Source organism: Melozone crissalis, unplaced genomic scaffold (assembly GCF_028551555.1).
Source record: "Melozone crissalis strain CALT ecotype California unplaced genomic scaffold, PUWL_Pcris_2 ptg000004l_1, whole genome shotgun sequence".
In the NCBI taxonomy this organism is placed as follows: domain Eukaryota; kingdom Metazoa; phylum Chordata; class Aves; order Passeriformes; family Passerellidae; genus Melozone; species Melozone crissalis.
This window is the reverse complement of record NW_026535782.1, coordinates 40,184,927-40,287,298: the sequence shown is the minus strand read 5'-3', so window position 1 is coordinate 40,287,298 and position 102,372 is coordinate 40,184,927. Positions and strand designations below refer to the sequence as shown.

Here is a 102,372-nt window from a genome sequence, read left to right as displayed (position 1 = left end):
AGGGTGTTTATGCTAAAAATCACAGAATCAGATGCCCAAGTTTCAAGGATAAGAAAAGACTCTGAGGTTTGCAGTGCCTGTAACCAGGACATCAATGAGCTCCAGAGGTGTGATGGCTGCTGGATCTTAAATAGCTGGGTGAGTAGACGGTGCCACCCATTTCTGTGGCTGGGTCTTGCCAGTTGCTTTCTACCTAAAGCACGTGATTTCTTGGAAACTGAGAGAAAGCAACCCCCCTCTGCAGTACTGACACTACTTCCTGGCAGCAAAGTGGGAGGCACATCCTCTTTTCCCCCTGCTGGGGACAGAGAGAGGAACAGCTTTGTCACAGCCCAAACACCATGGCTGTGATTTCTACTCCAGATTTCCCAGCGCCATCTGGCTCACCCTGCTTGCTTGATGTCAGAGGAAATGAAAGATTCACAAAAAGTTCTCAGTAACTATAAGTTAGCCTTGAAACCATGACAGTGGGGTGCTGGAGCAATGGAACCATGAAGAGACCCTAGGAACAGAATGCTATAAATCCTTATGTCCTTGACAAGTAATGGTTAAAACAGATTCAAGCAGAAACTGCAACAGAGGTTTAACAAAATAAAATTAAATGATAACTTACCAACAGGTGATAGAATGTAAAGACAACCTCAAGTTACCTTAGATAATTATAATGCTAAAGAACACATCCCCAGGGGAATTTGTGTGTGGAAATGGTAGGATAATGAACTGGACTGAGATCAGCACATGCACATCAACAATTTTGTTACACAAGCATGAGTGACCAATCTCCTGTTTCTATATGAATTGGTTTTGGTTACCTTTTTGTAAAAAGGACTGTGCTTGTTCTCCAAACAGTTGGAAAAGGCCTGGGCTGGCACCCTGTTCTTCAGATTTGTGATAAAATCATATCTTGACTCAATGTGTTGATTTGCTCTTGCACACAAGGATTCCTTTCTCTAGGGATAACATCCAGAGGAACCCTCACCCCTGTTAGAAAATATGTCTCTTCATGCAATAGAAATTATGCTTGAGAGGATTCACTACCTTTGGCGTAATAAACAAAACAAACCACAGGAGAGGAAAAAGAAATAAACCAAGCACTCATCCTTTTGCTCACATGTGGGGAGGTATCAGCAATGACTTCATGATTAAACAGCACATTTTCCATAGCTTTTCCATTTCCAGGCCAAAATAAATGGGTTTCTGAAGCTTTTTTGTTTCAATTGCTAGAGATTGCTGAGATGTTGCATAAATGTATATAGCCCTGTTAGAGGTGTCAAAACTTTGTGAGGGATTATTGTGTTCATTTTACAAGGACTTGGCAAATCATGCAAGGGGAAAATAGAAGATAATTTTACAAACCAGTAAAAGTAACACCAGAGGATGGAAGAACAGAAAAGCATGTCACAGAGAGAGCATGGTGATGTGCTTGAGGGAAGATGTCATTGCTTTGTCTGGTCAGGGATTGCCCTGTGCTGCTGACACCTGCTTGGTCACAGACAAAATTGTCACCCTGGCCCCAGAACTGGGCCCACCAAGTAAGATAAGTGTGCCTTCATGGAAATGTGTCTAAGAAAGGGCAGGGAACACTGAAGAGGGAGAGACAAGTTCAGGGCAGGTACAGTATCCAACAGGATGATGACCAGTGGAAGAGCCCATGCTGGAGCAGGTGAGTAGGACACAAGGAGCAGCAAGAGCAAGGGACTCCCACACACCAAGCCCAGCTCCTGCACCACCCATGGCCTCACCAAAAGGTCTGGTTGTAACCTGCAGCATGGGGTGGGGAAACAGGACAGGGGGAAGTGAGGCATCTAAGTGTTGGTTGGCTGTTTTTGTTACTTGGCAATAAAGCAATTGGATTGAAATTTCTCAACTCAAAATAGGTATTTTTGGCCCATGACAAGATGTCTGACTATATATCAAGGGAGGAGCATGTTCATACTGCAGTGTCCCAGAGGAGAATGGGGGAAAGCAGAGGAGAAGTCTACTAGGGCAGAATGTTTTGGATTGGAAGGGACTTTAAAGATCATCCAGTTCCAACCCCCTTGCCATGGGCAGGGACACCTTCCACTAGACCAAGTAGCTCAAAGTCCCCTCTAGCCTAGTCTGGAACTCTTCCAGGTATGGGGCACCCACAGATGCTTTGCAGCTTTCTACCAGACTGCTCTTTGTTTGCTGTGTGGTAAAAAGGGAGAGGGAGGCAAGAGGGGACAGATTTCATTGAGGTCATTTGAGGCCTCCCTCAGCAGCAGTGGGACATAACCATCACCAAGACCAATCAGTCTCTGTGAGTTTGCATCCAGCACTTTCCTTCTGCCCTGGGGTATCAGGCTGGTTTTTCTTGACATGCTGCATATTTTCCCCTCACACCTGTTCCTTCCCTCCTCTAAACCATCCCAAACAATATGAGGTTTTGTCTGCCCTCAGCATCCAGCAGCAGTTTCTCAAGCCCCTTAGCCCTTATTTTGCGTGCGTGCCCTGGAGTTAACCAGAACATTCCTGCCAGAGGTTAAGCCCAGGCATTGCATGGATAATCCGTGAAAACTTTTTGCCTCCAGTTCCAAGTGACTGTGACTGTAACAAGTGCAGAGATGCTGTCTGCAGCTCCACTCTGGCCCTTCTTCCACCCCTTTCTCTGTCTCCCAGGCAGTCAGAGCTCAGAGACAGGACAGAGATCCCAGCTGCCAGCCAAGAGGGCTAGGAAAGTGAAATGGCTCTGCTCCTGGCCTGGCTGTGCCACAACCTTTACCTGCAGTGCTAAAAGGAAGTGGCTTTGCAGGGCACTATGGCCACGGATGCTGTGCCACGCTGCCATCACCATCCCTGCAACGCTGACATTTTGGGCTGGTGAAGCCTCCCACCCTCATGGGACCAAGGCTGGGAGCAGCTGTGGGGTGAGCCCCCTGTAAAACCAGAGAGCTGTGGGGAAAGCAGAGACCGTGGCATGAAGGCAGAACTGGAGAGTTGCTGGACTAGAAACAGGATCTTTGACTGAAAGACCAAAGAGTGCCAGGGAGAGGGGATGGCAGGGCACCACAGTGCCCTCAGCGCAGCAGCACTCTTGGGAGAAAACCAGGAAAATTAGTGCTCAGGCAAGGATCACCTTCAGGAAAAGGAGCCAAGCACTGGCTTTGGCAGGGGAGAGAGGGGAAGAGAATTTATCTTTTTTTCCCCCACTGAAAACTGCCTTTTTTCTCTTCTCTCCTCAGACAGTGAGACCTTTGCTTTGGCACCTGACCTATGACTACAGGGCTAGTCCTCTTCCTCATGTGGTTGGTTTCTTTCCTGATTAAAAGTGATTAGGTAGCTCTAAAACCTGCAGAAATGTTACTGAGGGTAACAGAGACAAAGAGACCCTTCAAGATCTCTTAAATCCTCAGGGCAGTATTTAGAGAGCCCTGAGGAGAGAACTGGAGCAGAAGGACCCTGCAGGACCTCCCTGTTCTTCTCCCTCCTGCTGCACCCTCTGTTGCCAGCATCTCCTCTACCATGTCACTTTCTGAAGCAGAGGTGCAAAGTGCTCGTGGTGCCTGGGAGAAGATATATGTGGATGCTGAGGACAATGGGACAGCTGTGCTGGTCAGGTAAGGAAAGAGCCCATCCAACTGCTGCCCTGGAGGGGTGAAGGTGGAACAGCAAGGATGGAGTTACTGCCTAGGAGCATGTCATGATGTTTTTCATGCAGCCCTTGCTGGGAAGAGGAGCAATCCACAGGAAAAATCAAAAGAAAGGGGTAAGGGGATGGGAAAAGAAGAAGAGACAAGAGCAATATCTTCACCCATGTAAGGTAAAGAAAATGTGGTATGAAAGAGAATGGAAACAAAACATGGGCGTTATTCCCCTCTTCCTCTTTACCTCTAAACTCTTTTAATGCTTTTTAAAAGCTCTATATTTCACTTCTGATTCTCCTTCAGCCACTTCTGATTTTCCTTCTGCTCCACTGTATGGAAAGTCCTTTCTGTGGACTTTCCTCTCTTAATTTCCGTCCTGTTTACCTCCCTCCCTTCTGTTGACCTTTCACATAGTCCACTCTCATCTGGGACCTACATCACTTCCATAAGCATGGATCAGTTCAAATACTATTTCTAGTTATCAGACATTTATCCCTCCTTCCAGCTTCCTTGTATATCACACCTTGTGCCTGGATTCCCCTCACAAAGCCTTACATGCTGCTCTTTCCTTCCACAGGTGGCACAATCTGAGCAAGTTAGGGTCAGAAATGCAGCCATAAAATGTTAGTAGCATCCAGTAGCTTGCCTCCCTGGGCTAATTTACCCTAGAAGGTTTTGCTTTAGTGTCCTACAGCCCCAGGCCTGCCTATAGAGAACGTCAGGGCTTCCCAGGACAAGAGAGACGTGGCCATAATGGAAAGAGTCCAACAAAGGGTGAGGAAGATGATAAGGGGACAGTAGTATCTCTCCAATAAAGAAAGGCAGAGAAAGCTATGACTGCTCAGCCTGGAGAAGAGAGAACTCAGGGGAATCTTGTCAACATAAAACCCTGAAGGGAAAGTGCAACGAAGGCAGAGCCAGGCTCTTCTCAGTGGAGCCATGAGACAGGACCAGAGTCAATGGGCCCAAATTGAAACACAGGATGTTCCCTTCAACATCAGGAAACTTTTTTTTTCTTTTTTAATTCTGAGTGCAACTGAGCACTGGCACAAATTGCCCAAAGAAGTTGTTGCATCTCCATACATGGAGATACTCAAAGCCATCTGACCATGGTCCTGGGCAACTGGTTTGACCAGTGGTATTGACCCAGATGTCCTCCAGAGGTTCCTTCAAGCCCAACCATTTTGTGACTCTTTTTTGTGAAATGCAATGTGGAATTTGCTATGGATATTTCAGGTGGATAACCAGTTTACCCAAAGGAGTAAACTGCTTTTTTAAAAAGAGTTTGACCAAGATGACTGTAATTGATCAAAGGTAATTTCAAACACACTGAATTGTGTTACTTTTGAATAAATGGAATGAGCAGTACCCCATACTCAAACAAAAATCTATCACAGGCAGTAAGAATGTTTTGCAGTGGACTCTAGGAAGGGATTAATTAACAAAACCAATAGTAGGGTTTCTCTATGAAAACACCCACCAGTATCACAGTGGTCATATCTGTTGTCCAGAACATCTTTGGGAATATTAAACTGTCACAGTCACCCCATGTGAACGTGATGCCCCTTCTTTATGAAAGTAACACAAAGAAGATATTATCTTTAGAAGGAGTGCAATAAGTTCATTATAGGTTTTAAGGTGGAATGAGCAAAGGAAATGCCCTGGAGAGGCAAGGAAGAGAGGACTGGCTGCTATGTGCCTGGGGGTTATGCACAGGTGCAAAAGGCAAAGGAGAAACAAGGAATGCAGAAGTGTCTGTTCTAATAAAGAGAAGGGGAAAAGAGACATAAATGTGGAAGGCAAGGCCTGGAATGTGTGGCTATATCTGCATTAATACCTTGGTTCAGAAGTCAGGATATCTCTCATTCCTCAACAGGATGTTTACTGAGCATCCAGACACCAAGTCCTACTTCACACATTTCAAAGGCATGGACTCTGCTGAAGAGATGAAACAGTCAGATCAAGTCAGGGGCCATGGCAAGAAGGTTTTCAGTGCCATCAACGACATGGTGCAACACCTGGACAACTCTGAGGCTTTTCTTGGGATAGTGACCCCACTTGGCAAGAAACATGCCACCCAGCTGAAGATTGACCCCAAAAACTTTAGGGTGAGTGAGCAGCCCTCTTCCCAAAGGGTGTAATTGTGAGGAGGGCATGCTTTCCCCTTTGAGGGGTAGAACTGAGGAACACAGGCTTTTTATGTAGGAATACATATATATGCCTCAGAGAATGGAGGTGGTGGAAGGTGAGGAGGTTGGTGGTGGAAGATGGCAGGAGTGAGAGATCTGGCATTGGTGGGGAAGATGGCTGGACAGCAGAGGTGGTGCAGGCAGGTGATGTGGTGGGAGCTGCACAGCTGCCCGTGAGTTGTAGAGGGTTTTCTCAGAGCAATATGATTCCCACACCTGCCATTTAATAACAAGATACAGAAAAGCACTTCTAACACTGTGCTTCAGTCCCTGATGTATTTTTTATCTTGTAACAGGAGCTGAGCTTTTCCAGGACAACTAAACCAGCTGTTATTGAGCAACAATGACAACAGCATTGTCATAATTAAACAAACTCAAATAATAAATACAGGATCAAATTACTTGCCCAGATCCACCTAAGGTCACTAGCAGAGTGCATTTATAACTATTTTGTCTGCCTTACACAGCAAAAAGAGGCACCTTCTGGCAAAGATTATTTCCAAATGAAGGTGATTTCAAAAGCAGTGGGCCTAATTTTCAATGAGTGGGAAAATAACTGATGATTTCTAGCTTAAAATACTTTTTCAGGGTAAAAATGCACACAAAACAATAAATGTTGTAGAGGAAAGGAGTTGGCATTTCAAAATATACCACCTACCTCACTGCAAGAACTCTGCTACAGTGGGCTGGATAGCTAATGAGCAGGAAAGGTCGGGGAAAAACTTAGCCCCCAAGCCATGTATATATTCCATAGGTGTCCAACAAAGGGCTCATCATGGCCTCTAAATATTTGGGACAGTCCCCTGCCTGGAGAAGGATTGCAGTGGATGGATGAAGCACAGCTCAGTCCTATAGAGCCATCCTTAAGTGATAGGTGCAGTCAACATTAACTGGGGTAGTTAAAAACACCAGCAGCAGTTTTTTTGTGAATTCTATAATGCAGCTTATTTTCCATGCCCTATTACAAGATCTGCAGGTCATGTGCTCTGAATTGTTCTTGTACCCCTTTCTGCCCTCCAAGAATCCCAGCTAAAGATATGTAAGTTCTTAGGGAGAAAAGTTCACCCTGGTTGTTTCTTCCCTTCTCCTTGTTTAGATTATCTGTGACATTATCTTACAACTGATGGAGGAGAAATTTGGCGGAGACTGCAAAGCTTCCTTTGAGAAGGTGACCAATGAAATCTGTACCCACCTGAACAATATCTACAAAGAGGAGGGTTGGTGAGGCTGTGCACCCTCCAGGCTCTTCAAACAACTTGCCAGCACTGATTTGCTGCTTTTGGGCCCCCAGCCACAGCTGGAAAAATTAAAATTTAAAAAAGCAAGAAAAAAGGCTTATACAATATAGAATATCAATGTCAATAATTTCCTTAGCAAACTGAGTTTCTACAGCTAAACAAAACCTGCAGATACATCAAAGTCAAGCAACAAATCCTGATTTGCTTTGCAGTTTGTTTCAGGTGGGTTCCTCTGGCCACTGTCCTTGAAGACTGCATTTTAAGATGGTGACTTTAAGCTTTCTATTCCTAAAAGAAAGACTTGCTCCCTTGCTCCTGCCAGCAGCACCAGCAGCTCTTTGGCTCACCTACCGCCTCTCTATCCTCATGAATGACAGGACATCTTGGAGCATCTCCACAATCTTTGTAGAGGTCATTATTTAAGAGGCCTGAGTTTTGTTTTGTGTTTGAACTTGAACAAGGGGGAAGTGGTGTATGGGAATGACCAGCATCTGGGAGAGACATGAGGAAAGTCCCATCTTGCATGAGCCAGGAGATTCACCCAACCTTGGTTTCTCAGAGCAGCTTTCAGCACAAGGGATAACAACACTGAGTGTGGTCACCACTGGACCCCTCTGGGCAGGGATGAACATCTCCAGGGTGTGGATTTCACTGTGTTACTCCCAGGTAATTACTTGGGTTGAGTTCCCCCATGAAGCAAGAGTAGAGCTCACTGGCTCTTGTGCACTCAGAATGCACCCAGCTGAGGGAGACTGCTGCCTTGCTGTGTGGGTAGCTCAGCCTGGCAAGGGACTCGTTCTGTCCACTCACACAGCCTGAGCCTTCCTTCAGTGTTAACTGGGTCCTGAACCATTTAATTGCTTTTCCTGGTATTCCTTAGACTTGGAAATAATCAGCTAATAACTGCAAATCACTACATGCTGGTTTGGTTCAGTGTAATGCAATAAACACAGAGAAAGCAGATGTGCCCTCTCATTTGCTTCGCAGAAAAGGTGATGTGCAGCAGTGGCAGCTGGTTTCAGTGCACATTTACTGGTGGTACTGGGGGATTTCCAAAACCACCTCAAGCTCCCACCCAGGCACTCATCACACTTGTGGCAGTCAGGCTTCTCATGAGTTCCACTTAACCATGATGCAACAGTTTTGTAAGCAAGCAAAAATGCAGAGGTTTCCTTCATTTAACATGTAGCTTTCATCACCCACTGCATTTGGCAAAGGATGCTACATCCCAAAGTCCAGAAGAGGAACTCTAGCCAGAGGGGAAGATGGGACAGGCTGCTTTATTTGCTTCAGTTTTCTGTTCAGCTCGGGGAGAAAGGGAAGCATATCTCACAGAATTGGCAAAAACTGTAAAACAAGAACAATATGTGTAAAAAACTATTTATAGTCTCAAATCCCTCTGAAGGAGTACAAGTAGTTAAAGCTCAGGAAAGAGGTGGTGGCAGCTCTTTACTCCCATTGCTCTGCTGCAAACCAGTTTGAGCTTTGGAAGATTTGAAGGCAGACGTTAGAAAAGTTACAGTGGTTCCAATGCAAAGTCCCCACCCACTTACCACCTTCCAGAGATAGAGACAGAGGCTCCAGCCAGGCTGAAGGTGCCTGAGGGCCAGTGCTGTGAAAGTGTCTTCTTTGCAGCCCCTCTGAGCCAGCACCTGGAATGATTTCTAACCCTTGTGCACTTAAATGAGCATCACCATCAATACTTTACCACAGTCAGCACTTGTCAGATGGTTTCAACCTGGGAAAGGGCTGTACAGCCACGGCAGCTCCTGCTGCTCTCAGGCCCTTCGTGACCTTGCTGGTGTCCAGCCCTACTTTGCTGCTAGTTAATCCTGCTTTTCTGATGGAGCATCTCCTATAACTCTGATTGCCTGCAGCGCTCTGGCAGCACCACTGAGCCTAGGGAAAGGGATTTGGGACTGCAGTTTGCCCAGCAATAGGAACTGAAAAGCCAGAGCCAGGAGAGTTAAGGTCATGAGAGAACTTTCCGATTGCCTGCCAACTCCATGACATGCCCACAGAGGGGAAAGCAGGGAAAGCCAGGGCTAGAAGCAAACATTTCTTCCTCTCTCCTTGTATTTCCAGCTGCTGATACATTTGTTTGCCAGGGAAAAGGGACCGGCGTTAGTGTTCAGGGGCCTGTGGTCCGGCCTGGCTGGTTGCTGAAATTCGGCATTGCGCAGGCTGCCTCCCAGACCCAAGCTGGCACCAGTGCCAACTGGGGCTGGTTTGACAGTGCCAAGTGGTTCCTGCAATCTGCCATCAGGAACCTGGCCTGGTGAGTTTTGTTTGCCAACAAAAAAGGGCCGGCGTTGGTGTTCGGGGCCTGTGGCCCGGAGTGGCCGGTTGGATCCCAAAATTCCATGTTGCGCAGGATGTTGCTTCGCAGTTTGGCAAACTGCAGGGAAAGACAGATTTCAGGTCTTACTGAAAAGAATTAATAATCACATGAGCAGTAACAGGGCATGAATTTATTAATCAAGTGGAAAAAAGTGATCATAGCACAAAACTAAAGAGAAAGCCCTTTCATGCAAGACTGGATGGAGAGTGCATTAACGTTTTTTATAAGCCCCTACATCAGAAGAAACTAATCTCTACTGCCTTGGAATAAAGGAAAATGATACTGAGGAAGATGGCATGTGAAATGTGGGACAGAGAACAGTAAACAGGAGGGGTTATCAGGTGGTGCACGCCCCTACAGAACACTCTGTACGCTGCCAACGCCTCTGAACCGTGGCTCATTCTGCATTTATACTTAGTTTAATGCTGACTACAACATCCAACTTCTGTGTCCGTACAGCTTAACCTATCTGCTTGGATGTAGCCACCTATGCCCTTGGCTGCCTTGCACTGGCCCCAGGGGTCAAGTCTTGATACCATTCTCTCTTCAGCTACACAGATAATCCCTGCTTGAAGGCTATTTAACATTTGCTCAGTCATCACTTTGCACTGGCTTAGAGAGCCTGTTTACCTATTTTCTCCCATTCCCCCTGGGGATGGGTGGTGCAAGACACGCTAGACAGGGAGAGGGGCTCCAGGGCACGGCCATCATTGAAGTAATGGGATGGGAACTCCCAGATTCAAGAGCTGATGGAAGGCATGGGGACAGAGGAACAGCCTCCTCTGGCAACTCCACGGGCAAGTCTTATGTTGGGTAATGGGATACAGTGGCACTAGGCCAAGCTTTTGCTTGGAAATGTCACCATTTTACTGCGTGGTTCCTCCTGTTGCAGTGGGAAAAGCAACACACAGGCTGTGGTGGCACTGAGCCAGACTGCCCAGGGAGGTGGCTGAGTTGCCATCCATGGGGGTACTCAGAAGGCAGGAAGATGTGGCACTTGGGGACATGGTTTAGTGGTGGGCTGGGCAGTGCTGGGTTAATGGGTGGATCTGATGTTCTTGATGGGCTTTTTCAAAGTAACCAATTCTACCATTCCATGTTCAGGCTCATTTCTGACAATGTGCCATTCTCCAGTTCCTTAGCATCTTAACCTTTTTGTTTTGTACTCCCCTGACTAATCCAGACTGATTACGAGATATGGGAATGATGCTTGCAGGTTCATTGCAGTACAAACACTTTAAATCAGTTATTTACTTTTTCTGCTCATTTTGTACAGCTTCAGTTTGAGAAAAACTGCTATAGAGCTACAACTGCATTAGCAAAATTTCCAAGATCTCAAAAGCTGATGCTCATCTACAGCACCCCTAGGTTCCCTCAAGAGCTCCATTTCACAATCTATTTAACCATGAAGACTAAGGTCAGTCCATACCACACTTCAGCTGTCCAGCAGGAAATTTACAGGTGATGAATACCTCAGTTTTTCAGTCCTGGAAATTAAGGTCATTGGGTTCTGATGAGTGGAAGATCCGTATTTAGGCACAACTCTCCTCTTCTGATAGATGCTCCAAATCTGTTGCATCCAAAGTGTGTTTCATCAGTCATCCTAATTTCTTCTTCACAACTGCATTTCAGTCCTGTATTTTCACAACTAATTCAGATTATTTTATGAGGGAATCAGAGATACCTTCTTGCTTAACATTAAGTGTGGTACTTCCTCTACATAAGGGAAGGCCCAAACCCAATCTCCCTTCTGCAATTTAAATTTAAAAGCCATTTGTAAAATGGATGGCATATTATCCAGAATTTGCTAGCATGGAGTCTAGGCACTGTTTTGTCACAGTACGCAAGTTTCACCCACCCTCCCTTCCTCCCCCTTTTTAAAATACAAAATTTCTAGTTGCTGGCTGCAGGCAGAGACAGGTCCTGAGTATTTCTGGAATATAATCCAGAAAGGAATTCCAAAGGAATCACTGGCATTTGTGCTATGTAAGATATATCTAGAAATGACTGGTCACCTTTTGTCACACCACTAGAATTCCATTAACAACTGTGTGATGATAGATGTTTTCAAGCACTTAGACTCTGGCTGTAGCAGACAGACAAACACCAGTAACTTCCCTTCATCAACCACCTGGGCCATCCAGGAAATCAAGAAACAGTCCCATGAAGGAAACTCGTGCTCAGAATTCAAATGGATAAATAAATAAATGGTTAAGTAGTTAGTTATCATTACTTTGGCAGCTTAAAATGATGTGAATTCAAAGTGAAATGTGCAGTGCTGGATCCAAGTCCTTGCAGAGGTGTAAATGTCCTGTTCTAGCTTTCACTGCTAGTCAATACACTGCTAAATTATCTTCAGTGTTAGAATTATCACCCATGTGCTCTGACCATACCAAAGATGCTACAGAAATGACACTGAGGAGGGATGCACAGAGTGAATGGTGTTACACAAGGATGTTAGCAGGCAGTCACAGGCACTTGCACTGGGGAGAGACAGGCTGCAGAACCTGCTGGAAATGCCAACAGATCATTACAAACACTGCTCTCAAGTATCACTATTAGGTAACTCAGTGGTGTGATCACAAGGAGGAAAACTTACCAACATCTAAATTCTACTGTGTGGGAGTAGAGCATATCTGAGTAGCTTAAATACCCCAAAGCACTTGAAATCCAACAGAACAGACAGCAACCCCTTTGGATCAAGGGCACCCTCAGCAAGCCGGTGCAGTCAACAACACTGGAGGAAAGGGATACCAACCACAGGGACCTCAACAGGCTTGAGGGATGGGTGCCTGCAAAGCTCAAGAAGTTCAACAAGGCCAAGTGCAAGGTGATGCACCTGGGCCAGGGCAATCCCAAGCACAAATCCAAACTGAAGGATGAACAGATGGAGAGCAGCCTTGCTGAGAAGGACTTGGGGTGAATGTGGGGCTGGGCACAACCCAGCAACATGCACTCGCACAGCCCAGAAAGCCAAACATGTCCTGGACTGCACCCAAAGCAGTGTGGGCAACAGGGTGAGAGCAGGGATTCTGCCCCTCTGCTTTGCCCTGGTGGGACCCCCACCAACCCCACCTGCAATGCTGCATCCAGCTCTGGGATCCTCAGCACGAGAAGGACGTGGACCATGGAGTGGGTCCACAGCAGGCCCCAAAGACGATCAGAGGGATTAAGCACCACTCCTGACAGTTCAGGTTGTTCAGCCTGAAGAAAAGGCTCTGGAGAGATCTTACAGAATGTTCTAGTACCTAAAGGGAGCCTACAAATGGAGAGGAACTTTTTACAAGGGCATGTTGTGTCTGGACAAGGGGGAATGGCTTTAAATTGAAAGAGGGTAGATTTAGACTGGGTATTAGGAATCAATTCTTTGCAGTGAGGGTAGTGAGGGGTTGCCCACAGAACTTGTGGATGCCTTATTCTTGGAACTGTTCAAAGCCAGGCTGGATGGGGCTCTGCGCAACCTGGACTAGAGAAAGGTGTCCCTGACCACAGCAAGGGGGTTGGAACTGGATGATTTTTAAGGTCTGTTCCAACCCAAAATGCTCTATGATTCTGTCTCCACATGTTTCTGCTTTTGAAGATTTTAGAATAATCAGGATTGTAAGAGGAATGACTGCTTCTCCTAGAGCACATCTGTATGTTAAAAACTCTAATAATCAGATATTTTTAAAATGACTGAACTGCCAGTTAACCACCTTAACAGACCAGTATATCCTTGTTAAGTTATTGGACAATATGGTTTCTTTTAAATTTTTTTTTATTTCTTTTGTTCTTAATTTTTGTTTGTTGTTGCTGGTTCTTTTGTTTGTTTTAATACAATTAAAGATGTACTCCACAAGAAAAAGCAGAAAGAGTCCTTCTGGAAAAAAACAAATATATTGAACACATACCAATCAAATGGTACAGATATGGGACTGGCTTTGATTTCAAAATTTAAGTAGAAATAAAAAAGATGTAATGCAACAGCTGTTCAATTTCCAAGTCTAAGTAGGCACTGTAAAAAGACATTTCCGCTTTCTCCAGCACACATTCCTGTCTAAATGCTCCCACTGTAATCAACTCCTAGGATCCCAAACAAAAATAAAACCCAACACTGGGAACATAATCTTAGAGTAAAAGTTAATATCCATCCACCCACCCTCTTACAAAAAAGCAAACAAAAAAAAAATCCCCCCAAATACAACCTTTCAATGCTGCTGTTTTGACTGGAGCAGAATTGGAGAATTTATAAAGGTTCAAAAGCACCCAAGGCAAGTAGTACAATACAATTTGTTCACTAACTTGTATTGGAAAGGAGATTAAAAACATTGAGATCTGCATCTTGGTACATAAAACTGTTGTCCTGAATAGAGAGAAATCTTTCAGAAAAGTTTTACAACTTGGTGGAAGTCCAGGACCCAGCTTTAGGCACCATTAATTCATGGGGTTTAATTGTGACTTTGTTATAACCACTTTTATATACTGTACATCTACCCTAGTTGTATCAGTGTTGGAACTGCTCACTGGTGTCCCTTTGAACAACTGTAAACTAAACCAAAGTATGCAACTCCATAGGAAGCTAGAGATCAGGTGAATATACAGCCAGTTATATCTCCCCTGCTTCACGCTCCTCTGAGCTCCTCGGCTCTTCCGAGCGGCCGTTAGCGCTTTCGTACGAACGTTTCTTGTCTTTGAAATCCCGCGGCGACCTCTCCCTCGAGCTTCTGTCTTTGTCACGGGACGTTCGATCGCGATCTCTCGAACGCTCTTTGTCTCTGGAAGATCTTTCTTTAGAGGATCTGAAAGGTGCAGTGCATTTGAGAATTCAAGTTAGACATGAACTGGTAGCTATCAATCAGCACTTAGGTTTTATATTTTTCTTCTTTTTCCAGCCCAGCTTTAGATTTATATGAACAGAAGTGTATGAGAACACACCAAATCATTCTACCCTTCTCCCTTTCCTATTTTAAATCCTACCTCAAAGTACTTGTCTTTTATCTACATTTATTACAGAGCCTAGATTAAGTTCAATGTGCGTCACTACATCTCTTTCAGCATCCACCTCCAAGTTTACATTAACTGGAGTGGAGTGGAAATTTCTCATGTGCAGTCTTCTAGTTTAAGAACAGTGTCTAGCCTTTCTCAGACTATAAATTACAAATTTAAAAAAACACATTTAAAAACAGGAGTTTGATTAAAAGTAGCAGGAAATTAACTTGCATAATTCTGGAAGGGAGGCTCTATATGACAAACACAAAACAAATCTGGAATCTGTTCTATGACCATATTTTGTTATAAGAATTAACCCTTGTGTGACTTTGAAAGGTTGGGGTAGTGTTCTTTTTAGATATAGATAAATAGGCATTTTCAAAACCTTTATGATGGAGACAGAAAAGATCTGTTTTGTTAAATGAACTAGGTAAGTTTTAAACTAAATTAGCTACTTGTATGGGAGAAAAATGGATTAGACATTCTCCTCTATATTCCCTTACAGATGCACTTAGGTCTGTTTTTGAAAAACATTCCATCTGTATTTTACCATGTACTGCAATCACAAAATGTTTTAATACAGATTTTTACAGAAAAATTTTACCAGCTAGCCAATCATTTCCTAGTCAAAAAATCTGGTACTCTGGACCATGAGACTGTACTCTCTCCCCTTACAGAAAGTTACTATCACTTAACCTCCAAGCTTTAAAACTAAGGTCTTCAAAATCCTCTACTAATTTCCTTTTGTAAGCTTACAAAGAAGTGAACTTTCACATTAGTTGCTCATCTGGAAAGATTACTTCCCCTAGAATGTAATGTTTTGCAAGACTTAGTACTTGCAAAAAACACTGGGATCCACAGGCATTACCCTATTCCACAAACTATGTGTCACAGAAGAGAAACTACATGCCAAAAAAGAACAACATCCTGGATCTAGTTCAACTGTTCATCAAGTACCTTGTGCCCAAGTCCCCTGCAGAAGTAACTATGATTTAACTCCTGAAATAATTTGAACTATAAGCCCTGCATGTGTGGCCACTTCAAAACCTGACCTTTTATGTTCTTGTAGGTGAACAGTCTCAGGGTTTTAAGACTGAGCACCCTTTCACTGTACTGCTCTCGAAGTATGCCACATTGTGCAATCCCAAGTCTTTTAAGCTATGCTCTCCTCATTAGTGTAAACAAGTCAGCCAGTCCTCAGGAGCAGACAACAACTGAATCATTCAAAAGCAACAGCCCCAGCCTGCCCCCTGCAGTAATCTTTCCCCGAGAGATCCTTGCAAAGCACAATCTTCAGATGCAGTGTAAAAAGTTGACTTTCAGACATACCTAAACCTACTTTCATCTGGTGCAGTTCACAACAGATGGGTGTTGGGGACGAGAGCCCAAGGGAAAACCTGAATGCACTGACAGTAAGATGACTGCTGATATCTCTGGGTTCAAATGAAAATCAGCTGTTTCACTTTCTATGCTGCATGAAACTGGTATCAACTTGACACAAACACCCTGTAACACTCATCCAAAGCAGAAATAATATATAACTCTGTTATTGATATATTTAAAAAAAAAAGAGAATAAAGCACTCTGGTGTGTCAAATCATAAATATGCTGAAATTGTAACTGAAATCTGAGACAGACTCAAAATGTGTGGAAATTACTAAGTGGTAAGCATAAACTTAATTCAGTGTGAAAATTCTCACTGTGTGTTGGGAAAAGCCATTTATTTCTAGGGCAACATTCACCTCTTTTTGGAGCTGCGCTCTCGGCTCCTCTCCCTGGAGCTGTGCCTGCTTCTATGGTGGCTGCGGCTCCGGCTGCGGCTGGCGGAGCGGGACCTGTGGCGGTGCCGTTTCTCACGGGATTTGGATCGAGTCCGTCTCTTGCGTTCCCGCGAGGCCGAGCGAGAGCGGTGTCTGCGGCGGTCCCGGGACCTCGACCTAGGAACAGAGAGGGCTTTCAGCACACACTGCTCTCAGCCAGCCACTCTCACCAGAGTGCTGTAAACATTCCACACTCTATGCGTGAGCACATCTGTACAGAGAATGAATGGCCTGCAGTGTTCACAGCCATTGCTGGTCTGAACAATTGTGTCTGATTCACAGGCAGACAGGGGAAAGCAACATCAGAAAGCCTACAAACTCCTTTTTGACTAATGCAGACAATTTTATAGTTAATTCATGACTGTATGGCTACAGCATAGCAAATTCAGGCTCCTGAAAGCAAATAAAAATATGAAAAAAATCTACTTTTTACATTTTAAACTAGTATCTGTATCAGGGAAAGAAGAACTTAATGATGCAGTGACAGGGATCATCTGCCAGAATCTATGTGTTATGATGCTCTTTAAAAACTGGACTATATTGTTCCCCATAGCTACAACAACAAAACTAATCTGGAAGGTTTTAAACACTACACAAATCTGGCATTTTCTTATTTTTTCCCCCCTCCAAATCACTTTGCAATCATACCTCACTGGTGACCTTCAACTGTATAGATTTGAAACTACACTCATACTATTCATGGGTGATCTGATGAGTTAACCTGGTGCTTAGGGATTTTGAAAACATGGGCTTTCACCAAAAGGTATTAGCCAAAAGCTTTTGTAAAGAAAAACCAATTCTCTGTGTTTTAAGTGTTACTTGGAACATGAAGCTGCATTGTAATAGCCACAAAATAGATGTAGATGTGTAAACTGAGTAGCATGGTGACAAATAGTGTACAAACACACAGAGAGATGACTATGTAACAGAAAGCTTTGTTTGTAAAGATGGACATCTTAAACTAACAGTGCTAGACAGTCTTAAAATGTTCCAGCTTGTGAAAGGCTAACTTCACCGCTGGTATTCCTTGTCTGCAGGTTTATATACCTTTTGGCATGCTTGCTGTGGGATCTGGACCTGAAATAAATGGAAAACGGTAATTTTTCTTAAGAGAATCTCACTATCAAATAAAGTGCAATTTAGTAATAATAAACCAGACTAGCTGACCTGTTATTGTACTTCTTGCTTTAGCAGCAAGTATTTAAAGGCCTTTTATTTGATGTCAACATCTTTGTAACACGTTTATCAGGAAACACATCCCTGTTTTATGTCGGTTGGGTCTTTTAAAATTTATTTTTGAGACAACTCTACTAGAAGCCCAGAAGATTACCTGACCAGCTCTTTAACTTACATCCCTCCCACAGAAAAAGTTTCCAGGGGAAGTCAGTATTCCCAGATTTCCTGATAGGCAAATAGTACCAAACTGCAACAGATTTCAGAAATTCACTGTTAACCTCTGACACTTAACACGTCAAGAGAACTGCAACTCAGGTTCCATTCCACTCCAGCCCCACCAGGCCTGGAAGCTACTATTCCATAGAAGAACAGGGAACTGCCTTCCTTAATCATACACTGAACTGCTTCCAGTAAGAAAAATCTCTGAAGGAAATTGTTAAGAGATGTAAGGCACTCATATGCATGCAAGCTCACGTCTCTCAGGTCTCAAAACAAGGTACACACCTGAAAATTATCCCAAAGGCCCTTTGTTCAAATTTCTAGAGACAATACTATCAGCAGTTTTTAAAAATGCTTTTTATGAGAACAATTCCATGTTTTAAGATTCAGAATGAAATTCCGTCTCAATCCTTCTAAGTTTCCAAGAAATGCAAACTTTTGTAATTCTGCATATTTAGAAATGCGTATGAACTGTATCAGTTTTCTAAAATAGGTCATAATGTACGTGCAATTAAAACAGATCCCTACCTCCTTAGTTTCTCCCTTTCTTCTCTTTCCCTCTCCTCTCTACGTTTCAGACGTTCCTGATTTCGTTTCTCCTGTTTATCAGCCACAATCCTCTGAAAGTAAAAGAATATATTAAGTTATATTAAAAAAGTTTTCACATGAAGGTGCTATAAAAATAATCTAGACAGTTAACATTCAGTTCTTTCCCTCAAGCATATCCCCTTTCCCTTGTGTATATTATTCCCACTCTCTTCCTCAGGATATATACATATATTTTATTTTTTTCCTTGAAGAAACAGAAGTTATTGCAGAAGAGCTGCACATAGGTGTTACATGAAGACCTGAAATATGCAGTTAAATATTAAGTTTTTAATAAAGGGGAATTCAGAACAGTAAGTCATGCCTTTAATGTGAGAGTTTTCATGCCAATCCTATCATATTTTGGACACTGGGGAAAGGCAGAAAGCAATCAGAACTGGGAGAGTTAATTGTTTCTTAAAGGACTTGGTTGGGCCAACACCTAAGTTTTGAGGCTACTTGTTTCTGTATTATGACTGTGGGATAAAGTTAGAGGAGATGCTTCAGCTGATAGCCCCCAGGGTGAACTCACTACTACTGGGGACAAGGCACGCTCAGTAGAGGGCCCTCAGGTGTGCAACTCACAACTGGAGATCTGGCCAAACCCAAGTCTTGCCACCTTCTGGACATGATGCAAGAAATTCAACTCTTTGTAAAGACCTTCTTCTGAGAGGTGGAATTGCCCCAGCAGCATCTTGATTAGATCTCTGAGGAGAGCTCTGAGGAAGGAGGGGATAGTTATTGTTTTCTTTCTTTATCAGCAAAGCACTTTGAAAGATTAATTTACTGATGCTTTGGGAATGTGAAATAGTTATCCATGCATATTTTGTTCCAAATGATGTAAATAATTAGTTATTTCAACCCTTTTTGTCAAATTATATCTATATTTCCTTGTACAACACCAGCAACTTAACTACAAGCAAGGTTTCTTGTTCAAGTGACTCTTTGCATAATTTCATGGAGGGATGAGAGGAAGTACACATGACCTGTTCTAGGCATCTAAGATTTAAGTTACACCAGCTATAGTTAAGAGCCTGAATTGGCAACATCAACAGGAAGAGTTGACTCTCCAAAGGGCAAGTCCCAGTATCCATGCAAGACAGCTGGAATATTACAGAACATAAACCAGTCCATTTATTCAAATCCAGTAGCAGCAATTCCTGCTCTGAGGAATTAAACCAATTTAGCTACTGTCTTTGGTGATTTCTACAGTTAAACTGCTTAACTGAACTGTGAACTCCATAATTTGTCATAAATTAAGGTCATAAATGGCATCAGTGTTCAAATCCATCCTCTTGAAAACCAGAGGTCCAGAATATCATTCCAGTAAGTCTTTCTCCCAGCATATGATTTCTAGTCAAGACAGGTTATAATATTCCAACTGGATTTCAAATGTTCAAGCTACAGAGAACATGCAACCTCCCCATAGCAATTATTTCTGACTTCAAGATATACATAATTTGGTATTCCCATTTTGGATAGCTACAGACTTGAGTTGCTGGATTCTATTCAAAATAATTTCCTAATCTTTGTCCAGGTAAAATAAACAATTTGAGTTTTAGTAACTCATGATACAGCAGGTTGAGTTCCAAACATTTCTTTTGAAAACTTTTCCAAGTGTTATCATCCTCCTTACTACATGCTCTTGTCAAGAGTCTCCTTATTACTTTTAGTCAATCATCTAGCTAAAAGCAAAGTTCATTTGGCTATCTCCTATAACTGCTAAATATGTTTCAACATTGCTGTTGTTCACTCAAAATACAGTTCTCCATTTTAAAAGGAGATTCAAGTTCTTAGCTCCCAAGATGCATTACTTTGAATGTGTGTTTTAATCTACCTCAGTGCAAAAGAGGTCACCTTACAAATCTATCCAGGTAATTGATGCTAAATTAGAATGTTTAGTGTTTTTAGGCTAATGAACTCCCAAAGTTTAAAGTGATATGAAAAAAAAAAAAAAAATCACACAGAGAGAAAGAAATATTCCATTACAGCTGCCTGGCAAATAATTAAGTAGGAGCACACACAAAAAATGTAAGAATGATTTACCCTGAGTTCCTCAAGCTTCTCTCTTATTTCAATAAATCCCAAATGTAGTTTTCCTCCAAAGTGATCAGCAAGTCGTCGGTCATTATCATGAAGACCAAGGTAAGCTGAGCACACTTCACAAACCCGTAGCTTCTGCTGCTGAAAGCTGGAGGCAGGCATAGAATTCCTGTATACTTCCTAGAAAAGAATAACATTTGCTGTTACTTCAAAATGCACATAAACACAAGGATGACACTTGACTGAAGATATACTACAAATAACCAAATTCAATGTACACCAGAACACCCTTTAGTTAATTTACACTATTCATACTTAAGTGTATCACTAAGATACAGGGCATGTTTCCTTATTTTGAAAACTGAACACATTTAAAAGCAGGACATCAACTGTTTTTGCAAATTAAAAAAAAAAAAAAAAGTTGGGTAATTACTACCTTAAGATTATATTATATAGAAGGATAATGTACTTTTTCATGTACAACAATGAATAAACAGTAACACTACAATTACTATGTTGACGTATTATGAAAATATGACATCAGTTTTAATTCTGAATCCCATTTAAAACAGCACTAGTCTCCTGAGAAATTTACCTGCTTTTTTAGACACTAATTAAACACATTAACTGAGTAAAATTTACCTAAAGACATTCAGATGATAGATCAGCAAGACTGCCAGCAATCCTTCTGGTAGTACTGAAACAGCTGCAGACACTGGTTTCTAGAAATTTCAGTATCTTTGTGTAATACAATATGGAAAAGTTCTTGGTGAATTCTGTCACCTGAACATGACCAGGATCATTTTGACTTTCCTGATACACAAGACATGAACTCTCTTTTAGTGAAGACAACGGATCACTCCACTGAAGCTTTCCAGCATGAGCTTACAACAGGGTTGCCATAGCAAGAGCCATGAGACCAAACCAGTTGCAACCATCGCAGCCACAAAGGTAGTGTTCACAAATACAACTGACCAACACAGCCCAACTAAGATAAATGCATCATTTGTGCAAGGAAGTAAAATTTTAATGGTATAGGAGTATATTGAAGGGTAGAAACTTTAACTGGATGCCACAAAGCAATTTCTTTAGTTTTATATGTAGCAATTAGCTAAGGAATTGACAGAGATGTCTTGCACTACACAGAGGCCAAGCAATTTAATATTTGGCCCTGCCCTCTCCATCCCCCAATCCTTACACAATCAACTTACTTCTGCTTCTCTCTTCTTTACTCGAGCCTTCTCCACTTCATCCATTACTTTTTGAGATTCTTCCACATTCCCATCAGCTCCGAGCTGCTCTACTTTGGCCAACAGTTTCCCAATTTCTTCATTCAATTCATGAACTCTTTCAGCCTTGAAAGACAAGAAAAGGCTTAACACAGGAAATACTTTTAATTATGGAAAACAAACTGAACTACTACTGAGTTATGATATGCAAAATTAGAAGGACAGAATTAAAAGAAACACACAGAGAGAACTTCTCCAGTTAGAACTAAAACAGAAAATGCCTCTCTGCAAAGAACACAGAAAAAGACTAAGTTACCAAGTCTATGTAAAATTCCAGAAAAGGGATTTTGTTCAGCAAACTGCAAATAATTCACACTTACCCATAACAGTCTTGAAAAATTAGTATTTGTACAATCATTTCTCCTAGCATTTGCATATATGTGCAGAAACATTATGGGTTTTTCATTCAAAAAAGATATAGAGAAAAGGACATTGATTTTGTTTACTTTATAGAGGAAGGCTGGATCAAAAAGTGTAAGAATTACTAACATTTCTACAGCATGAATTCAGAACCAAGTTTCCTGAGGTCAAAAATATCAGAGAGGTCTCTTCCCTCTGTTCTCTTCTGTGCCTTAGAAGGCAATTTTAAGAAGGACAGAAAAAATTTATTACTTTTTCCCCCTCTTCAGTAGGAATTCTAAAATTTGATATATTTTCAAAACTTGAAACTGTCTGTCTCCTTAGAAAAACTGGCCTCCAAAAAAAAAGCAGTAACTTGTCTGCCATGCTTACTTTAGCTGCAACTTCAGCACTGATCTCTTCCTGGGTTTCTGCTAGTCTTTTCTTGGCCACTTCTGTCCGCCGGTCGCAGTCTGCAATAAATGACTGCAGGTGGTCCATTGCCTAAAACATCAGTAAGAACAAGGATCAATGCTGTCAAAATATAAATAAATTAGCTGTAAGGCTTCTTCAGTTTATTAAGGCTTGACTTTCACAAGTTTTTATTAGTGATTAGTGAAACAATAATCTACCGTTTTATGCTGACTAATCACACATATTCATAGAGATGGTTTAAAAATTATGGTTTTAAAAAAATAAAAATTATTGCCATAGTTTCTAAGTATTTGCAGAATTTTGGAAGTGAATCTGTCTTAAGACAGAAGAAGAAGAAGAAGAAGTAGTAGTGAGTATTTCTAGTGGCATTAAAATTCTTGGAAGGCTATTCAGGATCACTTCATCAAGCCGTGACAAGCAATACTGAAACTTTTTTCACTAGGGTTTAAGTAGGTATATTAACCATCCCTCCAAATAAGAATTAAAAAACCCAAACCCTTTTGTCCTAGCAAAGACTAACCTCCTAGCTGGGAGTTCAAAACAAACTACAGTGTATGGAGACAGTATATGATTTGTTATCTGCAATATCAAATTACTTTCTTTGTTAAGTGTAGAATTTAAAACTCTCTTCAAAGCATGCATACACAGTTTTAATATATGCTTGCTATTTGACAACACTAAGACAGCATTCAGGTTTATCATACTCTGAGAGGCTGTTAACAGTTCTCCTAGAGATGACTACCAAATTCGCATATTATCATGAAGAGGCAAGTATCTTTCATGTAACTGTGACAAGAGTTTCTCTGCCTCTTTATAAAATTGCTTTTCAAAAGTCTTCCTTCAGTCTGTAACACAAAATCTGTTGCTCAATTTATCCACCCAAGTACACAAACTAATGCTTTCTCTCCACCATTAAGACAAAATACATACATCAAGCTCAAAGAAGAAATCTTGATCTTTGGATGCTATTTCATAGTCTGCCCTTAATGCCAGGTCATGCACTTTCAGGCATTCTCCAAGGTCCATTCTCTGAAAAGACAAAGACAATGTGATTTAACTTTTCAGATGTGTTACAAGGAATAAGGGTAGCATGATTTTCTTTAACTGTCAAATATTCTGGAGCAAGTCATCTCCTCTGTGGTAATGAGAGTTTAACAAAGCTATAAGATTATACCAGGTCTTTGATAGACATGCATGAATCAAGAAATAATAACAGCAGAGTGAATGAACAGCTTATCTTTTCATGATGGCTGTTTGCATTACAAAGTATCATTGATGTCCTGCAAAAATGCTGTTTTACTAGAAGTTCAAAAAAGTGACTGAAGTGGAACATCATGTATTGAACCTAAACAGTTTAGTAGAGCCAAGATCCATGAAAATAACTGGCAATTAAATGGTCAAATTCTTGACCTGAACCTGTCTGCACACTCCATGATAATGTGTTTCCATTATATTCATTGCCTCAAAGAGCTACAACCACAGCACCATTGTAAATGCTGCTTAAAAAACATTTTTGAAGCATTTCAAGTAGCACAACCAAAAATCAAATCCTGCAAAACATTTCGTAAATGAGGGAAGATGAGCTGAATGTTGCACTATGTTCAAGAACCAGGGAAGAAAAAACTTCACTTGTAATCTAAAACCGTTCCAGAAGGGGCAGGAAGGAAGTATGGATGTAAAAAGTAAGTAGGCTGCATCACTTATCTTGCATGCAATGCCATTGAGGAGAGTGCCCAGAATCTTACTGGGTAACAACTACTGTTTTTAAATTGAATTTTGCATAGGAGACACCATAAGAAATTCTAATTCAGTCTGGTCACGACAGGTCTGGCGACAGAGCAACCTGCACTTGACAAAAACCAAACTGAAAAACTCCACCCACAAACAACCCCAAACCACCACCCCCAAACAATCTGTAATGGAAATAAAACTGAATGAACCCAAAGCAGCCTCTCTGCAACAGCACAGGCGGATATAGAATCATTGGAAGTGATTGTTAAAGTCTGCTCTTAAGGCAGCGCTCACTTAATATTAAGAACAATTAATCCTTTCTTAACATTAAAGCACATGATGAAAATTGAACTCTGATGGAAAAAGCTGTTACTCTTGCAGTTAAATAACAATTTAAAATCTAAACCTAAAATAATTAAAAACTTGCATTGTGAGTTTTGTAAATAGAAGATGAATGTTAACTCAGAATATGCTGCAAGCCAAATGAGTGAGGGTTTTGTTGAGTTTTTGTTTGCTTGTTTTTAATAAAATACTTAGATTTAAGTAAACAATCAAAGCCTCGTAAGTACAGTAAAATAAACAAACTCCAATTATTTTAGTCTTTCAAATTTTTACTTGGATTTCCAATGAAACCATTAAAGTAATTGTTATGGAAGCTGTTGGTTTATTTCATACTAAAGTTTCAGATGGAGAAAAAAGCCTACATTGGTAAAATAAAGAATTTTGAAGTTGAGAAGGTTTTTTATAAACTGCAGTTATTTAAATCCCCTTCAGCTACCATAAATCTGTTTTCCGGAAAACATTTGATTGCAATAGGGAACATCTGACTGCAATGATAAAGGAAAAGATTAGCTTTTCCTTTTGCAACTATACAGGCCCTCAGCAATTTTGTTAACTGATGCAAATCCACAAAGACCTTGAAGCTGAGCAATGTATTATAGAGGTCTCTTTCCAAGACATGCTGACATTATTTAAACTGAAGCATTTTTTCAGGAAAGTACTTCAATACTAGGAGAGCAATGTAAAAGAACCTTAAAAAATTATCTGGAAATTAGACACTTGAAAATTATCCTAAAATTGTGAGAAGAGTGACTTTATGCCAATTCATCTCTTGTACTGAATAAGGTCTTAAAGGCTAAAACTGTAAAGTTCAAGGACAATTCTGAAGTTATAAATGCAAGATAAGGTTAGTGACACACTTCAATAGGTCTGAATATAGTGACAAAAAGCCTGAAACACATCCACCACACACAACCCTCCCCGCTATTCTAACATCCAACCTGCATACACTTTGAATAAAATAAAATTCCATCACACACTAAAAACCCTCATAATTCACGTAACACTACCATGACTTGCTGTTCTCTTTACATGTGTTTTATGCCTCTTTCTCTTTATTTAGGTTGCATTGCACCTCCACAAAACAGTACACTTTCTGATTTCTTTGCCTCTTACTGGGAATTGTAAATCCAAAGCCTGAAAGGATGCTAATTAGTCTGAGCCAGCACTACTACAGAGAAACATTCTGTCCTCCCCTTCTCCCTGCGCTGTGCCACTTCCATGCTGGCACATCTGCCTGTGCTGTTGAACACAATCTGGGTGGTGACAGGGTAAAAAACATCTTAGCAAACCAAACAGAGAGGCAAATTTTTCATCAGCATACCTTTGGCCAGCTTGTTGGGCAGCCATACAAACAATGTGCTGAGGGTATGTAGGGGACAACACAGTACTGAATGAGCTTAAGAAGCTGGGGTCTCTTATAGTATTAAGATGGCAAATTCAAAAACTGTTGAAAACCTTCAGTAATGTTAGTAGAAATTTTGGGAGACAGGGAATATGTTATGATTCCTTTTTGTTAGATGCCTCAATCACAACAGAAGAAATTTTGGCTCCCCTTCCCCCTTTTGACCCAACAGGGTGGCCTAACAGGGAGCAAGAAGAAGCAGGTACAAGAGAAAAGGATTCTTTATCACTAGTTTTGCTGCTGAACAAATTACATCATTGCTGGAACTGCTCCTCAACACAGCCTATACTAGCCCTGGGTAATCCTTCGTAAGTCTTCACAGAAATATTACTACAAAATGTCTTTCATAGAAGTTCCTTTAGCAAATCCCAATGTAAAGAGATCTAAAAAACCCACCACATTTAAAATTCTTTAATAAGTTTGCACATTAAATGCAAAAACACGCTAAAAAGCACTTCTGCTGGTGCAAGTTATGCAACATCAGGCAAAGACAACTTATCTTGGGGATGATTCATTACTGTCAGAAGTCTATGCTGGGTCATGACTGCCAAGAACCTTAACAAGCACAGAGCAGCTTGCAGTATAATCTGGCTCATATGGGTAGCTGCAAAGTAGATGGACAGCAGAAGAAAATGGACAGAAGATACAGTAAGACACATTATCTTCCTTTTCCACAAGTCCACCTTGCAATTTGGTGCCAAGACATGCTCTTCCCCCAGAGGCAAAGAATAAGCATTGGCAGTCTGCCATTTAAAGATCAACCACATTTGAAACAGAAGATGGCTAAGAGGGAGACTCATGCTCAGAGACTGAGTTAATGGAAGGCTTAAAAAGAACACACACTGTTTTTCACTGTCAATACACTGACTTTCAGACAGAATTACACTTCCTAAAAGTGATTTACAATGCAGTTCAGATGAACAACACAAATAAAGAAAGGTGAAATCATCCAAGTCCCCAGGCTAGACATAAGTGAAGCTCATTGAGTGAGCTAAGCCATGCTTCGGGTCTTTCTGCACTGAGATTAAAATCTGAAGAAAAGCCTACGTATTTGGAGACTATTTCACATCAAAGTTACTGATAAAGATTAGTCTAGGTAACCACATATAAAGCAGGGTATCAGGAATCCTTTTGTTATTGCTGAGTTCTACTTCAGAAACTAGTGCATTCTAGTACTTGCTGACCACTTTCTACAATATTTTTTTTTATTTCTTAGTGTTAGATGGGCAATTAAAGATGGCTGACTTACCAGGGCTGAGGTTTAAAAAACTGGTCTTTCATAAAAAACCACCTTTGTATTGAAATGATTTAGTAATAATTTTTGTCATCCCTCCACAAAATAGAATCTCTTTGGTATAATAAAGAAATATGGATTACATTTTGTTTGCATAGGGCTGCTTCAATCAAATCAGGTGAAAAACAATCACCACATGAATTAATTACAAGTTTACAAGGAAGAGCTGGCCAACAATCTGGCAGTAGAGCATCTGTAGAGTTTATACGCAAAATAAATGTGCACTCTGAGTAGCTGACAAATAACTAAATAGGAAACTAAACTCTCATGTGATGCTGTTTCTGGGACATGAAATTAAAGTGGGGTTTTTCTGCCCCTTTTATAGCTCTTGAGCTACCTACAGCAAAATTCTCATTTTAGCACTTCTACAACTGCTACAAGTTCCTTTGACAGCAGAAATTTGATTACTGAATATACTCTATACAGACTGCAGAAAGAGCACAGAAAAGCTGAAGGTACTTAAAACACAAAGGGCTGATGTTGAGCCAAGTGACACAGGAGCACAAACTATCAAATACTTTTAAAACCAGCAGTTATCTTTGGCAGGTTTTTGAAAGAAAATACTCTGGGCAGTGTTTGTGTAGATATTTCTTTTTAGATATAAAGATACCAAAGCAGTTCACATTCAGCAAGAGAAGAATTTTTTGTTTGTTTGCTTAGAAAGATCTGACATTGCTGAAAAATTGATACTGGAGGAACCAGATCTCTTCCTTTATCAAACTGTCAAGGTACTACCAGAGTCTGTATGAGAACACTTACTACTGATAAAAAGAAGCTGAAGACACTCTTCGCTGAAATCTTCCTTATTATGGAACACATTCTTCAGCTGCACTACCAATTTTATTTTGAACAGATTTCTAGACTTGTGATAAAACCCATCCTTTCTTGTAGGTAACACATATTTAGAAGGGGATTGAAGTTCTCTGACTCCACTAACAGCTTTAACTTTTGTTAGACTTCACGAGCAGGAAAGAAATGCTGAGTAAAAAAGATGCATAAATTATTAAGTTGAAGTCCTTCCTTAGCAATCACTGAATTCCAGGTATCTTCTGAAGTACAAAACTTTTTTTAAAAGACATTGCTCCCTGTAACCATACTCTCATCTCTAAAGACTTCAAATTAGACTGCTGCTAGTTTTGGTAGTGATGATTTATTCTTTCTTCTTATCAAATGAGATACTTCACTGTTTACATAGTATTTGCTCTTCTAGCCTGACTATAAAATATATTAACACATTATTGATAACCATGCAGAAAGTAACAACCCCTCCTCCTTCTCAATAAATTAAACCCATTAAAATGGAATGTGGCACAATCAGTTCACCTTCCTGGTGCTGACCAAAGAAACTAAGAATACATTTCAGGAGACTGACATGATCACTTGAGAGGACAGCAGTGCACCTCACAATTCATCACCACTGGGTTGAAGGCTTCAAACTGAGGTAGCTTATGCAAGCCTAATTTAATTTGATTTGCTAAACTGAAACAGTTCACATGATCAAATCAGTCCTGAACTGAAAAGTTGATACCCTCAGACACAATGCCTTTTAACAGCTTCTAATGCTTTTTCTAGAAGTACAGCATAAAATCACAGTCACCACACCCCAAATCACAAGTTTTGAGCATACAAATAGCTGCAGAGCCAGTGGGACTACTGGCAAATAAATCAACTGCAGATTAAAACTCCTTACTAACATTTATCTGCATGTGTGTGAACTATCCAAACTTCTCTTATACAGCAAAAGGAGATGCAGACAGCACATTCAGTGAGCCTAAATGGATTCAGCCCACCATGAGAGGGATACCCATGGGCAGGTGAACTCCATATTTCTCTAGGCTCCACTGCCTAGAAACCTTCTAGCTTCAGTACAAGCTTCAACACTCAGCTCCTCAGATGAAATCCAAATTTAGATGTCTTAATCTGGAGCTGAATTCCACTCCTAATAAGACTAAAGTTAGCAAGGTGTTCAGGTATATTGCTAAACCAGGGTCTTGATTAATGTGGTGTTTAGTCAGTAAGAGCCCCGAAGAGCTCCATGCAATAAATTTAGGAGCATCTAAAGATATGCTTAACTGTGGGATGAGCCAACAGAGCCTCTTTTCAGGTCTGTAATAAATAAAATGCAAGAAATATATTTTTTCTCAATAAATACACATAAATACAAAGTTAATTCATTGAGCAGATAAGAGTTGCTGTACCATCGTTTGCAAGACCATGTACAGTATTTGTGAAACTTTTTTCATCAGGGAAGCACAATCAAGTTGGTAAGAAAGCCAGATTAATGCAGAAGTGTTGGGATTTTTCAAAGACTGCTGCTGGGTTACAACTATTCAGGACACTGCTACTTACTAATAGCCTTATTAAAGGTGTTAGTTTTACATCTTCCCACCTTGTAATTTTCATTACTACTCTGCTATTCATTCAGGAACATACAAAGATAGAGAAACACAGACATCTTATTCTTTACATCCAGAGAACACTGCTTAACAGGTCTGTACCATTGTGGGGGAGTCATCTGACTCCTACACATACATGCAGCTTCAGTCCCCAGTATCAGAATACGGATTAACAAACTTTTTTATAAAGAAAAAACCCAAACATCCACAAACAAAAACCCACCCCAAACCAAAACAAAAAAAGACTGCAATCATTAAGGGTAAAAGTAACAATGTTAACCCTGTAAGGCAAAAACCAACCAAACAAATAAAAATCCTAAGAACAAAAACCAACCAACCAACCATAAAACCAAACCAAAAAATCCACAATAAAATAATAATAAAAAAAATTCGCTAGCTGCAAGTAGGAAAATTATTCACTGCCTCATCAGCCAGGGTTTACAAAGTCTTACTAATTTCTTATTGTAAAATTTTCAACTCAAAATAAATGAGCAAGCTCTTAAACCCCTGACTTTTATATGTAACTGGTGTCCAAGTGATCATTAATGCAAAAACACCTTCACCAGGCAGAGATACTTCTGACTGCTTGACTTGAAACTTTCCAGTCTAAAACCCAGCAACTTAGTAGAACAAAAACATATCCATAAAATAATCCCTAAAAAAAAGTATAAACACACTACACCTTTACCAACACATACTGCAACCTGAGGAACATGAGTTTTACTGTCAAGGGAAATCAAAGCCTTTGCAGAGTTTTGGGAATTTGGCCATTAAGGGAAAGAACACACCAAAATAACAGGGCCTACTCATATGAGTCACTTTGTCTTGTGTTATCTGTGAATGTCCTCCTTGAGTGGTTTGAAAGAGTGGGTGGCCTAGAGATGTACAGAAGTCTGCATTTTGCAGCGATGAACAGTAATAAACAGTATCTAGGAATTGTAGATCATCTTGTGACACACAAAAAAAAGGCAATTCATATCCAGTATTTTACTGATAATCTAGTCAATACAGAGACTTAACCTCATAAAATGTCCAGAGAACTTACTCTTTCAGGAGCATTCAGAGACTTGAATCAAACAAAAAAGAAGTCACTCAAGTTTTGCTACTATAGGTCTTGAATGCAAAGATGCATCAAGATCTTCCTAACAAAACTCTGGAGAAAGCTTCACAGTCATTTTCTAAATCAGTGACAAACTGTTCAGTAAGACTCCACGCTTCCTGCCCTTTTAAAAACTGCTGTTAAGAGAGAAGGTCCATTCCTGTAGATCTATGACCAGGTAAACAGCAGAACATCACACAGCCCAGGTAAAGCCTGTCTCCTTTGAGTCCCCTTTCTACTACTCCCACTAAAAGGGTAAAACTAGTCACTGCTTTTCTGCATCCAGATTTACATTGTGGAACACATTTCCTGGTATGATGACTAATTGCATGAGGAAGGAAAAGACTGATATTCTCTAAAGAAGCAGTTTCATTTAGTATTCCAAGAGCTGCTGCAGCAAAATCTGGTATGAGGCTGAAAAAAACTTCCATTGAGGACTGAAACTGTGTCAGCTGCCCCAGCTGACATGACTAACCTGCAGGTTAGAGGTGCTACTGCATGATACCTATGACTTCTATAGTTCTGAAAATGAACACTTCCTCACTTACAGCTGTTATAGAGAGCTATATAAACAGCTGTTAGAGCTGTTTTTTTATAGAAACTGGATCACAATGGAAAGCTGTCAAACAAATCTCTGACAAGTTTCTTCCTGTGGATTATGACCAATGCCTTTGTATGTTTTGATAGCATACCAGTATGTCCCAAGCAGGAGTTATTTCGCTCACCACATAACCAAAGCACCATCCAGCCTAAGGGATGGGTTGATGGTGAAAAGAAACATATTGTTCTCCCCTTCCCCCTCCATTTTGTTTGGACAGTAATGCACAAAATAGTTCAAAATAAAACTACATATACATTGATACACAATACTACTTCAAATAATCCCTCAGACAGATTTTTCAGTACTTATTTTCCCTGATGCCAAAGGATAACAAAATGTGCCAACATGAGTGAAAAAAGCTACCCTAGCAGCATTAAGAACAGTAGGCATGTGGGACTCTGTATCATCATGCTAATTATTCTAATCATCAAATTAGATGATTAGATGAAATAATCAGTGAAATATTCCTCACCTGCCTTTCACAAAATAATAAGCTACCTTAAATATGGATCACAAGGTGAAGCACAAGCACACTGACAAAGCAAAGCTACTGGCCTGTGTCAGAGCCCCTTGTTTCCTATCCTCACGTAGTGGAACTTCTACTACAGAGTGCACAAATGTCCGAGTCAAACAAGTTATTAATATGCCATAAATTGAGATTTAAAAATTGCTTTAGAATTTATGCCAATGGCACTGTAACTGTATATTGTACAGTAAGTGTCATTATCATATCAAACATATCTAAACTTTTAGAAATTTAATGATTTGAACTTTCAATTATTTTCATTAAAATATTTCTGAAGAGAGAAAAATCTCTTTATTTCTCTATACAAATACATCTGTGGAACACTCTCCCACTATAACATACATTTTTAAGAAAGTAACTTCATAATTTATACATACAATATATTTTATTCCTTTCTATTACTTGCAACTGTACCACTGTAAGGCCACTCTGCTATAGCACAACTCACGTTCCTACTCTTATGTGGCTTTTCATGTAAACGATGATATTTAGGTAATAATTAGCATACAGAACAGAAGAATTCTAAAAATTGACTTCAAAACCCATAAATTAATTGTTTCTGGAAGTTCCTCTGAACTACCAGAGAGTGCTAGATAGTCACTGAAACCTAAGAAATGTAAGGAAATACTACAAAGAACAAATATAATTCAATTTCTGCACTTATTTAAATAAGTTAAATAAAACACGAAATTCAGCTACGTACAGTTCCAGAGAGCACATCATGAGGGCAGCAGTTGAGAAGGTGGCTCTTGCACACTCGGTCATCGCTGAATTTGATCCGCTGACGGGTGGTGTCGCCTGCAATATAGAAAGCAGCACGTTCCAGGTCAGAAAGCTGCGGCAGTCACACGTGTCCTGCAGGTTACATGCAAAGCGTTAACAGTGCCCTGTCACATACTGAAGGGCTATGGAAACTAGAACTCAAAACACTCTATGCTTCTTTGGCAAACAACACCAAAACCACAAATGTGTGTTTTAATGCTTTATAATGCTATTTAAAAATACTCTCACACTTCCCCTTCAAAAATGCAGCAGGAAAAGTGCTTGAAACCAGAAAGTCAGTATTAGCTTAAAAACACTATGATACAATAGCATTTGTTAAATGAGCTATATAATTCTCTGTTCAGACTTTGCATGAAATAGTGACGTATTTCTATGCAAGAATTAGCATATCAAAGCAACCTCATAAACACAAAATGAAACACATAGAGTCTTCACCAAATCCCACCTGATACTCGTTTTATGATTTTGCTCTTGGATGCAATGCACCCTTTAAAATCTGATGGGAGTAGCATAAAGAGTTGGCAGAAGAATGATTTTAAATGCTTACAAACCTGAAAAAAAAAAATCAAACATACGGGCATAGCCTATATGCAAAATATTTTAGAGGTGTTTGCATATCTTCATATGATAAACCTTTTTTCTTTTTTCTTCTATGTGCTGTTTGTTGGGCTGGAACATCTTAATTACATCTTCATTGTGGCAGGTTGCAGCTCCTGCATCAGCAGAAGCATCAACGTGCCCAGACACTGAAGTTCAATTGCAAGGTTAAATAATCCCTTCCTGGAGCAAGACCTGAAGTCTTCAGAACAAAGTAACCAGCTGGTATTCTGGGGATGAGGGCTGAACATGTCTCCCTTTGAGTAAAATAATTGTCACTGTTTGAAATTCAGAAGAGAGATCACTGCAATGGCTCTCTTCTTGTTAAGACACAGGCATGATAAAACACCTCAATCTCTCTAAGGATGCAGCCTTTTATTTTAAACATAATTTGAGATGATCTCTCTTAATTGAAAACCTACTGGTGAATTACTGAAGCAGAAAGAGCTGCTGGGAGAAAAAGTGACATACAGCAAGCTCAGATAGCAGCCTCTTCCATGTCATCAAATAGTTTAGAGAGTATATTAGAGAGTATACTTAGAGAGTATATTTTAGATACATTTTGCAGTTATTCAAGTTTTCTTTAATGGCTTCATGATTTGAAACTCTAAACTTCTAGATTTGAATCTCTTAAACAATTCAAGAAGCCATATTCACTACTGAGGTTAACTACAAGAGAGAGGAATAAAAAACCTGTATCATTTTAGTCAAACCTTTCTTATTGTTATGTAATCAGATTTTAAAATATTCATTCTATGTGTAGGATGCTAATATATAGCATTTTCAGATGGGCCATGGTTCAGATTATTAAGTAAACAAAAGCTTTAATAAACAACACAAGCTTAATTTGCCTGCAGGATACAACAGGTAAAACCTGTAACCCACACACCAAAGAGCTTCAAAGCAGTTCAACAATAGGTTTTCTAGAGGGCAACCTTACTGCTTGGTTCTACTTACAGTACTAAAAATTCAGAGTAATCCCTTTATAATCATGCCTACTACTGCAGTAAAGAGTTTTGCTCTTCTTATTTTTTTTTTCTTTTTAGGAGGTGGATCTTTATTTTTTAAAACACATAACTGCGTTTGTTCCACATTCATTAACACATCTGAAAAGTTATTGATAACTCACGGCTCGGCGAATGCGGGGCCTTTCTGACACTCCCTTGCAGATTGATGTAGGCAGGCAAAGATACATTGAACCTTTATAAATAAAACAAGGGGCCAGATTGTTCAGTTTGTATAGAAAAATAGACTCTGCCAGCAATTTTAACACAGCATCTAGAAATACATGTTGACTGTAAAGATTCTTCTATATAAAGACACATCAACAAAATAAAGTATTTAAAAAAAACCCCAAAGCTGATGGCCTAATAGCCATAGGAGTCAAGGAGTTACCAAGACCAAAAAACTGCTGAAAGACTCACGTTCCTTAAGTAATGTTGGCAAATAGTATTTTCACAGACATTACCTCCAATTACCTTTTTTCACACCTCTACCACAACTAGGCACTGATAGTGCAGCTGAAATACAGTCCTTTTTCATCAAAGTGACTAGAATGATAATCACAATTACCAACCAGAGGAAGACAGCATAGGGAAAAAAAAAGTGGCAGAAACTGATCAACAACAACCTAAAGAACACTTTACACATTTGTATTTTAAACTTTTATTCTTTCTGTACTGTGCCTTTATTTAAGCACTAAAAAACTTTTAGAAAGGTTCCCTTACAATTATGATTGGGGTATTTACATTTTCTTTTCTGCAAAAAGCAATTTTATACATTTGCATTTCTTTTTAATATATGCTGTTTCAGAAGGAAAAGTTTATTTAAAAAAAAGGTGTTGTATATCACATTCTAACAGTGACTGACTGTTGTGTCCCTCTGGCAGCTCATTTGCAAGTCTGATAGCCTCAGAAGAAAATGCTTTTATTCCTTCATTAATTTTGTGAGCTTCAATATTCCTAAATAGTGCACAAGTCTTGGCAAAGACAGAGGATTTATTCTGCTGCTGACCTACACATGAATCATCCTGAGAATGTGATGGCCTGGGATCTACATAGGCTGCTGAGGGGGGGAGGGAAGAATAAAATCTGTGGATCCACTATGCACATGATATTCTGCCTACAACAGCAAATGAGATGCATGCAGATGCCTTCTAAGAACTAAAACAACACAAACAGATGTGTTCTTAGAACAAGGACTTCTGCAGTACAGCAGGTAACCAAGATGCTACTTCTGCTTGTCAAACTGTAGGGAAGTTGATGCCTTCTCTGTATGGGCAAACAAACAAGTGAATAGTAAATCTAAATAATGAGTATCAAAAAATATTTTTTTAAATATATTTTATTTATTCTGTAATAAGAAAGTAATACACCCAGAGGCTGCAGTCACCTAAGTTTCAGAAGTACTCTTGCACATCTATAAAGAGGACACCATCACTGATATTTCAGACCTTATTGCAAATTCTATTTCAATAGGTAAATAATTAAATCAATCAGAATAGCAGTTTATTTAACCCTGCCTCTGAAGAATAGTACAATATTCAACTACTTGATCTTTAAGATTATGCTCATTACAGAAATGAAAGTAATTTACCAGGGCATAACAGGAGTCAACATCTATTACTGTAAGCCATCTCTGTGTTTCCAATTAGATTTTTTCCACTAAAAGAAAAATTGTATGGTTGATAAAATTTATGTGGAGAAAAGATAAATTTTCCCCAAGAAGCATCAGCTTTAATTTTACTGCAAGTACCTGTCCCAAACCACATCTCTCTTTCCCAGTAAACAGAGAACTTTGAAACAGAACTGAAAAGAAAAAAAGCTAAACACCAAGGAAGCTTCTATACTTGCACATTCCATATCCTTTACAAGCATAAGGAAACTGCACACAAGATATACAAGTATTCAAGAGATTATGGCAGTAATGTAAACTTTCTAAAGGAAGTTTTCTATTTGATATAAAACATACTGACTATAAAATTAACATCAATATTTAAGACCAGTGCACACTGCTGATTAAAGAACATCCAGAGGTTAAGCTTACAATGTGCACTTGTACTACACAATTCACTTTGAACTCCCAAGTCTAATCTATTAGCAGGCCACCACAATGTCATGCCTGTTCAGTGTATTTCAATCACAAAGCAGCACAACGAGCACTAATGCATCAACAATGCTTAGCATAGTGACACACTCATGACAATGACTTCTTTCATCCAGCATCTCTTACTGTTCTGATGTACCCTAATTCACCACTGTCAACAATCCCAGAGCACTGGTGAGAATAACCCTTTATAATCCAACTGTAACCTCTAATTGTAAACCAGTGGTGCAATCCATGCAAAGGAAACAAAGTGAATTTTCATTTCCATGTTGTTGACTTCCTGAACTAAGATACAGCAACAAAAAATGGTTAACTTTCCACTCAAATTTTTGAAGCATGAGTCCCAACATGTTGGCATTTATTCAAGAGCTACGAACAGGGTGGAGTATGTGTTTAAAAACTGTGTATCAAATTCCACCCGCAGAGCAAGCCCTGTCTAACCAGTATCCAACACCACGATTTAACTGAGGCTTATGCAGGCACAGGAGATCCTGTTCCTGCTGCACAGTGAACAGGCAGGCAGCTAATTCTGATCCTCTCCTCACTAAACACTGCTCATGTCCTGATCCTAACACTTTTAGAATAATACAGATTTCTAACCAGGACTGCTTCTGTTTTACCCCATGACTGAAGCAACACTAATGAATGCAGACTATAATGAGACCATCCTGCAGCCAATGCATTACAAGTTGTTTTCCTTGAGGTATGAATATGCCCATTTGCTTCTTCATAAATGTCATTTTAGACAGCATCCCAAATAGAGAATAATTCCTCAAATTCTTCACTGTTCTCATAATTTTTAAGGTTTGAACTATCAGAACTTTATAACATAAGCCAGAAAATACAGACAATTCACCAAACAGAGTCATTGCTCTTCAAACCTGATCACTCCTGATTGACAAATTGTCCTGACACAAATAAAGCACCTTTTCATGACATTCATGTGTTCTGACTACTTTCAGACTTCTGAGCTGATTTCAGTTCAACATTTTGGGGAGGTTTTGCAGAAATTCCTGTATATGAGATATTTTTCTCTACCTTTGCTGCTGCTCTGTATTTGAAAGCAGAGCTCTTGGAAGAGACTCTTGGCTCCCTAGCCTGGCTCTCAGCCTGGAGCTACCCAAAATGGCTACAAAATCCTCAACAATGATCTGTCAAAGTTTAAACACACATACCACCTTCTACCTCCAAGCATGAAGCAAAATGGAAACCAAAATCTACCTAACCCTGCAAATATCCACATAAACCCTTCGCCCATTGTTAAATACACAGAATTCCTTCAATAACCCCATACTAAAACAAAGAAATTAAAGAATAGGTTACAAGTTCTAGATTACACCTTTGTTACCATATAAAGTGTGCCACCAAACACAGGATGAATAAAATAAGCACAGGAGTGTCACTTCAATTCCTTCCAAACAATGAGGACAGAAAAGTCACACATTACTAACCACTACTAAGGATAACTGAAGCATAACCCAGAAAAACCAGTTAGGATGTGAACAGATGCAAAAAGGGTATTACAAGCTTCAAAGGAAGAAGAAGATGATCTATAGCAAGAAAAGTGCGTTTGCTAGTAACAGCTGAAGAACTGAGTTGAAGACTTCCAACACAGCTCAGCTCAAAAAGCTGGCAGGTGAAGCAAAAGGAGGTGCTGACTGACACTTTATACATACAGCTTCTGTCTAAAGGCTGGGAGATTTTTCTGCTAGTCACACAGCACAGTATTTGTTAAGATGCTTGGGAGAACCTTTTCATGACCACAGGCTCAGAAGCATGCACAAATTCACCTGTTTTTAAAGAGAACTGTCCCAGATTGCAAGGCAAGATGTATTCTATTTGCCACCTGTATGGCAGTTGCCCTCTGTTCAGTGGGCAGTTTTCCTTATCTGTTCCACAAGCACTCCTCCCTGGGGGGACAGCTGCTGATAACAGGCTACTGAATGTCACTGCATGACTGATAAGAACTACAGCATCCCATTGTGAGATGTGAGCCCAGAGGGAGGAGCCACTCATTCCTACCCCGATATAATCTGGAAATTCTGGAACACCAGCGCGGCTTCTCCACTGGATTTCCCAGAGGAACAGCAGCTGCCTCCTCTTCCACTGGATCTTCAGAGGGAGACTGCACCTTTCTACAGGATCCCTGCTCCAAGAGAACCACACCTGACACTGCAGGAGGGCAGCAGCCACAATTCCAATGGGACTGCTACTAACACCCTGACCACAAGCTGTCAGGTTGTGTTCTGACTCTGTCAGCGTTGTTTCAGTTTGCAGCATGGTTTATTTTATTCTTTTATTTTCTTCCCTATTAAAGAACTGTTATTTCCTGTGCCCATATTTTTTTTGCCTGAGAGCCCCTAATTAAAAATGTATAGCAATTCAGAGCATATGGGAGCTGTTTTACATTTTCCATTTCAGGGGAGGCTCCTGCCTTCCTTAGCAAGCACCTGTCTTTCCAAACCAAGACAGGAATCGAATTAACTTCGCTAGATTTTTGTATTTCTAGACTGTGGTCTAATTCTGAAGAGGTGGCAGTTATTTTAAAAATGCAAACCACCATCACATTTCTTTGCAACAGTCAAGTCTTGGCAGCTCCAAGATGTTCTGTGGCACCAGGGCCATTGGGATCTGCTGTGTCTGTCACTACTGTCACAAGTAACAATCCTGCTCCACCCTCTGCTTCCAGCCAGTTCCTCAGGCTGACTCCAGCACTCACTCCTGCAGCAAGGCAGAGCAAATGACTGACCTGGTGAAAATGAAACACTTGGGCAAGATAAACTGATTCAAGAGCAAATGGGATCCTCCCCATAAGGCCTTTTACAGCAAAGTTTTTTCAATCTTTGCCCATTTAAACTATATTATGGAAGAAGACCCAATCCTGGGGATACTAATATCAATTGTTAACATTTCACTCAATTTGCAAAGGACTCAATTTACAGTTATGATCCTATCTGTAAGGTTCACTCCTGTTTTCTGGAGAACTGGGATGGCAAAAGCAGGGTTTACCTAAGCGTACTATTAAGAAAAGCTTACTCAACTTTTAGTTCAAAACCAGTATTTTAAAAAATAAAAGTAATACCTTTCTATGTGCTATGTACTCCTAAAAGACAAGTTTCTGCAGCTCCAGTCAACAACAAAAAAATCAACTTGAAGTAACCTTTTAACTATTGATATACAGAATAAAAACTCTTTTAGTTCAAGTGATAACAGTAAAAAAAAGCCAAACAAAAAATATTAATATATGAGCACGTAAGATTAGCACCTGGTTTTCAGCACTACTTATCTCTTAATATTTGGAAAACCCAGATTATATATTCAGTAATTTATATTTAAAGCCTCTTTAAGTATGGCAGGTTATCAGTACTTGGAATGCCATTTCAGAGATTTTTTTTCTGCCTGCAGCCACGACTATATTAAAAAAAGCCCAGCTTTTTACTAGCATCGAAATCAAAGATACTTTTGATTTTTTTTTTTAATTTTGGCACAGTCCACATCCTCCAATTCAGCTTTCCACTTGTCAGAGAAGTGTGCAAGAGAAGATTAACCTAGGTAATATGAAATGTATTTTAAAAAACTCACGTGTTTTTAAATAATAATTAATATGTGTTTTTCTCAGGTGTGTAAAAGAACCACTCCTGCCATTCAGACATTTCTTTGCATTGGCCTCACCAATCCAACTGCCTTTCAGTTAACCCAGCTGCATTCTAAGAACAGCAACTCACAGGCAAGTCCTGAGAAGCAGCGGCCAAGTCCCCTCAGTCCCACTCTCTGTCAGGTGTCTGTCACACGAGCAAGGGCAGGCACACAGCAGGGAGCAGCTGCCAAGGGGCTGCCGAGCCCACATCCTGGCTGGTACCTCCAGCCAGGCCCTGTGGCTGCAAGCGCGTCCATCCTGCTGCCCAAACTCAGCCAAGGGAGGCAGCAGGCTGCCAGGGAAGTGGGGAAGCTCTCAGCTGTCCCTGCCCACAGGCACAGGGCCCTCTGGGAAAGGGCACAGCCAGGGGCAGGGGCAGCACACCCCTGGGAAAGGGCACAGCCAGGGGCAGGGGCAGCACACCCGCTTCTGGGCAGCCCGGTCTGACACAGAAGTCTCCTTTCCAGCACAGATGATTTTTCATTAACATTCTTACAGCCTTGTGGCTGTTTTCTGAATCGCTGTGATCAATAGGAGCTGAGCTTTCTAGGTGTTCTTAGAGCTTCACAGCAGATCTACAACAACATTTAATCACTGCACCTTCCAGGCTTTTCCCTTCTGGCCCTAGGGACACCAGGCATAACGAGTGTGTGCATCGTCCCACAAATCACAGCCTACAGCTCATCTCCTAAAACCATGCTTGAGCATCTGATTGTGGAATTTTCAAAAGCATTTTCAGAGCATGTTCATATTTTCTACAAATGATACTAAAACCTAAAAGGGAAAAAACCCCTACACATATTCAGGCACGGTCTTGTTTTAAATTTACCTCTGAGTTTTTTCTGTTCCCACTGACAAGATCAAATGTTTGATGTACCTTTTCTAAAACAGGTAAGATTTTTAAGCCTTCATTTTCTAGGCTTCTGAAAAAAACCTTAACAAGACAAAAAGACCTGCCAGACTTTGTAAAGTACAAAACTAAAAAGTGCGTTTGTAATATTGAATAATATAAAACAAAAACATTGCCCAAGAAAGATTATTTTTTTTCAGAAACTCTATTGCATTTTAAACTCTAATGTGTTGCCAGGGAGAGCAAAATCAAAGGCAATGGGGACAAATGACGAAATTAAAGTTCTGACCTACCAAGAAATAAAAAAATTGACACATTCTAATGAAAAGCTGCAATTTGCATGTTAACAGAAATAGACTATTTGTCAAAGGTAACAGGAATATAAAAAAACCTAACAACCCCAAAGCCCACTATTCTCAAGATTAGTAATATTTCAATGACCTTGAGCCTGGCCTTGGTTTCTTACATACCAGCTCTGCAAAAAAAGGTTCACTTTCAATCCCTGTGTACAATTCAGTATAAATGATGCTGATGCTCCAGCTCCACTGGACTTTTTTTTTTTTGTAAACTAGAATGGTGTTACACAGAGATCCTCAATCCAATAATGGAAACCAGCTTTACAAATCATCTTGTCTCCCTATCCTTCCCCATCCTGCCCAGTTTGTTTAAATGCTTCCTTTCTAGCCAGTTAGTTTGTGAACAGTTCAGCACATGTGGTTTAGGAATTACAGGGTGAGCAGGAGGAAGGGGGAATACAATTATCAACACAATAACTGCCTTCTTACAAAGCCAGAGAAAACACAGCCTGAAATGGCTATTCTTGGTTTAGATTTTAGTCACTTAACATTTCTGGGCAGCTGTCTCAGTAAATGACACTCCTCTCCCACCATCCAACAGAAAATACTTTCAGAAACTGAAACGGCTCCTCCACCCCCCTTAAACCTTCTGTGTAATGTTAGGGTAGCACTGAGACAGCGATCTAGGTGCCAACACTGGGAAGACTTGAGTTCCATAAGCACAATATTGCTTTGCCAAGCACTCAGACATATGCAGCCACAACAGAAGTATTGGAAAATCTTCTGAAGCAAGACAAAACCACCCCAAATTAGATCCTGCATGATGGCAACTCACTAAACAGCCTTACTCTGGAAGAAAATTTTCGCAGAACAGTAATTTAGAACTCTGCAGAAAGCATTCATGATACAAGGAGTATGCATAAACCAGTTACGTTTTTCGAAATTCTGGATTATACTAAAGGAAGCTGTCATTTCACATGAGCCCAGTACCCAGAGACGATCAGGACATACAAGGTACGTCCCACCTCCACATCCTACTCAGCGCACGGGGGAGCAGGGAACCATTAATTTAACAAGTTAATTCCACAAACATAACACGTCTGCAAGAGCGACTACAGACTGAGTACCACATGCAGAACATCTAAATTATCTCTAATTGCTGCCTACCCGCGGGTGCAGAATTCTCTTGTTTGCAAGTTAAGAACTGCACAGCCTAAGCGGAACTGCTCTTCTCTAGCAGCCCCCCCAACTACCTGGATTTAGGGGCGACTGCCGGTTCAGACTTCAAGCTGATCGCCGTGCACTCCGACAAAAACTGCAGAAAGCTTTGCGCAGCAATACTCAACACTGTGTGATCGCAGAGCGATCTGAAACCTGACCGTACATCTCCCATCTCTCTCTGAGAATGACTGCCTCCAGACGTTAAGCTTTTACTTGGCTATTTAGGGCGCTTTTTTTTTTAGAGTTTGTCCACTTAGGTCAATGTCACATTGCCTTTCAAAAGCAACAGCCATACCCGCCTGCAGGCTAACGTGATGGTTCGAGCCGGAATTCAGACAACTCTGTAACGACACAAAACCCCACCCTGCTCCGCTGAAGGGGCTGTTGGTCTGGGGGGATGTTTTTGGTCCGCCCCTCGGTGATCAGCGTCTCAAGCGTGTGTGCCCCTGTACGGTGGCCGGGCGGAAAGGCTGCGCGCCGCGGACACCGCCAGGAGCGGATCTCCAACAGCAGCAGCACCGCCAGCGCGGCCCGCGGACAGCGCCGGCAGCTCCGCGGGGGGAGGCGGCGCCCGGCTCCCCCCACCCCGCCGCCGAAGGTCCCGGCAGCCCCGCCCCGCGGGGGTGCGGGCAACGGGCCTCGGGCCTGCCAATCACGGCGCACACCGCCGGGCCCGGCCGGTACCACCGTGACCTCCGGGGCAGCGGCGGCTCCGCCCCCTCCTCCCCGCCCCACCGCGGCCGGGGAGGCACTTACCGTCCCGGGACGTGCCCATGAGCTGGTCCAGCATGGCGCGCATCTGGGCCTGCGCCGACATCTTGAGCGCGGGGGGGGGCCGGCGCGGCGCGGCCGAGTCACGCCGACAGCGGCCTACAAGGCCCGAGGCGCGGCGGGCGCTCGGCCCTGCCCCTCGCGTCACAGGCGGGGCCGCTCCCCCGCCGCCGCGGGGGGAGGGAGGGAGCGGGCGCTGCTCCCGCCCGGCTTTCCCGGTGGGAAGCGGAGCGGGAAACTCGCTTCGTGCCGGTGCCGGTGCCGCCGCCTCGCGCCCCCACACGCTCCCTCACTCCCGCTCCCTCCCGCGCCCGCCACGCGCGCGCGCCGGCGGGAACGGAAACCCACGCGCACGCGCCTTGCGCTCCTTCGTCCGCTCCGCGACGTCAGCACGGACGGGCCTCGGCGCCCGCCCATTGGCCACGGCCTGCGCCGCTCGGCTAGTGACGCACCGAGCGGAGAAGCTCCTGATTGGGCCGCCGGTCGGGGCCCTTGGGGCGCGCTGATTGGCCAGAAAGGCCCGCGTGGCCGGCGTGACGTCACGGTCTCCGGGTCAGCGGCGGCGCCGGGCGGGGCCGGGGTCCCGGGCGGCCCCGGAGCGCCCCGGGACTACGGTGCCCGCTTGGGGACAATTGCCGTCTGGGGACAGTGCCCGCTTGGGGACAGTTCCCGTCTGGGGACAATTCCCTCTTAGACTGGTGTGCAGCACCACTGCCACGGCCTCTGCTTCCTTCAAGTGCGAGTACAGTCGCGGTGAGACAAGTTAATACCCCGCTAACTGGAGAACCTCCCTTAAAACTGCGCTGTCGGCACATTTGGCTGATAATTCCACTTACAGTGCACCAAAGTCCATAAAAAAACCCACGAATTTTACCCATTCTAACGCCTGCATTTTGTGACTCTTCCTTTGTCAACCATCGTGTTGCCATCTAGTGCCCAAACCCATCCCAAAGATCAGCTGTCGTCGTCCCCAAGCGTTGACGGGTTCAAGGTTAGCTCCATACGAGTGAAAAATGGCCACACGCAACCTCCCCTAACAATAACCCCCCTCACCCCAATTATCTCTACTTCAGAAGGACTCGTAGAGAAGATGCTCTTCTGTAACACATTCAGGAAAAGATTCTCTACCCAGTGCTCTTCAGCTAATTAGGATATGTCCTGGCTTTGCTTTTTCTTTAAAATCGAAATTTACTTTTGTTAGTCATCACGTTGGATTGAAGGGGAAGTAAATGGAAGAGACACCAATGCTTGTTAGAAGTGTCTGTTTAGGTACCTTGGTATGCTTAGGGGAAATTTAGAATTTTTACTGATTATTATCACCAACACCATACACACTTTAGCTCCTTCTACTCTTTAAAGAGCATCTGTGTCTGGCCAAATGATCGCTTTTTTCTTTTTTTTTATTTTTTAATTTCCCTTCTCAAGCAATATACTACAGAGTGCAGCGGTTTTCATTAAATAATGCTGAACAAGCAGTGTGTAACAGCCATTCTCAGTGTGTGGTGACATCCCACAACTTTATCTACTGACCTGAAAATAGGTTGATACTTTTCCACCTATTATATCAAGGCTTTTGGAAAAAAAACACCATTTAACTTGTGAGACTTGCAAACTGGAATTCTGGTCAACAGAACCCTAAAACTTGTAGTTCACATCTCCTTGCCTTACCTAAGCAGCCCAAATTTTCCCTGTTTTAAGGATCTGTTGTGCCTATCCACTATACTGTGGGGATTAAACCATTCCCAAGTTTTAAATACAGGGGAAGGAAGAAACAGATGAACTGATTCTCTTTGTAATGCTTTTCTGACAAAACACTTTGTTTTCCCTGGCAGTAAAAATACCCCAACAAACACACTCTAATTTTCTTAGAGTTGCTTCAAGCTTCCCCCCAGATAAACCTCACATTTTTAGCCATTTAAATACCTTCTTGTTATAGATTTCTTACATATCTTGCACATAATACAACACTCTCTTGTGAACAGCAACAACTCAGGGCCTTTTATAAAAAGAAACTCACTGTTCCAGATTTGTGAGGTGAGTCCCGTTTGTGCACCTCCTGTGACTGCCTCCAGTCAGTTCCCTTCAGGTTTGCTGAGATTCAGAGGGAGAGGGAAGCACAGGAAGCTGGCAGTCACTTCTCAGGGACAGGGAGAAACATGTAACTCATAAAAATTCACCTCTCTGAATCGCTACTGCTCACTCACCGCCAGGGCAAAAACCAAAAAAATCTTTAAGGTGCAAGAGGTTTGTGCTACTGCAGTGCTCACCAGAACCCACAGAAGAGACCTTTGTTCTTGGGAGAGTAGGGAATTCCACATACACAGAATATGGCTGGGAAATGCTTCAGTAAACACTGGACAAATTCTCTCACCTCCCGCATTTGAACCACGAACGCCTGCAACCCCTAGGACAAGCAGTTCATCAGTGAAGGCTGACATGTTTTTCCACTGCAAACAACCTCTCTGTCAACCCTTGGAAGGGTCAGGACACACATTCACAAGATCGGGGTGGGCGTCTGGGAGGCCTGATAGAGGCAGAAGGGGTCGGTTGTCTCCAGTTACACCTTTCACGCCATAACCTACACCTGACAAAAGGCACCTGCTACAGACCCCAGCCCATTCCGGCAGCTCTAGGATATATATTTATTCATTGAGGAAAAAACACCGAACACAGCAGTCCCGCCTCAGCCCTTCCCTCCCGGTTGCTGCGGCAGTCTGAAGCCCACGAGCCCGGCGACCTCGTGCGGCGAGCGCTCTCCCCTGCCGTGGTACTCGCGGTGCAGGGCCTCGTGCTCCCGGACGCTGCGCAGCAGGCACAAGTAGGTGGCGGCCTGGAAGTGCAGCTCCTGCTGGGCCCGGCACAGCTTCTCGCTGGTCACCTGCGGGGAGCGGCGGTCAGGGCGGCCCCGAGGCCTGGCCGAGCCCCGGGAGCTGCCGGGGGGTCAGGGGCGGGGGGGGGGAAGGCGGCGCGTACCCGGTGCGCGCGGAAGCCCGCGAGCACGTGCCGATAGGCGGGGCTGTCGCGATAGGAGCGGCCGGCGGCGTGGCGCAGCTCGCGCAGGAGCGCGCGCAGGGTGCGCAGCGGGGCTCCCAGCGCCGCCATCTTCCGAGCCGCGCGCGGCGCGCCGGCCAATCGAGCGCCGCCGCCGGGCCTCGCCCTCGCGCCCCGGCAGTGCGGGCAGTCGAGCGCCGAGCGAGCGACGGCCTCCTCCTACTCTCTGCCGCCCTCCCGCGCCGTTGCAATCGGCGCTGGTGAAGTGCTGGGGCTCGAGCGCCGAGGCCGGGGCGAGCCCTCTGCACGCCTCGTAACCGGCCTGTGGTAACGGAGCGGGAGCACCGGGAGTCGTCCAAGACGCGCAGCGTACGGCCGCGGGCGCGTCCCCGCCAGTTTCTGGGGTCTCCGTTTAAAAGACGCTTCGGGTCACGCTGCAGCCAGAAGGGGAGACGCCCACGAAGAAGTTGAAGAGCCGCAGACTCGAGACAGCGAGCGGCTCACAGACGTAAGGAGAGGCTGCGCGGCTCGAGTGCGAAAAAAATTACCCACCCCAGATGGGACTCGAACCCACAATCCCTGGCTTAGGAGGCCAATGCCTTATCCATTAGGCCACTGGGGCTGTCGCGGGAGGGTGGTGTCTGTACACTTAGTTATCCACTATCCCCGCCCCTTCTCCTTTTACGACGCGTATCCTTTAGGCCGGTGATTGGGCAGCGCCGCCCGGCGCGGCTGCGCGCGGCCCCCTGGGAGCCAGGGCCAGGCGGGGCCGAGGCGGGGGCACAGTCCGTCCCTGGCGTTTGGCTGCGGCTCGGCAAAACACGGTGCTCCCACAGGGAAGGGCTTCCTGCCCCAAGGACCCTTTTGCGGTTTCTAAGCGCTGGTCCTGGCACGCAGTGTTACCCTTGCTCGGGCGGTTGCCCTGACCGAAGAAGGCCCTCATCCCCAAACAGAAAAACCCGCCAAAAAGCCCCAAGAGGGCCGACCCTTCAAGTGAAACCTTCCCCCATTTTTATTTTTGTGAGAAATCACAGACACAGAGCAAATATGTACATTCCTCTTTATTTCATACAGCACAGACACGTGACACATAGAAAAACAGAAAAGTACACTCATGAAAAAGCCTGTCGCAGTCAGGGACAGGGAACAGCTATGCCAAATTGAGTAAGGCTCCTACTGCAGAACAGGGGTCTGCCGGCAAGGGTGGATCCCAGAGCAAAGTCTGCTGCCTAAAAAAGCTTGTGCTCCTTTCAGGGAAGCAAAAAAGGGCAAGTCCCTTCCGGAACAGGTGAAGGCAGCGTTCCCCGCAAGGTTTGCAGGATACGAACCCCATGACTGTGTTTGGATCAGAGCACTGATAAAATGAAATGCTCTCCAGTTATTCTCACAGAGGGCCAATAGTCCTGACCTCTGAAAGCATTGGACTGCTCAGGGATAGGTAACCTGAGTTCCTGGAAGGACTGAAAACGTCAAGTAGTCACACAGAAGAGAGTTAAAATTAGCCTCCCTGACAGGGCTCTGCTAGCCACAACTGGGAATGTGCAAGGAACTAACCAGCTTCCCAACTAACAAAAGACTAACAGCCATTAAACTGACCAGAACAATATAATGCATTGGAACTGACGCGGGCTTTTGAGGCAGCAGCTTCTTCTTTTTCCTGCTTCAGTTCAGGATGGAGATAAAGCAGGCACCAGTTCCTCTGGCAAAGAGCCTTACACACTTTTAAAAAATTAAAATACAAAAAAGGGAGACAGGTGTATTTACAAAATCCATGGCTGGTACAGTACATCATTTTTAAGACACACTAAATGCTACAATCTTTCAGGTCCTGAGATTATTACAAAAAAAACCAAACCCAAAACAAAAACAAACCCCAACAACTCAAAACTTGTGTTCAGGTCCAGTTTTATAAGGAGAGAGGAAAGAAACCACACATTTAAAACACAGTATCCCTTGAAGTTATTGGAACACACCTCCCTAAAAAATCCAAATGAAAGTGGTGCTTGCCACCCAAATGTAGCTGCATTTGGAGTTCAGGCTTATTGTCACAAGAGGGGAGCATTTAATGGAGCAGTTTCCCTGGAGAGCTCATCAGGTAAGCACAAGGCTGTTGGGATCCTCTCTCCATTGCTAAGCCCTATGATCTGGAACTCGAGTGTTAAAAGGAGGAAGGTGGCCTTGTACAAATTCATGTTGGACTGAGGAAAGCATCACAGGAATCACCAACTCAAACGGGTTTGCCATCTCCCAGTAACTACACACTCCTTTGTTAGAAACCGAGGAATGCAAAGAATTCTAGCTGTGATTTAACACGTGTTAATAACAAAAAAAAATTCCTCCAGCTTTTTATTCTGAGCTCCCCAGTGAAAGGCAGCAAAATAGTTTCTCAGCCCTTCATTGTCTAGGGGATCACAGCAAGTCAGGTAAAATTAAACTATATCCAGACTTCTAATATATATATATATATATATATATATATATATATATATATTAGAAGTTACACCAAACAAAGGATATGGAGGCCAAACTGCTGTTGAGGGGATGTTCCCCACTGCCATTAGCTGTGCAGGGCACTCTTCTTCACTGACCCTCTTAACAGGCAGGCTACAGGGACTTGTACCCTCACCTGTTTTTTTTCCCCCAATGAACATAGAGATTTTGTATCATCAGAAGTTATCACAGATGCCCTTTTATTATAAGCAACTGATCTTAAGCTAGAGAATTGCAACTTTTTAAGGATTACTCATTAAATGCTTCTAACTCTCAGTAAAAGACTACAAGAGACAAATCACATTAACAAGGACACTAGTTTAACTGCTAAAATATAGTACTCCTCAGTAGACTTTTGGGGGGTAAAAAGTAGTAGTTAACTTTGTTGTTGTTTTTTTTTTTTTTTTTTACAGTAGTCCAAAAATAAAATTTCTCCATCTATTTCCAGTACAGATCTTGATAACTATGCAAGAACATGGTACTAATTGCTACATGATGAAATCACCGGCAATAAAACACATACTACAATTCTCACCTCTGAGCTAAATTGTTATTTGTAGTTACATACAACAAGACTAAAAGACCAGTGAGAACCTGGGGACTGGGATTTAGTTTTTATTTAGCTGGTAACTCCCCTTGTTTAGAAGCAACTTCATTTCAATGAGAATTTACTTTAATTCACTTCTGATGCTGGAAAGAAACCTGGGATGTCTCATGAGTTTCCTCCCAAATCCAATCTGTACATTAAAAAACATTTCTGCAGCTTCTTAATCCATTGTGAGAGCTGACTATTCTACAAAAGTCTCAGACCAAAACCTGTCACAAGAAGTGATTTCAGCTTCCCTCTCAAGCAACTTCATGACACTTGACACTACGTGTTGCACCAGTGAAAGGGTTTCTTTTTTAAAATACAATTTTTTTCATGTTAGCAAAAAGTTCTGCATTACAGACATTCAAAAATACTCCATTTTCTTTGGGTAAAATTTCAATATGTGTTAAGAGGGGTAGCTGGGGAAAGGAATGCATGTAACACTGAAACACGTAAATACTTTTCTGCATAGTTGATATTAGTGACTACTAATCAATCTAAGGCCTTAGCTGGAAAAAGCTGAGAACACAAAAAAGTTTCTTCCCCCACTCTGGTGAAATCTGCTAAGTCTCAATGAAACTCTGTCTACCTCAGCAACTGCTCAGTTTGGCCTATGATAGTGGCATCTTCTGACTGGTTTTGTTTTATTCTCTCCCACTCTTTTTCTCTTGGTACTAGACAATAGCAAATATGACTATTTACTGATAAAACACATCTGCACACATTGCTAGGAAGAAACAAAAAACCCTTTTAGTGTTGTGCATGATAGGAACCAAACATAGTGTACACTGCTTGGTTGGGATTACTTCACCATAAAGAAAATCTTAGTAGCTAATGGTTATTGTTTAAGCAGGAGATGACAGCAATGGAAGAGACTGACACACACTTCTAGATACAAAACATGGTGGTGGTTGGGGTAGAACTACAGCTGTTAAAAATGGCTACAAAAGACAGGACTATATCCTTGACTACTGACAAGATTAGCAGTTTTACTTATGAGTGTGCAAAAACAGTAGCAGGGAATTTTTGTACTTCCCCAGTTTTGGGCCAGTTCCAGGCCATGTTGATCTCTCAGCATAATTCACAGCAGCACCAGGGCTTTCTAGAGCCCCAAAAGGCTATTACAGCAGCAAGGGATCACTGCATCATAGAAAAAGGATGATGAAGCCTCACCAGAAGTTTCCACAAACAAAGCATTCCCCTACGCAACAGTTATTTTTCCAGTGGCCCAGTAAGCATACTTCTGGCTGCTTATTTTGGCAGTGATTTCTTAAGCAGTAGACAGATACAGATTTTTACAACAGCGCCATTTGTTAGAGAGTGCAGCAGTCAGCCATCATCACCAGCTGTAGATTCCTCATCCCACAGATCAGTCCAGGATGAAGAGCATGTGTGTTAAAAAGGAACTAAACAACGTAATTGGTGAATGTGGTAAACTTCACTGAAGTAACTTCACTGATGCACCTAAGACAGATTAAGAAGCACCTTCAACTACCACTCCAACTGGCTGAGCTACCAGCAATAGTCCTATCTTTGAACGGCACCATTAGATTGGTAGGAGAAATCCACTTATGGCATAGTTTGCCTAACAGGTTAACTTGAACAAGTGAAGACAAGCCAAGAACTGCGTTAAGCTTTTCTCTGCCACAGGAACATATTTGGTACCATATTTTCTGCTTTCCACACTGGTTCTCCACCCATGGATGACTCCAACTCTGTAAAATAAATGCTTCCTTTTCATATTGCAACTCAAAATTATAACTTCCCTAGGGGAAGCACATCACAGAACTAGAACAGTCTAGTGATGCATATGCATGTTACCTTAAGTTTAGCACTTGGTCCACAAATGAAGTGCTAATTTCAGGTATTCATGTTTATAATAATCATAAGTTAGATAGATCCTCAGCACAAAGCTGTTAAAATCACTAGATCATCTATTGCAGATAGCTAACTTTGTCTGAGAAGGAAACAAGCACACATACTATTATGAGGATTTATCTGCAGCTAAGAACACATGAACTTACTGTTCATTATAGTAAGAGAAGAAACCACTAATGACATCTCAACAAATTGAAAAGTACAACTTGAAAAGTACAACATGACAAGTGACTTAGGCAGCATGTGAAGCATAGCTAGCTTTAAACTCAATTAGCAGCTGCACTCTTGCAGGTTTTACCAAATTCTTTCTTACACAGGATGCATGGTGGAAAGTGACAACTTTGGTAAATATAAGAATCCTTGCAGTAACTGGTATCAAGCAGATATGATCAGCTGCACACAAGATTCTTGCAGTTAATCTCAATTCAAATATGTTGCAAGCTGCTATTTTAACTTGATTTACCCCCCAGCTCCTTGGGGCTGTCAGCCACACATCTCTGCCTCAGACTCAGTGATTGTGTGAAGCAATCCAGTCATTAATAAGGGCCTATAACATTTTACTCATGACCTAATCAAGAAACAAATTCAAAACCTTCAGAGAAAAATGCAACAAGTTTCATTCCCGTTAGCCACTTCCTTTCTCTCGTGCACATTTACACACACTCATGCACACACTCTTTTATTGTACTGTCATCTTTGCACAAATGTTCATTCTTGAAGTAGCATTTAACAGAGCCAGGAGAATGGAGAAAGATGAACAGGTTTCAGGAATATTGCTTGTGTGTGTGTGTGTGTGTGTGCACGTGTGAGAGAGAATGCACAAGCACATAGAAACAATGCCACAGTACAGCAGCTATGCAGTTACACACATTACACACTTGGTTTTGTTTTTTGTTTTTTTTCTTTACAAAAGGGAAAAAAAATCCCAGTTTAACAGCATAAAGCCATCTTGGCAAGCTTAAGATTTTCCTCCAAAATGCTTGCTAGCACTTCAGGATCGCTGAGAAAAGTTTAAAGACGGTAGGGAAATAAAATTAAAACAAAAAAAAAAACAAACAAAAAAAGGCACTTAAACAAAGGACAAAGGCCTGAATCAAGTAAGTCATGAAGGGTAACAGCCATTTCACCAGAGCTTGGACCAATCAAAGTCTACCAACCTTTTTAAAAACTTCTATAAAATTAAAATTGCATAAAGTGTTAATGAATCAATTGTTTGCCTAATGCGTTAACCTTCTGGTTCATTTTATGAAAAAAAACCAAAACAAATAAAACCAAAACAACTAACAAGCCCAAACAAAAAACCAAGCGTCCCTTTAATGATTTTCCCCCCAGTTCAGCAAAAGATGAAAGTCAGCTGTGGGAAAAAGCCTTCCACAGTTTGGCTTGGCTGTAGGTTTTCCCTGCAATGCCATTTTCAAAAACAATCCAGAACAAAAGTAGAAGAGGGACCACTGTGTTTTCACCAATTCACTCAAAAACAAACAAAAATCGAAACAAAAAAACCCATCAACCCAAACACCCAAATGCTTCTAATCCAACTGTGGGCAAAAACTAATCAAAAGAAAACAAAAAACCCCTGTAAACTAGATTAAAATTTGCTAATAAATACAGCCAAAAGTTCATTTTCTGAATGTAGCAGCAAATGTGATAAAGTTAGTTGGAGTCCAAGGTGACTCCCAGAGGGTTACTGGTTCACACAACTGATGGCAGCTTGGGAGAGTTGCAGATTTCTCTGTTTTCATGTCCTCAAGGGTCTTGCACCAAGTGGAGAAGGAGTGTGGAGGAAGGGTCAGGTGATGGGACTGCAGGAAGGAACAGGCTTTAGGCACCTGTCCCACCCCTTAATCTGTGCAACAGACAACTTTGATCAGATTCAAACACAAAGCAGAACCCAGGTAATTAAAAGTTTCTTCTGATTAGCAGAAAACAGATGTGAAACCCACAGCATCCGCACTTGTGACTCAGTTGATCAGTATTTAGACATGTTTCTCAAATCAACAGAGAAGGCTGGACAAAGTGACTTAGGCCATTTGTGTCTTGGAATGGGAGAACACTGCAGTTATAGTCCAAGGTATCAGGAAACTGCAGCCCGTTTTTCATCTAGCCTGCCTTCTTTCTTTGCAAGAGTCTCTAATGATTTCACATAGCTACCGTGGTTTTTGGGACTTTGGATCATGTAGCAGGGAATACTACCCAGACAGTTTCAACACCTAAAACCTATGTTTGAAGTTATTGCTTGCATTTGTTTGGGGCTTTCAGAGAGCTTGACACATTAGCTCATACACAATCCCCAAACCAAGTTCAGCCCTACTGCCTGAAAAGACAGCTCTACTTGGCTTTCTTATTGCTTGTGAATACTGAGGGTTTATTTAGTATGTACAACTACAGTTTATTTATTAACAAAGGCCCTTAAAAAGTAGTAAAAACCTGGGGGGGGGGAAATGTCTTCAGAAGAGCTGCTGCACAGAAGATAGTAAAATATTAACCTAATTTTGCATTCAAATGTTGCAGTAATCTTTCCCATTCTGTCTATGCCACCTGCAAAGGTCTCTGGGAACCAGCCTATTATTTCCTTTGATTTGGCCTTGCTAGGTTTAACCAAGCAGAATAGAAAACAGCAAGTAAAGGGTCCCCATCTCCAGTGTTGTTCATTGAAAAGACACTCAGGAGTATAATGAATAACAGGAGTATAATGACTGAGTTACCTGCTGGAGGTTGTTTGAACTGATGTCACAGACAATGTATGGTCATCTTTATTTTCATCACCCTAGTATTTATTTCCACAATAAGTTTTAGTTTACTTGTTTCCCAAGACTGAGAAGCTCAATAGGACACAGAGGTAGAACTACTCCTGCCCTCAAGATTTAGAGAGGATACTCTTCAACTGAAGATGAAGTGTATTTCCAGGAAGAAAGGAATGTTGAAAGGGAATTTGTGCTGTAGTTATAAAGGGCTCCAAGTCTCCCAGCCTAAATTTCAGTAAGTATGAAGACAAAAGATGACAATTTGAATGGGATGCCTTGATGACAAAAACACAGAAGAGGTAGAACTCTCTTAGGACGGGGTCCTTTAAATATATTGCTGCCCAATGGCTCACTGCCACAACTCCCTTAGCTACATGCATTGTTAAAGTTCTCAGGTTTGACACAGTTCAGAGAATTAACATTCTGTCAGAACTGTTGGGCCTCAAAAAACAAAGTTGGCTTCCTTCAACCCTTCCTGGAGAAAAGAAAAAAAGTATCAGATGAAGCTTGCACTCTAAATAGTTTATGGTATTTTGACAATTTGTACAGTATTAATGCCAGGGTCTACACAGTGTTTGTGTTTCAACTCTCAACCTTGATGGAGATGCAAGCTTGTCTGATCAACACACCACATACAAAACATTAGTGCCAGCTCAAAAGCATTTCATTGGCAGATGCTGTGGAGTGAAACTAATGAACTAATGCATCTTAATTCAATCTGTCTTTCACAGAAGTGTTGTGCAAAAACATTTATTGCTGAGCTCAACCCAACATTTTTATACTAAATACACAATATATATTATTTTAAATTTATGTATATATATTTATATAAAATTAAAATGAGCTCTAAATAGAAAAGAAATTGTTGTCTGATCTAAGAAAAATAAATCACATGTAAAAGAAACCTGCAAGCTCTAAGTAATCTAGCAAAATATATTGAAGAGTCATTATTCAGGGGTCAAAGTCTCTCTAAAGGTGTGAGATAACCAGCAGTGTCTGGTTCAGTCTCTGAGTCAAACTACCAGAAGATCTATCTACTAAGAATTTCAGCATCTCTGGTCAAAGGAATGTTTCAGGGTTGAAGGAGAAGGGCATCATACTGATTTATTTGCTCCTTTTCCCTATGACTTATTTTAGTTTCTGCCATTCTCACCTTTTATCTGACAGCTCAAGGGACTCAACAGCAAAGTTCTGTCCTAGTGTCGAAAGTGCAACACGTGCTGGATGCTTCCTAATCTTACATGTGAACTGGTTGATGTATTGCTATCAAAGAAAAAAAAAAAAAACCAAAACAAAACCAAACAACAAAGCCAGCTCTGCAGTCTTGTGCTACCATGTAAGAAAGAGTTCAGGTAAAACTCCCCAGGCCAGCAGGGGCTGGAAATGCTGGAGACAACCCATTCAGCCCCCAGAAGAGAAGGCACCTCTGGTCGCTTTTGAACGACTCCTCTTTGGCTAATGCCTGAAGCAGTATTTACCTGACTCTGGAACAGGTCACAATCAGCTTTCTTTAACTAGCAAATCAATATAATGCATGGCTTCTGGGAGGAGTTACATAAAGGATGAAGCCTGAGAATGAGAAAAGAACTTGTTCATGAAAGACATGAATAGAGTATCTTTCCAGTAGCAAATAAGCACAAGGTAAAAGAAAGTTTAACAAATGAAAATACTGAAATATAAGTGTGATTTTAAAAAAAATGTGGGAAAGAAATGCTAGTCTGACCAATAAAATATGGGTTTCTTTTCATGTAAATGAATTTCCATCCCCTTCCTCCCTTAAATAAGAACTTTTGTACTAAAAAAACCCTGAAAATAAATCAAATAGTCTGTGTCTCACATACTGATGTACCAGATCTGGTTTTGAAGACAATTCTCTACTGAGACTGCATACATCTGTAGGCTCCCTAAAGTCAAAACAGCCTTCTAAAGCTGGATCAATGCCCATTATCAGAAACTGCTTTTGTCTAAAGGTTTAATTATAATGCAAAGTATCCCAGCACCATCTCTATTCTACATAACCTTTGGTCCACAACCATATAGTACACTCAGGACCTACACGTCATCTTATACTGGGCACTTTGGGCACTAAGGAAGTGGATGATTCCACCTTGAAAGGAGAAACCTATTCTAGCACCTTTCACTATTTCCACTTTTCACTGGACTTCACCCAGAAACAAAATGTTGGTGCTGCTGTGGGTTTGACGATCAATTTCTTTTAAGAGCCAATCAGAGCAGATAAAAAAAGGTTGTTTCTTTAGGCAATATCAAACTACGACCAGTTTGCATGACCAGGAGGACCAGTCCTCCTTTTCCTTCTCTCTTTGATCAAGTATTGTTTTATTTTTCTTCTTCCTCTCACCACAGTGCTTAGGATCAGAATATGTAAACATTGACAGAAACAGCAGCCCTGTGACAATAAGCACTTTCCCAACTGGGCAGATTCTGTCAGCCAACCAGAACTGCTTCAGCTCCCTTGCTTGTCCAGAAGTCACTGGTTTTTCCGCTGTAACTTAGTGTCCCCTTTACTTTGGCCTCCATCTGTAGTTGAGAGACAGAAACAAAAGGGAAGAATAAAAGCATGAGTGAACTTTTGTTTTTGTAAATTGCAGTAGGAGAGACAAGAATTTGGCAGGTTCAGCTTTAGCATCACCAAAAAGTACATGGTCTTTACTGAGTGGAAGACTTTGAATCTTTTCTGTAGGTCATTTATTAGAAATAGCATTGTTGAAACCTGATATATCAAGCTTCATACCAAAACACTGCCCAATTTTTTTTTGGTACTGAGAACCTCTCAAAGAACGAAGAATGCCCACCAAGCTGCCACCCTTCCCATTCCTTCTCCTGGCCCCCAGAAAACACATACAGGTGACAAAGAAAGGTATACACTCTAAACTGCACCTTCTAAAGCTTTCTGAAAATTTTCCTGCTCTAAGCCTTACAAACAGAAAAATAAAATGTTCTGTTTCAAGTTTCTCTTCTCAATAAAACTATCTCCTATTAAGCATAAAATTCCTAAGGAAAGCAGACATTCCATTAAGAAACCATCCCACCATTCACATGTGTCTTATAAAAAACATGAAAAAAGCTTTTAGCTGGAAGGTCAGTTTCTCCTTCAAAGGACAAATAAAAATTTTTAGTGGGAAAAAACTTTATGCAGCGTATAAACAATCATGTTACTGTCCAGTAAGTACTATTCTTTTTTTCCCACTAGCTGAATTTGTACACTTCAGTTTCTAGAATTGTTGCAGTAAAGTACTGGAATTTTTGATTTTTTTTTTGTTCCTGATATTGAAGAGAAGTAGGGAAAAAAATTCAGGTTCCAAAAAATACTGCTACAATAGAGTACGTTCTGCCAGCTGCTCCCAATGTTTGTCCCTGTGTTGTGCCATCTCTAAACTAAGCACTGATGTAGATTATATTTCAGTCTAAAGCAGAAATCTGACTTTTAAGTTAAAGTAAGTTAAAAATAAGAAATGTATCATGTCTTTACCTGTGTAAGCTTGCTGCAAGTGAGCAGGCAGAGGTGAGTGAGACAGCGTTGCTGCATGCTGAGCACCTGGCTGTAAACCCTTCAGTAAGTCTGGAGGGAAAAAAGGGAGAACAAAGATAAAAAATAAATCCTGAGGAGAGAGGCAGTCTCTGTGAAATAAAGTTTTTGTTTTTATAGTCTAGCAGTAGCAGCTTATCTCCACAACAAAGAATAAATACCTGATAGCATTCTGATGGTTGGAATAAGTCAACAAAGGCAAACCTATTCAAATACAGTTAGTCAAATGTCAGAGCAAGGACCATGCCTTGCTATTGGGATGCAACTCTTCATATACTTTGGTTTGGCAGAAAGACCAACATTTCCTATAGCTTAAGGACATAAACAGCTTCCACATAAGTGTGAAAAAGTAAATGCCATTGTGGTTGACAGTTCTTCATAAGAGAGCTGTTTGATATCTGAGGTTGTTGAGTTAAGGCTACTTTGAGGAATCACCTTAAGTCTTTTATTTGAACTGTGACATTTGAAGACTTTTAAACTCCTTTCTAAAAATAAAGTATTATAAGTTAACCAAAAAAGTATGTTCAAAACTAAACATATACCGTGAATATAACAATGAAGTTAAGCTTATCAAATGTGATTTATAACAGATAGGTATTATGTAAAGAAAGTTTTTACCAGTGAAGGAATCCCATTTACTCTCCTGTAGGGATTTTTATGAACCAAATCCAAGTGTCTCAGGACTTTATTGCTTCCCTACTCAATTTCCATTTTAAGGATGCATCTTTCATTTTAGCACAGTGTCATAATTCCACTCACTCTGAGTTAGGCTGTGGTGGAAAGCCGCTGAGGTAGATCCCGAGGTGGTTGTCACTCCAGCTGTGTCCGTCCCAAAGCCAAGCAGCTCCAAGGGAAACTGGAAGGGCACAGTCACAGGAACGAGGCCACCCAGCATCCCAAAAGGAGTTAATGGTGCAGACGTCACGTTCTGACTGGTCACAGACAGGGGGGATGCCATGAGAGTCAGAGGTGAGGCATTAGCCAGTAGTGATGCTCCTGCTGTTGACTATGCAAAAAGAAAAAAAAAAAAAAGAAGAAGCAGTGCTTTTCAAGATTTTTAAAGACCTGAATTGTATTCTTTATGGGTATAAAAATCAACTATTCCCTGTTAAGTGTTGCTCTGTTGAGAAGTATATTAAACTATTAATGAATATCCAGTTATCCACCCAGGAAGTCTTCCCAGTGCTCATTTGCTAAGCAAGCACAATTATATTGCAGACTCGGACATAAAAGTATGGTTCATCTATCATGTTTTTCTCATCAGCCTTACAGCTAATTTCCTTGATCTCCTTTCTTATTATGCACTAGGCCTACAGTCACAATGTAATGCAATATCTTCTATTAGGTTAAAAATATGAAATTACCCAATGCAGATCTGAAGTTCTTCAGAAGTACAGTGTTACACCTCTCCCCTTTGCAAATCTGGGTCTTAACAGAACATTATTTCTAAAGAGGTTGCAGAGAAACAATGAATTCTGAAAATTAAGATTCATATATAAGAATCCCCAAACTTAAGAAGTCAGGTTAACAAAATGCATACATACATATGAAGAGGTGTGTATGCACATGTCAGAGGAAAAGACAAAGGAAAATAATGTCTCCACTCTAAATGTCAAAATGAAGTTAAATTCACTGCAGCTTTAAAATAAAAATGCAAGATTAGCCAGAACATTTTAGCTACAACAGCTCCCAAATCACATTAATTCCTGTAATATTAGATCAGCTTCTTCTTGTTTAACAATCTTGCCTTCACTGCATATAGAGTAATTTCATATGCTGATGTTCAGTTCTCTAATTATCTACTACAAAACAGTTAGTATAGAAAGCACTTCGAATCAGACTCCAACTCAGATATTGTAGTTATTTGAATTAAAAAGACTGAGACAGAATAGGATTACAAATCTGTGCATTTTTACAAGTAAGCCTCAACTACACCCAAAATTTAGAATCATTTTAATGAACACATGAGCTTAAAATGAAAATGACATTTCACTGAGTTCTGTAATAACAACTTACAGAAAAAGCAAAGTGATGAAATCTCCTAGCATGGATAAATTTTTATTACCAGTTTTGGTCTTAAGATGTTCCAATGAAAGCAGCTAAAGAAAGGACAGTTTCTTCTTATGAGAAAACACAGTATTTTAGAACAGTGGCCCTGTAAAGGGCATTTACCTACAGCTGATGTTCCCAGCAAGTGTTTATGTTGGTCATTTTAAAGGTACCAACTTCTACAACATACTCTATCCCACAAGCAGAAAAAAAGAACGTCAAGCATCAACACACTATAATTCTCTTTTGCCTTTAAAAGTACTAATTTCACAATAAGCTTATGTACAAAAAATTGACAACTGTTCACTGTCTATGTAATCTAGTAAAGGGCAACAAAATAAAAGCAATACAGTAATGTTTTGCAACTGTGAATTTGTTGAAAAACTGCCTCAAAACAAGCTTTTGTAAAGTGCTCTGCCAAGATCTTGCTTACTCACTCAAAAAGAAGAGAGAAATACAGTGAAGAAAAGAGCTACAGAGCACACCCCTAAAGGAACCAGAATCTTATAATGAGCAATGCAGGTACCATTCTCATCTTCTAACAGCATCTCAAATAGGAATTAAATCCATAAGGCCTTAAAAGAAAGGAGGTTCACTTTCAGTCTTACGTGAAGTTGTAAGAGGAGTAACTTAGTCCTTAGTACATGGTACCTAAAAACTAGTCTGGAAGTGATGTTGGCTCAGCAGCCAGCCATTAGGCCTTTATAGCTAAATAAAACCTCTTATCACAAATCTCTTCCCCTTTAGTGTACTTGAACTGGGAGATAATTTAATTCCCATCTTTCCTTGAATGTACTCCATTGACTAAGCTTCACAGTGCACAGCAGCAACAGCCTTATTCCATGGTTTATCTTCTTTGATTGAACCATTTTTATGAACGTAATTTCTGAAGTGTCAGAAAGCCCACATGAAAGGTCTCAATAATTATTTTAGTGATACCATATGCTGCTCAGTACCTTTAGCTGACTTAGCCCTTTCTATATACCAACACACCTTATTTTGCTGTATTATAGTACAGACTCATGTTACTTATTATACACCACACACCCCCACAATTCAGTGCCACAACTCTTCAGTAGGACTGTGGCCAAAATGCATTTCATTACTTGGGTGACCAATGTTTCTAACAAAAAAATTACTTGCCTTTAGCTACAGGAGGGTTTGCCAGAATTCATCTCATCCAGCGCAACACTGCTTACTTCCCTTCTCAGTCATGTTAAAGCACTACCATACCCATTTCACATTTTGTTCTACATCACAGCCATTGCATCTACTGAATTCTGCTGACTGCACCAGGAAGAAACAACCCTCTTCCCAGTCCATTCATTGTAGCTCTTTTTGTCTCCTCCAGGCACCTTCAAGAGTACTCAAACTGCACTGTACTTGGCTCAGCTCTTCTGCAGACCCTCTCTGGTACCTCAGAAGCCTGTACACAGCATACAGGCTGTGGATCTCTTTGCCATTCAAAGCACCCAGAGTAAGTGAACGCTGTGTCAGAGCCTGTCAGACTTTTACTGTTGACTGTCTCAGTACAGAAGTATGGAAGACCATAGAAGCGTTTTGTAAAAATCATCTTCCTCCTGTTATTCAGCTGCATTAAGAAGAATTTGATGGCAAACTAAAAGATTATAAAATATTGCCAGAAGTCAAGTATACATCACTCCCATGCAACAGAAATGTTTCAAAATGTTTCACTATTTAGAATAATACTAAGTTTTTGAGTTGCTGTACACCAAGAATATAATTTAAAGCAATACTACTCTTTTGCAAGTATTGATGACTTCAGCATAGAGAGCACTAGAAAGAGGAAAACATCAAATCATCTCAGTTCCCAGTAAGAAGAACACAACCTAGGAAAGCAGGTTGTCTTCTGAGTAAATAATAGGTTTATATGTTTCAGAACAACAGTATTTTCAAAATATTTGTTTTGTTTGATTTGTCTTGTCTCTAGTGATAGTATAAGCTTCCAGTTTCTAGGGTATTTATATAATAATGGGATATCTCATTCAGTTTGACCAGACCCCACAAAATAAAATACAGTCACAATACAAAAGAAAAGCCCTTGCAAGTGTTAATTACAAGTCTTCAATTACACTCAACCACAGGCAACTGAACTCTAGTTTTGTAGTAATCATGAAGTCTGACAACAAATGTCTGAAGACACCTCTTACATGACCACCATCATTATAAATATGTAAATATGAGAGAATGCACAAATCAAATAATGCAAGTACATACCACATCCCTGAAAATATGGTCACACAAAGCTTACCTTTTCTAGCACTGTTAAAAGAAAAAAAGTGAATTCTTTTCCACAGTATAGACTGACAGTTTACAGTGAGGATTTGTTCCACACTGATCCTTGCATTTCACATCAGCTGGAAATACATATTCTTTAGTGTGAAACAGTTTCATCAGTATCAGAATTATGATTAGAAAAGTAAAAAATTAAATTAATGACATTTACAAATCAGGGTAAAACATCCTAAGAATGTTTACAAAATAAATGTGATAAACATTAATGTACGGCTCAAATGTAAACTTGTTTGATGCATACCTGCACGCTGGCTGCTACAACTGGAGACCCTGAGGCAGAAGATGGTCTGTGTGGAGTTGACAATTGTTTAGTAGCACCCTGTGTTCCACTTCCTGCTCCCCCAGACAGACTAGTCCTACTAGCTCCACTTGAGTTAAGGTTACTGCCTCTGCTGGCAGGTACATTCATTCCAACTCCACCCAGATTATTTTTACCAACAGTCCCAGAAGGAGAAGAGTTGGGCAATTTTGAAGAAGCCTGAGGGTTTTTTGCAGGCTGAAGGCCTGAGGTGCGATTAGAGGACAGCAAATTCACTGTGGGAGACTGCCTGCTGATATTTACACCACTGGTCTGTTTATGAAGGGGGTTGTTGCTGGAGTGACTACTCTGGGAAACTAGTGCACTTGAACTGGAAGAACTGGGTGTTGTTGCAGGCCTGGGGGATGAGGTGGACTTGGATGAAAATTTAGGTGACGCATTGGGCTTGGGTGTCACAGAGGGCTTAGATGAAGTGGGCTTGGGAGAGGCAGCAGGTTTGGGAGAGGCAGCCATGGAGAAGGGAGGCTTGAAACCCTGGGAAGAAACTTGTGACACCATAGCCTTGGCTAAATAGTTACTAGAGGTAGAGGTGCTGGATGTTGTCCGAGAAACCAGTGGGTGAGACACTTGAGAGCCACTTCCAGAGGAAGGATTAGACAAAGGCAGGCGATACACTACAGACTTATCTTGAGCCTTGATCACTGGTGATGAGCAAGAGAGTTTGGGATTACTACTTAGTTTCACCACAGGATTGCTCTGTGATTTACTAATAGTTGCTTGTAAGGGAGATACATATTTCTGTTGTACAGCTGAATGCTGGTGCACCTTTGTCACTTGTGATGTTGAGGAAGTACCACCTTGAACCTCAGCAGATGATACCAAGATATCCTTGGTTCTTTGAGAGGAGGTGGAAATAGCTGCTTGAGTCTTAGAGGAAGAAACATGAGTCTGCGAAGAGGAGGAAGCAGCTTGGATCTGACTTGACCTCTGTAATCCTTGTTGAAGTAGTTTGGCTGGCAAAGGCTCTAAGGAAACCTTGGGATTTTGAATTGAAGATCCAGCAATAAGGCCTGAAGAGATACCAGTGTGAACTAAGTCCTGGGGTTTCTTTGGTACTGGCCCTGTGTGACCAGCAATAAGACTTGATGAATGGGATGTTTGAGTGGGCTCTACTTTCTTTGAAGTTGCCAGAGGCAACTTACTCATAATGCTTGCTAGTTTCTCTTCCCTCAGCCCAGGGCGAGGTCTGGGTGTTGTTGTGTCTATGGTGGACCCAAGAGGTGATCCCTTGGCACCATTGTTGATAACTGCCAGAGCATCAGAAACAGAGTCCAGTGAGGGTGGGTGGAAAGAGAGGTCTTCATCCAGTGAGTCATCCAAGCAGATGGTCTCTGGAGCTGCTGTGCAGCTAGAGCTGGCTGGGGTGCACACAGCTGCACTGGAACTCAGTACAGGAGCACAACTTGAATTGACTGAAGACATACAGGTTTTCTGTTCTTTTTTTGGACTGGAGTCCTGAAAATGAAGGGATAAGAAACATCAGGTTCAATACCCTTCCTGAAATTGATTTAAGGTAATCTTTAGCGTAATACTTTTATGCAGACTTTTAATAATTTAAAAAAGACTGTAATACTTTTATTTCAGTAAATTCAGACACACCAAAGATCTACTACTGAAATTTTCATATTAAGATACTTATGATATCTAGGTGCTGGAGCCCTGTGTCCTAATTCAATATTTGGATTTAAAAAATCTAGTGTTGTTGCTCCACATAACTAAAAGTGTCCATACAGTGAAGAACAACCAATATTGTGAAGAATAGGGTAACTATTCTGATCAGCTACTAAAACTGCTACTGAATTAAGACAACACCTGGTCATGTCAAATGAGGACCTCTATACTATGGTATCCTTCCAACCACACTGTTTTCCAGTGATGTTAAGTTTAACATAAACTGAAAACACACAAAGCACACATGCCAAAATGTGAAACATCACTGCAACTAGTACCTCTTCATAGTCAATTTTCAAAAAAACTACATAGCCTAAAGGGGCAAAGTTATACAGAGGTATTTTGTACTACATTCTTTGAAGTAATGCATCACCAAGCCAGTAAGGACTGCCTGAAAAACTTCCTGCAAGAATTTTTCAGGATCAGAGGCAGAAACAGGTTGTATCAAAAGGTCACACTGGACCATTAAGTGGTATTCAGATATTTTAATAGGCTTTTACCTTCACTTTGGGTTTAGGGGCCAGAATCACCTTCTTCTTTGCCCTAAAACAGAAGGGATAAATGTTCATCAGAAGACCAAAACAAAAGGCAAGTAATTTTCATTTTAAGTGTTACCTTGATTATACCCCAATAAACTAGAATGATGGCTACAGGAGTCCAGCTTAAATAATAAAACATCCTTGAAATGAAAAATGGTTTAAAATATAGGGGGAAAGAAAAATAGCACACTATCAATTCATTTTCCTGGTCATGTATATCTATGTAAATTAGTTGCAAAATCAACTGAATTGATGATATAACCTGACATATAGATCAGGGTATATACAGAGAGCTGGTTTTATTTTTCTGGTTTAGAGGAACATCAAAATATCAGTTAATTTCAGCCTCTTAATATTATCAGTTTGCTTTGTCTACACTGAAGTCTTCTAGAATAGCAACAGAATTTCACTTTTTACGTTGACATTTTTGATCCTGAGGAAGATGCTTCCTATTCTCATTTATTTCAAACTGGATAAAAACAGCTGTTTCTTCCTCCCACAAAAGTGGTTTGTTGCTTATCAACTATTAAAACAGTTGTATGTAATTTGTTTGTTGCAAGAAGTAATTTAGCAAACTGTCAGATTTTCTTCTGCAACGTACACAAACTGCAGTTATGCAAACAAGGACAGCATTAAGGATTATTAGTTATCGGCTTCAACTTAGAGGTTCAGCATTTCACACTTTATTTCTTCAAGGGCAATCAACAGATTTACATCCTGTAGGCAATATTTGATCCTTTCCTAAGCAACTAGAAATACCTGGCTAAAAAAAGACTTTAATGTAGGTGGACCATGACTCAGTTTTCATGTTATGTAGAAAAAATCTTATGTTAATCATATTTATCACAAAAGTGGCAATTGGGGTGTTATTTCAAGTCATAACAATTTATTTGAATTCTGACTGAATGTGGACAGCTCCAGAGAGGCACACAGTGTTGTCTGAAAATGAAGATGATAAAATCCCACTAAGATACACAGACTTCTGTGATTAGAGGTATTTTTGAGGAGAAGAACAAAGTAGGAAGTACTGCAGTCTGAGTTCAGTTTAATAGGCTGGATGCCAAAATTTAGGCAGTGTGCAATGCTTTGAGTAAAAGGTATTAATTCAAGAATTAATACCCCTGGAGTTATCTAGCCACTTCACAAGTGAGTTAAAATATAATGCCACAAGAATGTTACAGTTATATGCCTAAATTAAAGCATTAAAGAAGATTATAAGCATCACTGTAAGTATCTTCACACAAATCCCAAAGTACCTCCCTTTCCTTCCCTCTGTCTAAAATAGGTAGCAGGAAGATGAGAAAAGATGCTCTGCACAACCTAAAGATCTTGTAAAGCAAGTTGTCCCTATTATACTCACGGAGCAGAAGTGAGGTGATTGTGAACACTTCGGCTTTCCTTAAAAAGCATCCTAAAAGAGTGGTGAGAAAAGAAACATGAAATGATTCTACAGACAGACAAACAGCCTCTGAGCACCAAATACCCAAATATCCTTTTTCAGAACTAGCCTTTGATTATCTGTCCCCAAGGGAACTAATGATTACTTTGCAGTGCTGTCATGGTATAGGTCTTGGCATCCATAAACAGAAGATCTAAAGAAATTATAATACTTTGCTGTTGCAGTGTGTTTTTATTTTCCAGGTTATTGTTTGATTTGTTGTGTGGTAGTTTTTTGGGTTTTTTTTCCCCTTGCTTTTGGAGTGACACAGACTTGTCTTTGTTATTCAGTTGAGCCAGGTGTCCGTTTATCTCTTTGCTACTTAGCTACTTTTCTGCCAAGTTTCAAACCCTTTCCTCCCACATCCAGTTGTTAACCCCTCCTGTCCCAAGCAGTTTTCCTCCCTTGTATCCTTTGCCCTTGTGTTCCACTCCCAGTTCTCCAGATTAGCTGAACATTGTATCCTCCCTTGAGACCTGCCCCCCTGTATAAGCTGTTGCTTGCCCCCGGCTCATTGCCTGGGACCCTGAGACTCGGGGAGTGTAACATCAAACAAAGTAACCCGGTGCCACCCCAGGCCCGTGCTGCTGCTGCTGTCCTTTTGCTCTGTGTTGTGTAGCTGGGATTCTGCAGAGCCCCGAAAAGTGGGACCGACGCCCCCCACTGCCACCATCTAGCTGGGACATGAGACACTGTGCCTTTATGCTCAAAATACCTCAGTAAACGGCCAAGCAAAAATCAACATAAGTGAATATTACTTTCTTCAACTGGACAGAAGAAATACACTTTGAATGCTGTCTCCTCAAAGACTAATGAAATAGTTCAAATATAAAATAAAATATTATTGTAAACTCTTCACACTACAGTCCAACACACTGACCCACAGTCTTGGGTTTGTGGTTATTAATCTCTTGTGGCATTTTTTTAAAGCACAGAAGATAAAAGTCAGAACACAATAACCAAGCTTGTTTCTAGTTTTCTTCAGTACTTTTAGTACTGAATGAACTTTAGTAAAAGTTTTGGAAAGTTTAGTAAAAGAGAAACTTGAGGCTATTGTGTATAATTTCTCTGACTTCAGTTACACTGGACTGACACATACATATTACTATAGAGCCAAGGAACGGCAGGAGCCAGTATGACACATCTCAATACTTGCTGTGCTTTTATTCAATGTTTTCAGCTCCTTAGTTGCCAAGTGGAAAGTGAAAATGATTGCTGACCTGTATCTATCCAACAGCTTACTATTAAAATGCAGCTATGAATAGACAATGAACACTTGGTCCCCTTCCTTGTTTCCAGATAGGCAAACTAGGAAAGGCAACATTTTCTTACAGCACTGCCATCACATGGATACTGACCACACCATGAACAGCTGTCTAAACAAGAGCTTTTCACCACTGATAATATAACCTGCAGAGCTGCAATAATTACAAAAAATCTGAGTATCCAAAAATCTCATGTCATCTAGTAAGAAAACACTGATCCTCTCACTACAGTTCAGTGCCTTACTTCTCAGATTCTATTTCCAGCTCCATTTTCACATTTTCTTCACCACACTAACCTCCAAATCTGTATTGCATTGTTCCATCAGAGACTACTGAACACCTATGAAGAACATCATGGAGCAAAACCAACATTCCTCATTACATGTTTAACATGCCACCTCCTGGCCTATACAGCTTCTTCAGAATATTTCCCTTCCCACCTCCTTCTTGGTTCTTTACCCATTCCTTAATATTTTCAGTTTGGAAATTAAAATTCAGAACTAATCACAGGCCCCAGTAATTTGTAGCATCATCCTTCAAGGTGAAAGACAAAATTTTAAGTACTATAAAAGGACAGAAATCAGACATGGTACAAGGAAAGGACAGAGCAGTATATGAAGTCCCTTCCACCCTTAACAATCCTTTGATTCTGTCATTTCCAGTTATGATCAATACCTTCCCTCTTCCTTCCCTATATGGCTATAAGAAACATTAAACACAGTTCACTTTGAAAGTGCAAGAAATTTTTCTCCTGAACTAAAACCACAAAGTTCTGGTACCATAGACCTATCCTGATCAGTAGGAATTCCTTAAAAAATACATGGTCAATAGATCAATTTTAGCATTAAATATCTAATTTTTTTTCTAGTTTATATGGTTCTCACTTGAGCCCATATATAAAAATTAAAAAAATTATAAGCCTTCAGCATAATCCCTAACATAACATCCCAACAAAATGAACATTCAGAATACAAATTATGTAGTGTTTTAGGAATTACCACTGCCAGACTCCAGGAAATACTTTCTTTTCCTCTTTCCATGCAAACCTGTTTGCCTACAAATTATAATACATAACTTCCTTAACAGAAAACAAAAAAGTGCCACCCAGTAGATACAGGACAATTTGTAAGTCATTATGGTACTAAAACCACCCAGTTAGTAAATAAAGTGTTGGTGGTCAACAGGAAGTTATGATCCATCACCTGTTGGGGTTTGTTTGGTCTGTTGATGGTTTTGGTTTGTTTTGGGGGGCATTCTGGTTTTTTGTTTAGTTTTTATCTTTTGTTGTTGAAGCCAATTGTATGGATAGTTTAAAAGCTCATGGAAATTTTCAGCAGACTTATCCAATGGAAAGGAGAGAACTGTATGTTTTATTGCTTTCCAATTCAAAGTTTAAACATGCTTCACTTCTATGTATTCTTGAATCACCTCACTATCTCTTGACTATTTTGCCACTATCATCAGTGATCTTTCTGTCCTATCTTCCATTCTTAAACTAAACTGAGATTCTCTGTCTCATCTAATTCAATAAAATCTTCATAACAGATAACATCAAAGTCGTTAGTCTACTTACACAAAAAACTAAATAATTGAACCAAAATTAGTCAGCTGTATGCCAGGAAGTATAAAACTTCATTTGTTCTTTTTGTTACTATTTAACCAGCTATTTCTACACTGACCAATCATAGAAATATCTCAGTACAGTTATTTTTACAGTTTGGAACAGATTTGACTAAACTAAAATCAAGGTATTAATGAGCAAGTTAAGCAGTTGTATCATTTTGCTTTTACAACCAGATTGAGGTTTGATGAAATTATCTTTTGCAGTGGGTGCTACAGAAAGAAAGAACTGAGGCCAAACAATACTTGCTCTTCTTTCACCCCAAACCATTAGAAATCTCTGCCAAGCCTGTGTTTCAAAACAGTTGACTATTGCTCCCATTTTATTTCTCCCTCTCTTTTGTGTGGTTGTTTCTTCTTACATCTGTAAGAAGCAAGTCTAGAAACTGGTATGTTTTTAACTGCTGCAAAACAGAGCATCCCAACTGCAAACAAGAAGTAGAGAACAAGAACCTTAAGTCTGTTGTGAACACTGCTATCAAAATTCTAGCTTATAATTTTAAATCCTGTGTGAGCAGTCTGATAATGCAGTGTTCCAACATACAGGCAAAACTGATTTCCAGATCATTATCACTTGCTATATCACAAAGAACTTTCCAAGCTGTTACCCCTCCCACCTCATACTTCTCCTCAAATGAAACTTCATGCTCTGTTAGAAGCAGTGGCAAATTCAGTCTCTAGGAGATGATAAAAGCAAATAGCTGTCCAAGGAAAACAGTGGGTTTTTTCACTCTCAGTCTTACAATCAACATAGAAAATTCATTTTAGAAAAATATTTGTTCTTCTAAACTATTCCAGCTTCACAAACATACTGCTAAGTTCCAACCAATATCAATAGTACATGGTTGAGTCAATGTAAGACAATAAATAGGAACTGAAGAAATCATTAACACCATAATGAGTAGATACCTAAAGCAGTTATCTTACCTTGCCTGCATCCAGCCTTTAGGCCAAAGTGGTTTCACTTCTGTTTCCATAAAGGTTTTGAGGTAATCTTCAGCAGACTGACTTCTATTTGGCTCTAGCTCATAACATCCCAGCTTGATCTTGACAAGATTACACAACAGAGACCTGCAAAAAGAAACAAAATAAATATATTGAAAGACACAGTCCTTTCAAAAGCTCAGCAGAAAGAGGCTAAGGAATTGAAGCTGCTGTCTACTGATAGTTGTAGGAAGTGCTCAGTTCCAACTGTGTTTTTTGGAAGTTTATACTGCACAAAGTATTGCTACTAAAAACTCATATGCTCTACCATTGAAATCCATTCTACACTGAGTACTTCAGAGAATTCTTTCTGATAGGGATTTTGTCTTTCAATCTTAAAAATCTAGAAGTGCACACAGTTAAGTAACATCATCCTTTTAGAGACTCTTGAAAGAAAAAAGCAACAGATTTAAGTACCTCTCCCCTCCAGGTCAGTCCAAGCTATATTGCTAGTACATATTTTATGAAGCTTTCTTCCCTGCTGTCTTCACATACTAAAAAGACTCATTGAGAGAAGTCCATCAGCCCCTTTTAGTAATACATACATTTATATATACACACACACATACACACTTGTACTAAAATTATCTTAGATCTTGCATGAGAAATTACTAATGAAGATATGCTTGCTTAAAAGTCTAGATTATTTAAATAATAGTTATCTCAGTTTTTCAGAAAAATCTGTTTTAGGAAACCAAACTCTAGTATCTCATCATTTCAGATAAGAATCTGTGCTACTCTTGAGAGATAAAAGAATTTCTGTTCAGAGGGAACAGAAGGGGTTAAGATTAATGCATTTTCCTAGTTGTTGTTGAACTGGGAGGCTTGCCAAATCAATATCACCAGTCTTGATGGCCTGTCCTCCTGTGGCAGACATCTCTAGTGCTCATTGGTGTTTTGTAATGTATTCTAGAAAGGTGAGAAGCAGTCATAACACTGCTTACACACCTGTTCTTTGCCTAACGAAGCTCAAAGTCCTGGAGTCAGAAAATTCTCATGTATTTGGATAAAGCAAAGAAAAAACAAACAGTGAAACTTGAAAGGGTTGGACACAGGATTATTTTCCTTTTGAGTTAAAGATGAAGATGTTTCACCATAACAGAATTCCAGTTTGCCTATTTAACACCAACACTCTTCAAAACTCCTTCAAGGTGTAATTCTGGGAAAATTATTTATGCAACAGTATCATGCAATAAAATCCTCTTGGAGATCCCTTTATAAAGTCAGTGAAAATTCTTGGTCTTACCTCACTGTGTCATCCCAGTGAAACTTCTTTCTGGGTCCAACAACCCTCTTTCCAGGTTTCTCATCATCATCTTCCTCTGATCCATTTTTCTCTCGTTCATCTTCTGCTTGCAACCTACAGTTGGAACAATTATTTTATTTAGAACTATACTACACAAACAAAATATTTCATTAAAAAGGAGTGTCATTCTAGGTGTTGGGGGGAAAAACAACCTACAGAGGATCTATTTTCAGATTTTTGCTACACTTCCTTGTAGGATAAACAGTTTAATCTCCCTCTCCCCCACTGCTTTCTCATTCTCAGAGAAATGAAAAGGACACACTCTACAGATGCTTTCAATGATGTTCCTATAAGCTTAAGCAATGCCTCTACTGGGAACTGGCAGGGTACTTACCAAACTATGAACACCTTTCCAAGTCTAAAATTACTTAATTATGATTGAAACAATTACCATGAACAAGGACAAAATACATCAATAACCCCAACACACCATCCTCCTCCATTAATCCACCATGTTAGGTAATCAACCAGTAATCCTTCAGACTATTTTTTCTATCAAGACCTATCTCGCTCAGTTAATGGAATTTCTCTCTGACATCAGACAATAACACACAAAATTAAGTAATTTGCACAATTAAAGAAAGACACCCCTAAACTGGAGCTGAGTGATTTTCTGAACTAAGGAAGTAAACAACATGGATACAAACTTCCAGCTGGGTTCTAAATAGGCCTCCAGAATAACCTACTTGGCATTCTTGGCTTGACTGCGGGCCTGACAGTCCTCCTGATACTTGCATAACTGTTCAGGCATGACGTTACTGACAGCTAGCTTCAGCTTCTGCAATGGCTCTCTCAAGCGGTCATCCTGTGAAAAGAGGAGTACCAAAATAATCCTATTAGATGTAAAATAAAGAGCATTTCAGACAGTCTCATGAAAATTTCTGGATCACTCCCAAGGTAACATTCCCAGCACTATTTATGGACCACAACAGACATACTTCTACATGGCACTTGAATCCTGATAGGTGCAACAGCATTATATAAATGCATGTAAGTCTTGAGATGAGACACAACAAAAGACAGTCACAAATATACGTGCCATGAACATCCCAAAACATTATGGCATTATCTCTTTAAATAATGCTTTTAAATTAAAATAGGGAAGGGAAAAAAACTTAAGGAGGAAAAAGTGAAATAAACTGACCAATCAATATCTCAGCATTTGCAAATAAATAGCCTATTAATCAGGTCTCCAAAAACTGTGGTATAAAAACATCCTAGGTAATGAATAAAATATGAATATGTATTATATTATCCAAGTGGTAGATTGTTAGGACATGCAATTTATGTGCCTGAAAGGGCTATGTATTTAGAATGGTCTCCAAATATTAAGAATTTCAAACATTAAGGTAATACACTATACACTTCCCTATATGTTTTAAATTCACTTTCTACATCTTCTGACTTCACATTATTAATTTTAATTTCTTATTGAAAAGAACCAGAATATTCTTTTATGTTTATCTGCTTATAAATAATAGCATTTGAATCTGTTTGCCTTGTTAGCAAGCACTGAGATCTCTGCATTCATTTTCAGATCCTCTGGAAGATTTAGTCCTGGATTTTATCTAAAGAATCCGGTCAGGGTACTTCAGACCACAGATAACTTTTCTGTTCCACAGGAAAATAATCTTCAAAAGAAAAGTAACTGAAAATGGCATACAAAGTATTTGTAAGACCTAGCCACAAAAGGAAAATTGAACAAATAATACAGGCAGGGTCATCTATTATCCATATGGCCTTTCTTTTTTCTTGACACAAAAGTGAAAACAAAAGTACGTATTTTTAGCCTATCACAACCATTATTACTGTGGCTTTCTAATTCTGCTGCTTTGATATGTACCCTAAGACTACAGTAATACTTAGTGATGACAGCAGAAACACTCCTTAATAGCCTGCATCCAGCTTTCAAGATGAAAGCACTTCCTTCTCAACTAAAGACGCTGAAATACTTAAAATATTTGTTCCCAACCTAGTGACAATATCATGTATATGGAAAGAAGCTTTTCAACTTATCTAGCAACTGACCCAAAACATTTTTCTTGATTTGAGGCTGTGTGGCTACTGCTCTACTCTGCTGCAGCAAGGAGAACTGACTGTCATATAATTGCCTCCTACTGGAGCTGCTCTCCCCATCCTTACCTGGACATTGAGGTGTAACTTCTTCAGGCGCTTTATCAGCGTGTCCTTATTGCACGGCACGAAAGCCTCCAGGTGTGAGTAGACTCCATTGCGGATGGCAGGATTCACCTCCTGCAGCTGCAGCTCAATGCTGACAAACAACAGGAGTCAGTCAGACACACTCCAAGGTAAAGATGACTTCTGAACAAAAACCTAAGGAAGCTTTGGAAGCATAGCATATTCTAGCTATGCATATTAAAAATAGCGGCTTGAGATATTTTCAGATAAGCTTTTTTGTAAAAGGAAGAAGTCCTAATCAATGGCAAGAAACCATTCACATATGTAATTGTCCAGCAATGTTGAACATTCAAAAACATTAAAAAAATCAAATAATTCAAATTTAGTTTACACCCACCACTGTGAATCAAAATTGAGAGACTTTGTGATAGTCTTCTAGAGATTACTTTTGTTTCATAGATTATGAACACAGAACTTTCTGTATTAAACCCTTAATTGAAGATTACAGAGAAAAAAAATCTGGTGCTTGCCCTCATGAAAGGTGAAGGTCCTTTGAGTAACAAAATTGGGAGACAGGAGTAAATAAAGGCAATTTTGTTGAATTTTACACATGAAGTCAAGGACCAGGGCACTACAAAACATTTTACACTGGATAAAGACACACAGGCATGACAGGAATTGTACACATACATAAGTCTCTTTAGCTAATAACTAGCTTAGACTGATCTACCTTCATTGACTTTTAAGGGATTTGTTGGAACAACCTCAATAATACTTCCTCTTCTGTACTTTTCCTTTCACCCCCTTTCCAAAAAGGAAAGGTTCTACAGATAAGCACTTACTCCAGAAGAATATTATTCATGTCTTGTGTGAAAAACTTCTTCCTGCCTTCTTCATCAAACATCTTGGCAGCCTAAAAATACAAAAAAAAAAAGAAAAAAAAGCATTCAAGTTCACAGAGTATTTTGAACCAACAATCTTTGTATCTTTACTTTTACAGCCACATCATATTCTTGTTTCCCAGAAAACGTTACTTGGAAAAAAATAACGAAAACCAAGCTATTCTCAGCTGTTTAGAAAAAACTGAGGATTGTTACTGTTATATACAAATATACACACCTTGCTCTAGGGCAGACAATCATTCTGTTTAGGATCTGCCTGGACCACTGATGTTAACACATTCATCTTTTGAATAACCATTAAGAAAATTGTAGATGCTTTATCACCATCAACACCACCAACATTCTACTATCTCTGTTTTAAAAAGAGAAGCATTGTTTGACAGATCAAGAAGGCAAGAGCATTAACACATTTCTATTCCATCTTTTTCTACCTGTTATGTGCCTCACCCAGTTGCATCTTTCCAGCTTAGAGCTCTCGCAAACCTTCACTGCAATTTGTACAACAGGATTATATATGCTAGAGGAATACCTCATCCCTCTTTTCTGCTGCTGTCCAGCATTCTTGCCATCCTTAGACTGTATCTTTAGTATTTTGTCTGGTATTTTTGTCCTTTTTATCAGAAGTTTTTACTGATCTCCAGCAATTCCCATGCAGAATCCCTTTATCTTTGTTCTTATCACCTAGATCCATTTTTTTTCTCCACAAGGAATGACAGCTTATAGGACAAAGCCAATTCCCTTTACCATTTTACAAAAATCAGTAAAAACCTTTCTCTAGTGTATATCTACTCTGCAGAAATTCAGAAGTTGAGAAAAAAGAGCCCTTAAAAACATCCACAGAGTACTGACTTGCAACAATGTAGCTAAACACTTCAAGTAAGTCCAAGTGTTAACATGATTAAATTAATTTATCACTAATACTTACTGTTCTTGCTATCTTTAACTGACCCATTTAAATTTGAAAGAAAAGTGTTTTCCAAAAATTGTGAACTCTACCTCTCTTCCTGTGTGAACTGCACAGGAAAAGAGTGTGACATTCAAAGGTGTAAGGTAGCCCATTGTCTGAGTGGTTCATCACTTCAGTCATGAACACTGATACTGGAGCTTAAGTTCCTGCAAGGACTGCATTTCACTGATTGCTTTCTACCATAAATACAGCGGCTGAGGGGATGGGACTATCTGTTTAAGAACACTGAAGCATTTGTCCTGCTAAAAAAATTAGAAAGGTTACTGATGCCTTCAAGTGATAGGGTACCAAAAAGACAATTCAGAAAGTCTTAAATCCGGGACCTTTACGCTTAATTAACACAAGGATTAGAGTCATCATCTGGTTTATATAACGCAGAAGGAAAAAGCTTTGACATTTTAGTCCCAGGTAGACCTTGAAAGGCAATTCCAGCATTATACTATTATGCTGGACAGCACTGCAGGCTTTTAAGGACAGCAACACCAGCACATTCAAAACTTCATCACTATTACTAACTACGGTTGGGTTTTATTTCCAGAGTGCTTATCTTGACAGTGACCTTAAAAATAGAGGAAAAACCTCTTTTATTTACTTTCCTGCCTGTATACAATATTGCCTTTTGTCAGGGTAGTACAGAATAACCCACTCAGGGAACTATAACACATGAATCTACCAAAGGAGGTCAGGAAGTTTTTATTGCCTTTAGAGAGTGGCTTTCCAATCTTATTATTTTTTTAAATTTTGATATATTGTACTGCATCCTTGGACCGTAGGCTTCTTCCTACAGCTTTGTAAACTTTTCTTTGTGCTAAAGAGATCTAAAGCTTCAAGAGTCTGGCAAATATTTGACAAGACTTTCATTTTTAGTGCTTTTTAGATGTCTGATTGCAATTTACAGGAGGCATGGAAGTTGCAATCTTTAAGTCAACATACAGTCTAGCTGCTCCCCAAGTATAAACTTAAACTTCCTCTGCTTTGCCAGGAATCTTTCAGAACACATTGTCAAAAATGGAAGAGTTCCCAGCTGGTCTAGAGGAAGGTGTCCCTGCTCACAGCAGGGGGATTGGAGTGGATGATCTTAAAGGGCCCTTCCAACCCAAACCATTTTATGGTTCTATCAGGAGTTATGTTTTCTAACAGCCACTGAATTAAAAATGCCTCCCAACTGGTTTGAAATTGTAATACAGAGAAGCAACATGAATTAACTTGGGGTAGGTCACTAACACTTCCTGAATTTTGGCCTAATCCATTTCTGCACTTTTGCTAGAAGCTTTTTGTTGATTCATAGCAAAATTAACCTGCATACTGAGAGGTAGACAGAAGCTCCTTCACTTCAGTAAATATTAATTCCTTGGCTGTATTTAGCTTGGTATGTTTAAAAATAAATAAGAAAACTAGAAGACATTTCTATAGAGGTAAGAGCAAAGCAAACTCTGGAATTGTTTAAATTATTTTTTGTCCAAAAAAGGAAGTATGTTTTGAAAAAGCAGTCAACTATGAGTAAAGAAAAGCTGCACTTTATTCTAAGTAAGGAAAAGCTGCACTTTATTCTAAGTAAGGAAAAGCTTCAATATAATAATCTGAACAAGCAACAAATTTATTCTCAACTTAGGACAACATCCATAACTGAAACAAGGAGTATGTAATACCTTAATATTTCTGATCCCTTTCAATAACTTACTGGAATATTTTTAACTTGTTAATTTAACATCTTTCATCCCATTTTTGAGAACTTCAGATTTCATTCTAACCTCCCAGAAGAAAAAGTTCAGTTTTGTGGTTGGTTGGTTTTTTTTTTGTAGTTGGGTGGTGGTTTCTGGTTTTGGTGGCTTTTTTTACTTGAGTTGGTTTTTTTTTTTGTTTTCGGGTTGTTTTTTTTTTTTTTAACTGGCAAGTTAAAGCCAAAAAATCTGGATCCAAAATACATGGATTTGTAAGCTGCAGTCATATTTCAGGTAACCTCCTCCAATGTAAGAAAACACCCATTCATTCCATTTTATCAAATAATAATTCAAGTTAAAATAACACTGGTATTTCCATTATGGAGAAAACCCCATAAATAAATGAGAATTACAAGTTATTGTACATAAAAGATTTAGAAAACCCAGTTTCCAATGTGAAACAAACACTGCTAAAACAATTGACCTGCATCATCTCTGCCTGTTTTCATCTGAGTATAAACACAACCTTCAAGATTGCCATTAACATCAGTTCTTCATTTCTAAAGTTTCAGCCAGCAATTCAAGGATGACACTCAAGGTCCTAATTGTTCTTCCTTGTTCTCTCAGATTCTTGAATGCAATCCACTACCAGCGAATTCATACTTACTGTTCGAAGGTCTCCAATGCGCTTTTCAAGTAGCACAGGCAGACCTTCAGGGAGGGCAGGCACCTGCTTGGGTGTCATGACCTGAGAGGTGTAGGTTGCCTGAGAGACATTTCCATTCTCTCCTGACAGCTCAGAGACCGGGCTGCCATCAGAAGTGCCATCGAGCAACTTGTCAAAGTCAATGTCCCCCAACATCTCCAGGGCACTTTCAGTTTCTTGCAGGAGCTCAGGTTCATTTGTGCTACCAAAAATGGAGAGGACAGGATCATTGATCCTAAGATTCAAGTCAGAGATATCATTTCCTGCACTGAGAGAGGAAGAAGGAATTTTACTAGGGGTAGAGGTTGCAACAGTCACTGGAGGTTTTGGACTAGGTTCCTTCTTCCTCATGGCTTCCTTCTCCTTTTGAAATTTACGGATCATGGCAGCCAGAGAGAGTGAGTCTTTATACAATTTCTTTTTCTTCTTCTCAGACTTGTGTGAATTTAAGGCCATTACTCTGTAGAGGAAAGAAATCTTTCATTAGCATGTGACTTCTGAGGCCTCAGTAACCTTTAACAAGACAACTCAAAGTTTAGTACAATTAAAATTTATCGGGGGGAAGAAGTACTTCCTGCTTCCATCTTCAGAACATTTTATCAATTACCATAAACCTTAGGTCATGTGATTACATGTTCTCTAACTGATCTGTTACATTTTATATACATTAAGGCAAAGGTTACTTCATTTTGACTTCTCAATTTAATTAAGGAGAAGTTGGCACAAGTGTTAAAACTCACAGCAGATTTACAGTACTAAAATACTTAAATTTGCCTCTCAATACTGCTGAATGGTGGCAGGTTGCCTGTACAGCATGTATGTTAAAAAAATTCCTTTCATTGCTAAAAATTTTTAAATGCAGGCTCAAAATCTATATTTTTTTAAACTGAGAACATTCCACCAATTTTTCACCTTGATGAAAAATTAAGTCAATAAATTTTCAATATTCAATGAGAATATTCACAGTAAGACAGCCTCCATCCACTCAGCAATAGCTTTCTAGCTGTCACCTAATCTAGCCCCACCACCTCAATCTTTCTATGCTGGCCTCAGAACTGAGGAAAGCACAAAGTCAGTAAGAAATACATAGAAGAATAATTAACCTGTATTTACAGCTTTACAGATGAGAAACAAAGAGATAAGAAAAACATTATTTTTCAATAGAAGATGCAATTCCTAGTGCTAGCTTAGATGCTGGGTAGGACAATGACACTTTATGCTATTCATAATACTCAAAATTTATTTTCTGTGATTTGTCTTTCCTTATCCCTGGTGCAAAGTCTCAGGGGAAAAAATTTAGCCTGTAGGACTGAGTAATATAAAAACCCCACACAAATTCTGGAACAAAATCTATAAGCTATTAATTACAGTTTAAAAGTACAATATTCAAAAGAGCTGTAATGATCTTGCTATGGCACACAGCCTCAAAGCCAAACCTCAAATATAATTGAAGGGTTCTAATGAAGAAAAATAAACCCACCCCAACTGCTTAGGAACTTTCATTTTCCGAGGCTTCTTCTCCTTCTCTGTCCCTTCATCTTTTCGCTTGCGTTTCTTCACTCCACGATCTTCACTTTCTTTCAACTTTGCTATCTAGAAAAGAGATCAAATAAAGGACAATGGTTCTCCCACCCTAAAGGACTTCTACAGCAAGAAACATTAAGTTTTCTTTACACTTTCCAATTCAGAGCCAGGAAAAACATATTAATGTGTGTAAAAGCAAATGGTACCACAGATTCCTAGCAACAGTTTCAGTTACTGACAAGTGTTAATCATAAATCCTTTCTAAACAGTTATGAAATTTAGAGTTTTCAGTAATATAAATACACTAAGGTAAATGCAGAGTGCTGCCCAGCCAGTATGGCCAATGGCTACCTTGGAAGATGGAATTCCAGCACCTTCTTCTGCTACCAGAGTTCCACTGCTGACCATGAAGCTGACCACTATGAAATATCTTTGCTGGTCAATACAGACCATCTGTCTCCCTTCCCTTGCCCATCCTTAGATTATCTGAGGGTGCAGGGCAGGGAAACAAAGCCTTCAGACTGTGCAAGCATCAGCCAGCAACAGGCAAACTTCTGGTGTAGTCATCAACACTGTTTTAGTCACAAATCAAAAACATATCATCGTACAGGCTGCTAGAAAGAACATTATCTGCATCACAGTGAGAGTCAGTACCTTAAAATTAAGTGCTATAGAGCAGAAAAAGACACCAGCAAGCACTAAGTTCTCAGAAATAGCATTCAACTTGTAAATGTCAAATTGCAATTATGTTTGCATTGACTGTAACTTGTCAAAGTTTATAGAACAGCATGCTGTTCGGAAAGATTTGTGTATATAATTTTAATATAGCTATTCTTATTAACTGAATTTATTTTAACAGGTATTTTGGTTTAAAATATGGTTTATTGGTAAATATGTTTAAATTTGGTTTACAATTCTCAATATTAGGAACAATTTCATATCATGCAAACTTTGTGCAAAAATTAAGAAGAGTAGTGATGAATTTAAAGTCTCATCTTGTATAATAAAATGCTTACAAAATTACAGAATAATCTGTCAGTTCAAGATGGGTGGACACAACTTGTCAGGCTGCCTAAAAAGATGCTTAGTCTTACAAGACTGAATAGCCTGTGGACATCCTGAGTTAGTTACTGAATGCTAATATATGAGCCACAAAACAAAATGCAATAAAAAGCAGTACCACGCATCATTCTGCTTTTGGACTCTTCATCTGAGCCATTCTAAGTATATCAAATACTTCCAATGTCCACCTAGCTTTTATTTCTGTAAAAAGGCCTTAATTAAAATCACTCACTTTAGGTGGCCTATGCTTTTTGTCTTCTGCAAAGTCTTCATCCTCTGATTCAGATGCCTGGCGAAACTGCAGTGTACCAGTGTTGATATAAAACCCTCCATATTTGGTTGTCAGGGATGCAGGAACCAATTCATCATACTGGGCAGGAAAAGGAAGATGAATTTATCAGCATTTCTTAATAAACTAAACATGTATTTCATTCACCAGTCCCTATACATAAAAATATATATACCAATTCACAGCACAGCTTGCTAGAATAGAAACAGGAGAGCAATTTTATAGAAAATTAACTGGTTGAAGCAGAGAACATTAATAGAACAGAGTGTCCTTTCAACACAATGCTCTTTTCTTAACAAAAAGGCAGCATTACAGCATTAAAACTGCTGCTTTCTCAAGGCAGCTCACCACAGTGCCCTGCTCAAAACCCTAATTCTTTTTAAAAGTTCTCCAAAATCTTATTTTGTTAAAAATGCTATCCCAGACATAACAAACTTCACCACAGTAACTGTTACCTTATTTTCAATTTTAGATGTTTAATACAACATTGCCTCTTAAACAACTATCACAATGCCAGGACTTTTTTAATTTGAAGGCAAACATTCTCACTTTGTTCAGACAATTTTAATGTTTCAAACTATCAATAGTTTATTTTGAAAAGTATTTAGTATTTATGAAGAAATTTCCAAGTTAGAACCATAAAGCGGAATCTAAAAAATACAAAAATCCAAAGACATAGAAAAAGTGATCAATAATCAGTATAGTGGATGACAATATTAATTCTATTATTACATGCAACCAGCAACCTCCATGCCATGTAAAATATACTGAAAATAAAATGGTTTAAGAACTGAAGACTAGGCTACCAAAGACTTTTAGACAGGAAGAAGAGTTATCCAGGAAAGTATAACAGTAAATATGTACTTTAACAAGGAAGCTGGAAAAAGAGCCTGAACTGGAGTCCTACCCAGGGATTTAATCTGATTAAGTAGTTAGAAACTTCCCTGACTCATCACCTTTTATCTTCCTGGAACACAGAACTTAACGAGCAGTACAGAAAGACAAAATAGGAAAAGTGGTGACAGCACTTATCAAGTACCCTAAGATGATCTGAAAAGCTAGCACAAGAAAGTGAGAGAATCTATTAATGGAACAAAATGAAAGTGAAGTGGCTTAATAGTGGACTTGTCATTCATCTTAAAAGACCAGGAGAACCATGCAGAGAAAACTTGAGAGTGGAGGTTGTGTAGGAATTTCAGAGAAAATTCATGCTTTTTCCACAGCTCTCAGAATCAGCTTCATTAAGTGCACAGCAAATAAAAGCAGAGAAAAGCAATTATTATCCACACTGTTTAACAGACACAGCAGACATTTCCCATTTGAGCTGAGAGGGTGTGAACTGAATTAGCAAGGGTGGGGCAGAAAAAGATCAAAACTGAAGAACACAGTGGTTGCCAGGTTAGAAGGAAAAAGCACACAGTCAAAGCTGGGACCATTATCATAGGAAGCAAAAGCCAACACAGTAAAGACTGAGATACAGAGCAGTACAGGAAAGCCTGGGTAACACACAAGTAAGGATTAAAGAGAATTCACAAATGAGGAATCATGAATCACATGAATCACAGCAAATTATCTGGATGATCAACATGCTGTGTGGCACAGATCCACTGGAACAAGGCAACAAGAAAGGCAGAATTCATTTAATATACAGAGTGAACGTATTCCATAATAGTCAACAGGCAAGTAAGATCAGCACAATGTGGATGTATAACTAAGCAGCTGTTTCAGCAGCTTCTGTTGAGTACTATGAATTTAATCAGACCTTCAAAGACCCTTCTGATATTCAGGTCCTCTTAACCTTCGACTAAGACTATTTTTCTTTAACCAAAATCTGTTTTTACCCTGAACCTACTGAACAAGGTATAACTTTTAACTCAATGCTGTATTTTAGACATAGGAGCCTGCAGACCAAGTGTAGCTATTGTACACCCCCCTCTGAGCTAAGCTTACTATTTTCTAGTGCCCTAACTAAACAGAAAATGAGTATGTTTGCATAAGGTATTAGTAACAGAGATTAAGCTTCATTTTCAAGTGCTTCCAGAACTCTCAGTTAAAGGGAACATGGCTCTTGAAAATTCTAAATCTTACTGTTTTCAAGACCTTTGCTTTAAACTAGTTTTTCTGTTGAAATCACACAATTTATCTTATGAACAAAAATAAGTTTAAAGCCCTTTACAGTGTTCTGCTCTTCCTTACACATTTCAAGGGTGAGAATCAAAAAATCTCAGACCTACAGAGACAGGACTTGACTGACTCCTGTGAGCACGGGTTTGTCCTACAACTGATTATGGAATCATCCTGCAGATAAAATTAAGACTGATAACTGTCTGACCATCTAAAAAGCAGGTTCATATGTAAGTTATTTTAAACTATTGCCCTTGAGCTACATTCCTATGCTTTTAGTGCTATTAATCTAGTTAAATGTTTTGGTATGAAAAATAATTTAGTTTTATAAAAAATAAGTTAATTGGTTTCAACTTCATCACTATACCAAGAACAGTGAATTTTTATGGATTATACCAATTTAGTTCTGAAATCCAGACCCACAGCAGTATCTTATATTAAATTGTCTACTCTTGAGTCCAGATATTTTGACCACAATCCTCAGATATTCTACTGTGATCCTTCTCCTCATTCACCTCCCTTCCAGACAATAACTTCCAAAAGTACACATGTAAAAAAGTTTTTAAACACTTCTGTACTAAGTCTTGGAAATGAGATTTGGTGGAAACATGTCCAAATGGTTTAACAAATGTAGCTTGTTATTATTTGTTGTACAATAGGTAATAATTAGCTAAAAGATAAGCAGGGATAATTTCTGGACCTTGCTTAGTTTATTTTTGAGGTAGGTCTAACCAGCTTGGGGTGGAAGGAACTGTTTCATTGATACTGATCATCAGTTGCCCACTAAATAAAGGCCAAGTTATTGATGTACAATACAGCTCCTCCAGTGAGATGGACTAAACGTCTCCACACTTCACTACACACTTCAGATACTTCAAAAATACAGAGTTGATTGATCTCTATGCTTCTTCAAGATGCAAAGAACTGAAATGCACTCTTTGGCTTTAGCATCCTTTAAGGCTGAGTTTTCAAAAAACTACATAAGTATCTTTCCAAAAACTACAGTATAATAGAACCTACAAAGAAATCTTGAACAAGGTTAAGGGGAAGTAATGCATTGCTTTGCTAATCCAAGGAGACATCAAAAAGCAAGCACAAAGAGCTTTCCTGTGATAAAGAAGGTTTCTCTTCCAAAATGCACAGGTAAATTGGCAGGTTGGTTTGTTTTTCTTTTAACTCTGGGGAAAAGGACAGCTGGCACAAAAGAAAAAAGCATAAGAGATTATGGAAGATATAATATCTAGCCCAGGGTAGTCTCATTGGAGTATCCTAGTTTAGTAGTCAAGATATCATAATCCATCAGCCTACCTGAGCACCTTGAGAGAAGTACCAATACACACCTACTCTCCTGTTTTGTTCCCATCTCAACCAACACCTTTATACCTTTCCACCAGCCATCAGAGCTATGCTATTAGCTTAAGTGACCTTCACTTCAGAGATTACATTCTTCTCACCTTGAACACATCTCAGCCAAAGTTACAAAATGTATGACCAGCCATGTGACCACTTTGATCTGTGCAACTCAATTCTTTCAGAGCTTGAGCTCTGACCTGACCCACAATGAAAATCTAGTTCAGTGTTAAATAATTATATAACATATTACTTAATCTCTCCAGGTTTAATGTTACAGAACTACCAGAAGGTTCTACAGAAAAGAACTTATACTTTCCTTTTCCCCTCATTTAACACAAAGAGCAGATTTTCCATATATGACACTTAAGACAAATGCTCTTATCAAAGATCTGTTATTCTGGCATGTTATAAACCTCCCTTTGTATAACATTAGTAATCATATTGTTTGTGTATTTTTTGGGAAACACTTAGGTTCATTGTACTGCTTAAACAAATTCATCTACATAAGTAGCTGATCCTAGGCTATGTTCTACCCCTCTAGTAGCTCAGATTACTTTGAAAATTGATTTTGTGCTCTTCAAAAAATTAAGTCTAGCAAAATACAGGATGCTGCTACAACCATATAATTTCCTTCTCCTACAAATTTAAAGAGTGGTTCTACACAGGCCAGATACAAGTCTCAGGTGATTTCAAGAACCTATGCAGGTGCTGAATTTTCAGTTCATTCAGTTTATTCTTATTCCTTTCTAAAGAAGGGTATGCCTTTTTGCAGAAGGAACACAAAAGCATTATTACTGCTTCAACAAACACCAGATGTGTTCTGCAAATTCAACTACCTTTGCTCCTCTAGCCATTTTGGTTCTTGTACCTGCTTAGTTCTTGCATCTGTATCTATTGGTTTGATACTCCCCTTTATACCTAGATGTATTTTGGGGTGAGGAGGATAAAAAGCAAAGAATCTCCATGTTGAAGCTTGTCCTTGTACTCACTGGAAGGCACAGGATATGTTGGGGGCTAGCTGGCAGGTGTCCCCTGAAGACACGCGGGAAGCGCGCATGGCGCGTTATTGAAGGTGACACCGCACACTGGGCTAAGGGAGCACCATTCCCAAAACACACAACTTCCAAGCCTGGGCAAAGTGACAGTGAACAAGGAAGACAGTACGAATACAAACACACCAATCCAGAGGCAGTAAGACACTTGGAAAGTGAACCTCTTAAAAACAGAAGCTTTAATGCACCCTCCTGTATTCAGCATGGATGAGGTCTGTGACTGAGGTCTACAAAGGCAGCCTTTTCCAGATGAAAAATGCCAGTGTCCAACTTCTCTCAATACACCATGAAAGTATTTTTAATAATGGAACCTATGGAGTGTTTTTCTGTAAATGCCTCTAACATTTGCAGGTTGATAGCTTGGTTGTTTTGTTAGAATTTTTTAAGAGACTGTCATCTTTTTAAAACAACAACAATCCTTTCCATTGTTAGCATAAAACAAGTTCCTTAGCGTAGGAAGAATGAAAGAACAGTACCAAGTTGGCCTGAAACTACATCTGGCCCAGAACCTCACAAAAATGGTAAAAATTTCCATTAACACACTGAGCTGCTATTCCCTGAATAGATACTGTTCTTGCTGGGAAAAAGTTTCTAAGATATTCAAAAGTTTTGTCCAAGATAACTTACTGATAACACATCAGCTTCAAGTTTTAGGGGCAAGCCAGGGTAGGAGAGAAGAGGATATTAAATCTATCATACCTTTTTAAGTTTGGAGAACACAAGATGAGGACAAATTTATTGTAGAAACACGTGAAAACTGTGTTTCATGACAAGGAATTTTTCCAGAGACCAAGCCCTTAAATTATGGAAGGTATTCTAGGGAGCCCAGATAGAAACAAAGCAATGCTTTTAACTGTGTCCAGAATTACTAAAACCAACACAAAACCTTTGACAGGTTTTCTTTAAAGATGATCTGAGCTCTTGAGGCAAGATGTATCTAAAGAAAAAGTAAGATCTTCCTTTTAGCTGAAGTACTGTTTTGGAGAATGAAAATCCAGGTATGAGAAACCATTGATACACTGGTTTTCTCTAGCAGCCAGCACAGGACTTTTTACAGCAGTGTTTAGAGGGCTACTATGGAACTATGAATATAACAGACTAGGTCAAATATTTACACAGGGGCCTGGGTGTCTGAAGAACTGAACTGCCTGCTTCCCACTGCTCTTGGCATTCACATTTAACTTCAATTCCTGCCGGTGTAGCTATCTAGTACCACTGCTTCAAAAGACACTGCTTATAGATTTGTAGGTCAATAGTTCTTTTTCTACATTCATCTACTTGAAATGAGGGAAGTCTTTGGTTTGGATATCCAAGCCTTGTTACCTTCAAGTAAGAGAAAACAGCATACACTTTCATTAACACTATGCATTATTTTAAATTCTCTCTTCTGTATTGCATAACAGAAAGCTCAGAAAGCACTGTGTTCCCTTGCAAGTCTCTACCTATATAAAGCTTACATTGCCAGGAAAATATTCAACCAACCAAATAATCAGAGGTCATCACAAGAGCAAGTAATCAGCCTGATCTGGCTGGACATGCATGTGTGTGCAGGAAAAACAGAGTGGGTGAAAAATTCTACAGGAATTCCACTTCATAAAGAATGTAGTTCTGGGCAGCTTACACTACAGCAAAACCTATTTTCAACATCAAAGCAGTGGAAACACTGAGGAGGGGCAGCTTTCTTCACAGGTTGTGGACATTTTGTATAGGTCCATTAAGATAAGCAAAGATTAGGACTTGCCATCAGGCTAACCCCTATAGAGGGGTTAGAAACAATAGTAGGTCACTTGTGATTTTCTTTTTTTACTGGAATAATGACAATCCACTGACTACAGTGAAAATGCTCAACTCAAGAATAGCTGCTCACACAGATTTCCTGCTTGCCTGCAAATGCATTTACCTCAAAATCTGTTTTTAAAAGGAAAGTATCTCTAAAGCTATGGAATAAATCTGTTTCAGTGCCAAAGAGCTCAGTATTTCTTTCACAACTATGATAAAAAAAAAAAAGGACTAAAATTCTGAGGAAGCTTTCAAATTTTTTTTCTGGGATAGAGACAAGCTAATCCTGGAGCAATTAAAGAGGCACTCATATTCACTTTTCAAGTGTTTGTGCCCAGGATATTATAGCTTTTTATGTGTAAGAAAGTGTGTCTTCTAAGAAGTAGTCCAGGGCCTGGCTCTAACACATCTCAGGGTACACAGCAATTTCATAGCTGGCCATACAAAAGATGAGCATGCCAGACATATGGAATTTCTTTCTGAACACTTCTCTTGTATCCAAGGCAGAATGATGGAATTAGAGGTTTTGTTGAACTTCAACTCCTACATTACAGAACCCTTAAGCTCTGCAACAACAACATGGACTGCAGCTGGCCCACTATATTTTTTTTCTTTTCTATATAAAAATGGGGATAAAAGCAAAACAAAGATGGTTTCTCACTAGTCTGTATTTGTAAGGCAGACATGAGGCGTAATGATTTTTTGAGGAGAGCAATCTTTAGAGAATATACCATTTCTCCCCAACAGCTTCTACAGCTAGCACATGATGCAACCATCTGGTCCTCCAACAACTGCCTTTTGTACATTTTGCAAGGACTCTGGCAAGAGACAGAAGTAAATGCTCCTGCAACTCTACCAGATCTGCTGCTGGTATCACCACCAGCGCTGGAAGGAGGCACAGTATGCTAAGAATACACCAGACTCGTACTTTGACAGAGACCTGTGTTGTGAGTGCTGCCAGTGTTCCAAATCTCCTATCAGATCTGTGATAGGTCACAGGGAATCCAGGAAAACCTAGCTAGAACTTGTGTTGGGTACCATTACATTTTAAAAGCAAAGATGATGAACTTAAGCAACAGTGAGAAACCAGATTAACCTATAGGCTCAAGTGGTTTCTCAGCAGAAATGAAGCACATGTGTTCCTTCCAAGCTGGAGAGCTAAATCTGACCTTTGGAAAAGACATATGAAGGCTTAGACCCCAATACTGCTCCAGCAGTACAACCAGAAGTTGTGGGATAATGATAAAACAGTTTAATATTGGCAGGTTCAAGTTTCTAGACAATGGAAAATTACTAACAAATTACAATGAGCACTTGACAGCAAGGTCTCTCTCTCCACACAACTTCAGACCCGCTTCAAAAACTACCAATGCACACAGATAAGCTCAGCCTGCTATGCACTGTGATTTACTGCTCAATTTCTGCTGAAAAAATTATCGGCTCTGCAGACACTTTCTGTGTACCCCACACAGGTCATAGGATCACTCATTGCAACATTTATGTGCTAGAAACTTCACAGCTCAGTTTACAGTTCTTTTCTGTAAAGTTTTAGATTTTAAATGAAGGCTTGACATAATGTATGCTAAGCACTGCACTTATGTGCTTTTCTTACTCTTTTCTCTCAACTCCTTTCCATAATCTTTCCTCTCCCACTCAATTCTAGCCCACTTCTTCTCACAGCAGATCACTGCCGTTTTGTCCAGTGTCACTCAGCACTAGAGGAAACTGAAGGCTGGCAAGTGACAGCTCTTACTTTTGGTTTTTTTACTTGACTAAACTGTACACATACTTCTTTCTGACATTTAATAAGGAAGAATTATAGGAGGCTTCTGAGCTTTTAGATAATCCACTTTTTTCCCCAGGCTTTTTTTCTCATTTGTGTAATTTCATATATCACCTCCAAGATATCTTCAAAAGCCCTCTTCTAAACCTTCTGATATCCCTGATACTGCCTGAACCAAACTAATACCTTTTTCTTTTACTTGAAGATGTGTTTTCATGTCTAAAAAATATTCAGACAAAGCAAGCAGTAATATCCTGCTGTTTAACCTGTTTTGTCTCAATTTTTTCAGACATATTCAATGTTTAAATAACCATCCTATTTTTACTGGTTTTTAGGAGGAGAATAGCCTCGTGATCTAAAGCAGGAAATCTAATGCCAGTAACCCACTAATAATCCAGAGAGCTAGTACAAGAAACTAAATAGAGCAAGTGTCATTTCAGTCAACAGTAAATGAAGCACACAAAAATACTTTGATTTCTAAAGCCAGAAAATTATTTGATCTAGGAATAGCTTTCTTAATTCTTTGGTGCACAATATCTTGAGTAAGACTACAAATACAGTAATTCAGCGGTCTCCCAAAGCAGTATGGCCTTTGCATTCACAACAGGTACAAAGTATTTCCCCTTACCTTTGTTCTGTAGTGAAAAGGTAAAGCACTGCCTGGTGGCTTCCTGCTGCTGTGGTGAGGGTTACTTACCGCTTCAGAGTTATCAATGAAAGGGTCCGTCTCGTCGTAGCCGTAGCCGATGTCGATCAGATCCTGCAGGCGATCTTTCCGATGCTTGTGGGTCTTGCCACCCTGAAGACAGAGCAAGTGTTACACCACTTGGGAAACATGAAAGCAGTGCTCTAAAGCCTACAAAGCATAAGGCATTGGAGGAATAGTCATTCAAGGAATTAGCAGTTTTGCTTTCTTGAAGATGGTCTAGATGGCTGATGAAAACTTCCACAGAGATGCATTCTGGCAAATGTGCCTCACCAGAATCACCCCTGAAAGGCAGCCACTAGCTACCTTTTTCTGCAAGACCAAGATCTTCCTAACATTTCTTATTTAGAGAGGTTTTCCTGTCCTATATATATTGTATATAGTGACTGGACTGCTAATGATAGAAGGGTTGGGATAATTTAGAGAGTGTTAAGTTTTTCAGTGTCATAATACAGTGTCATTACAAGGGAAAATAATGATAGCTTAGAATTCATTAAAGTGTTTTCCTACACAAGATGGATTAATTCTCTATTGCACATAAAAAGTTGAGTTTTAAAAAACATAAAATGTTACTTGAGTATTAAAACCAGAAGCTGCATTACAAACTATGGATGGATTAACTCAGCTCCAGGAGCTAGTAAAATTGATTTTAATCTGCAAGTATTCTTTTCATGTGGAAATTTAATTGTTAAGTCAAATAAAGACTCACAGCTAGCTCAAATATTCAGGAAATCTAAATTTAAAAACTTAAGGTTACACAAAAATCTTCTTAGGATATAAGGCCTAGTTTTCTTGCTCATATATATTGTCAAAATAATCAATAAAAGTCTTAAAATATCAAAATCACAAGAAAGCTCTGCCTTCATTTAAATGGTAACTTCCATGAATTCAAGACTTGCTCCTGACACTTCTCTGCCTGCACCCTACAGCTCTGAGCATTCTTAGAGTCGGTCAGTCTTTCTAGGTGTGACATCCAAATATCGCAGTCCATTGGTTACCATGAGAATGCAGCCACTGCCCAAAGGCGGTTTCACCCCTGCACGTTTATCAGTGGTGTAAGCATCTCAACACCTCCATTTTAACAAGATTTTGAGAACATGCAAGTTTGTCACAAAGTAAAGCACGTGCTCTTGCAAGCAAACAGTGTATCTCTCACATATACTTAAACAAATGCAATAGTCCTAGGAGAAAAACCTCAAAAGTAAGTTCAGCTTTTAATTCACATTTCCAAACTACATTCCAAACTAAGTATTCCTGTCATCTCCTACAATCACTCATCTGGAAAAACATCTGAATGACTGCAAAGTCCCAAAACATACAGTACTTTTTTTCTAAAAAAAGAAAGTTTACATTAGATAGATGAGAGAAGAAAAAGTAAGTTAGAAAAAGGCAGCACTTAAGAATTCTGATTGAACTCCAGTGCAAAAGCTTATATAATTCATGATTCTGACTCAGGTGCCAGCAGGCTAAGAATGCTTCATAAACCATATCTCACCTGTACTGAACTCACTAATGTGTAATGCAATCCATCTCTGTACTACATATATCTTGCTAGTAACCATCAACATCCTTGTTTGCAAGTCTCAAATCTTTTTGCAGCAATGGTTATCTTATGATTCTATGATTTCAGTATAATAAAAAGGCAATAAAAAAAATTAAATTTCCAATACATTCTGACTGTCAGAAAACCAGATAAAGAACAAAGTAGCAACAACAAAAAAAAGTCTTAAAATAGCTGAATGAACAAAAGCAGTCTTAAAATACAACCTGCATTCAGACATATGAAAATATCTGAACCACTGTGTGTAATTAAGAGATCTTCCTTCAGGCCTGGCTCTACCCAGTTCTGTTTAAGGATCTGTGTTGAGACTTCACATGATCAAGATGTTAAGGACGCAAGAGTGCAGCAGAAGAATGAAGGGATTATCTGTGTCAGTGTCCACCATGCAGCACTTCAGGGAACTTTTATGACTGCAGCTTTCCTCCAACCTTTTTGTCCTAGAATATACGTAGTCACAATACTAGAGCAAATTAAGGTGCCTGGCTCCTGAAGCTGCAAATACTATTCATGCAAGTATTCAGAAAAGCCAAAGATGACTAAGATATTAACTGTGTCATTAAACCTTGCATTTAATAACCTTTGCCCAAAAGGACTAGAAGGTAGGTGGTAAAAAAAAATGCCAATACCTGAAGGATCTTGAAGAGAAGAATTTATAAACCAGTAAACCTGGTCTTTAAGGTGGATATGTTAATAAAAGCTATCAACAACAGAACCCAGGCACAAGAATATACAGAGCAGGAAGAAATGCTGGTAGAAGAAAGCATTTCAAATGCTTTAGAAGTGTTTCAAACATCTTTAAAAACAAGAAACTCTCACTAGATAAGGAAGGTCCACTTAAACTGATGTCTGATCTACAGCTGGGAAAGAAAAGGTAAGAATAGGTATCTCATTTTAGCAAAGAATGATCAGCAAAATTATTATGGAATATGCATTCATTCCTTTAGAAGCAACAGAGCAGGTGAAGAGTTGGGAAGGACAGGGGTCTAAGATGACAATTTACTGAGGAAAGTAAAGCAAAATGAAAACAACTGAAGAATCACTTAAGACCTTACAGTTGCTCTGAATTTAGTATGATAAATAGGCAGTTAAATTCAGCATCAATAGAGCAAGGTAAGCCACATAATGTAAGTACAACCTAAGCAAAAAACCTACAAAAACAAACAGCATGCTGCAAATTTGTTATGCTGCTCAGGAACCACTGGAGTTGCAAGGCACAGGTCAGACATTTGCTTAATCAATAATGATCAAAAAAATGAATTGGGACTTAAAAAAAATGGAACAGAGAACCAAACCAGAAATCATCATTATAACACTGAAATATCAGGCATCATACCATTAATATCCTTTCATTAAAAAAAAAACAAACCACAATTAGAACAAAAAAGAGAACAGTAAGCCAACAAGGACGTTTAAAGACAAAAAACACCAATGTTAAGATACCACAGCTGGAGAACTAAAGGGCTGGATTTAGATGAGAACATCAAAATCACATGCAATGAGCAGAAGAACTGGAAGTGTTTCTCTGTTTCTTACAATACAGAAACTACGGAACACTACCAGATCTCATCAGGTTTAAACACAGCACGTTTTTATAGGACAGTCACCATGATACTCCAGTGCTGTGGAACACAGAAATACCGTCACAATCTGGTAGATTTCTGGCAGAAAGCTTTAAAAAGAGTAAACATGTGACCTTTGGCTTTGAGAGAAATTAAGATACAACACAGGCTGCCAGACAGGCACAGTGCAGTAATATCAATGAACACTTGCTCTATTATACTTTCAAGTATGAGATTCCACTAGTGTCAGAGACTAGGCTACCATCCAGTAGATGGATCTTCATTTTGATCCAAGAAAAGCTCTTACATACATACAATACTGTCCAAGGTTCAGTATGTGTTCACAACAGTGTTTGATTTTATCTAGAGAGTAACAGCAATCAAAACAATGAAAATGGGAACCCTTCAGAGCAGATTTTTCATGCTGATGTTTAGTATGTGCAGCAATTACAGGAGAGTTCTGAATAATCAGGTAAAAAAATGGTACTTCATGCATTTTGTTTTACAAGGACTTTTTCATAGGCCTCTCTTAGTATCTGCAAAATATATCAAACAATGTACTGATTTGGTTATGAGTACAGCAATTTATCTAAAAAGAAGTAAAAAGTCTTCAAGGCAGACTGCTTTTGATGCATCAAATTTTCCAGAAGTACTGTCACATGTTATGATTAAAACCAATGTTTGACTCCATTTTAAACAGATCTCTTAGATAAGTAATACCTAATTAGAGGAGGATACAGCACTTCTGCAAACCTGAAAAAACCCCTTTATTTTTTTCTCATACAACCACTGATTTCATTTACAGTAAAGCACTGTTAAGGAGTGCTACAGTGTAACTCCAGCTCAGAAGAGTATCCTGCAGCTGTTCATTCACTTGAGGAGAATGGGAATCTACTACATGGGATCCCTGCTCCAACTGAAGCTATGCAGCAAATGTCTCACCACAAGAGGCAGAAGTTGGCTGGATGCTGTCAGAACATGAGCAATTGAACTGGGTCAGCGTTCAGAGATACAATTCCTCTGAGCACGGATGGCAAGAAGAGACTGATGGCTCTTACATTGGAAGAGCAAGGACAGGGAGTTTCTAACACAAGTAATCTTAATCCCTCATCACCCTTCATGCTTAGTGGTTCTAACCTAGTAAGTGCTTCTTTATACAGAGGACATTCCCTTTCATGGGGTTGGAAGGGACAAAAGGCAAGTCAGAGAATGAAAGGCAAGGAATCAGAAGCGCAAGTAGTAAAGAAGATGCAAGTGCACCACAAATTTAAATTGCTGAAAATTGTAATTTTTTGTTACCTACTGCTTTCTAATGGTTAAAAGTACCTATTTGCCCCTTTCTGTGACTACAGAACACTGAACTGTGGTTCCTTAAGTCTAATAAAATGTTTTGCCCATATATGTACAGGTTCAGCTTTGATGGATGCATAAACATATATGTAAAATTAGATCACTTCCACTACCACTCCCTCCTACATATATTGCTTTACATACTTCCATTGACTTTCATCAACTGTAGTTAAGCAACTTGTTTCAGACGTTATAAAATCCTTACCATTTTAATAGCAGAAATGAGTTTTCTAAAAAAGTGTGACTGAAACGTTTTTCTCCCACATTCAAAAAATTATTTATAATTCAAATTAAAACAGCATTTTGGAACAGCCTTCTCAATTCATATTGGGTTCTCTCAATCTCTCCAAAAGATGAGAATAATTCTTTTCAGTTTAAGAGCTGATTTTGTTATGTACCACAGCTAGCATGCCTTGAAGTAGTAATTACTTCTACAGACTATATAGACTGAGCACTTAGAAAAATCTGCCTTTGCCAGAAAAAAAATCCAAGTAAGTCAGACAAAAAAGATTTTAATATGTATATTAATAGCAAAAGATACAAATGACTGCTCTTGTTTCCCTTCTTTATTACTGAGGTGTTCATTCGTAATCCAGAATATCAACATGCCTCAGCATGATGATGAGCTCTGATTGCCAGCTCAGACTTAATCACCCAACCCTACCCATATGAATTCTTAAAGACCTGTTTGGGTGTGGTTTTTGTCAACATTTTCTGATTTCTACCTTCATTTACCAGTGAAAGGCTCTTTATGTTGCTAGCTAGTGTTGTTCAAGTCACTTACACTACACTTTGCAGAGCCAGTAGAGTATCTTCAGGCAGTTGGCAGCTACCAGACATTCATCGAGCAATGATTTCCTATTTAACAAATAACTTCCTATGGAAACATTCCAAACTAGTCAGGACATCAAGATTCATCAGTATTTAGCCCAAAGAGAAGACCTCTTCAATAATACACAACAGCATTAGATAAAAATTTTTTCCTCCAGCACAGTGCAGAGCATGAATATTGACCGCATCTATTACCAAGATTATTCTTTTCCAAGAATAGCTTCAAAGGCTATAACATCTATAGACAAATCTATTTAGCAGACTTGTCTGATGAGCTTGTGGCAGCTTCAAGGTGCTTAAATGAAATACTGTGAGACAGTCATCGCTGAAATGTACAGAAGTCATCTGACACTACATCAGCAACCTTATTCAAGAAAAAAACCACCAACATAATCTGTTATCACTATTAAATACTTGTATTTTTTAACAAAGTGCAATAACTCACGTATTTTGCCTCAAACTTCTTGGCAAGCATTTCTACTTCATGTCGCTCACGTTGTTCATCGTTATATGGATCCTCTGAATGAACCGATTTCTTCTGAAAAATGCAAAAGTTACACATTCATTCCATAAGAAACAGAGTGCATCTCAAAACCTATTAAATGTCAGAAAACAATGCTCTGATGATTAAGTTGTCAGAATTTATACTTAATCTCTAAAAATCACTCAGGTCTTTGAATTGCCATCTAGCTACTTTTCTTCTGATGACAACAAAAGCAGAAAATTAAGATACTCAGATTTGTATTTTCCCAAGCATTCCACAACAATCTCAACTATAAGTCTAAGCATAAGAGAGAATTATTTTTTTTTTAGAAAAAATTCTCTCTAATCACAACTCCTTTTTACCTCTTCTTCCACTCACTGGCCCCTCTAACAGCTGTTGTGATTCTTCTAGATATAACAGACAGGATGTACATGATGTGTTAACCAGGAAGGAAACAGCCAGAAGACTAAAAAGCTCAGTAAATTATAACCATAATTAATGTAAGTCTTTTATCTAAAGAAAAAAAAATACAGTGCAAGACTTATTTTCAGTAATCATAACTATGTTAGCCACAAAAGAGATTTCATATTGCAGCTATACATACAAGGAGGGAGTAGCCCCTTACTTTTTGGTGTTTTTTAGAAAAGAGGTTTTCACTGAGACAAAGTCAATGAACAGAGTATAAACAGTGCTTTTGGTTTTTTTTAATAAGTGATGGCAGAAAAACAGGGCTGCCATCCTTCAAACTGGTGTTCACATAAATACAGTAATTGCCAGAAGGAGGAAGGTACTAGGATGCTAAAATATGGTGGAATGGAATTCCATTTTGCAGAACTTTATGGATGGCAACTGATTTTACTGCACATGGACTACTCACCAATGAATAAATAAAGATTTATGAAGAATAAAACAAACAAGTTCAGAAAAGCAAGACCTTTCCTCCACAGTTTAAGAAGCCAGAATATTGACTAAACGGTGACCAAACCAGCTCATTAGCATCAAGACCAATGTAATGAGGAAGGTAAGCTAAGCAAAACTGCAAACACCACATAATTACAATACATTTTCCAGACTGAGTATTTGGAGAAAAAATTAATAGAGGCTATAGTTACTCCTAAAACATAAATTAAAGCCACTTACTTATTTCCTGCAGGCATAATTAAATATAAAATACTGCTCAATTCATGAAACATCATTTCCTCTACTTTTAGCTGGGAAAAGGTATTTCTCATCTTCTGCTAGGCATATGTGGCTTTTTTCTAACTGTGAAAGGAGACAAGATTGAGCCTAAAGTTCAATGAAACTTAGTACTTAAGTGTTAACTTGCCTCTTTCCATCAAACACTCAAAGCTGAGTAGCAACTTATTTAGTTAAGCAGTACTGAAAACTGAAATTCAAGCAAATTTTAGTTGTTTGACTGTTTCTAAGGGATGGATGGCTCTTGAACTAAGACATTACTACTTCAGCACCTTTGGAGCCTGTTCAACAGAAGCCAACTTGAGCTTCCAGCTCACCCACTTTGACTTGGGTTTTATGCACCAAGCTTCAGCCACCCCAAAAGAAATGGGAGCACACTTTCACTTCTGCCAGCATTTAAGAGGCAAATAAACCCTTCAACCACACCAACCTATTACTCACATTCAAAACTTTACATAATTCCTCCCAGAAGATGAACTCTACAAACAAACCTATCAAAGGATGTTCTCTTTATCAAGGCAAAAAAGGACAAGGACAGCACAAGTGTTTAAAATAAACATTTCCACTAGCTTCTGATTCAGCATAGGAACCTAAATTTGGAATTAAAAAAAGACAGAAGTTGCACTGCCAAATCAGTTTTGGGATTCTCTATCACTTGATTATTATGTAACTACTATTATCATGGCCTATTAAAGCCATATTTGAAGTTATGCCTGTGCACGAGTGCTTGCCTTCCTTTGGAGAGCTTTTCTTGGTTGCTACAGTTCCTACAAGAATACTACAAGATAGAAAGAGAAGCTCCTGACTTTGTAATGTTAAATTTTAATGGGAAATGTTATAAAAAAGTTGAGCAACTTTTTATAAGGGAGGAGTCAACAATAGCTTCCAGAAAACCAAATCAATCTTCACCTCTACAAAAAATTGCATAGTAAAGTATCTGAACTGTTAATTTTAAATTGAAACATTATTAAAACAACAAATTTTGAAATCTAAAACTCCACTTAACACCACAAAATTAACTACCAGCTAGTAACTACCTACCTTGAAAAAGCAAATTTCAAGATTTTAAATCTTCCCTAATATTAGAGTAGCTTTTCCAGGTTATATCATATAACAAGCAAGAAATTAAACTGACAGGCCAAGTATACATCAGGTTTTAAACATGAGTAAAAGTTCAGAATCACTTTAAAAGGATCCTAGTTTATGACACTGTTTTCAGAGTAAATCAGCAGATTGTTCCACAACCCAGTAACAGAAGTGCCATTACGACCCATTCATTTTAATTTGGACTCTAAGGAGCTGAAACATATACGAAGTTTCTTATAAAGCATTATTATCACTGTCTCTACCATAAAAGCAGTTTCTGATCCCAGTTGTACCAAAATCCCCTAAATCAATGCTCTCCCACCCCCAGAAGACATGGAATTTGCATCAGAACTACATCAGAAAGAGCCCGTTTTCCCTGAGTATGTGATTAGGATACTGGCAACCTTCAGAATAAAAGGCAGTTATGGAACTGGGAACTGCCAAAGGGAAAAGCCAGCCTTCAAGTACTGAACCACTTCTAAACACTAACACAATTTTCACCTTCACAGAACTGCTCAGAAAGATTGCACTTCAGAGAGCAGCATGATTATGCTACACTAATTCTGAGGAGTCATAACTGGCACTGTTTGCCCACAACAGCTGTAGGACAGGATGAACAGAAGGAACCTTTTAACTTGCATGACAAGATCTGAGGGATTAAAATCAGTCACTGATTTTTCTGCCTTCCACACTTGAACACAATCCAGCGTGTATATTCCTCCTACAGCAGAAAAAGTGAGCAGCTTGCTAAGTATAGCTACAGCACCGTCATCTCCTAGAAACACTTTGGTGCAGAAGAAAAGTTTTAACCATATTCAAGTTTGCTCTGGATGTAAAAATCCCATGGCAGTATCTGTACTGGTATTTGATACTTGCTTTTATCACCAGATCTACCACAGCCTTCTAAGTAGTAGTTACTTGCCCTCTGCCTTTTCCAGTAAGAGACAAGCTTTCTCTAAAACTGCGCACTGGATTAAAGACAAGCCACAACTATTTAAATCAAGTACAACTTCACTCAACTAAGTACAACTAAGAATGAGCAGCTCAAGTGTAACCAGCTTAAGGACATGTGTCTCTCCTTCCTACTTGGAAGAGTGGGCCCTGTTGATTGGCTAACACTGCTTGCTTCCTAAACTCTGCAGAAGCTTTATCCTTAAAAAAACAAAGTAGTTCAAGTATCAAACACTTTCTGCTTGGAAGGAACAAGAAAGGAAGAACACTTTGGTTATCTCCTTGAATTAAGTTCTCAACACTTACAGGTGTGGTTACCCGTTCAATATTAACTCTCATTTATCCCTGTCTCCTCCAAGACTACAAAAACTCCTCTCCAAGTCTGCTAATGATCACTTCCCTGCTTCTCGAGGCTTATAGCAGAGCCGGGCTTTCTTTATTTACCTGCACACAGCCTAGGGACAAGGCGGAATACAAACCGGCGTGGTCAGAGTATCGTTCAGCTGCCGGTAAAGGGCTCCCAGGAAGGGAGGATGCAACACCTCTCGGGGCAGGGAAGGGGAGCGGCAGGGAGGTGAGCCGGGGTAAGCGGGACACAAGACAGTCGCGCCCCTCCGCCTCAGCCCGCAGGAGAAGCCGGGAGCCCTTGGCCAGCTCAGGGACAAGTGGGAAGCCTCCCCTTCCCCCCACGGGCACGGGCACGGGCACGGGCGCAGCCTCAGCACCAGGAGGAGTCCGCAGCGACGACACGGCAGCCGGACATCCCTCCAGGACGCCGCCCCTCCCGCCGTACCGGGACCACCCCCGAGCAGCAAGGGGTAACCGGTAACACCGTCGGCAAGGCCGGGGCCGCCGGCAGCCGAAAGGAGGAGGAGGAAGCCCGGCAGGGTCCGTGCCGGCGGGAGGGGAGGGAAGAAGGGGAAGTCCCGTACCCGCGAGTCCCCGCACAGCAGCAGCTCCGGGTAGCTGAACTCCACGCAGCCCTCCTCGGTGGGATCCTTCAGCACCACCTCCAGGCGCACCGTCTGGCGGAGCGGGAGCGCCTCCCGCGGCGGCGGCGGCTCCTGCCGCCCGCTCTGGCGCGGCGGTGGCGGCAGCGGCGGTGGCTCGGGCCGTGGGGGCTCCCGCTGCGGCGGCTGCTCGGGCCGGCCGGGATCTCGGGGCGGCTCCGGGCGGGCAGCGCTGTCGCCGGGCGGCTCGTGCGGCGGCGGCTCCGGCGGTGGCGCCTCACGGCCCGCCGGAGGTGGCTCCGGGTCGCGGCCCGCCGGCTCTCGATCCAGCGCCGGGCTCTCGCCCTCGCGGCGCCGCACGGGTGACAGGCTAATGAACGGCACCCTGCGCGGCTCCGCCATCCTCCTCCGCCGCCGCCCCCCCCCGCCCGCCGTCCGCCGGCCCCCGCCTCACACGTTCGGTGACACCGCTCTCCGCGCTCCCTCCCACCGGCCCCGACTCCTCCCTCTCCCTCCTCCCCGCTCCGCCGCCCGGTCGGAGCTACCCCTACGTTCTCCTCGCCGCCCCCGCCATCTTGGCGCCCCCCCACATAAATAGAGCAGCCCCGCAGCCCGCGCAGGCGCAGCTGGGCCCGCGTCGCTGCTGTTATTGCTCAGCTTCCCCCGGACGTCAGCGCGGCCGCCGCCGCCCACACGCCGCGGGCGCCGGGCCCGCCCCCGGTTGCCGGGGCGATGCGTACGCCGGGCCCGCCGCCGCCTGCAGCCGCGGGGGCTGCGCCGCGCTCGTCCTCCTGGGGCACCGGGCCTGCTGAGGGGAAGATCCGCTGAGGTCCCCAAAGTCGGCGGCTGCCGGTCAGTCACCAGAGAAAAGCCACCCGTGCGGGGAGAGCGGCGTTCCCAGCCAGAACGGCGCGGACGCGCCGTGTCTCTGTAGCATCAGCCCACGCTGAGTGGAACAGCAGAGGACATCGGGGTTTTACAAAACCGTGCCGTATGGCGGGGTTGATCGCGGCTTGTTCCTGCAGAAGAGCAGCCGCTGCCCGGGGTGCCGGTCTGCCCTCCGCGGCACGGAGCTTGTTCAGCGGCCATGCCTGGTCTGGAGGGCACCCGCTCTGATTGCAGGGAGCAGCTGGGGCTTGTTGGGAAAGAGCTGCCAGAGAGAGAGGGGACGACGCGAGGAAGGCAGGGTTTGAGCAGCAGCGAGACTTCCCTCATGAGCAGGAGCTGCCTGCAAATATTGCAAGTGTTTCAGTCTGTCACCACCTACTTTGACAGACTGATGGCTGGTATTTCCAGATGGAGGTATGCCACCAAGGCAATGTGAAGTTTCAGGAAGCTTATGAAAATCATGAGTATTGTATCCTCTAACTTCATTGGAGCAGAGAAAAAGATATTACCATTTTGGGGGCATTTTTTAGTCTCAGAAATACTAAGTAGGAGTCTATTCTCTTTTTTAAAAATGTACTCATGCAAAGTAGGCAATTTACATCTATTATTTTGCATAATGATAACAGATTATTCTGTGCATCACATTACTCCACTTTTCAAACTACATCCATCACTGTGTTTGATGTTTTCCTGTCATTGCATAGGAAGCCTTTTAACTTGACTTTTTAATTTCATCTAGACTCCAGAGAAGATCCGTGACACTAGAACAATATTACTGAAAGTTATAACATCAGTAACAGGGAATGGAGGGCATTCCAGAATACTGCTTGCAGCAGCAAGTCACTGGAATGACTGATCCGATCTGAGAAATGTAAACTTTCCTTTTGAGCCTTGAAACTTTGTTGAGCTTTATGGTCTAAGGGACTTGTTTTATCTTAAAGCCTTGCATGTTGTGGTGTGACTAGCAAGCTTAGTAGAGGTGGATGTATTCCTCAAATATGTTTCGGCTTTCAGCATCATAATAACAAGATTTGGTAGTTGCACTTGTTCTCCGTTGAGAATTTCATACAGCTATCAGCTGATGCACAAAATGAGAAATATATTTCTGGATTCAAACTGAGTGAGCAGCCCTAAGCTCCAGGCCTCTGGAGATTCTGGTTCTCATCAAAGTTTCTGTGTAATCTATGCCATTAAATCCTGTGATGGTAAAAAGGGGCCTTTCCTCAGAAAAAGAGCAGTTTATTGCATATCAAACAGAAATCTTATGTGGAAGTCACAGGCTCTTCTGCAACTCTGCTGAACTCTTTTTTCAATTACCAGATGAGAGACTAGACCTTGAAATAAGTACAAGAATAATACAACAGGTAGTTGCTTGACAGATAATACTTGGATATATCCATGAAAAGTGATAAACTATGTATTTTAAGTATCTAATGTAAAACTCCATTCAGTCTTTCAGTCTCCTAACTAAGATATAGGGGACTATATTCAGAAGTAATCAATGTAGGGCATGCCAGAATAAAATCAGTTTTATGAGTACCTGAATCCAGTGCTTCATATTGTCTTGTAGTGTAGATACAAAGAAGACCAGTGTAGAGTAGACCTGGAGCCACATCTTGGTCAGATTTTTAATATGCTTTTAAAGTAGGGGGGAAAAAAAGCTGGAAAGGAACAATCAACATTCAACCCATGGTAGCGTTACTGAGAAAACCAGAAGTAGTTCTTGGAAACAGTTTCAGGTGGCCATTTGTTCTGAGATTGTAGACCTTGATATTAGAAGCAGCCTTTCACATCTAAGGTTACTATGAAACAGTAATTCATATGCCCCCTTTTCTCCTAGGATTTTAATTAGACAAGTAAACCTCTATTTCTGTATTATCTAATCTCTAAGCATCTTAGAGTGCACATACCATTTTTATAAGGCTTAGTATTTGTTTGTGCAACTGGACAAACAGTAGTTCTGGTTCTTTGCATTTAGAGTGAAGTCACTAAAGACAGTTTGCTCTGTGTATCTGAACTAAATCAAAAAGAACCTTGGCAGCAGAGCCAAGCATAGTAGTTACTGGAATATGTTAATGTTACATTTGGTCTGACACACTAGAACCATTTGGAAAAAAAACCAACCAAATTCACTAGATCATAACCTCTCAAGGAATTTGGTTTTAAATACACCATAACAGTTCCAGGCTTGTACCATTTCAAACACATTCAGTAGGAGTCAGATTTGTAATTTATCCATACTTTTTATTCTGTTTTCCTACCTGTTTTGTTCTTTGTCATTAAGCTCCATCTCAGGTACTGTCTGTACATAGTATAATGTGCTCCTTGTCAGTACAACACCAAATTTAACAAGTATCATTTTTTAAAAGTAACTAGAGATGTGCTGCCAGTTACTTTGCTTTCTCTCAGGATATGGCCATGTTAAATAGTCCAACATTGAATACAGATTCCTTCCCTTTGTATGTTATATGAAGGACACAGAGAGGCACACTTAGAGTTTAAAAAAATTTAACAACTACACAAAGAGAGGTGATACTGAAACAGCTTTTTATTTCACTGGTGAAAACCAGTATGAGTAGATCAGACAAAGTGGATGCTTGGAACTACAGATGCCACAGCCACATCAGTGAGCAGCAGTTTGTTGACCTGACTTAGTTTCAAATACAGAAAACAACAGAGACAGACCAGCAAACTGCAGAGGCCTCTACTTTGGTGCAGGTTGGATCCTCCTGCTCTGCTTTGGACTGGCTTCCCTGTCTGCAGCACTCTCATGTTTTTGGGCTGTGTTGGTTGTGGATAGCTGTACAGAGCTGCACCTTGTTTC

The 102,372-nt window shown here is 40.3% G+C and overlaps 4 protein-coding genes and 1 non-coding gene across 8 annotated transcripts; 1 reads left to right on the top strand and 4 right to left on the bottom strand.

Annotated features, from left to right (window-relative positions):
• The first annotated feature begins 3,483 nt into the window (after positions 1–3,483).
• On the top strand, positions 3,484–7,019 carry LOC128939596 (cytoglobin-1-like). The gene is made up of 3 exons (XM_054280658.1): positions 3,484–3,578; positions 5,482–5,713; positions 6,891–7,019. Exons 1-3 carry the CDS (start codon positions 3,484–3,486, stop codon positions 7,017–7,019), a joined length of 456 nt encoding a protein of 151 aa, XP_054136633.1.
• A 6,102-nt stretch (positions 7,020–13,121) lies between these two features.
• Positions 13,122–43,022, bottom strand: LUC7L2 (LUC7 like 2, pre-mRNA splicing factor). 4 transcript variants are annotated; one of them, XM_054274735.1, is made up of 10 exons: positions 42,884–43,022; positions 32,342–32,436; positions 23,178–23,276; positions 22,206–22,316; positions 21,396–21,539; positions 20,188–20,364; positions 18,085–18,176; positions 17,209–17,238; positions 16,084–16,278; positions 13,122–14,151 (listed from the first exon to the last, which is right to left on the bottom strand). In XM_054274735.1, the coding sequence occupies exons 1-10, from the start codon at positions 42,942–42,944 to the stop codon at positions 13,959–13,961; spliced, it is 1,197 nt and encodes a 398-aa protein (XP_054130710.1). In that variant the 5' UTR covers positions 42,945–43,022; the 3' UTR covers positions 13,122–13,958. The 4 variants fall into 4 exon arrangements, with proteins under 4 accessions (XP_054130710.1, XP_054130719.1, XP_054130735.1 ...); XM_054274760.1 differs by lacking the exon at positions 42,884–43,022 and adding an exon at positions 34,148–34,166 and having other exon boundaries at positions 13,123–14,151; XM_054274744.1 differs by lacking the exon at positions 17,209–17,238.
• A 2,390-nt stretch (positions 43,023–45,412) lies between these two features.
• On the bottom strand, positions 45,413–46,003 carry FMC1 (formation of mitochondrial complex V assembly factor 1 homolog). Its single transcript, XM_054274773.1, has 2 exons — positions 45,872–46,003; positions 45,413–45,776 (listed from the first exon to the last, which is right to left on the bottom strand). Exons 1-2 carry the CDS (start codon positions 45,998–46,000, stop codon positions 45,582–45,584), a joined length of 324 nt encoding a protein of 107 aa, XP_054130748.1. The 5' UTR covers positions 46,001–46,003; the 3' UTR covers positions 45,413–45,581.
• A 435-nt stretch (positions 46,004–46,438) lies between these two features.
• Positions 46,439–46,511, bottom strand: TRNAR-CCU (transfer RNA arginine (anticodon CCU)). Its single transcript has one exon. It is a non-coding gene; the product is annotated as a tRNA-Arg (tRNA).
• A 5,824-nt stretch (positions 46,512–52,335) lies between these two features.
• Positions 52,336–99,062, bottom strand: UBN2 (ubinuclein 2). The gene is made up of 17 exons (XM_054271762.1): positions 98,643–99,062; positions 94,438–94,530; positions 88,683–88,784; positions 79,838–79,975; positions 78,500–78,612; positions 76,981–77,479; positions 73,626–73,696; positions 72,787–72,916; positions 71,331–71,449; positions 70,585–70,698; positions 69,282–69,425; positions 65,392–65,442; positions 63,993–64,035; positions 61,744–63,276; positions 57,897–58,143; positions 57,081–57,170; positions 52,336–56,128 (listed from the first exon to the last, which is right to left on the bottom strand). The coding sequence occupies exons 1-17, from the start codon at positions 99,060–99,062 to the stop codon at positions 56,079–56,081; spliced, it is 3,957 nt and encodes a 1,318-aa protein (XP_054127737.1). The 3' UTR covers positions 52,336–56,078.
• Positions 99,063–102,372: the final 3,310 nt, after the last annotated feature.

Bases quoted from the DNA above. Each gene is read 5' to 3' on its own strand.
- LUC7L2 (XM_054274735.1), bottom strand. From the start codon at position 42,944: ATGTCGGCGCAGGCCCAGATGCGCGCCATGCTGGACCAGCTCATGGGC. The intron at 23,277-32,341 runs GTACGTAGCTGA...TTGTCTTTTCAG, and splicing joins ATGATGTGCTCTCTGGAACT to AGAATGGACCTTGGAGAATG. The intron at 14,152-16,083 runs GTGAATGTTGCC...TGCACCTTTCAG, and splicing joins GAGCGCAGCTCCAAAAAGAG to ATCCTCTAAAGAAAGATCTT.
- LOC128939596 (XM_054280658.1), top strand. From the start codon at position 3,484: ATGTCACTTTCTGAAGCAGAGGTGCAAAGTGCTCGTGGTGCCTGGGAG. The intron at 3,579-5,481 runs GTAAGGAAAGAG...ATTCCTCAACAG, and splicing joins GGGACAGCTGTGCTGGTCAG to GATGTTTACTGAGCATCCAG. The intron at 5,714-6,890 runs GTGAGTGAGCAG...CTCCTTGTTTAG, and splicing joins TTGACCCCAAAAACTTTAGG to ATTATCTGTGACATTATCTT.
- UBN2 (XM_054271762.1), bottom strand. From the start codon at position 99,062: ATGGCGGAGCCGCGCAGGGTGCCGTTCATTAGCCTGTCACCCGTGCGG. The intron at 88,785-94,437 runs GTGAGTTATTGC...CTCTGTCTTCAG, and splicing joins AGAAGTTTGAGGCAAAATAC to GGTGGCAAGACCCACAAGCA. The intron at 57,171-57,896 runs GTGAGTGGAATT...TTTTCCCTCCAG, and splicing joins CCACCACAGCCTAACTCAGA to ACTTACTGAAGGGTTTACAG.
- FMC1 (XM_054274773.1), bottom strand. From the start codon at position 46,000: ATGGCGGCGCTGGGAGCCCCGCTGCGCACCCTGCGCGCGCTCCTGCGC. The intron at 45,777-45,871 runs GTACGCGCCGCC...CGCTCCCCGCAG, and splicing joins CGGGCTTCCGCGCGCACCGG to GTGACCAGCGAGAAGCTGTG.